This window comes from Rattus norvegicus, chromosome 1, assembly GCF_021556685.1.
Source record: "Rattus norvegicus strain SHRSP/BbbUtx chromosome 1, alternate assembly SHRSP_T2T, whole genome shotgun sequence".
NCBI lineage: Eukaryota > Metazoa > Chordata > Mammalia > Rodentia > Muridae > Rattus > Rattus norvegicus.
This window is the reverse complement of record NC_141534.1, coordinates 139,623,780-139,745,675: the sequence shown is the minus strand read 5'-3', so window position 1 is coordinate 139,745,675 and position 121,896 is coordinate 139,623,780. Positions and strand designations below refer to the sequence as shown.

Sequence of the window (121,896 nt, the reverse complement as noted above, 5' to 3'; positions counted from 1 at the left end):
CCTCAGACCATCTGCCTCTCCAACTCTGTTCTAGAAAACAGATCTTAGCCTTCCACCATAGAACACCAGTCTGCTCTCCTGTGACTAGAGCAAGGAAAACGGACCAACCAAGCCTTTCTAGTGGCTCTAGGTGAAGAAGGAAGAAAAGTAATCTCAGTCACCGAGGGCCACGGGGTTAACCAGCTGCATTTCACAGCTCCCACGATTCTGGCACACGCCGCCGTCTTGACACACTTTGTAGTGGGACACACCCATCACCCACCTCGTCTCTCCACCCCACGAGGACCAAAGTCTGTTTAGAAAATAAATTCCAACAGCTCGTCTAAAAGAAAATAACAAAACAAACCAAACTTTACTTGCATTTAGCCATTAATAAATAATTTACAGTATGTACACGCAGTGGTGCTCCACACAGGCCGCAGACATGTGGACTCAGTGAGGGGTCCCCACTTCCAAGCAGAACGTGATCAAACACAACCAAAATAAAGTGCTTCGACTCTTTTACTTCCAACATAGGGATAGCTAAAAAACCAGCAGGGAGGAGAGGGGCGGAGCTGACCCCTCCCAGCTACCCATGTGGTTTTGGCAGGGGTTGGGACCTCTGGGAGGGAGAGGCAGGTTCTGCAGCCTCCTGGCCAGTGTATGGAGAGGTCCCTGGGGAGCAGCACAGGGCTGCTATAAACATTGAGTGGGGCTAGGGTAGGCTCTGCAGGGCCGCTGGCTGGGTGGCCCAGGGGGCTGGCTGTTCTGTTGTGCTGGTCCCTTGGGGGGCCTCTGGAACAGCAGCAGAGTTGGGAATGGCTCTGGGCTCTGTGGGTGGACTCTCGCCTTGAGCTGAAGGAGACCTAGGCTCCCAGTGACAGGCCTCTGGCTGTGGCCAGAGTTGAAAGAAGGTTCTAGTGGGAGGAGAGCCTGCCAGGGTACAGGGTGCAGGAAGGCCTCTTAGATGATGCTCCCCCCAACCCCCACAAAGAAATGCAGACAAAGGGGTTGGGGAGCAGAGCTGCTGACCAGCAGCCAGGAATCTAAGAGGCAAGAGAAAGAGAGCAGAGGACAGGGCAGACCAGCTGGCCCTATCCACTGGGTCTGCTGCTCATGCCCTGAGGTCCCAGGGCCCCTCTGCTGGTGGGGGGCAAGGGTAGGGGTGAAGGATAGGGTAGGGGCAACGATGGCAGGAACTGGAGGATCACGTCTCTGTTGTAACATTCAGAACCAAGCACTTTGATTTCTTAAGTGCAATGGGAGAGGGGCAGAGGGTGGAGCCGGGATCTGAGCCCATGAGAGGTACTGCTTAGACCTCAGGCCAAAACACACCCTCCCTTCAACTGTGGGCCTTTCCAGGCAGGTCCTCGGAAGCAGCACCTCAATCACATCCACAGTAGCTGGATGCACAGGACCGTCTCTGGGTACGTAGCACTGGGTAGGTGGTACCAAGAGGACATAGCCCACTGGCTACAAGGTTACATCCATTTGCTAAAGATACTGAGCAAGGCCCTCTGGGGATCCGTAGATGCTTCCGCCCTACTGATGTGGCGGTCTCGAGGTGTCCCCACGGGCTTAGTGTGTGCGAGTGTGCTTGTGTAACAGTGTGTGCGCGTGTGTGGGAGGGGACAGGAGGCCCCAGAGCGGGTGTGCAGCAGTCAGCCGGGCCTGTCTCAGTGCATTGTGAGAGTGTGGAAGGAGCCGACTTTCCCAGTGTCTCTCTGGTGGTGGGGGTGGGGCTTCAGCTTAGGGGTGGGGCTCTGGTTCGAACATTCACACGGTGGGGTCGGGGTGGAGGGAGCTGCTCTCCCTCACACAACTCTACTGTCACAAAAACACAGCATCAATCACCACAACCTTGTCGCGTGCACTAATCGAGAGGGGAGAGCTGTCCCGCGCCCTTAGCCCTGGCCATAACATTTGAGGACGGCTCTGACGGCACCATGTTCAGGCCGTCAGCTAGAGGCCACCTCCGCTGCTGAAAACACTGGGTCACAGGAAGCCCACCGGCTGGGCTGCATCCTGATGCTGACTTGGACCCTCAGACGAAGGAGAAGCCAAGGGCAGGAGCCCAAGGCTCAGGGCAGAGTCTATACCCTCCTTTGTATCCTACATGGCCAAACGTCTACCAGAACAGAGGCAGCAGGACCAGAAGTGTGACGGTGCCCGGGAGCATCTCGGGGGCCAAGGGAAATGCTGCAGCGGCCACAGCGCCAGGCAGCTCCCGAGTCCTTTCAAACAGGTGTAGCTTGTCCTTGTTGGAGTGGAGCATCTTGCCATCCTCCAAAGCATAGTAGGCGGCCAGCGTGAAGTTCACGTCGCCAGTCGTGAGGAGGTCGAAGACACAGGCCTGGTAGTACAAGTCTTCTACAGGCAGCTTCTCTTTGCACTTGGCCACAGCTGTCTCGTACGGAAATGTCTCGGGGACCACAGGAGAGGGGCTGGCAGCTGCTGGCCTGCGAGGGCTCTCGGCGTTGGCACGGAAAGCCTGGAAGTCGATCTGCTGGTTGAGCGGGCAGCCCCGCAGGCAGAGGTAGAGGCCTTGGCTGTCACGGTCCTCCACGGCGTTGACTACCTCCTCAGGCATCCGGACGGCGAAGGTCAGGTAGCGGCCCACCTGTCTCACCACGATGGTGGTGCCGATGTACTTGGCCTGGATCTCCACGTGCTGGCCTGACACCTTCTCTGTGATCTTCAGGCTGTTGGCTCCGTGTTTATCTCCACCGTTTTTGGAGCCATCGGCAAAGGCGGACGGAAGCTCGTCCATCTCGGCTTGGTATACTTTCTGGTCCACACACTCTTGGAAGTTCTTGAAGATGATGGTGAGCTATGGAAAAAAGATACAGGATCAGGACGTGGGGAGATGAGCCACAGAGATTTTAGGGAACTAGGAGGTACCCCAGGATGTTGTGGACCCTCCCTTCTCCATAATGGTCACAGCTCAGCACCAACCACACTCCTGTACACTTACTATTTTTCTTTGTAACTTTCATATATATACATATTTACTTAGAAAAACTTCTGCTCACTACCATAATTAAAAGCCAAAAAAAAACAAAAAAAAAAACAAAAACCAAAAAAAAAAAAAAACAAACAAAAAAACAACCCAGCTCACTCACTATAGAGAGGCCAACCATTAAGATAAAATAAAAAATAAAACTAAGGGGTCCAATTAAAATTAAAAGGTCCTTCGTCCACTACAATCAGGCTAAAAGCTGCTCCTCACAACATCAGACCCTAAGTTATCCCAACTCATGAGCGCTACCTGATATGGTGAAAGGGGCTTGGGAGCTGTGAGTGGGTTAGGGACCATGAGGGGGACACGTCCTGGGTCACCTGCATGGGTCCCAGGATGAGTGCAAGTGCCTGCAGAAATGAGAGGTCACGGGAGACATGGCCAAGAGGAAAAGGCAAAGTGACTAGGAGGAGAGGAAGCAGCTGCGCGCCAAGGGAAGCCAGCAGCAGCAGGAGCTAGCTGGGAAGGGATGGCCTACTGACACCTTCATGGTCTCGAATGGAGCCCACAAGCCTGCAGAGTAGAGGGCTGCAATGCCCAGAGGTGACTGGAAAGTCCATGCAATGGAGAAGACAGAGGTCATGACCCCAGTGCAATTGAGGATGGGGGTGCAGGGAGGCCATTCCCAAATGGAGCCTATAGGTGAGGGTCTGGGCTGAGCCAATGACAGCTGTCCTTAGATGCACAGACTTTCCCTGTGTTTGGCATTGCAGGCACTGTAGTTATTATTTCTAGTCTCCTGTGGCATTGCAAGGGCAGGTGATCCCATCCCCAGCTTCACGGCTGCTCAGGGCGCTGCTGTAGCTTGCCGCACAGCCACAAAAGGTGGAAGTGGGTAGTTTTAGGTTTCTGACCTCTATCTAGGGCAGTGGTTTTCAACCTGTGGGTCACGACCCCTTCGACCAACTCCTATCTCCAAAAATACTTACGTTATGATCCCTAACAGTATCGACATTTCAATTGTTGAAAGGAGCAACAAGTAATTTTGTGGTGGTGATGGTGGGGTCAGCATAACATGGAGGAACTGTAGTAAAGGGTTGTAGCATTAGGAGGGTTGAAACCCACTGATCTCAGGTCTTATGGCCACCGGTCCATAGGACAGGGGGCCAGGTAGCGTTGGGAGGGGGCTGAGTGCAATGTTCCTGCCTGTCCTCCTGGGTGTGGTGTCTGTCTGTTTCCCAGGGAGGATGAAAAGCTGGAGACATGAACAGTACTGTGGAAAAGAAAGGATAGCTCCCAGCTAGCTGGTGGGGATCCAGAGGGGATACTGACCCCACTGTTATCCCAGTGGATCTACCAACTTAGGGGTCCCAGTTGCCTGACTGGATGCTCTCCCTGGATGCTCAGGTAGCATGTGTGGCAGCAGAGCCACGATGATGCTAACCTGAGAGGGCTCACAGGGTGGCTAAGGGAGTCTCTGGCCCCATAAGCATAGGACCAGGAAAACTGGAATCATTGCTTGGATGGGACCAACAGTAGGAGAGTCAAAGAACTGGGTTCAGGGCCACCCAGGAAGGCCACATGCGGGGCCTGGTGACAGCAGACAGTGGGGAAGTTGCCACAGCTGCAAAGAACCCAGGAGGCCCAGGTAAGCATATTGGCCATAGGCCAGGGCAGTGGGGCCTAGCGGCTTCTGCCCACCTCAGGCTGAGCAGGCCAGGAAGTGTTCAGTTTCAGGAGGAGTTCCTTGGTTCATCACTGTCTTGTTTTGTGGGTCCCCCTTGCTAACCAGGTAGTAAATGGTGGTATGCAGGGGCCATGGGACCTAAGAAGACCTGGAGCCTTGTCTTCTTGCTGTACCACAGGCCCATAGGCAGGAGGGATGAAGGAGATCAGTGGGGCGGGCTACATGTGACTCTCAGGGGCTAGAGTATTTTGGCTGTTTGAAAAAATGGGTTTCTTCCTCCATAGAAATACTAAAACCCAACCCAACCCAACCCAAACCAAACCAAAACCAAAACAACCAACCAAACCAAACCAAAAACCTTACTCCAACATCTTTTTTAGATTCTACTTGTATAAAAACAATCCAGACCAGGCAGTGGTGGTGCACTCCTTTCATTCCAGCACTAGGGAGGCAGAGGTAGGCAAATTATCTGAATTTGAGGCTAACTTGGTTTACAGAGCAAGTTCCAGGATAGCCAGGGCTACACAGAGAAACCCTGTCTCAACAAACAAACAAACAAACAAACAAACAAACAAACAAACAAACAAACCCAAACCCAAAACAAAACACACACAGCCTGGGCTGGATCATACTATTTTTCTTCTTACTTTAAAAGAAACAAAACCTGTGTCAGCTTGGGGTCAGGAGGCCATGTGATGAGTGACCAGCCCCATTCTATTGCTTTGTGGGAGAAAGGGCTGGGGGGTGGGGGGTAGGGCTAAGTCCCCAGAGTGTGAGCCTAGCAGGCACCCGCCACACAGCTTTTTAAGAATGGGACTCTACTTCCTGTTTCCCTCCCCAGGGCTCCCATTTCCAGCATGCACTGGGATGTCAACAGATGCTGGAGCCTGTCCCTCCTGAAGAGTCAAGCCTTGGACGGCCTGAAAATGCAGCTGCTCTCCGGTTCCTGACCTACGAAAATGGCGCCTTCATGCAGCACAGGCACAGAGGTGGCCCGGCCAGGGTGGTCTGGGAAGTGGGTGGTCCTGCCACCGGAGGGGTGCCAGGGTGAGGGATACTGGTGCTCTTGTTTGGTGCGTAAGGCCACACAGACGTGGGGAAGGGTCTCCTGCTCTCCAAGTGTCAGCACTCCCCTTGGGACAGGAAAGGTTGGTGTGGCCTCAGCCCCCATCTCGAATGGAGACAGCCTCCTGGAAGGCTGACAGGCTGCCTGACTCCTTGGCACTTGTGCCAGGGACCACAAGTAACAACATGAAGGGGGCCTGTCGAAAGCCTGGCGGCCTGCTGCCAACCCACCATGGATGGATGATTTTCTGCCTTTGGTGTCCTCTTTTTCAAAGGGGCCCCTGAACTTCACACACACACACACACACACACACACACACACACACACACACACACACACACACACACACACACACACACACACGGTGTGTGGGGTGGAGAGAGGGAGTGAGTAAGGGAGGGAAGGAGGAAGGGAGGAGAGAATGTTAATGGTGTCATCTAAAGCCAAGGGCTGCAAGGGGCGGGGATACAGGAGGGGGCAAGAGTTCATGACCCCTGGAGGTCACTGACCTGAGCAGATGAAGTAGATAGTGTAACTGGTTTCTGAGTGCAAGGGGGAAACAAACAGGGGTGAAGAGGGTGGGGGTGAGGGAGTAGAAGAGTTGAGTTCCTACCCTCAGTTTCTTTGCCTATAAAATAGGCACAACCAGTCAAACTGGGAGGAGGCCTTGGAGAGGGCTAACGGCAGTTCCCTGGGAATGACCAAAGCCCCGAGTGAGACACCGTACAGAGACAGACTTTTTTTTTCTATTCTATTTTTCGGAGCTGGGGACCGAACCCAGGGCCTTGCGCGTGCTAGGCAAGCGCTCTACCACTGAGCCAAAACCCCAACCCCCAGAGACAGACTTTTGCATGCAGCTTTTACAACAGCGGCTGGGCAAGGTTTCCAGGTGGTGAGCTCGTGTGTGTGTGTGTGTGTGTGTGTGTGTGTGTGTGTGTGTGTGTGTGTGTGTGTGTGTGTGTGTGTGTTGTGGCTGCTGGAGCTAGAGTCTGTGCTCTGTGGGAGAAGGTCCCCAGAGACTCTACCACTCTGGGGTTGAAATTCTCTTACATCTGTTGCTTTCCTGGGGTGCTATGTTCTCCATTCCTTCCCTGGGATTCCAGGGGTCAGCTCAGTGGCAAACCCTACAAGTTCCCTGGGCAGAGCCAGGAGTTAAGCCAGGGAAGACACAGCATGGCACCAAGAGGCTGGCATGAGGGGAACTCCATGTTGCTGAATCAGAGAGCACACATACACTTGGGAGCTCCAAGAATGGCAGAATGCCAAGGCACTGGAAACTGGCCACTGAGGTAGCTCACCTGGGGACCACAGGGCTCTCAGTCTGGTCTGAGTTTTGAGTTTGACTTGGCTACAGATACCAACAGTGTCACTGTCTGGTCTCTAGCAGAGCCAAGCTGATGGGGTCTGAGAGTTGTCAGCCTGCTGTGATCAAAAGTCTGGGTCACAGAGGAAGGGCTGGGCTGGTCAAGCCCTGCCACTCAACCCCATACCATTCTGGAAGTCTCCATGCTGGCCTGGGTGGGGAAGGCCTCCCATTTTAACTCAGGCAGCTCTCTGGTGCCCTGATCCCTGCATCATATGTAGAGGGAGTGAACGAATCACAGAACCAAATCAACGATCAATCCACTTGGTTTGTGGACAGCGTTACCGTGTTGAGGGCTGGGGTCTAGGTGTACCTCAACTGTGCAGGTGTTTAAGGCCACACTGCCTCTAGTACACTGCCAGTCCCGAGTTGACAGAGGTCAGGCCTCCCTGGTCAGGTTCAGCTCTGTGTTTGTTCTCTGTTGTCACTGGTGATCACACCTCCCTCGAGAGGAGCAGCAGTAGCCACTTGGAGACCCCCATCCCTTTTGTATCCTCAAGTCTCCCCTTGTGCCCAGATGCCAGCCCTCTGGAGGTCACAGCATGGGGCAGGGAGGCTGGGTCCCTTCCAGAGCTGCATTTGTGGGTGCAATTAGAAGCCACTGCCTCAGGCTCCCAGGATTCATTTATCTTGGCTCTGAGGAAGGAGGGTGGTAAGCAGCTGAAAGCTGCAGGAAGGTGTTTGGATTCGTGCCTGGGGTACCTTAAGTCTTCTGAGGGCCAGGCGAGGGAAGGGGAAGGGGAAGAGGGGGGTTTTGGCTCTGGCCACAGATCTGCTTGCCTGCTAGGCAGCCTGACCTGGTGCTATGAGCATGGAAGGGCAGCCACGGTGAAGACCCGTCTGTTTTCTACCCAGTAGGTGGGCCCAGAAAGAACTCCTTTGGTAGGTCAGGGCCACCAGAGCAGAAGGAAGTGGCATTGATGGAGCATTTTTTTCTGGCTGCCAGGTCACCTCACTGTCCTCTTCTAGGGTGTGGCAGAGAGAGAAGGAACAGAAACAGCCTTGTGGGCCAGCCTGGCATTGCCTAACATGTGGTCTTCCAACACATTCCTCCTGGGGAAATAGACCTACTGTCTCCTAGCCAGCCTAGAAAACCTGGGGGACTATGGTGACCGGGCAGGTAGCACATAGAGGCCAGGCCTGAGGGGGTCAGACCTATGCCCGCTGTCTGACAGCACTATCCTCTCACCTCAATACCTTAGCTCCTGGCAAGTCTGAGATCACTGGAGACCTTCCCCCTCCCCTAGCAGAGTAAGCAGGGGAGGGAGACTCTTTGGAGGGTAGGAGTATCCTCATGCCTGGGAAATGGGGTCCTTAGCTGTCTCTGGCACTGACCAGTGAGCAGGACCTGAGACCTGCCACCCAAACATTGAGCCCTCCTTGGAGGAGAGAGAGAGAGAGAGAGAGAGAGAGAGAGAGAGAGAGAGAGAGAGAGAGAGAGAGAGAGCGCGAGGGAGCGGCCCTCAGTGGATTCCACGGCAAGAGAGAACATGCCAGGTTCAGGAGCTGCCCTTTCCGAGGTCAACCCTACCTTGTTATTTCCCACCAACTGCATCTCAGGTAGGGAAGTCCCTTTGCCTCCTGGAACCTCCCGTCTGGTCAAAAGGAGCTACACTAGGCAGTCAGGGCTAGCCCCAAGGAGGAGTGAGAACTTCTGGAGAGCCTCTTGGGTACTCTGTGAAGCTGGTCCGTGCTCCATCTCACCGCTCTCTCCCGTTTCAGGTGCTCAAGGCTCTCTCTGCCTCTCAGCATCCAGTTAAGTCAAGGAGACACAGGGGAGACACAGGGCACAGGACTCCAGCAGCAGCTTCAGCTGCTCAGCCATCCCGTCCCACAGCTGTGGCCTCTGAACCTGCACTGAGACTACTGCATGACCTGTTTGTTGTTTATTGAGACAAAGCCTCACACAGTCCAGGCTCCTTTCAAACTCACTACATAGGAAGAATAACGCTGAGCTAAGGATCCTTCCGCTCTGTTTCCTAAGACCTGGGATTACACGGTTGTGCCACCGTGTTGAGTTTTGTGTGGTGCTGGGGACTAAATGCTAGACCAGCAATCTCATGGCTCAATTATATTCCCAGACCCTACTGAGGGCTTTAAAAAATAACCCATGTCCAACCTCACCCAGAGACGCAGTGGTCAAACCAGCCGGGGGAGGGTGGGGGGGTGTGCATGCTGGAGCTCGGGGGCTGTGTTTATAAATGCAGCCAAAGAGGCAGGTGAGGCCACCGGTCCAGAGAGAGGAACACAGACCACACACTCCTTTGACTGTTTCTGTTTCCTTCTGTGGTTTTTTTGAGACACGGTTTCTCTGTGTCGCCCTGGCAGTCCTGGAATTCTCTCTCCCTCGCCACAGACCAGCCTGACCTTGAACTCAGATCTGCCTGCCTCTGTCTCCCAAGGGCTGGGATCAAAGGCAAGGCATGCACCACCATTACCCAGTCTTTGATTGAGTTTTAACAACAACCCAATCTGGGGGATAAGACCATTCCAAAGGTTTGAGAATAAGTGTTTTGGGAGCATTCCTTAACTTTGTATTTATATGTGTGTTTTTGCATGTGAAGTGGACCTGGGTCCATGGATGTGTGGAGGCCAGAGGTCAATAAAGATGTCTTCCTCAATTCTCTGCTGTTTTGATACAGGGTCTCTCGTTGAGCCTGGAGCTCACCAATTCAGCTAGACTGGTTGGCCAGTGAGCCACGGGCTTTCTGTCTGTTTTCCCAAGGCTTACAGCACATGCTACTGCATGGCTGTCCATGTGGGTGCTGGGGACCTAAATTCAGTCCTCGGACCTGTGTGGCAAGCCCTTTACTGACTGAACTCTAACACCATAGTTTGAGAACCAGAGGGCTAGTAGGAAATCCATTTCCCATCTTGGCCTGTGCTGCATGACACGCGGGTATAAACAGGAACACATATATTAGAAGCTAAGTTCTTCAAATGCTTGTCCTGACTGTACCCAATCCGCTAATACACAATTTTATATCTGTGTCATGCTTGGCTAATTCTTGTGCTATTTTGCCCAGTTAAAAAGTGTACGTGTTTAGGGCTGACCACTTGGGACCGGGTAATGTGTCGTTTCTGGAGAAGACTGGTTCTCCATCCCTCAGCAGCTACTGACTGACTATACGAACAAGCAGCACTCGAGGGACTCAGTGGATGATGTGTTCACACCACATTATAAAAAACACGTCTATGTCACGACGATCAAAGGAGAGGTCGACATCCTGAGAGGTAGGGAGGGACACATGAGTTGGAGTGGGGACAGATGTAAATACAGTCCTCATGTGTGAAATACTCAAACAAACAAGCAAATAAACTTATATATTTTATAGGGCAGTTTCTGACACCAGAATAGTCTCACTACTCTCTCTTGAGCAGGGTCTATTTAGTCTGAGAAACACCACACTAGAGGCAAAAATACAGGCATAGTTGTAAGTTGGTTTATCTTCTGACAAGGAGTCTCCAGAAGATTCCTTTCTAAACCATTTGTTTCTTCACTGACCACAGTGGTGCCAACAGTACCTGAAGAGTATGACCCTGCAGGCCTGGCCCAGTTACCTCCCCAGAGCCTCTTACCTTGCTGGTGGCAGTGGCGGCAGAGCCGGGCAGCACAGGTGTATTGGTGACCTGCACGTTCAGGTAATTATTGTCGATGAGAGGCCAAGCGCCTTGCACCTTACATGTCTGGAAGTGGTCTGTGAAAGTCCTGAGGTGTGGGTCCCCAAAGAGGCCGCAGTGAGTGTAGTTGGGGGCAGCTGAGTGCTTGTGGAAACTCTTCTCATAGTGGCAGATCTCGGGGCTATCTGAGCGCTCCTGGCTGTCCCCAGCTGGCGGGAGCGTGCGCACTCGAGGCTGTGAGGTGGGGCCATCCTTGGAGCAGTTGTGCTGGCTCATGAGGTCCTCTATGCCATGGACAGCCGAGTGGTAAGCCAGGTCGCCCCGGCAGGTGCGGGCTGTCCGTCGCGTGCACAGGGCGTAGGTGCGCAGGGCAGCACAGAACTCGGGCACGTCGTCAGAGGCAGGGGCGTGGCTGCCTGACGACGTGGCGCTCCAGAACTCAGAGTTGCACTTGAGGATCTTGCAGGGAGAGATAGCTATGGAGAAAAACAGATGTGCCATCATGTTGGACCCTTTTCTACAGATCTCTCTGGGTGAGAGGTGCAGGGAGACCTTACCTGAGATGGAGCAAAGTTCTTTCTCAGTGAACTGGGGAGTAACTTTATCCAGTCTCTTCCTCATGGCCTGCTATGGTAAGAAGGGTCCAGACACTCAGACCAGATCGCAGAAAAGGGACTGCATTTGTTTTCAGCAGGATGGTGGTCACTGACCAACCATCCTTGGGCATAAAAAGAAAAAAGCCACTACACAAGAAAGAAAATAAGACAACAAGATATTCTCTTATACTTTATAGCTATCTCCTGGAATTCCAGCGAAAACAACAGGAATTTGATAGGTATTTAGATACAACTGCTGATATGTGCCCCTGCTCCTGCCACTGTGAGATCCCGAAGCTATCCACCTATTCACACTCATTTGAAATAAGGGCCAACAGTAAGACCTACTGTGTGAATCTGCTGAATGTTAAATGACTGATCTCACACAGCTACGGGACCAAGAGCCCCTGCTCACACACAGCAGTTCTAAGACAACCTTATCAACCAATCCATCCCCCAGTCCCTCCGCCAGGTCAGAACAATGACACAATACCTTGTTGACTTCAACCTTTCTGGGAGGATCTCTCCTGTGTACCGAGGACCTCACCTACCACAGGTCTTAGACCTCACTCTCTACAAATCCTGTCTCTACTGGACTAGCTCCAAGGGACAGTTTCTTGGCTGGGCAGAGAACACTATCAAACTCAATGTTGGCTGCTAGGACAATTGTACCACACCACAGAGGAACTGGCTTCCTTGGTCATCTTCCTCTCGCCTGCAGTCTGGGAAGCTAACGGCAAGAGTTACCTTTGAATCTGCTTACGTGTGGAAGCCAGAGGACATCGTTGGGGAGTTGGTCCTTGCGTTCTACCTTGTTGAAGCAGGCTATCTGGTTGCCCCTGCTATGCTCCCCACCCTAGGCTGGCCAGCCCATGAGATTCTGGGGGAACCCCCGTCCCCACATCTTTACTTCCCATTCTCTGTGGTGGTATACTGGTGTTACAGACCTGTGTGTGACTTTAGAGCTTCTCGCATGGGTTCTGGGGATTGAACTCATGTGCTCAGGCTTGAGTGTACAGCACTCCCCTGGGCCATCTTGTTGGCAAATAAAAGTTAGGAACCTTGAGATCTTAAGAGATGGCCATGCCTGAGAACTGATTCTTTAACATACTTAACATATCTACATCTTGATCTGGACACGAGCAACCAACCTATCCTTTCCTGGTCTTCTAGATTCTTCCATACAATCGACAGTGACAATGAGTGGCCAGGCATGTATCCCTGCGGCAAGATAAAAGTTTCTATGTATAGTCTCAGGATAAAGGACCTGGAGGTCCAGCCAGAAGGCTGAGTGAGGGTCACGGCTCACTTCTGGCAAGGGAGGTATCTAAAGGGAAAGGGGTCTTGTTCCAGCTACTCCAGGCTGGACTACCAACTTAGCTTGTAACCTTGGAAAATTCGGTTTGTTTCTCTGCTGTCTGACTTTCTTATAAAATCAACCTTTACATCAAAACAAGAAGTAAAATCTTGGAGGGCAGGCTGATGGGAGTGATCACTCATCCCAGCAGGGTCCCTTGGTCTGTAACAGTGCCTGCTGATCTCTCACTGGGGCTCTGACCTACTTTGGGGATGGGGTGCTTGCAACCTTTTCTTAAAGGCACATGCCCCGTCACACACCTGAGTTGTGATGGCTGGAATGTGAAGAGCCCCATAGGCTCATGCATTTGAGTGCTTAGTCAATGTGAGTGAGACTGTTTGGGAAGGATCAGGAGGTGCGGTCTGTTTGGGAGGTGTGTCACTGGGAATAGGTATTGGGTTTTCAAGAGTCTCTGGCAAGTCCAGTGTCCCTCCCCACCCCTCTCCTGCTTGTGGATCATGATGCAAAACTCTCAGCTATTGCTCTAGCACCATGCCTGCCTGCTTCCTGCCATGATGATCATGAACTAACCCTCTAAAATTGTGAGCAAGCCCTCAATTAAATGCTTTCTTTTGTAAGAGCTGCCTTGGTCACTGCCCTTCACAGCAGTAGAACAAAGACACGAGCGTAAAGAAGTCCCACACCATCTTGAGACTCAGGCTTCAGACTCAGAGCCAGGCTACCCGTGCTTTCAATAGCGCTGGTAAACAAGTTCCTTTCGGTTGGTACCTGTTGGACTTGTTTTTCTTTTAGTTTGAGAAGAGTTATGCATTATTTGTGCATTAGGGAAAATGTTTGATAGAAGACATCAGTTTCCCCATTTTTATAGCTTTGGTTATATATCAAAGAAGGCTGACTTCCATGAGACTAGACATGGCGGTACTGTTCACAATCTTAGTGCCTGAGAGGCAACAACAGCAGGGTTGGCAAGTTCTGGGACAATCAAGGTGACACAGTGATAACCTGTCTTTAAATAATCAAAATATGACTGGTGAATCAGTCTGTTGGTGCCTGCTCTGGAGGGGAGGAGGGCAGCCATGGAGCAGTGCGAGACTCCCTAAAACGTGGTCTCCCATCCAAAATGCATGCTCCTGGCATCCACAACCTGTAGCATCTGAGGGCCCAGCCTGTGTGGAGGTGGAAAGCCCTGGATATTACCCATCCAGAAGGAGGTGAAGTGAGGCAAAAAGGTATGTGTGAGCAGAGGCACAGAGAAACTGCTGCACGGGTGGCCCCACGCCCTTCATCTTGGCTCCAAAGACCTTTGCTCACCCAAGTCCTGGGAGCAGAATGTTGGCTTGCCACCCTGCTGTCTCAGAATCACAGAAAGGGGTGCTGAGAAAAACACCACAGACCTGACCGGAACCTACATGGGTTCAGTTCACCTCACGCTCACTATGGTGACAGGAACAAAGATGGAGGGGCCCTCTACCGCCCATGCCACAGTCCCTTCTAGAGCCTCCTGTCCTTCTGAGCTGGCCATCTCCAAATCAGGCTACCTGCACAGCTGTGGTTGACATGGCAACAGGGGCCACTCTTGGGGCACTCTCACACGAGGCATTAGGTCCTTGCTCCTGGGGGAAGCTAAGGGACCCTAAGTGAATGCCTCTGTCTCATTCGCTCCATTTCTCAGCGATGTGGGGATGCGGACCGAGGAAACAGCGCTGAGGAGAGCATGTGAAGTGTCAGGCGGCAGGAAGACACGGGGCTCCATTTCGGTTCTAACAGTTGTGAGGACCCGACTCTGCCTCGGTTTCATTATCTGCAGAGTGCCATGCTCCCATCGTGCTGAGGCCCAGCGGAACACAACAAGCAGGGTCCCCAGCCTAACAAGGAGACAGTGTTCTGAGGCTAGAAGTGGACTGTAGGAGACAGAAGAGTGTGGATGACAGTCGGCCTCCCTCTGTCCTCCATAGCAGAATGGTCCAGCCCTGCCTCAACTAGGGGTTAGCCCTTCCTCCCTCTTCCGTGCTCCCAGAGGCCTGAGTTGCAGTCTGGAACTCAGTGGATCTCCCTTTGCACCCAGACTCATATCACCCCAACTGGGCAGTTCCTTCAGTCCACTGACCACTTATACCCATCTTGGACCACCTCAGGGGGACCAGCTGTCCAAGGCACCGATGTTGTCAGCCCATTGCCTCCTTTTCAGCAGGCCGTGTGCTATGAATTGAACCCCATCTCTCCCGGCAAATCAGCCCCAATGCCTAACACAAGAGCATCTGGTCTCTGAGACATGACTAGGCTGAGGTGAGGTTATGAAGACGAAGTCCCATCATGCCATTACTCCCCTTCTAAGGAACACTGGTATTGGTATTCTGTCTAAGCTCCGCCCCCACAGTTACCTGGCAACAGCCAGCTGTGCCTGACTATAAAGGGGTCTGCTTGCCCCTCCTCCCTCTCTTGCTCTTTCCTGCTCTTCCTCTTCTCCTGCCTTCTTTGTCCCTGTCCCTTCTCTCCCTATCCTCCACCCCTTTGCATCCACTTGGCATGGCTGGACTCCTTTCCTCCCTTCTTCTACTCCTCTTCTCCAAATCTTTTCACTTGGAACCATGTTGGTTTGTTTGTGCTCTGTCCGGGTACAAGCTGAGATTTAAACTCTAACCTTGCCATCTTTCTCTTCGCTTTGAGAAGATGCTAAAGTTGGTGGTCTGCAAGCCAGGAAGAGGTTCTCCCTGCAACCAAAGCTGGTTCTGCTGGCCCTACTTTCAGAACCATGAGAAGTAAGTGGGAATTGTGTGGTGCCATTGTTCCATAGACTGAATCCACCTCTCCCTCATTTCCTTCATCGACGGCAGCCACCGTCGATGGGGCATCATCTGGCCAGGCATCAAAGGTCTAGGCAGGTTTCGTTTCACTCTGTTCCTCCTGTCACATTATGAGAGCCTGTTCCCAGGGTGACCTGGGCTTGGCACGATCCCCTTGATTCTGCAGAAAGCCAGGGTATTGATCAAGAAGTGGCAAGTAAGCTCTTGCCTCTCTGCCTGGTGACTCCTGCCCCTCCTGCTTGGGTGACCTATGCCCCAGCCTGATTCAGAGCACCCATTAATCCCCTCCCCACACACATACTAGGCACTTCTTGGAGGATTGAACGGTCAGAGGGCTGGGCTCCTGAACTTGTCCAGTCTATTTTGTCCTTGCTAGGGAGCAAACGCAGAAACTTTGGATTCTGTGCAAGAAAGAAAAATGTGGGGCACTTGTAATTAATTCCTCCACTCAGAGAGACGCAGGGAAGACTGAGTGTCAGCTAACAGCAGGCGACAGATTTGTGTCACAGGTTACACCTAGTCAGTCTCAAAAACATGGGGACCATGCTTAGGGGGCATTTTGGGTTTGGGGCAGGTATCCAGGGTCAAACCCACTGTTGTGTGACCTCTTTGAGTCACGATCATGCAATGGGGGGTGGGGCAGGGCTAGAAGTGCTGACTAAGCAAAGCCTGCAGAACTCAAGAAAGAGGCTCCAAGAAAGAATTTTGTACTGTTAACTTTGTTCAACCGGTCATGAGCACTACTCATGTGGCCTGAAGACCTACCATGTGCCAGATGTGTGCACACTGCCTTTAATTCTGCCACGGTTCCAGGACTTGCTGTTCCCTTCAACAGACAAGCAAAAAGGTGCACAGACCTTGAAGGACTTTTTCCTTAGTTTCCTTGACACAGGCAGGATGTAACCACAGCTCTGAGTTCCCAAACCGCTTTCATCTCAGGCCCTCAGTACTACCCTGGGGGCAGGAATTTCCACCTTCATTGTACCAGTGGGAGGCCTGGGGGTGGAGCTGCCTTAGACTGCACTGGTCTTGGGACTGCTTCTAAGTTAGATTTCCTTTTTCTCCCTTTCTCTGTGTGGGGGTATGCAGGTTTTGTCCCTCCCCACATTTGTGAGTGAGTGAGTGTGTGTGTGTGTGTGTGTGTGTGTGTGTGTGTGTGTGTGTGTGTGTTGTACAGAGGTTGATGTCAGGTGCCCTATCTTAGTTTTTGAGACAAGGTCTCTCTCTGAAGCTGAGCTTGTGGTTCGGGCTGGACTGGGTAACCAGCCCTCAGGATCCTCCTGCTCACACGCTCCCAGAGCTGGGGTTACAGACATGCGCTTGGGATCTGAGTTCAGGCCCTCAAGTTCTCACACCAAGCACGTTATCTACTTGGCCTCGTCTCTACGTTTTTCAAAGCACACTCACTACAAGCCTTTCCTCAAGAAACCGTCTGAGATGGTCAGTTCCCCAGTGCCTCAAATACTACGGTCTGTGGCCCTGCCTGCTTCCGTTGTCACAGTACAAATGGACTCTGTGCCCCACGCCTCCAGCAGAAAGGTTTGTGGAGGGCTGCCGACACGGTGCTGCTGAGAAATGACCTATCTTTGGCTCTTGAGGATTCCTCTGCTGCCTGCCCCATAGCTCTGAGACCTTAAACTAGCCTTGTGGATCCACACTGGGGCTTCAGAAAAAGGCTCAACTCTCCCACAGTGGGGCTCAGAGCTCACAGCAAGGCAGCAGTTTGCAAGCTGATACTGACAGTGATAAGTTGGGGCCAGGAGTGGCTGTGCCCAGTGAGTGCCCTCTGCTACTTCTTCAGATGGTAACCTGACTCCGAGGTCTGTCTGTCCGAAGTGATATACATACAGCTGTCATTTCTTAAGGACCTTGTGGAGGGACCTCAAAGATGCCAAGGCTGGACTGTCCTCCTGGGCTGTAAGCTGAGAGGCTCCTGCACTCTACTGCACAGAGGCCGCAACCTGCACCCTATGTCCACTGCACTAAATCACCCATTGCAGGCTGCTTAGAGGTCAGGAACCTATAGGCAACCTGGCCCGGCATCAAAAGCAGAGGCTTCAGGGTCCCCATCAGAAGTCCCCAAGAGGCTGATTTATTTATGTGTAATATATTTTTCTTTTCCTTCCTTCTCCTTTTTTTTCTTAAAGGAAGAGATTCCAAGCAGTAAATTGGAACTTCTGAGGCCAGTGTCACAAACACAGTGTGTAACACACAGCTTGTGCAAACAAGGGAGAGCCAGCCTTTCTGAGCAAGTCCTCAATGCTTTCTGCTTGGCAGAAGGATACTCACTGCCCCACGGCGGCAGGCTACTGCTTTTTCTGGGCATTGCACACAAAAGAGTGGGGCTCACCTCATCTGGTGGCCAATACGCCCAGAGTGGACACGATTAGAAGTTCAAACATTTTCCTATTTCTTTTTTTTAAAAAAATTGTGTGTGTGTGTGTGTGTGTGTGTGTGTGTGTGTGTGTGTATTGTGTGGACATGCATGTGCAGGTGTATATCCGGTAGCATGTTGTGGAGGTTTGAGAACCATTAGGAGTCAGTCTCCTACCACGTTGGGTGGGACTCTAATTCAGTTGGTCAGTATTGGTAAACCCCTTCAACCTTCTGAGTCATTCAGCTGCCCTGCTTTTTTATTTCTAACTATTCTGGGGCTGAGGAAGTTTCTGGGGTCCACTTTGACTCACTGCCTGGAGAATTACCTCATCACAGTACAAAACCTCACAGAGCCTGATGCCCTCCATCAGAAGGCACTGTGTGCTTTGCACAGTTTGTTTTGATTTACCATTAATCCTCTAACACCCAGGATTAGCTATTATCCTGAGAATGATATCTGGATTGATGGAATCCAGAGTCCTGCCTGGACTCACCCACAGGAAACCCCTGAACTGAATGTGTCCTACAATCACTAGGGCAGAGAGGGTTCTTCTTGTCCCGGATTCTTCCAGTCGCTTCTCAGGGTGTCCCTTCTATGCCCTTTTGTAGAGCCACACAGATCTGGGCTAAAATGTTAACGACCCCACATTGGTATTTGATATACAAGGAGCTGCTCCCAGGCTTCCGTCCCAGTGCTACCTTCTCGGGTGTGAGGCAGCAACTGCTTCTCTGAGAGCCTTGAGTAATCTGTCCTGCTTCATTCAGGGCCTCAGGAAGGTGGCTACCAAACGCATCTTTCCTGCATCTGTCCATCAATTTCCCATAAACAGGCTCTCCTCATCTTTATCCCGTCACCCTCTCACTCAGGTCTTCTATTTCTAACCATTCTGGGGCTGAGGAAGCTTCTGGGGTCCCCCTTGACTCTTACTACCTGGTGAATCACCTCTCGACCATTTCCGCTGATACATCACACCTCCATCCAGACTCGGATGAAACATTCCAGAATTTGTAAGGCCAGCCCTGCCTAAGCACAGAGTGTGTTCCGAGAACAGCATTCGTCACTGAAAGTATCTTTTGAGATTTCAGATGTCATGTGCACCCTCCCAACAGCTGTGTCCAACTCTGTCTGGTGGAAACTGGGGACTCCCATGTACCCAGGGTTCTGGGAGCATGAATTTCCCATGGCTAGCCACTCACACTTTAAAGGCTGAGCTCCACAGTGCCTTCCAATTGCACTGAGCCACAGGGCTCAGGCTCAGATGTCATTATTTATCTGTGGATAGCAGCCCCTCTGGGAGGCAGAAAGGCAAAGCAAGATCTCACAATCCTAAAAGGTCCTGCACGGTAAAAAAATAAATAAATAAAAAAATAAAATCTTCGCACTAGTACAGCATCAGCTCCGTGTGTTCTCAGGTCCTCCTTTGAGCTGTTAATCAAGCCCAATCTTTTGGAATAATAGCCTGCTTATTACCACCCCGTTTGCATGACAAAGCATCCCAATAAAACTTATTTTGCTGGGGCCCAGAGGGGGTGGGAAGGATCAACCTAGAGAAAGGAGTCTTAGGAATTCCGTGAGGTGCTCCCGGGCCAGAGCCCAGGAATAAAGACAATGTAATTTGCCACCAAGAAAAGCCCAATAGACCAATAAATTACCCGCGTGCAAAGGGATTAGATCAGGTTTCAGAGGCCTAGGGGAGGGGCAGGGTAAGATGGGAGGGAGACAGCCATGCCTTCTCTTAAAGAGGTAAGGCTCACTTAGAGCACAAGCTCCTGGGTCAAGATGTTTTCAACTCTGCTTGCACAGTGACTGTTGGAACTGATTTACTTGCTCAGAGCTCTGGATCCTGATGTGTGCTGGGAATTGCGGTGAACGCTATTCTCGGAACACACTCTGTGCTTAGGTGGGGCTGGCCTTACAAAATCTGGAATGTTTCATCTGAGTCTGGATGGTGGCACGACGGTATCAGCGAAGATTGTCAAGAAGCGAATATTGCCCAACTTCAAATCACTGCCCTTTGCTGGTGGAACCTTTAACACTCCCCAGGCCCCGCTCCCGCCCCCGCTAATCGTATCATCCTGATATTCTACCACCAGGGGGCACTAGATGGAAAAAAGGAAGGTGCCCCTGGAGTTCCCACTGCTGGCCTTCCCACTAGGGCCCTTCTCCCCTCCTCCGACTTCTAGCTACTTTGCCTGGAGTGGCTCTGAGGTACTATAGGCCCAGCAAGCTTCTTCAGTTCCATTGCCACTTTGGCCTCTGAGGTGGACGCTGTGTCCTGCTATAGGCCTTGGTGATGTCTGTCTTTTGGAGCCTACCAAGCTTATAGTACCCAAGCTTAGCTCCCTCGGTGGAACCGCCCGAGGGAGGGGGAGGGGAGCTCGCTTTCCGGGCAAGCCTAGGAATGAATCGGCCGCCGGAGGATCTCAGCCAGCAGAAAGCCCCAGCGGCGGCACCCGCACCAGCGCTCTATTTTAGTGAGCAGTGTAACTTAAGAGGCAATAGTTTCAATTAGGACACAGGCGGGTGGAAGAAAGGAGGGGAAGCTTCTATAAGTCTGCCTGCCTCGGGGAGAGGCCAACCCTGAAGTCTGAAGTCTCCAAGTTCCTTTCCTCACTGCCCACCTAGTCCCGGAAGCAGACCCTAGTTTGGACTCTGAAAAGAGGTCACATGACAATCCTGAAGGAGGTGGGGGAAAGGGAGCTAAGGAGGAGGACAACTGCTCCCACTGTGCATGAGCCCCAAGCCTGGGTCTCCTGCTGATTCTAGTCCCACAGTAACGAATCTTGGTGTACGTGGGGATGGAGTGGGGGTGTTACGGGACAAGAACGGATGCCCAAGGCTCTCTGTTGGCGTCACTTCTCCAGGAATTTCACTCAATCATCCTGGCGTAAACACCCAGGTGTTTGGCCCCAGATACTGAGAGGGACACACCCAGCAGACTGGATTTTTTGCCAGGTGCTGCACAGCCTACCTCACTTAACCTATCACTGCAGCCAGAAGGGATCACCGCTCCCTTGTGACATTCCAGGGCCAGGCAGCCTAAGGGCCCCAGAACTGCCACTTCATTGCCAGGTGTCCCCCACCCATTAGCTCTACTGGGAATTGTCCAGTTTTCTCCAGAGTTTGGTCAGCAGGACAAGGCTGGGGGCAAAAGGGAGCTTTGGGGAAATCCTCAGGTGACCTAGGAAGAGAAGGCAGAAATGTTGGGGAGCTGGGTCCAGGACGGTGAACTCACCGCCTACCTATCGTGGGCAGAAGTGGCTGAGTGCCACTCCTAGAGCTGGGGCAGGGCAGTACTGCTCCCCTGTCACACAGCCAAGGCTGCCCTGCCTCAGCCTCCACACATGCCAAGTTGTTGCAGCCTTGATGACTGCCAAGGAGAAGAGCACACCTCAGCTTTCCAAACAGGCCACCCTCCCCCAGCTCCCACGGGAGCCCTGTGGAAACAGCCTGGGCCAGGGGGTGGTGTGAAAGCCATGACTTCGCCCTCTAATGAGAGGCCATAGGCAGTCTTTCAGCGGAAGGCTGAGAGCATGCTTGGGTAACAGGGGCTCCTAGGGGTCAGGCAAAGGGACAAGGCCCTCCCTCACCCCAGGAGCATCCTGCTTTGGGGAGAAATAAAACAGCCCTAGTTCTGGGCACGAAAGGGTCAGTGGTTAGGGAGGTAATCAAGGTTTTCCCAGGACAGTGAAGCTGCAGGTGAGAGCTGTGGTGTTTCACGTTAGAAGCACAAAGTGACAGCTTTACGGTCAGACTTTGCCTCTAGCTATCTAAGCTTTTCTGCTCAGCTGCAAGTCAGACACCATTGGGGAGAAGGAAAAAGAAACAAAAACCCACCATTGAGGTGCATGTTCTCCCTCCCTGCCACCTGCAGGTGCTGGAAGGGCACATGCCAGGCTGGTACCCAGGTGGGAGGCACAACCCTGAACTCCTTTCTACGTGGGACGGGCTTCAGAGACAGCCCTATAGTAAGTGTCTAGGTGTCCTAGCACAGATGAAGCAGGGCACAATCAGTGAACTCCTGCCAGTGTGCCTTCCTCACCAGTGACAGTGCCATCTTCCTCTTTGGAACACAAAGTTAGAGAATGACCAAGGACAGGAAAGGCCTCTGGAGGCTGAGAGAGCACTGTGATGCACTGTGGGAACTAGGAGGCCTCTCATCGTTCAGTGGCCCAGTGTCATAGTCTCACGGTTCTTTCTTCCCCAGCATTCCCTTCCCCTGACCTGCATCTTAAGGCTCACCCTTCTCAACAGCGGAGTTTGACCAGGCTACACGGCAAATTTAACAACCCTGTTTATCCAAAATCTAGAAAGGGCAGGAGTCTGGCATCTGCTACTGGGCGCTGCGTGGTAACTGGCTGTGTGTAAGGCTGTGCAAATTATCCTCCTCAGACTCTGCTTCCTCATCAGGAAGGATGGTTTCTGAGGACTCAGTTTACTTAAACAAGCTATTGGAAGCTCTTGGTACTCTGTTGGCCATGCAATCCACTGAAGAACCCTTAAAAATTATTATCCTCCTCCAAGTAGCCATATCTGGCAAAGTGTGAAGGTATTATGTTTTGAAGGGTGCTGTTGAATGCTAACTAGGAGTTGTCTGTGAGAGGACAGACTTTTTTTTTTTTAAATCCTTTTGGCTTTTTAAAATGTCTAACTGCTTTTATAATCAGAAACAATATTTGGAAGAGATATGGGGTGTCCTGTGTGGGTGGGGGGAGTCCTGTGGTCTTTGTTCTTTGAACAAAAGCCAGAATCAAAGAGTTTAGAAAAACAAAACAAAAACAACCCCCACCCCCAAAACCTAAAGGTTTAGTAGCTCCCAGCCCTATGATGGATATGCTTGCAGGTGTGGGGGAGGAGGGGAAGAAAAGAGCAGAAAATAGGCTCCCACCCTTAACATATAGGGTTAGAGAGACCAAGAAGACAGAAACCCAAGACCCATGAGTCCATCGAGCCAAGGGGACTTCAGCCCTGTGAAGGTTGACAGGTGCCTTGGGAACCAAAAGTCTGCATGGACTGTATGCACTGAGTTTGGGATTTGATCAAGTAGGCAGGGGGAAAGGGTGAGTGTTCAACTCAGAACTGGGCGGTGCAAGACAAGGATGGAGCATCCCATGGGAAAAGGGGATAGAATATGAAGAGGAGGGGGCTGGGATGTACGGGGTCATTTGGGAAAGAGGTTTGGGCTTGAAATCAGAGACACACCCCCTGGATGCTGCAAACAAGGACCTGGAGAGTGTGAGTGTGGTCTATCAGGCATGAGCTTGGAGTAGGACACCAAGGCAGCCCTGGCGGTTACAATGTGGCAACGGGAAAGGCAGCAGACTCTCAGCTCTAGGTGACAGGACTACAGGGAGACCGTTTTGCAGGGAAGACTTCATGTTTCTGGGCAAAAGAGTCCCAGACACAGGTGGGCAGAGGATGCAACTAGGGAGCCCACATTCTGATGTGCCTGGGACCCAGGAGACATGTAGGGAGTCCTGACTTTCAGTTTTAAAACTTGGAAAATGTTGGGCAAACTGGTGAGTGGGTCATTCGAGGGATATAAGGCCTTTGGAGTGCATCTCAGCCCATTGGCTAGTCAGGCACTAAGCTGGCACTCGATTCAAACCTGAAGCCGGAAAACAGGTCTTGCAAAGTCTGCAAAAGGCAGGATCTTTAGAGGGGACTGCAGTCCCCCCAACACATATACAGGTCCTCAATCTTATGCATTTGCCTCTGCAGGACCCGTCTCTGTTCCCGCCATCAGAGCCTTATTTGTGACATTGGGTTACTTCCACTTTCCCCGATAATCTCTCTTTGGGGCAGCAGAGTGACTCTCCAGTTCACCTTCGGAGCCTAAGGGGCCATGGGAACCCTATGAGTTGATATCTGTACTCTCTGCCCATTATATCCTGGCTGCTAGTCACCAACCCGCCTCTTGTAACTGAACATCCTTTTCTCTCCTCTTCTGCCCGCCCCCCCCCCCAAATCACAGGCTAAAATTGAATCCTCAAAGCAATGGTACTGTGAAGAGGATCCAGGACTTTTGGAAGTGTTTATATCATGGGAGTAGAGCCCTCATGGAACGGAGCCCAGAGAGCCAGCTTTCCATCCCTTTTGCTTTGGAGGGACCTGGTTACAAGGCACAAGACACATGGACTAGAAAGGTCCTCTCACCAGATTCTTACAGCGACTGGTTCCTCAGTCTCTGATTTTCTAGCCTCCATAGACTTTTGTTTGTAAAATCTATGGTATTTTGTTATAGCAACAGAAACTCTTCCTCTTGGGACACAGAGTCCAAAGAAGAGGCACAATGACTATAAGAAGCAGACTTATGGGCTGGAGAGATGGCTCAGTGGTTAAGAGCACTGACTGCTCTTCCAAAGGTCCTGAGTTCAAATCCCAGCAACCACATGGTGGCTCACAACCATTTGTAATGAGATCTGATGCCCTCTTCTGGTATGTCTGAACAGCTACAGTGTACTTATATATAATAAATAAATAAATCTTTAAAAAAAGAAAGAAGCAGACTTACAAGTTATGCATTCTTAAGTAGCAGTTCTGATAGAAACAGTCTTACCATACACATATATTTAGATGCTTGAGAGACCCTTAGCTCCTCTAAGCCTCAGTTTCCCCACTTGAAGACTAACACTTCTACAGCAGGTGTAGTTCAAAAGCATAAGGGAGGAGCTGAAGAGAGGGCTAAGCAGTTAAGAGTACATGCTGCTCTTAGAGAGGACTGGGATTCAGTTCCCAGCACCCACACAGGGCAGTTCACAAAACCAAGTTAACTCCTGTTCTGTGGCACTTGCTCATGTTCTCTTTGGGCCTCTTTGGGCACTGCATACACGTGGTGCACGTGCAAGCATGCAGATATGCACACATACAGGTTAATAAAAACAAATGAACATTTAAAAAAACCTATGAAAGAAAGAAATAAGAAAGAGAGGCTGCATTGAAGCCCCCTAGAACCAGTTCTTCAAATGAAGCATGCATCAGACCCCTCCTCTGCGAGGCCTTGGATGGGTTCTCTCAGAAGTCTGTTTGAATAAGTCACAATGTCTCACAGCTTAAAATGTATCTATTTACCCTTGCGCTGAAGAGGGTGCTATTTGTGGAAAACTCTTTTAAGTTTTTTCCGGCTTCTCCCCCACTCCCCCTTGGGTAGATGCAGCTACTGACCCATCCTCTATTCTCCAGCCCTTCTCTCTTCAACAGGCTGAAGGCTGTTCTGACGCAGGGACTCGGGAGGTCGGCCATTGATGTTGAGTAAGTACACGTAAACACTCAAAACACACAAACACTCTCAGTCTGGCAAAGTGAAGGCATCTTTCCCCACATAACTATGTCCAATTTAATTTGCACCACTGCTTACTGCTGGCAGCCGTTCAAGTAGGCGAGCTCTGAACAAACCTAGGCTTTCACAGGGCTGCTCGGCCAGTTTCCACCTGTTTTTTGGGGGGTGAGGCCCCGGCTTTCTTTTTTTTCTCCTGAATGTCCATTCACTGTCTACTAGAAACACAGGCTTTCTGACCTTTATTCTGGGGCATCCTGTTTGCTGGACCTACGTGTCAGAGCACGTTGGTCCCATCTCTGCTGTGGAAATTACACATCTAGCTCTTCCCCACGTAGGAAACTGTCCTTTTGATCCAGGTTTCCTGAGCACCCACATTCCCGAAGGCCTCAGTGCATTTGCTCGATGGTGACCAGCAGCTCAGTTTTCAAAAAGGTGGGCAGTTTTGACTCAACTGTCAAAGGCCTCCGAGAAGGAGAAACCTTAGCCAGTTGGCAAGATATAGCTCAGCTATCAGTGGCATCTGCCAGGACTTAGTTACCAGCCTCGGAGCCAAAAAGAAGTGGGTTTCTTGGACAGAAAGTGGCGGAATTTGAGTTGTGAATTATATAACCCATCGGCTTGCCTCAGACTAGGCTGCTGATACTTTAAAATGAATAAAAGTGTTTAAGACAAAGAAACGAACGGGGGAAATACCACGCCCCCCCACCCCAACCCCTAAACCCCACCTAGCCCTTGCAAGCTCCTTCCTTTCCTCTTTTTCCAGCCTTAGAGATTAATAAGTGCTACAGCTTTAAGAGCAGGAGGTGTTGTTTTAAGAGCCCAGGGAGCCCCCCTTCTCAATTTCAGCTCAGAGCTGAGATCACATCCCCCATCGCAGCCAAAGGACAAAAGCCATTTATCATCTCATCTGATAAAACTTCCAATGGGCTGCTGAATCTTTATCCTGACCAAACCAAGGCGAGCACAAGTGCTAGTTGCTGCTTCTTTGAGTTTCTTTTCACTTTCTGATGGTTTGTACTTTATTATTTTAACTCTGGGGAAGGAATAAAATCAGTCTTTTAAACAGAAAATTTAGATACGTGGTTCTCAACCTGTGGGTCTTGACCCCTCTGGGGTCCAGCGATTCTTCCACAGGGGTGGTCTAAGACTGTCAGGAAACACAGATATTTATATCACAATTCATAACGGTAGCAAAATTATGGTTATGAAGTAGCAGCGAAAATAATCTTATGGTTGGGGGGGTCACCACAGTATGAGGACCTGTCTTAAAGGGTCACAGCATTAGGAAGGTTGAGAACCACTGATTTAGATAAAGAAACTTGGGTCTCAAAACCAGGAGATTGCAGGGGGCCGGAGGGGGGGTCATCTCCCCTGCTGGAAGCACTGTATGGTGTTTTGATATTTCCAGGGCTTATTGGGTATGAGGACTCTTGGGAGATACTGACACCCCCTCCCCCTTTCTGGTCCTGAGCAGGGATCTATCTCTTCAGGAAAGAGCTTCAGAAAAATGGTTTTGAAAGTCCAGGATGCTCCTGGGTCTGGAAGCTGCTGAGATGCTTTGGTTAAGAAGGCACTGGGGTCACTGCAGCCTGGCTGAGACAAAAGGGTAAACTGACCCTTACCCCAGTAGTGCTTGTTGTCTCTGCTGTGTGCGCTCTGGGAATCCCAACCTGCAGCCAGGCCTAACCTGGACTGACTCCCCCGTTCTGTCAGTTCCTTGAAACCCAGTTGGCTGAAGAGGAAATCAAAACAACTCAATCCCCGTCCTAACTCAAGTTCTTTCTTGCAAATCTCAGCGGCGCAGGGGCAGCACTACCACATCTGGCCGCGCTGTGAGACAGGCTGGAGTTCTTTGCTCAAAGACACTTCTGAACCCCACAACACAATGGAAACGGTTAGGAGATCCCGCCTTACACGGAGGACCATTTGGTCGTGGCACTGATTATTTGCATTTAAAAAAAGAGAAAAACGGGTGAAAAGCGTTTAACTGGCCTTTTCTGACTCTGAGCAGCAGCACGGAATAAAAATGAAATAAAAGTTTTACGAAACATTATAAAGAAAACAGACCGGGGATTTAAGCTTCGTTCATTCCCCCTCCCCCCAAAGGGGAAAAAAAGTAAAGAAACCGGAGCGTTTGGGAAGGAACAAACGCTTCTCTGTGGAGTTGGTCTCCCTTCCCCCAACAAAAACAAGAGGTCCGGGCTCGCAGGAATTTGAAAGCAGCGATCTGCCAAAAACATTGTGAAAAACTATGGGGGATTCATTGGAAACAGATGGGCTTTTTCAGCTTTAATTCTGAAATTCTCTCGCTTTCTGGCACAATAAAAACAAACAGGGGGGCGACGCAGAATGTTATCAAACAGGAATTAGCACGTCTGAGCCTGTGTCCGTGGGCTTTCCCGCGTGGGCCAGCGTGGGGGCGGGACAGGGCGGTCGGGGACTCGTCTGGGACCTCCCCAGCGCCCCCAGCTCCACCCCTGGGCTACCAACAGGTTTTCCAAACTGGTGGGCGAGGAAATGGAGAAAGTTCTCTTGGTGCCGAGTCCGAGTCTCCTTTGGAGCACACAAGAGGCGTTCAAGGAACCCGATTTCTCGTAGGGAGAGAGGGGGACTGAGAGGCATCCCCGGCTCTGCAGAACTCCCCACCCGCTCCTGCCCTTCGGAACTCGGACAGGAGGGACTGGGGTTCTCTCACCTCCAGGTTTCCACTGCCACACACATCTCCCTCTACAGGGTTCGAGACAAAGACTCGTAGAAATGGGAATCTGGGTCCCCAGGAGGCCGGTGAACTGGGGCCCCGACTGGCGCGGGGAGGCCCGGGAGCCGGACCGGTCGGCTGACCCCCCCAACCCATGACCAAGGAGCTGTGCCTTACCTGCGGGAAAGCTGCAGAGAAGGAAGGCGAGGGTCGGCCACAATCCCAGGGCTGAACGTCCTGCCCCTCTCCCCATACCCATCCATCCAGCTCGGCCTGTTACCACTAGCCTCTCCCTGGAAGAAGTTTAGAAGAAAAGGAGGGAGAAAAAAAAAATCAATCACGCTGCGGAGAAGAGGCAACCTGGCTCCGCCGGCGGGAGCAGCGAGCCGGGAGGCCCGGTCCACCTCCGCCACCGGCGCCCCGTGTCCAACCCCCGCCCCCCGCCCGGCCCCGCCCTCGCCATCCATCATTCGGTTCCCCGCCAATGTCCCAGCGGCCCCGCGCCCCGCCGCCGCGCGCCCCGCCCACGCGAGCTCGGGTTTCATCTTTGCGGGCGGGAGGGAGTGAAGAGAGGCGGCTCAGGCTGCCGGGCCGGTGGCCAAGGGACCTGGGGAACCAGGGGCCCGCGAGTGCAGGGCGCGTCCTCAGCTCCGATCTAACCGCCACTCCCCACTCACCCAGGTGGCTAAGGCGCTCAGGACAGGAGGATCTCAGAGAGCTCCTTTAATCCTCCCCCATTCAAATAGAAAGAGCTTGCAGACAAACTCCCGCCTCCCTTTGCCACCAGACTACCGCCCCAAAGCCCCCACCAACACCCCTTGGCTCACTTCCCCACTTCAGATGTCTCGCCGGTGCAGAAGACTGAAAAGCCTACTCCGGAGTTGTCAGACTCCTCTGGGGCTAACGACCCACTGTCACAGCCCGCCTTGGCCACCCAACTGGACTCTGCGGGTGCCCCCTCCAGAACCATCTCTAAGTACCCGATTGCTTCGGAAAAACTCGGCCCTGTTCGCAACTGAGATCGCTCACCAACTGTGATCTTGCGAGCCTAAAGCTGCCTCAAGGGACACAGCTCCCAACTTAAGGAGATAGAGACCGTGGTCCTTGGGGCGCTCAGGGCCGACCCCGCTGGTGTTCCGGCAGAAACTATATTCCTAAGGTTCATTTTGGAAGGGCTTTAGGGTAGTGATCTCCCCTTTTCAGTCTCTTATTTTCCAGGAGAAAAAAATGACTCCTCCCCAAAGTTTTCTAAGCCCCACAGCTATTCTATTTGGTATTTAAGGGACTGGCAAGTTCTGCTGAGAAACATCTTCTGGGTGACACAAATATGCCAGCGCAAGTGTTTTCAGTCAAACGGATTCCCCCGCCCCACCCCACTCCCCAAGCCTGCCCATCTGGCTCTTTGGGGGAAAAAATTCTGGGTTTTGATCCAATTTCTCTTAAGAGCTATCACAGTCTTCATTTGCAGGCCACACAAGCTGCAGGGCTATGTCGGCATATTCTGCTGTGGAGAAGCGACTAGGGAGAAGGAGGCTGGGGGTGGGGAGTCGGGGACGGGGCCTCTGCCCTGAAGTCACTTGGTGGCTCAGACAGGCGGCAAGGCAGCACAACTTCAGAATCTGGCTTTCCCCGAAGCAGGTAAGCGGAGACTAATTCCTCAGCCAATGTGCAGCCAGAGGCTGCAGTTTCCCTAGGTTAAAAAGCTCTTGGTAGCGGCTGTTGGCCCTTCCAGTTGGACTCCCCCGATATTCCTCTCAAATACTTAGGTCTCAGACTGACAGGTTCTGCCTACTTTACTGTTCCCTTGAACTGGAGCTTCCAAGTGCAGTGTAGGTTTGTCTGGTGAGAGTTCACCGTCTCAAATCCAGTTCTCAAACGTTTTCCTTTCAAGCCTGGCCAGCCAAACCCAACAACCGTGTGGAATCACAGCACAGCAGCCTGCTCCAGAAGCAGCCCTGGCTTACTGAGGTAGGCACACAGCCAGACTGCCCAGAGACCTGATGTGGCCTTTCCCCTCCTTAGGTCCAGCAATTATCACCGTTTGCTGGAAGCTGCCTTTCAGGAGCTCATGCTAAACCTTTGCATAATGAGGGGTCTCACAAGCTTTTCCCGAAGCTCAGGACACTGCCGCTCCAGGTCAGAACCCTGTGGCTTTCAAAGGCAGAAAGGGGCACTCCTCTAACCCTGCCCCAGGCCCAGGAGCAGCAGGAGTTTTCATCTCAACACCTGTTTCTCCTTGTAAAGAGGGCCAGTCTGTTATTGTCACTAAGACCGCAACTGAATACAATTTGGGAGGGATACCAGGCCCTGAGATTTCCCATGCAGCATCTCTGGGTGCTGTAACTCAGTTACAACATGTGTGTGTGTGTGCATATGTACATATCTGTGACTATGTGCACGTGTGTGCAGGTGTTGACCCAGGCCAGAAGAGGGTGTCGGATCTCCTAGAGGTTGGAATTACAGGAAAATGTGAGCCTCGTCACAGGGGTGCCAGAAACCAAACTCCAAGTCATCTGTAAGAGCACCAAGCAGTCTTAAGCTGGAGAAATCCTCCAGCCTGAGAGCCAACCTTTTACTTTTCCAGCGTTGAGTTTGGAGTTTCCTATGTGTTTTGATCATATTCAACCCCCCACTCCTCACCCCTTTCCTTACCTATCCAAATTTGTGTCTTTCCTTCCTAAACCCTTCAAGACCAACCTCTGTTGCCCAAATAGAAATATTCTTGAGTATGTGGGCTTTCACTGGGTAGTTTATCAGGGGATATATACCCTAGAGAAAAATGTCTTTCCTCTCAACAGCTTAACCATTTGCTCCCAGGCTGTTCAGGGTGGACTTGTATTGCTCTGGGAGATAAAGAAATAAGGCAATTCTCGATGCGCTATAGAGATGGTGTGTTCTCCAACTGTCCCCAGGAAGGCTTTGGGAGGTGGAGCCTGGTGGTCCTTATGTCCTTGGGACATGTCTTCAAGGGGGATTCTGAGACCCTGACCCTTCCCCTTCTTTGCTTCCAGGCCATGAAGTAAGCCGTTGACGGTGCTATATGCTCCCCGCAGTTACCGTTCAGCAGGCCCTTCAGAGGTCCAAAGCCACGGGCTCACCTGGTCCTTGCCCAGAAACTCCCAAACCGTGAGGTTTTCTTTGAACACCTGTCTCCTGTCCTGTGCGCTGCTTCCTGTCAGATCTTCCACTCCTCCCCGCTTGCAAAGACAGCCACTACATGGCAAGTCACCATGAGCCCCACTGGTAGTTTCGGCAGTGCCTTCCAAATTCGGTCCTTTTCTGCTCTGCCCCTTTCTCAGTCACAGACAGCCTGAAGGAAGTGTCACTGTGTGGAACAGGGAGACCTCAGGGCAGTGACATTCCACAGACCCTCCTGGTTTCCACAGCCTGGCCTCACAGCATTCCACAAGCGCTCCGCAGTGACCTGCTTTCTGCTTCTCACAGACTCTCCTTTCTTGCCCAGTCCTAACAAGGCTGGGCATAATTTACCTCTCATTGTCTTAATCCTTAGTTCAAATCACATCCTTCCAAACTCCTCTCTTCTCCAACTGTCGTGTAGTGAGAATGCTTTCTCGCATCTAAAGGCAAACCTTTGCTTTTGTTATGTGGTGGCCACGCTGGAATGCAAACACAGCACAAGGTCTGAACTGCTATGAAAACAAAGGCCAAAGAGCACTGACCGATGGGAGAGGTGAGGTATGAAGTGTCTTCATCGAAAGAGGTGGTGAGAACTTTCAAGCGTCTTGACAGTTCTGTTTCTAATGATCGTGGCTAATATTTTGATTTGTTCTTTTTAAAAATCATCTTCATTTCTACTCGTGTGTATGGAGGTGTGTCTACATGTATGTGAATGTAGGTGCCCACAGAGGTCAGAGTTGTTGGAGTCCCTGAACCTGGAGTGACAGTCGTTTACAACCATGTGACATGGATATGCTGGAACTGAACTTGGGTATGAGAAATGACATACTCTTTAACCACTGAGCCATCTCTCCAGCCCCTTGATTTTTCTTATACAGTCTGTGCTGGTTTACATTTTCAGTTAAGATGGGTTCTGTGATCATCCCTGCGCAGAGGAGGAAACGGTGGCTCAGTGGTCAGCAATAGTCACCCAAGCTGGCCTTTAATGCCAGCACTCTGTGGGGAGAGACAGGCAGATGTCTGTGGGTTCTTTGAAGTCAGCCTGGTCTACAGAGTGAGTCCCAGGACAGTCAGAACTAGTGAGATACTGTTCTCCCCCCAATCTTTCCTGAGGTAGTTTCTATTGGGGAACCCTTCACTGTGTTCTTCCTTGAGACAGGTCATCAAGCATAGCCAGTTGTGTTCTGGATCCAGTACAGGCTGAGCTCAGAGGTGACCTGAGGGGAAGGTGTGTATTACTACCCATGCGGGCTGAGGCTGTTTACAGAGATACTATACGGTTTTATTCACTGAAGGTGAGCTTAACTGGTAAACTTTTCCAGGCTGACGGACATCTTCATCATTTGATGGACCACGCCTACAGGTCTCCCTTGGTTCTTCCGGGCAACACTTGTTCCAGCTGGGGCAAACCATGACATTCTTCTCCATTTGGCTCACTCTAGTCTTGGTTTAGATTATACAAACAGACCCCTGGATACGGAGGAAGTGAATGGTCCAATATTGGTTCCAGGCATTTTTGGTCAACCTTATAAATGGGGATGTGTTAGTGGCTTTCAATCCACTGTTCGCCTCTCACTTATGAATCTGATACTTACGAATCTGAATCTTCTGGAGTATTCTATGCTCCCGCTCTGCTTTGAAAATGTAGGAAAGGGGACGGGGAGACAGTGAAACGCTTGCCTTGCAAAATTAGGACGAGAGTAGATTACTTGTCTGAGTGTGATCCCAGAAACTCACATGTGTGCATGCAAACACATACATGCACTCCTCACAGCATACTTACGCCGTGTCCTGAGGAACTGGATTGGTTCACCCCCTAACTCCAAGTGTGGACCTATCCTTATAAATGTACCCATTCGACAATTCCTCTTTGCTATCTCAAGGGCTACTCTGGGTCTGGCTATCTCGGAGTTGATGAAGCAGCCTTTGTTCCAGTCCTCCATGACCTTCAAGTCTGTCCAGGCTTTGATCCTATCACCTCGCTGCCTTTGTTGTCCCACATGAAAGCCCTAAAGGAACAAAGCAGGGCAGCCTCTTGTGAAAGATGCTCTCTGGGGTGATTAAAGCTTCTACAGCCTTGAGATAGTCTGCAGTGGAAGGACATTCACAGTCAGGTCTGGATTATGGCCTGGAAGAACCTTATGTTTTGGTTTGGTGTCCAGGACCGTTTCTGATACACCGTTAGCAGGCTCTTCGTATCTGGCCCTGCATGGCCTTTAGCTAACAAACTACAAAGACCCTCAGGATACCCCGGTGTGACTATAAACTGCTTGGGTTTGGGTTGTGTTATTTTAAGTGCATTAATTTAGCCATGCGCCTGCCACAAAGCTTCATTTGTGTTTTCTCACTCAACCTTAAGCTCACCCAGGAGTTAATCTGCACTTGTTTGTGACCTCCACGTACCTGCATCCCATCTGCAGGCTGGAACCATCTGACCTTTCTTCTTCAGATAATCTATGTAAATTTAAGCCAAGTCCTGGTGCACAATCAATCCTGGGGGATTCCCCACTGTTCCTACTTCTTCATCCAGAAAAGTACCGGCTAATTCTAATTTTGTTTCTTGCCTCTGAAGATTTCTAATCATTGACAATTCCCTTCCCCCTACACTGGAGCCACCAAACTCTTTAGGCTTGCTGGCCTTTCTCCCATTAAATTGTCCAGTTTCACATTCTTGTCACAGAGGCTGGTGTGCTTCATCAGATAATTGATACTTTACAGGGTGCTCAGCAATAATGATTCAGTGCACATTCTGTCAGAGAGAACACCAGAGGGGACCACTACACAGACAGGCTCCCTCTGTGGGTGTGAACACAGGAGTCAAGTGTGAGGACAGTTGTCCATTCTGGTCATGAGGGTGTCACTGCTGTCCTTCCTTGTCATTGCTGTCTTCTTTCCTACAGTAGACTTTGGTAGGATAGGTGGCCATGGAGCTTCCTCTCCATGGTCACTGCTGAAGCAGGTTAGGAGAGAGCTTCTCCCCATTTATTTGCTCCCAAAGCATTTGTAAGTTGCTGTCATCGCTCTAGCACTAAGAACCTGTCAGGGCTTGGGAATAGGGTTCAGTGGTACAGTAACTGCCTGGTGTATGCAGTTCTCTGGGTTTATCTGGCAGAACACATAAACAGCAGCATGCATGCACTCGCACACACATGCACACATATGTACACACATGCACACAAACACACTTCATCACAGATTTTGGAGACTTCCAGCACCTTCCTTGAGTCATTTGGCCCACTTAATTTTCCTAGCTCTGCTGGTTGGCCTCTTGTCTTTCTGTGTGTACATACTATGTTTGTTTTGATGCTTTTTCCATTACAATGAGGATAACGTCTCGGTAATTAAAACATACAGATTTTTTTTTTCTCCATTTAAATGTTACTTTTCCTAGAAGAACAAATTAACAGTGATATTCCAGAAGTTCTCTTTTAGAAACAGAGTGAGGCAGCATTCCCCCCGGGACACATTCACACGTACTGAAGAAACATATTTGCAAATTGCAGCCACTTCTGAAAGACTTTAAATATGCATAATCAGATCAGCAATATTTTTTCCTTACAAGAGAGACTTTTGCCAGTGTATTGTTTTTCTATCTCACTCTAAGAACTGAGGGCTCTGAGCGGGGCCTGTGGTACACTGTGGTGAGCAGTGGGTGGGCCTGGCCTGCACTAGGCAGCTCAGTAGAAGACCTGGCATCTCAGCAGAGGATGACAGTGCCCCAAGAAGGGTCCTCAGGAGCCCTGAGTTTGCAGCCCCTTTCTATGGTCACAAGACAACATGGGTCTTCGAGAGCTGAGAGGCTTTGGGAGATGGAGGCCAGGAGTGCCTTTTAAACAGGACAACACCTGACTGTAAAGCACAAGGTCCTGTACCACAAATGCGCAGCTGTTACCCACAATGCTTTCCTCTATCAGTATTGGCCGCGCGACACCTAAAACAGCCTCTGTCAAGATTTTATTTCTTGGACAAACTAACAGACCCATGCAAAGGTCGGTCTTCATGTCTATTAGTCTATTTCTAGAACACTTAGAGCGCCTTCAGGGACTGAAGGAGCAGCTCGTGGACCTGGGATGTGTGCATAGAGTGTTCTGCTTGGGACCTCACAAAATCTGTCCCCCCATATTGGCATGGGTGTGTATTCACTCTGCTAGGAAGAGAAAAAGATGATTTTTAAAGGAAAGAACAGGATGGAAGAACAAATTTCAGGAGCTTTTCATTTCTTCAGTCCAGTACCAAATATATTTATAGAAAATGAAATAATAATATATAAATTAAGTGTGACGTTACTCTTCCTGGATGTGGCAACAGTTAACGGTTCGCTCATAGCTATCCATACATTTTTATTTCCATGTGCATATAAGGACATATCAATCAATCTATCCTCCTTAATATAGCAATAATATTGCAAAAACCTATCAGCCTTTTGACTGTTCCCTCCACAGTGCGTGTGTCCTATTTAGATCGTACTATGAACCCTCTAACATGGCAGGAACGTAGTTCCAGTTGAGTTCAGCAGCCAAAGCCAATGTGCACATACGCAGACAGATGAAATGCAAAATGGCATATATGAGAGCTGCCAGGTGTCTTTAAAAAGTAGTGTCCTGCTTCTCTTTCTAGACCTCAATTCCCACCTTAAAGTCGCCTTCCTCAGAAAGTTCGGATGGGCCAGTGTGATCACAGCTACCGGGCTGCCTCAGACACGGTACCAGCTGCTTCCCTCGCTCTGAAAAAAAGCAAGGGCTTGTCTTGTGTTCTCTGTGCTGTTTTCCCAGCCTGAATCAAGGCTGCACGGGACACTTCCTGATGATCTTCTAGCAGTTTTTTAGGGCCACCTTTCCATTTTTGTGCCTCAGTTCAAGATCCTTAGCAAATCCTTAGATGAGCCTTTTTTTCTTTTAGCATTTCCCCCGCGTCTCCCCACTGGGATTATTAATTTTTTTTAAAGATTTATTTATTATATATAAGTACGCTGTAGCTGTCTCCAGACACACCAGAAGAGGGCATCGGATCTCATTATGTGGTTGTGGGATTTGAACTCAGGACCTCTGGAAGATGAGTCAGTGCTCTTAACCCCTGAGCCGTCATCCCCCCCCCCCCCCACTGGGATTATTAACTGGCATACCACGGGCCTGGCATGATCAAAGTCTTTTCCCCTACTTTTTCTTCTCTTGAGATATTTGTTGAAGATCCTAAACCAAGTAACCTCTAGTGTATAAAACTGCCAATTCGTCTTCCTCCTAGCAGGCTAGCAGGGACATTGTGAACCAACTGTGAGTGTGGAATCTCAACCTTTCGAAGATGTTGCCGAGAATGTGAGGAGATATCTGTCTGGGGGTGAGGACTGCCTACTTTTAGCTGTGTGGTCCAATCACAGCTGTCCTAACTTGGGCCCTTCAGCTCCTACAGTTGAATGGCCTGGCTACCTCCAGGGTATGAAGGAAGGGTCTTCTAGTGCCGCAGTCCCCCTTGTAGGGACTCATCGAACTCATGCTGTCTTTGTCATGAATTGTCCTTGCCCAGCGTCCGATTTTCCAACCGTTCTTGAGCTTCATCTGTAACATCCCTGCATTCCCCGAGAGGAAATATTGCTGAGCAAGTAGGAAATGTTATTTGAGAGGTGACATTTTTTTATGTTTTACTGTCAGAGTGAAATTCTCCAACAGTAATATACCTGAAACCGTACCCTGAAGCCATTTAACAACATCCTCTCGTTTGAATCAGCCAATGAGATGGCACCGTGGGGTCAAGGTGCTTGCTACCAATGTAGACAGCCTGAGTTCTATCCCTGGGACCCGCATGGTCAAAGGAGAGAACTGACTCTGACAAGTTGTTCTCTAACCGCTAACACACACACACACACACACACACACACACACACACACACACACACACACACTGTAATATAAAAAAATGAAAGAGAGATGGTCCGGGTTAAGAGCGCTTGCTAACCATGCATAGGATCAGGGCTAGGTTCCCGGCACCCATATGTGAAGACCCGTTCACAACCACCCACAACTCCAGTTCCAGGGAGTTGCACTTGGTGCACATCCATACACAAAGGCAAAACACTCATGCAGATAAAATGAAATAAATAAATTCTTAGAAAATTAAAAGCAGCTTTTGGATTCCTGTACACCCGAATTACGCAGTTCCCGTAATGAGTGGACCACACAGCTTTTACTTCTCTCTATTCCAGTAACTTCCTGACAACAGAACTGGCCTGACACCATTTATCCATCACATGGCAACTGTGGGAACAGACAGAGAGCGAGTCTGTGTCTTTCTCCTCAGCAGCAGATGGCTACACTATTTGTATTAATGAACAATTCAGTGCCAAGCACAAATACCGTGGACAGTTAGCAAGAGGAACGGGCATTTAAGTTATTAATCAAATCCAACACTGCTTGGAACGGTGAAGGCAGAGGAGTCTCTGCTCACAGGAGGTGAGGGAAGGGCCCGTCCAGAAGGAAGCGTGCTCATGTGACCTTCCTTCCCAACATGTCTCTGATCTTTATTTTTGCCTAAGAGGGAGAACATTTCCTCGTCTTCTGTATGAGAGAGAGAGTGAGTGAGAATACAGTGTCCTGGGCTAAGATTACACAGGTGGAAAGACTAGAACTGTAAAAGGGGGACGCACCTGCAGCTCCCTCAGGAAGTTGATGTAAGGACTCAAGGAATCCACACTCAGACTCCACTCGGAACAGCCAGAGAAACACAGCAAGTGTTGGAAGTGGTTTCCAACACTAGTTGAATACTTTGGATAAAGACCACTGCTTGGGTTATAATAGCATACCTACGATGTGCCACATTCTATCAGGGCCATTGCAAATGTGGAAACTGGGGGGACCCCACAGCGCCCTGTAAGGACCCCTAGATAACCTTGACGTTGGGTGGGTTTTAGGGCCTAGTGAGTCCTCATTACAAGAAAGAATTCTGTAGACCACTGCGGAACTGCCTTTTGCCTTAACTATTCAAGTGGATGCAGGCTGTCCCGTCCGAGACTCAGGATGGTTAAGTGACTCGCCCATGGTCCCCCGGAATGCAAATGTCAGGGCAGAGGCTAAATCCAGGCCTCATGATACCAGCCCAGCTTGTTTCTCAGTCAGCCACAGCTGCGCCTCATCTTCACCCAAGGTTTATCTTTTCCTGTCAGCTCAATAATACATCCCACATGCCTCATGATGGACTGAGCATTAGAAGTGGGAATATGTCTGGAGTCATACTATTTTACAGACACTAACGCAAATAGAAAGATGTTCTTAGAAAAGGACTCTACAACGGCAGACGCTTACTCAAGAGGTCAGGTTCCTGCCATTTACCAGCTCTTCTCTCAAAATAGTCCCAGCAGAGAAAGCACTGTCAAACCCTAAGCTGGCCTTGAACTTCTTACATAGCCAAGGATGGCCTTGAACTCATGACCCTCCTGCTTCAGCCTCTAAGGGTGTCATCACCAGCTTTCCTTTCCATGTTGTCCTAAGGTGGGACATTGAGTAGCCAGTTTAGCATCGCTATGATAACTACCAGAGGAAAGAGTTGGGGTTTTTGTTGTTGTTTTGTTTTTCCCTTTCTGAGGTAGGGTAGCCCTGGCTGTTGTGACTTTGTAGACCAGGCCTCAAAGTCAGAGATCCACCTGCATCTTCCTTCCAAGTGCTGGGATTAAAGGCATGTGCCAACACCTTCCGGCTAAGAAAACATCTTTTTTTTTTTTTTTCCTTTTTTTTTCGGAGCTGGGGACCGAACCCAGGGCCTTGCGCTTGCTAGGCAAATGCTCTACCGCTGAGCTAAATCCCCAACCCCTAGGAAAACATCTTACAGCAGATTTATTTACTCTGCTTTATGGGTTCAGAGGTGTCAGACCAGAATCTTTGTCTCCATTGTTTCTAGGTCTGTTGTGAGGCCACTTATCTTGATGGCAGAAGCATCTCACAGTGGCCGGGAATCTGAGGAGCAGAGAGAGGATAAGGGAGAGGGTCCATTCCTCACAAGGACTCTCCCAGTGACCTCACAAGGCCCCTCCAATCAGGCCTTGTCTCCTAACATCCACTCCCTCCAGTAACTGTCAATCTACAAGTGGATTAACCCATTATGAAACCAGCGCCTTCAAGACCCAAGCACTTCCTAAAAACCCATCAGCTGATAATCCAATGCAGGAGCCTCAGGGACATAATTCAGACACAATGGACAGTATTCTGAAGTTGAAATAGCCAACCATTTCTGCGGTGATGGCCGGTGTGTGACAAGGTAAGCTAAACTCTCACAGAATCTCATGTGCTAGGACAAGAAATGACCTGCCTGTGCCTAGTAGGGATGGGCCTGTAGGAGATGTCACCATGAATCTCACAGTGGCTGCTGGTGAGACAGCCTCTTGGCAATGCATTTGCATTAACGCTCTATTTATTACTTATACTATACCTCCTTCCATCAAAGGTATTAAGTTAAATGAGAATAAAAACATATCACCCACCCAAATGTCCAAATATTAATTATTATTCTCTCCAAGGTACCAATTACTGCAAAGAAACCCTGTAATTTCTGTGGTCCTGCCACTGAGCTATGCATTTCTGTGCTCTTCTGATGACCAGGAAAAAAAAATCCCCATGTGGTCTCAAGTGTCCCCTGGCTATGTTTTTGTAAAAGCAATCTATTTTTCACGATGACCCCGTCAAGGGCAGAAAATGCATCCCGGGAGCAGCCTTTAAACAGATTAAAATGGTATCCTTGCCAGGGAAAAGTTATCCAGCAAGCGGGCTATCAAACTCTGGCAGACAGAACCAAACCTCGCAAAAGCAACCAGTATAGTGTGATGTCAAGGCTTGTGAACAGATGCTCAGGAGGGAAGAAGCAGCACCCAGTCTGAAGTGCTGAGTACCGTGTGTTGTCTAGAGGGGAGATGGGTCCCTTGACAAAATGCCTCAAGCTTGGCTGACGGTGCATGTAAAGCGACAGAGGCTCATAAGGTTGCCCCCAGTCAGTTGTGGTGTGATTTCCTGTGGCAACTAACGAGTCATCGAGGAAGAGGAGCTTCAGCATACCTATGGACAAGCAAAACATGTTTGCATCCATCCTCCGTGAGGTGACCATGCTAAGAGGAATGTGATGGTACAGAGGCTTGCATGGAGATCGGCAGCAGATCACTTCTGTGCACATAGATAAGAGCAGAAGGCACTATCGAGTAACAGGACACATTGTTCCTGTCAGCCAGGGCAAGCTCCTGCGAGGAATTTGAGATCTGAGCATCCTGGAAGATGAACAAACATAGTGACTATTAAAGTGCTCCAGGGATGCACAAGGCGACACACTTTAGAGCTTTCCTTTCCTGTCTATTGCTCTCTGCTTTGACCCTCGGAGGACACAGAGTCTAAATGAATTGACCTTGTTTTGCTAAATTCTTTTCTTTTCCGGGACTTTTGTTTCCCCTCTGATTTTGTCACTCTGGCTAATGAAGTATTTTGATTTCTGACAGTTCTACCTCTGGGCAGCAATGCTTAGATAGACAATCGAAAACCGCAGAAAAAAACCTATTCTGTAGTTAACCCTCTTTGTAAAGTGTGCTTGCGATCCTTCATTCTCCACTCGGAGCCCATGCCTCTGTGGGTTCATCAATTAGCAGTGCCTCTAAAATGTTTTAAATAAAAGGCTTTTGCATTTACATAGTTAATTTCTGCCCCAAATCTCAAAGCTGCTTCTCCTCCTCCTCCTCCTCCTCTTCTTCTTCCTCCTCCTCCTCCTCCTCCTCCTCTGAATAAGAAGTTTTATACCTCACCAGGCTCTGCCCCTCACCCCTGGTTAGGCAGCATGCTCCACTCAAAGGACAGCCAAGAAGCTAGGTGTCCTCCTTAAAGATACCCATTTATCAGCATGGAGCCTGAAGTCTACCTGATACTGCTTGTGTCCTTGGTAAAGCAGACCTTAACTTTCCCATTGTCCCTGTCCCCTGGGAAGAGAAGGGAGGATAGAGCCAGGTTGTTGGTTAAAGAGAAGATCAGTCGTTTAGGCTGGGAACCTGACAGATGGGAAAACCAGAGGCTCCTCACCTCAACCTCAGTAGAGTTCTTAAGCAACGAAAAGTCTGAAACTCGAAGCCATTCTCCTCAAGGATTCCGAGAAACAGAAGCAGACAAAAGTAGTTTGATCAATTAAAGGGTTTTGCCTAATGTGTTTAGTAGAATTAACATACTCCAACTACTCTATGATGCTTTCTATAATCCTCCTCTGGCTGTGCTGTTTCACTTGGGTGCACCCCTCCCACCACCCCAGCTTTGGAAGGTTTCAGGGACATACCTGTATCATTGTCTACCCTGCTCGCTTTAAGGCAGGACCAAATTCTGCAGCCCTGTCTAGTTTTTAAAATGTGCTCGAACTTAATTCATTTAGCAATGGGTGTAGGAGGATACCTGTGGTTCTCAACCTTCCTAACTCTGTGACCCTTTAATATGTTATAGTGACCCCCAACCATAAAATTATCTTTGCTGCTACTTCATAGCTGTAATTTTGCTACTGTGATGAGTTGTAATGTAAATATGTAACATGCAGGATATCTCACATGTGACCCCTGTGAAAGGGTCGTTCAATCCCCAAGGGGGTTGACACCCACAGGTTGAGCACTGCTGCCTTAGACTCAGCACTGTGGCCACGCCCCTACATATCTCTGGAATCCTTTCTTTTCCAGGAAATGAAAATGCCAACCTGCTTCCAGGTAGCAGCGAGCATCCTGGCCTGATCACTCCCTGTTTTGGTGTCAGAGATGTGCAGCATCTATGTCTTTAATTTTGAACTTGGGCTACCAAAGGCTGCAGTAGAGCAGACTCGGGAACCACATTAAATAGGAGCCTCCAAGTCTTCCTTCTGTATCAGCCTGCATCCTGGGCAGGCAGCAATGAAAGCCAAATGTTCCCTCCTTTTTAAGATGCCAAACAGGTCTAGGGCCCCCTTTTCTCATGATTATTAAACTAATACATGCGAGTGGAGAGACAGAACCAAGATGGAGTAGAATGGAGGGGCACAGATAGGTTACATGTGTATTAGGAGTGAGAGCACCGATCTTCATCTGGGAAGGAAATGAAGGGGCAGGGTTTTTGGAAAAGAGGAGGTTGGGGGGGTTGGGGATTTAGCTCAGTGGTAGAGCACTTGCCTAGCAAGCGCAAGGCCCTGGGTTCGGTCCCCAGCTCTGAAAAAAAGAAAAAAAAAAAAAAAGAGGAGGTTGGGAATTGGGGATGTGGCTCAGCTGGTAAAGTGCTTGCCTAGCACGCACAAAGCCTTGGGTTCGATTCCCAACAATGCATCTATTAGATGAGATAGAACCAGAAGGTCAAGGTCATTTTTGGTTACATAAAAAGTCAGTAGCAGCCCGGGATACATAAGACTTACAGGAAGAGGAAAGAAAAAGGAAGCTGGAACCCTGCTTACTACCACCGCAGCCCAGGAGCCTCTCAGGGAATTCGCTTTAGCACAGGCAGAAAGCCACAATGCTCTCCAAGGAGCCAGAGTGCCCTTCACACAGACAGAACTCATTCCCTGCTAGCCTCAGCGGGCCTGGAAGGTGGCAGCACAATCCAGCCATAAAGAATGTGCATCGCGCCTGGATGTGTAGGTGCCCCACCCAGAGCCTTTGTCCATCTGCACGCCATCCTGGCAGTCATTCAGTCCAGAGAAGTAGGCTTGCTTGAACAGCAGAAATTCTCCCCCTTGTGTGTGGAAAAAAAAAAAAAGGAGGAGGCCGTTTGGGGGTACACTGTTCCCTTCCAGTGAAGATGGCACTGCGTCCCTCCACCCCCCAGTTTTTCAGCTACCCTTAAGAGTACACTTGAGCACCCAGTCTCTTTTCTAAGAGTCAGGGCTCAACATTAACCTCACAAATCATCTATGTAGTTACAGATGAACTAGAGAGTAGTAAAGTGACCATACAGGCTTGCCCGATCCCTGAACCAGATGCGGGCGTAGGGGGTGGCGGACGACAAAGGCAAGTGACAGTTTTGCTAGGAGAACCCAAAACTACACAAAGAGGGGAATGGAAGTCCTGGAGGTGAGGTCTTGACTCTAATACAATTCGCCATTCGGTCCCTGGAGCTAAGCCCCAGGCATCGAGGCTCTACAGGATGGTAAGGAGCACTTGAGAACTAGTCTTTCTGGAGACGGGTTGGCTAGTTCCCATCTCTGCATCTCAGGCGAACTTTGAGGACGCCCAACTTTTCGGCTTGCGAGGAAGGTACAGATCACCATTTCCGCTAGATGGCGATATTTCCCCGAATCCATCCGCCTCAAGACACCCAATTTATAAAATAAATACAATCCAACGCCTTCCGAAACCACACCACATAATAACAGCACACAGGCTCCCATTAAAATCTCAGTCTCGGGAAATTGACTCTCCCCCCGAGAAAATCTAATGCAACTATACTTTAATAAGATGCAATCGAGAGTTGCATCCAAGCGTCTTTCATATTTGCACCGGCCCCCCCAATACACCTGTCCCTCTTCCCTAGTTATACTCAGGGATGAGCCATGGCTCAAGTCAGGCGCTGAGTCCTCGCGGTGCCTTGCCTTCCTCTTAGGAACGTCGGACCTTTTGGGACTCTCACCCCTTAGCACCCACCCCAAGTCTGGCACACCGGACGCTCCTAGACAAGGGTCACTCACACTGTACAATGTCGACACCCCGCAACCCCCGGCAGGTGCGTTCATTTCTAGCCTCTGCAATCCTGGCCTGGATGAAGCGAGCGAATCGGGCTTCAGGGTGGGTGAGAGGGATGACCAGATGTGTCAAGAGCTCTGTGGGTCGAGGGGGCTCTCGCCCTAGGAGGAGGTGGCCGCGCAGGAGAGAGCTCCAGGCCGGTACACAGCGGGTGGGACAGGCACCGAGTCTGTCCAGCCACGCGCAACGCCTGCTGCCCGCAGGGCAGCATTTTAGGGGGAAAAAAAAAAAGAAAAAAAACCACCAAACCACAAAACTTTCCTGCTGCCAAGAGCGAAGGCGATTCATCTGAGGCAAAGACCTAAGTGTGTGAGATGAGACACCGGGTTGAGGAGTCACTGATCATGAGGTGGCTGAGCGCAAGTGTCCGCAGCGCCTTGGGGACCTCAGGACCCCGTGCCCCTCGGTCCACGCTTACCTTGGCGGCTGCATGAGCCCCTCCAGCCCGCGGGGGGTTGGCACTGGCGGGGCTGCGCGCGAAGACCAGGTGTAGGGCGGTCGCTCGTGGGGCCCTGGGTGAGGTGGGAGGGGCACGGCTGGAGCTGATCCCCTCAGCTCCGCGGACTCAGTAGCGGCCCGGGGCACTCCGCCTGCTCCCCGGCTGCATGCCTGCGAGCGCCTGGAGGAGCGGGCCTCAGGAGCGGCCCGCTGGCCAGTGCTTCCCGGGCGCAGGGCTCGGGCGGCGCAGCTTGTACTTCCGAGAAGCCTGCAGAGTAGGGCGGCCCGGGCTAACCTGCTGCCTCGCCCGGCCTGTCGCCGCCACCGCCACCGCTGAGCGCGGCGTCGCGAGGTTCGTTTGCGCGCGGCAGGGAGGGGGCGGGCCCGGCGCCCCGGGAGCGGGCGGGGGGCGAGCGCGGGCGGGGCGGAGGGAGGGGCGGGAGAGGTGGGGTCTGGGTTCCAAAGGCTCCGCCCCGTCGCGGTCCCACCCTTGCTGATCCGCGCTAGTGGGTGTGTGAGGACCTGGGGGTGTGCCTGCCAAAAAGCGCACACTTCCCCGCGGGCTCACGATCCCAAGGTGGGAGCAGCAAGTGCAGCGACCCTCCCTCCCGCTAACGTATTCAACTTTCCTAACCCTGGGCAAGATGGCTTGGAATCCACGTTTTCAACCTGGGGGCCTACGGTGGTTAGAGGTTTCTAATCGTGGATAAATATTGACATCTGCCGAGACCCACCTTTTTTCTATAAGGATTTTACTCTTGTTTAAGAATCTTATTGGAAAAAATAAATAATATGTATATTGCATGTAGAGTGCGCGAATACACTCGACTAAAATTACAGGCAGAGTCTGGAGTAAAAAGACTGTCTCGCACGCCCTCCCATTGCGGTCCAGCTTCAGAGGTAACCTCCGGTCACAGCGTCTCCCTCCCACCCCCACCTCGCACACACCCGCCCCGCCCCCTCCTCGCATAGATTGCCAGAGGAAACTCCCCGGCTTCTCAAAAGGATTCTTCATGCAACTCACACACACAGTGGAGAGCACAGCCAGCCGCTAGCGGCTCATCTCTGGGTCTCACCCCAACGCCACGTATAGGTCTGAAACTCTAGCTGGGGTGTGAAGTCAGCCGGGACACGCAGCTCACACTCAAATTAGCACTGAACATTTTAGCTGCCAGGATATTTTATACAGGGTTATGACCTGATCGTCTCTTAATCTGAACCAAGCGCTGGAATTTTGATAGGATGAGAACTCTGTTTAATGAAAAGGTATCGTCAGTATTAAGACCCTCATCGTTATTTATGATCTTAAGGGATGCGGTTTTGAACTCAATGTTCTGCATTTTACTGGCCAAATGAATTCGGATAATCTATAACTGAGCTATAAATAAGCTCCGTGTGTTTTTAGCAGGAAGGGATTGGGCGTTGGCCCCTTTCTATAATTAGCCCCGACCTTGGACAAATCTTTTAGGTCTTTTGAGCCTCAGTTTCCTTGTCTATAAATAAGGAAGTGTGTGTGTGTGTGTGTGTGTGTGTGTGTGTGTGTGTGTGTGTGTGTGAGAGAGAGAGAGAGAGAGAGAGAGAGAGAGTGAGTTTGCATTTCCTTTTCGTATATTCCATCATCCTATGCCTGGGGACACTCCCCCAACCCAATCCCCAATCCTCAAATCCCAGGGGTTGTTTTTCTCAGCTCTGACATCAATGTGTAATTACACCTTTATCTGTGGCCTTCTCATCATACTTAAGTGATCAGGAACCACTCCTTGGGCTCATCGTGCCATCCTCAGCATCCAGGAGAGCCTGGTGTAGAACAGAGGCAGAATAATTGTTATCACTTGGGTCATCCCCGCACCCCTTGTACCCCTTGTTTTTAAAATGCTCTTTGGACGGGCCCAACATTTCACAATATAGACCTAATTTTCAAAAGTCACTGTTAGAAAGTAGTCAATAGGTTTTTCTCTTTTGGGGGTACAAACAACCCACTTCCTAGACCAAGAGGGTTTAATCTCAGTTCAAGCTTGGGTCAGTGGAGAAAGCCAGCCAGAGTTATTTACCTTGGTGAGTGTGGCCAGTGAAGACAAGGAATATTAATGCCACTCATTCCATACACGATTGCCACAGAATTCTCTGCACAGGCAGCTTAAATACGCCCATAAGCACCGACTTTAAATAAGGCCATGCACGGGTGTGTTGAGTGTGTCAATAAGAACTGTGCATGGCTTCAAGAACAACCTAGAAACATTCCTAATCTAAACCTCCAGGGAACTTTTCTTTTTCTTTTAACCCTGAATTCCTTAGGAACAGGAAATAGGCTAATTTGGGTTTTTGTTTGTTTGAATACAGAGGTAGCAAACTTGGACTTGGAAGTCACAGGTATATTTGTAGTAGATTTTCCTCCTCCCCCTCCTCCCCTTCCTCCTCCCTCTCCTCTTCCCCCTCCTCCCTTTTGGTTTATCTGTGTAACCAACGCTGCCCTGGATTTTGCTCTAGGCAGCAGGCTAGCCTCGAACGCAGAGATTTGCATACCTCTCTGCCTTCCGAGTGCTAGGATTAAAGGCGTGCGCCACCACACCGGACCCCAGTTTCTCATCTGATACACAGAACAGCAGAGGGAGGGTTAAAAATGTGGCTTCATAGAAAGACAGCTGAGGCTTCTACCCCTTCCAGACCACTCTTTCCTTCCTTTTGTGAGAAGAAAGGTTTGTTCCCAGCGGAGAGGCCGGTCGCCAGCTTGCCCTCGCTGCAGCGGTTAGGTGAGAGAAGAGTCAACGGCTGGCGAGAAGTGTCCCGCGTTGGCGCAACCGGGAGGCGGTTCTCCTCCGAGCACCACGCCAGCGGGCGGGAAAGCTGGCAAAGATCCCGGGGTGTGGAGCAATTTGCTGTTTCTGTCTGTTGCAAATGAGTGGTGGCACCTGCTGGGGGAGAAGGCAACCTCAGGAAGTGAATTCAAGATGAGTAAAGGAAAGATTCCTTCTTGCCTGATTGACAAAACAGGCACATGGCAGGGCCATCTCTTCCGGCTCGGAGTACCCTACTTCGCTATCTTTTTTGATAAATTCGAGTTCAGAGTTGTAGAAGTGTAGGTCGGGACTCTGTACCGAGTCAGAAACCAGCTAAGAGAGCCACTCTGGTCACCCCTGGCCCTAGTGACACCACGGAAGGCAACAGGTGCTGGGAACTTGCCCTTTTAGGGTATTGTGTTAAACACTTATTTCACCATCAGGCCCTGGGCTGGACCCTGCATGGAAATCCAGATTGCAAAACCATCTTTGCTCTTAGGCACCTGTAGTGGAAAACAAAAGTAAAGGGATTTTTCTGAGTGGAAGGCTCCGCCTCCATCCAGTAGACCCCGCCCTGTAAAATCTGCATTTCCAAATGCTACTTTTGGTCAGCCTGTGGGCCTTCCCCTCCAACCAAGAAGTGACACCACGAAGCAGTGATCTGCTAAAAGATGCAAATGCGGAAGGGAGGGACATAGCGGCATTTCCAGATATCATCAATTAGATTTTATCGAAGCCAGCAGCTGTAGGGTGTGTTGGGTTTGCGGGTAATTGGAATGAGGAACATGCAGGCTGTATAGCAGAAAACCACACGAAAGCGAGATGTTTTAACCAGGTCAAAGGTGGCAAGAAACAACCGAATTTCAAATGATTGACATCAGGTCTAAAAATGGACGCCGAGGTAGTGATTATTTTAAGTTAGTTTATGAGGACCGCTGAGCTGGCTCAGCAGGTTAGAGGTGATTGCTGCCAGGCCTGAAACCTGAGTTCAATCTGCCAGTTCAATTCCTGGGACCCACATGATGGAAGGAGAGAACCGACTACCGCGAGTTGTCCTTTGTCCGCCATCTTTGCTGAAGGCTGAGCAAAAGCGAACCGTAGAAGGTAGTTGAGTCAGAAAAGACTAGAAACAGAAGGGTGGAACTTGGCTTGCAGAGAGAGTCAAGAGGCAGAAGACCAGCCAGAATATTCTATTACTGTTGGCATAATGTGATCAGAAGCATGTTCCAGGTGCTAAAGGGACACCAGGAGGAAGGAGTTGTTGGAGGCCCAAATGTTTTGCAGAACCGAGAAATGAAGAAATACCAAAGTGGCAGAAAGACGGATGGGCAGATAATTCTGAGGTAGAGTGCTTGCCTAGCAAGCGCAAGGCCCTGGATTTAATCCCTAACACTACCAAGGATAAAAACATGCAGAAGCCATACAGTTTTGCTACGAAGAGCTGGGGAGACTTAGAGAGAGAGAGAGAGAGAGAGAGAGAGAGAGAGAGAGAGAGAGAGAGAGAGAGAGAGATCATCAACAATAATCAGACTCGGATGGCACGGCACCCCTAAACCATCCTTTGGAAGTCATTTGGTTTTCTATACCTGATAATATGTGTGAATATTTAACCTAAAAACCCAAGGTCTGTGCCCATGGGTATGAGTCAGTGAGTAAAAATGCTCTGTTAGCTTGGTAGACTGAATTCTATTCCTGCGGCCCTTGTGAAAAGCTGGATGCAGGGGCTGCATCTGTTGCAGAGTAGGAGAATTGCCTGGAAGCTTGCAGGCCAGTTAGCCTTGAGTCCACAGCAGGGCAGCAGCAACGGGAGAGATCTTGCTTCATAAACAAGGCAGGAGAGAACTAACTAAAAGTTGTCCTCTAACCTCCTCATGCATGCTCTTTCACAGGGATGCCTGACAACCTTCATATATGCACACACAACACACACACACACACACACACACACACACACACACACACACACACACACACACCACACACTTTAGGAAAGAAAAGAAGACCAAGTTAATTCATCAAGTTCCCTGCCAGCATTTCAGCCCTGTTTGCTATGGATGGAAGAACGGTATTCAAAGCTAAATGAGGATTTTGGCTCCTTAAGTAAGTCAACTATAGTCCTAGGAACAAAAAACAACTACATTTCTTCACACACACCCCCCCTTCATGACTTTAAGACAGAAGAATAAAGTGACTTGGAAGTGGACCTTCCTGTGAAGCTGACTGACTTAGACAAGAGAATAGTTAGAGGGTTTGGGCAGCCGCAGCCGTGGAGCAGCTGGGATGTGGTCAGTGAACACATCCTCCTGGCCCACAATAGCACCCACAGAAGCTAGGCCTTGACAGTCTACAGGCCTTGGGACCAGCTGGTGGGCCACATTCCCTTCGTAGTGATCTGGGAGGTGGGGAAGCCTGCTGGCTGCTTTAATCCTCCTCTTCTTCCCCCTCCTTTTCGTTTCTTTCTTCTGTCTTCTTCCTCCACCTCTTTTCTGTCTTCCATCTTCTTCTTCCTCTCTCCTCCTCCCTCTCCTCCTCCTCCTCTCCCTCCCTCCCTCTCCTCCTCCTCCTCCTCCCTTCTCCTCCTCCTCCTCCTCCTCCTCCTCCTCCTCCTCCCTCCTCCCTCCTCCTTCTTTCTTCTGGGCATAGGGAGGGGATCTTTTTGAATTTTGTTTTGCAATCATTTACTGAGTTCCTCCCCTGCAAGCACAATCAGTGTCTGTAATAGATGCCTATGTCCTTGTGCCCATCCTACAAGGTAAGAATGAGTAATTGTATTTCATATGAAGCAGGTTCCAAAAGTGAACAGGCAGTCAGGATTCACATTCATGTCTACCCAAGGCCAAAGTCAATGTATTTTTATTCTAGTCTTGTGGCCCTTTGTTTGTTTGGTTTATGTTTTCCTATATCCATACCTTTCTTGTTAGGCTCAGGACAGAAATACTGCACACCCTGTATCCCAGGGAAACAGCACAGACCTCTACTTTCTATAGGGCAGCCAAAGCTAATGGAGTCTGCGTGTCGTGCGGTCACCTGCTGTGAAATGCATCTAGTGTTTATGGATGAGCAACACTGTGCACTGTGGACTCTGAGGACTCTGAGTCATGTGAGCCATAGGGAACCTCAGAGAGACACTGTATTTCATTAAGCCTTCTGATGAGTGTCCCAAGAGTGACCAAACTGTACCTGTTTCCTGGGTTCTTATGTTGGTTGCTAAACTTTGGCTTCTTTGGGAGGAAGCCCAAAGTAGGATTTATTGAGTAGAAATAAATCCTACTTCACCCAGGGAGACCTTGGTTTCCATTGAAGACTAGTTTTAAAGGTTCCCTTAGGAGAGCACCACAAATTGAATGTAGGCTACAGAACAGACAAATTTAGTCATGGATGGAAGGTGAGGGATGACGACTGAGAGAATTTTAGGGTGTCTTAGGGACTTATCATTACCAAGAGGTACTACTTGAGGTGTTCAATATGTATGTATGTATGTATGTATGTATGTATGTATGTATGTATGCATGCATGTATGCATATATGTATTATGTATATATTTTTGTACGTATGCACAAATGGACTTGCTATGTAGCTTGGTCAGCCTTGAGCTCGCCATGTTCTTGAGTACGTGTCTGTATCATCATTCCTGGCTTCAGTTATTTTATAACAAAAATATGACGACTAGTATTCAGAATGTATTGATGTGATATTTGTTAGGGCCAGGCTGGACTGCTGTAAAAACTTCAAGAATAAAATTTATTCATTTCAATCCAGGGTGAGGTTTTTTTTTCTTTCTTTTCTTTTCTTTCTTTCTTTCTTTTTTTTTTTTTTTTCTTTTAGGTTGGCAGGAGGTTCTGCTCTGTGTGGTCATTCAGATTCCTGTCAGTCATTGTTTGGCTCAGACTGCCTCCCCCAAAGCCCCATTGTGATATAAATAGCTGGAGCTGGATGGAGTTCACATGCCTGGGTTGTAGATACAAGCAGGACAAAGCATGTGGAGGAGGCCTAACTTTGTTTGGATCATCGTGACTTCTCATTATGTCCCTATCTAGCTGCAAGGGAAGCTGAAAAATTAATGTTGCTTGCCAGTCACCAGTGTATTTCTATGGAATATGGAACTTAGATTGTGGTTGACCCCTAACAATATTTGATTGACAACTAGAAGTTGAATGCATCTTTGTTTATTTTTTTGTTTTGTTTTCTTTGAGACAGTCCCCCCCCCCCCTCTCTCTCTCTCTAGCCCTAGCTGTCCTCTAACTTACTATGTAGACCAGGATGGCCTTGGATTCACAAAGATCCACCTGCTTCTGCCTCCTGAGTGCTAGGATTAAAGACATTCAGCACCAAGCCCAGCTCATGAATGCATTTCATTAATCTAACATGGCTCAGAAGGAAGGCTCTAGTTCTGGACCCAGGAGACCTGAGTTTGAATCTGTTCTGTCTCTCATACTGGAGAAGATACATCTTCTTTTTGTCCTCCCCTCCCCCTTGCCCTGTTTGCTTCAACCGCTGTGTGTTCCTTCAACAGCTGCCGGGAGGCCTGGCAACACCACAGCCACTTTTAATTGGGGTAAAGAAAAATGACCCTAAATTAGCTTGAAGAACCGGACATTTTGTTTGAGACCCAAATCATCTTATAGAAGCTACAGACAGGACATCTAGATGAACGTGGGGAAGCCTGGAATTAGAATTGGAAACATTTGACAGAAACAGAATGAAACAGGGGGAGACTATGTCTCTGTATCTAATTAATGCTACTCCCAGTGGTGGAGGTGGCCATGCATTCCTGCTACCTGCCCCAATGCTCTATATTCCCAAATGAGAGACACACTCAGCTTTTAAATTTTGATATACCTAAAACAGCTCAATGGTTGGGCCACTTCTTAACCTCCATGTGGCTAATCCTTCCCCCTTTGATATTCCCGAATTATTACTAAATTTTATATTTCATCTTTGCTGCCCTAGGCCCAGTCATGCAGCCCTCTCTAGCTGCATTCCTCTGACTTCTACGTGCTGGCTATCTTCTCTGTCCCTCGTCTCTCTGACATGGTGTCTCCTTCCAGCATGGAGGCTCTCTCATCTTTCCTCTCTCCTCAGTCCCTTACCTGGGAATCCTAAAAGTCCTGCCGATATCTCTCTGTCTAGCCATTGCCTGCTGGCAACTTTATTTACCAATCAAAACCAACTGGGGACACGGTCCCCTCTGTGACTTACGTTTGGATTCGCCTACAATTTTGGGGACCCAGTACAAGCAACATTAGACCAAACCCACAACAAACCCCAGGAACCATCCATGTATAATCAAATGGGTCCTTTCTCTGGTAGGGAAATCACTTTGGCAGAACCCCCGAACTCACTTCTCCAACACCCAGCCAACTTACCAGTCCTTTGCTTCTCAGCGGTAAGAGTTGGGGCTTTCTAGCTCATCATCCTAATGGAGACCGGGACTGCCAAGTTCAAGAGGGCTGTGGTTGGCATGACTACTGACAGTTGCTTGTTTGTAGCCCCTGAGATTTTAAAATTGCGTTGGCTAAGATCTTCCAGTGCACACAAGAGCGGCCCCAACCCTTCTGGCCTCTAGAAAGAAAGCACGACCAAGAAGCCAGCCACTTAGCCTTGGCTTTGACACGTGAAAGGGGCCTGTGATCCTGGGACCTGAGAGAATTCCCAGAGGGAAATACTGGGAGGAAGTTCAGGTCACATGCACCCCACCTCTGCCTCCACCCCCAGTTTCTTCAGACGGAGTTCATCTCAGGAACTGCCTGATCCTCCAGGGAAACTACTTAAGGGGCCTGCTTTACACAGCGGAAGTCAGCTTTCTTGTTTTTAAATAAGCAGGATCCGGATATTGGTTTTTTTAATTTTAGAAAACACAAAAATAAAGCAAAAAAAAAAAAAGATAAATATAAAGGGAAAGAAAAAGCTTCGCTATTTTCCCTGTTGTGGAAAAACAAAAACAATAACTACAACAACAACAACAACAACAACAACAAAAAACTCCAAATATATAGCATAGAGCCTGGAAGCCAGGATCTGAAGAACAGAATCAGTGGATACAGAGCTAGCCCCACACGCATGTGCAAGTTTGCACTCCTGAGCCATGCCCCAGCCTCAACACTGCTGAAGCATCCTGAGGGATTGTTAGGAGACACAAGGTCCTTTTCATATTCCCCGATTTGCAGTAAGATCTCAGATTGGACCTGTGGCTTTGCTGTTATTCAGGATCAGTGACTGTGATTCAGGCGCGAAAACAAGGCAAGCTGGCTTTTGCTCATTAAACTTCCTTTCGCCCCTCGGAGGATAACCTCAATTTCTTTGGGACTATACCGGAGCAGCCAATTTATGAAATGCCAGCGACAAGGTGGAGTCTGCACTTTCTGGGTTTTGGCTGGACTTGCATATTAAAGGGTCTGTCCAGGCTGCAAGCCTTGGGCTTCCGGCTCTAAGTCTGCAGTGAGGGTCCTCGTTTAAGGATCTATCTGATGCTCTCTCTCCATGGCTGGGCTGGCTGGCTCTCTTTACACACTGCATCATCTGGAGGCTAATGAGGTGGGCACTGTTGTCGTGTGTGCCTGGTGATGGGAAAGCCTTGGAAAATGCATTTTAAAATGATTTGTTTTGCAAAGTCCCACAACCGTGTTGGAAGCGAGAGGACTAGAGACCTGTGGAAATTCTGTCCCAGATGACAATTCACCAGGGAGGGCCAGGACCCAAGGGATGAATTCTGGGGTCAAGGAGGCATCCTCAGCCCTTTGGGCTTCCAACAGTGTGTGGGCAGTGGGAGAGGGTCTCACGTTTAAAGGGAAGGCTCCCAGCCACCTGCGGCAGGAGTATGGAGACCTAGGGGCAGGGCAGGAACTTTTCTAAAGGAAAGCAAGCCAGTGGTGGCCTTCTGTCCAATAATACCCAGGAGATCAGAAAGCCAACACTGCTGAGCCACCAAGAGAGCCCGCTCCTGGGGAAGACCAGCTAGCTGCTGGAAGTCACAACCACTTCTGAAGGACTAAACATTTTGTATGTTTTCACACCAGATTTCATTTTCATTACCCTATGGGAAAACATAATCACAGTGGGGGGGGGAATTAAAATGTAAAAATCTTAAAAAGAGCTCGTGAAATGAAACGCCCTCACCATCACCTGGATAAATGGTGCTTAGGCATGGGGTGTGTGCTGTGAACTATAGAAATGCTTGCCTGCCTGTCGGATGCCTGAGTTCTGGGGGTCCGAAGGCTATCCCTCTGTCTCCCATTGCAGTGACTCTCAGTTCCTCTGTCTCTCTGCCAGCTTTCCAGATGTTTCTGGAACCCCCACAGCTGTCTATCCCACCCCCCCCCTTTACGGTCATGCCCTGCCTCAGGCTCACTGTGGCCTTTGTCTGGGACCCTTTAAACCCCCTCCTCAGAGCAACTTTTCAGAGTTCCAACTGGCCTAGCACAGGTCCCAGTGCTCCACATCAGGCTCTTGGACACCAACAGCCACTAGGAAAATGGAAAGCAAAACCGTAGTGGGGTGTCCACACACTATCAGAGTGACTGAAATAAAAACAAAGGCAATATGAAATGCTTGCAATGACGTGGGTAAGGTAGAGAACCCATTCATATAAACAAGGTGGGACTGTAAAATGGCCCAGGCACTCTGGAAGATAGTTTACACTTTACTTCCTCTTTCCTTCTCAATCTCCTTCTCCTTCTTCTTTTCCCTCTTCCTCTCCTTCTCCTTCGTGTGTGTGTGTGTGTGTGTGTGTGTGTGTGTGTGTGTGTGTGTGTGTGAATTGAGAATTTCGTGCATGTGTAGGATTTATCTAAGTCACATTCAGTCAGTCCTCCCTCTAACTCCTTTCGGATTTTTTCCCCATCTCTTCATACCTATCCCCTATATAGGTGCGTGTGTGTACGTGTGAGTATGGGTGTGTACGTGTGTGTGTCCATGCATGTAAAAGCCAGTGAACAATGTTGGCTGTTGTCCATCTTTTTTTTTTTTTTTTTCTGAGACAGGGTCTTTCATTGTCCTGGAACTCTCCATATAGGCTGGGTTGTCTATGGCGCCCCAATCATTCCCCTATCTCTGCTTCCTTAACTCTGGGATTACAAGCATGTGCCACCATGCCTAGTGATCTTTGCCTTTAAATTTTATGTGGGTTTTGATGCACCAAACTCATGTCCATAAGATTGCAGCACAGGCATTTTACGAACTGAGCTGTCTCCCCAACCTTATTAATCGTTTTTCTTTTATTGAGGCAAAATGCATATAATACAACATTTGCCATCACAATAGTTTTTCAGCCTCAGTTCTGTGGCATGATATATCTATCCATCTATCTATCTATCTATCTATCTATCTATCTATCTATCTATCTATCTATCTATCTATCTATTTTTGGTGGGGGGAGTAGCTCTGGTTGTCTTCAGACTGTACAGAACACATTGGTCTTGAATTTGTGGCAATCCTTTTGTGTCTTCCTCAGTTGAAACTTTGTACCCAGAAGTACAACTTTCCATTCTCCTTTCTTCATGGTCACCTCAGAACCAAAGTTCTTTTTCTGAGGCCCTGGTCACCCAGAGGCCACACTCTCTTCATACATGTGAGCTGTGGTATTGTCCACGTGCTGGCTTTTCTGTGACACCCAGGTTCCCTCTGATTTCACTGTGGGGCCTGGGAGAGGGTCTGGGAAGGAGTCCTAGAAAAGCACTCTAGTTTTAGTTGAAGGGTTTGAACTCTATAAAACTGAGGTATGTGACCAGGATGGAGGGCCACCTTGAACATTTTCTCCCCTTGTCTTCCTGTTGCCGCTGTTATCATGATTTCTTTTCAGTTTTGCCAGGATTGGAACTTTGTTTGGTGACTGTGTTGTGACGGTGTCTGCCTATAAGGAAATTGTTCAAGCCTTACAACATAGAAAGACATGTCAAGAACTGGAAAAGATATTTTCAAAGACTTGGAAGAAAGCCTAAACATAAACGAGAGGCAAAAGGCATATTGAAAAAGTCAGTGAAGCCTGAATATTCATACTTTTGGAACTTGGAAACGGTTTAGAACATCTGAATAAAAGAAGTGAGAAGTTACAGACTTTGATTTGGATGCAGATGAGAGTGAAGCTATTTTGTGTTTGTTAAATTTGTTTCTTGAAGGATGAGGCTGAGATGCAATCTCCCTGGAACTTGGGAATGAGAAGCCAGCACAGGCAACATGGCAGGACACTGCCCCTTAAGGGAACATAAAGCTCAGTGAATTGAAGCAAACTGCGTGGACTGTGAACAGACAAAACAGAAAGTCAGTGAAATTATTTTAACAATAAAAACTGTAATTGGCCACCTGTGGTGGCAGACGCCTGTCGTTTCAGCAACTTGGGAGGCTGAGGCAGGAGGATCACTGTGAGTTTGAGGCCAGCTTGGTCCCTATAAAGAGTTCCAGGTAGACAGAGCTACATAGCAAACCACTGTCAAAAAAGAAAACAGAGCAAACAACTCTGTAAGACAGAAGCTAAAGCTATATGATAAGAAAGTCATTTAGTGACAGGTATTTCACTGGAGACAGAAGTGATGAGTGTGCCCTTGGGTAGTTTGATAACTAAGGGGAGTGAATCATGTGGACAGTTTGGGAAAAAGAGTTCAGTTTCTTAATGATTTGCCCCCAAATTCGGACATTAGTAACATGACTACACATCCTTTCTTGTTTGTTTTGTTTTGTTTTTTGTTTTTTGTTTTTTGTTTTGTTTTTTTTTTTTTTTGAGACAAGGTTTCTTCATGTAGCTCTGGTTGTTGTGGAACTCACTCAGTAGATCAGGCTGGCCTTGAACTCAGAGATCCGTCTGCCTCTGCCTCCTGAGTGCTGGGATTAAAGGCGTGTGCCACCACCTCTCACCTATGATGACTACATTTCTAATACACATGGTCATGAAGGCATCAACAGCAACTGACCAATGTGTTTCATAAAGACTAGTCACTGCATAGGAAAGGCAGAAGTTCCCTGAAATATTAGTGTATATAGAACCGAGAAGGTTTCTCAGTCTTGACAAGTGCCTTGAACATTTGCCTCTCCACATTGGAAATTAGCCAGAAAAGGGAAAATAATTCTAATCAGTTAAGAATAAAAATCAGGGCTGGAGAGATGGCTCAATAGTTAAGAGCACTGACTGCTCTTCCAGAGGTTCTGAGTTCAAATCCTAGCAATCACATGGTATCTCACAACCATCTGTAAATGAGATCTGATGGCCTGCTGGCAAACATGCAGGCAGAACGATATAAACATAATAAATAAATTAATCTTAAAAAAAAAAGAAGAATAAAAATCAAACTTCTATCTACCCCAGAAGGGCTGAATTATCCTCTCTCTTCTCTCTCTGTATGTGTGTGTGTGTGTGTGTGTGTGTGTGTGTGTGTGTGTCTGTGTATGTGTGTGGTGTGTGTGTGTGTGTCTGTCTGTGTGTGTGTGTTTGTGTGGGTGTGTCTGTGTATGTGTGTGTGTGGTGTGTGTGTCTGTGTGGGTGTGTATGTGTATGTGTGTGATTTGTGTGTGGTGTGTGTGTGTGTGTGTGTGTGTGTGTGTGAGTGTGTGTGTGTAGAAGATATTATTTTGTTATGGAAAGGTGAAAGAAGAATGTGCAGAACATGTGTGGAGTTCCAGGCATTATAGAGGTCACCAGGCAGCTAATTAACAAAAAGATTAGATGGTTCTTCTGGATGATAAAACATTTGTTGTAAACTCTTTAAAGTATAAATTTTCCTTATTCTAAGCAAATACTCATTTTCATATCAAATTCCCAAATTCTCAAATTTATTAGCCTCAGGTTTGCCAGGCTCTGAATCTACTGATACCCTACTCTGTTTTGACCTGTCTTACTCTGTTTGTCTTAGGCATGCTCTGAGACTCCGGTGTGATGCCACCACTTCCAATCATCAAAACACAAACCTAAGAAGACGTGATGGTTCATGCTCTCATCTTGGCCTACTGTGTAAGGAGCCAGGAGTGGGCATGTGAGTTCCAGGGATCTCGCCTTACACTCAATGACCCCAAGAAAATTACTTACATTTTCACTGTTTGTCCATAAAAGAAAGTTGATAATATATACCTTACAACATCATTGGGAGGCTTAAGTTGACTTATGAGCGCTGAGACAATGCCTGGTAGTATTTCCAGCAAACCTTACATGTAGTAAATACTCAATAAAGGCTGAATTAAGGAGTTTGCAATCCTGTTGGAAAGAAAGGCTCTAAGGTCATGTGTTCCCCTTATGTAAAACAGGAGCTTCCAAATCAGGGTCATTCACACTTCTCAGGCTGTATGATTTGGAGGAGATAAAATGGCATTTTTATTACCTAGAGTGAACCTTCAACGGAGCTCACTGTTCTCTTGACAGTGTTTGGAGTTTTGCTTGATTCCCTGAGTCTTCAAATGTCTCCTGCAAGTGCACAGAATGCAAATAGCAGCAGCACGCTGGCTCTAGTCCTTGGGATTATAAATTCACGGTCATCATACTGTTGGTAGTCACCAGCCTATGACATCTTTCTCTCCCCTTTAACAGTATTTGTAGTATTTCTACAAATCTCTAGGTTTTTGAGGGATGTATGTACTTGTGATTTTATTTTAAACACACCAGTTTGGCCTGCCTATGATGGCCACTTGGAACAAACATTAAGGTGGAAGCTGTCGTGAAGGCTTTCGAGTGATTGACGACGACAATCATTTGCTTTAGAGTACAACGGAGCAGGTCACCCTTTACAATTTGGTCGAGTCTTCTAAGACTGGGGTGTCCCAAAGAGTTCAGTCTTCTGCCTCAGTTAGCAGACTGCCCAGCCTAACATGGTTTGAACTTCCTAGCCCCACAATTTTATAAGCCAGTGTCTCAAAAATAAATCCCTATTGTCACAAGAATGTGTACGAATCGCTCAGTCTTCTTGGACAAAGGTCACCAGTAGCTGAGGATGCTCCAGTTGCCATATTTATCATGTTAAGTGGCGTGGCATTTGCATGGAACCCACACACGTTTTCATAGATTTGAAAATCTCGCTGGGATGGCTTTGTTTCTGACGGTGTGAATGACCTGCAGGTGGCTGTTCTTCATGCCGCATTGCTGGGGAAAATGGCAAGAAAAGTCTGTGTGTGGCATTACGGTGCTACCTGAGCATTTCTAGGTTGCAGCTGGTTGAATTCGCAGCATGGAAACCTGTGGAAAAATGGAGAGCCAACTTCTGTTTCTGTAGAAAACCCTGGCTAGACAGTATTCCAACCATTCAAATAGAGACTTACGAGGGAGGAGGTACGTGTTTGCGACTTCATCCCACCAGTGGGAACTTACTGAGATGAACACCAGGAAGGAGGCAGGGCGTGACTTGTAAAACGCCAAGGGAACGTAATGGACTCAAACGTGTGGTTCCCTAAAAACAGACATTTTGTGAGTGGCAAGGTAGTGAGCGTCCTTGAACCTCAAAGACATACCCAAGACTTGGGTAGTCAGAGCTCCTTTTGTGGGGACTCCTGAGTCTAAACCTCAGTGGCTATAGGATGGGAAGATGGGCAGACTGTTCCCCAACAGTCCAATGTCCTTCCCCTGCTTTCTCCACAGCCCAAACCGTCAAGTTTTAAGCCTTTTAAATTTGCCCGATGCTTCTACTTGCCCCCGGGGCTGGGATAGGCTTGGACACCTTGTGACTGCTTTGGAGGAAGTGGAGGGGAAGGGAAGAAGGGCCAGAAGGGAAAAGATGAAATCAGGGCCTGCTCGGACAAGCCTGGGAGCTCTGACGGTAAGTCTTGGCTCCAGGCTCACGACAAGGGACTGGCCATAGGCAAGTCATGCAACTTCTCTGAACTCTTCTCTTGTCGACTACAAAGTGGATGATAGCCTCTTTCCTTGAAGGGTCGGCAGAAGGATCCAATGAGATCCTGCACAGAAACACCAAAGATGTGGCCTTTAGGTCATTGAAAGGACAGATGATGCACTGTATGCCAGAGGGCAGTTCTAGAACTTTATCCATCTTTCCTATATGTATTCTTCCCTCAATAGGAAGCTTACCTGCCTTTTAGACACACACACACACACACACACACACACACACACACACACACACACATACACACACACATACACACACATACACACATACATACACACATACACACACACATACACACACACATACACACACATACACACACACATACACACACATACACATACACACACATACACACACATACACATACATACACATACACACACATACACACACACATACACACACATACACATACACACACATACACATACACACATACACATACACACACATACACACATATACACACATACACACACACATACACACATACACACACATACACACATACACACACACACACACACACACACACACACACACACACACACACACCATACTGATAGTTTCCCAGTTGTGAGTGGTAGTGCTCCAGGAATGAATAAACTAACAGTCCATCTCTAAAACCCATCTCTATGTAAGATCATTTTCTCTCTGTCTCTGTCTTCTCTCTATATATATCCTTCCTTGTTTCCTTATTTTCTTTATATTTTGGGACAGGGTCTCACAAAGTTGTTCCAGCCAGCCTTGCATTTAGTCTGCGATGTTCCTGCCTTACCCTCTGGGGGAGCAGCTAGGATTACAGGTGTGTACAGCCGGCCCAGGCTCAGGCACAGATCTTTTTCCTTATCAGATGCCAAACAACTCCCCTGGACAGCTGCTGTAGGCTTCACAGAAGCAGACCAGCCAGATCTCTGAGTGAAGGAGCAAAGCCTTTGGGGCCAGAGAGATGAGCTGGAGTCCTCATCCTCACCCACAGTCTCAGTTCTCTTACTGCATACGGAGAAATCACACTTGCAGATTTGGGCAAAGTGGATGCTTTTCTCGCTTTCATTGTCCTGAGTCCAACTCTTACTGACTCAGATGTGAAATCAACCTCTATCTGATTACCAAGGACCTGTAGCCTTCTCTCCAGCACCCGCCATATCTAAGCCTGTTTGGACAGGGATGTGGCGGGAAGTGGAGAGGCCCCAACATTCCTTGAAGGACCATACTGTAGTCCAGGAGGCAGAACAGTCCCTGCAAATGCTGCTACTCTCTTGCCAGCTCATGCACTCCACCAGCCCCTGCCATCTTGCAGGGTAGGGGCAGAGTTTTTTTTTTTTGGGGTGGGGTGGGTAAGACCTGGGATTGACTCAGGTTTCTGAGACTAGGTATTCCCATCAGTCAGGTGACACAGGCACCTGTCCAGTACCAAGCTGTCATTCACCCACACAGCCAAGACAGTCAGCTAGGGGCATCTCATTCTTCTATCCTTGGAGGGTTAGAGGGAACTAGAGCCCATAGCTTTCACCCTGGGACACAAAAGGCAGCCATGATGGAGTTGAAAGGTCAAGAAGAAAAAGAAGGGCAGACTCCTAGGGACCTGATGCTCTCTAACTGCCATCTGCTGCAAGCTGGGGTCCCAGTCATATCTTCCTGTCTGGAGTCCCCCCACACTCCCTGTAGCAATGCTATCCTTGAATCAAGAGTGGTTCAATGACCCTAATCGACTGTTTCTTGTGTAGGTGTTCTCTACTTGCTATATTAATCTGTTATCTGTTTTTTTCCCCTTTGTGGCTTATAGATTGTATGGACAGTGGGTGGGCACACATACCTCTGCTCAAACTCAGAGGCAGGGACAGTTCTGACTGATCTGAACCAAGTGCAAGAGCTGTTTATTGTGTTGACTTTGACAGGTGCTGGGACCTAACAGAACAAAAATGTATCACCAAACCAGGAGTGTTAGGGAAGGGAAAGAAGAAAATCAAATAGGATTTCTCAATAAGAAGAGATCTCTGAAGAAGGGTGCTGTGTAACAGACCTTTTCCCCTAGCAACCCATCCCACGGTGAAGTTCCTTAAACAGGAAGGTAAACAACTCAAAACAGCTTCAGGAAGTCCCTGAAACTGACTAGATTCTCTAGGCCTCCTTCTGCCAGAGTAAGCAAGAGCCATAAGTCCCTCTCAGACAAGCCAAGTTGCAAAGAAGAAAGACTCGGAAGCCAGACCAGCTGCCTGAAAGAAGTCCAAACCTGCCAAGCTGTCTGGAAGAGGCTTAGATCAACTGTGGCCTCTGGAAAGGACAGTCTCCAGCCTGTTGACTTGCCTGCAGACTGTGCAGTGTGTCCAGGTTCCCAACTTTGTGATTCGACACTAGTGCTGGGGTGGGCCTTGGTTATGCAGCTGGCTTTTGAGTCGTTTCTGCTCCTGTAAGGAACCCTCACCCATACTCCTGTAAGTAACCCCAATAAAACTCACTTTTCACCAAACTGGACTTTGGCGATATCCGTAATTTGGTGTATTGTGGGTTCCCCATCCGGCACGAGCAGACTTGTGTTAGTTCCAGGAGGCAGTTGCTGACACAGAGGGCTTGGAAGGAGTGGGCTCCTCAAGAGGGAAGTAGGAGGCCCTAGTAAAAGTATGGCACTAAGTAGAAGTAGGCTAGGTGCAGGGGATCTTTTCAAGTGGTTTGAGTAGCCATAGAAGGGACAGCCTAAAGAGAACAGGAGAGTGTTTTCCTCAGAAAGTCTTTGCATAGCGCCAATGAAAACATGGTAAATTTTCTGATTGTTGGTTGCTATGAGACTGCAGTCAGAGAGGGGCTGGGGTGAATGGGGGATTCCCTTTCACGAACACATTTCTGAATCTTAACAGTTTGGGCCTTTGAATTTAGAGGAAACAAGGAATGAACAGAGCCAGAGATGGCTTGGTGGGTAAAAACGCTTGCCTCTAAGTCTAATGAGCTGAGTTCGATCCCAGCCCCTACACATGGTAAAAGGAGAAGTTGTCTCCCCCAAACTGGTGTCTGGTTCCTATATGTATGTTATGGTATCAGACATGTACAAATACCATACACGCGTATGCAAATCCATAGCTGTAGTAAGAATATGTTTAAAAGGAAAAATAGCCAAGAAGTAAATTCACGAATAAAGAAATGGGAGTCGATTCAGAAGAGTTGATTGCAGTGAGCAAAAATATATCAGAAATGCTTAGACTATTTTCCAGAGTTATAATGTTGTGTTAAGTCCTACAGAGATTTCAAACATGGTCATTTTGGCTGCACCACATGAAATTATTATATTTGAGATCAGCAACGGCAGGGCTATTGATTTCACTTTGCTTAATTCAGGGTTTCTCAACATTGACACAGTTGACATTTTCATAATCCCTTGTACTGTGGGCAGTCCTCTGCGTACAATGCTTTAGCCGCATCCTGGACTCGACCCACTAGAAGCCAGTGGCATGTCTCCAGCAGTGATAATCTTCAATTTTTTAAAAAAATGTCTTTAGTGGTCCTGGCAACGTTACTCTGTGGGACTGAGTACAAAATAAAAACACAGGGCTCTCATACAACCATTTATTAAGAATTTCAAGACAGAAAGCCGGAGATGTGGGTTTGTGGGTAAAGCCCTTGCCTGACATTCCAGGACTATGCATCTGGGCTAGGGAGAAGCTCAGGGAGTGTTTGCTTTCTGATGACGTAGGTATTCTCCCTAGACCCAGGTAAGAAGCCAGATATGGTGACACATCTGTAACCCCAGCACTGGTACTTCAGGATGGGACGCAGAGATAATCTAACACTTTTAAGCCTCCATACCTATATGCTTAGAGTCATAGAGCAATTTAAGGGGGAAAACAAAGAATACAATTGTAGGAATCTGAACTATACATGTGTACACACACACACACACACACACACACACACACACACACACACTCACTCACACAGCGGTATACAGGCACTCACACACGTGCACACTGTGTTAACTGACAAAAGGTTTGGATGGCAGCCATATCTGGCCTACCACCTGTTTTGGTAAATAAAGCTTTTCTGGAACACAGCCATACTCTGTTGACATATTGGCAGAGGCTGCTTTTGTGTCATAACGACATTAATTGAGACGTCGCTCCAGAGACGGTATGGCCCAGGAAGCCTGAACTATTTACTGTCTGGCCCTTTATAGCAAAGTTTGCCTGTGCTGTTCTGGATGAGTGAGTTTTCTGTCTGTGGTGGTAGAGGATGTGAGTTGGCTAGAACCGTCTGGGTGTGTGGGTCTCTCGCCCTTCTTATCCATAAAGCTACAGGAATTAGGGTTCTTGATGGGAGGTAAGAACTTATTTCAGCGCAGAACAGTGAGTGTATCGGAAGGGTAAGGGGAGGGGAGCCCACAGAATCAACACTGGCTCATTGCCTCAAGTAGTTATGGAGGAGAAAGTGCGTTGTGCTCTTCTGTCCGGTTGGTGCCCAGAGACTGAGAGAATATTACCGGGGTGGAGAGCATTTGAGTGTCAAGAGACTTCCTGGCTTGGGCGGAAGGTGTAGGACATGGTGATTTTCCTGTTATTCGGACAGGTTCACTTCATTCTTAATATGCCTCTGTCTGTTACTGTTTTTCATTAAAAAAAAAAAAAAACCCAAACACTTCTTTGGGGAAGTGTTTGAAAGCAGTTGAAAGGAAGGAGGTTTTGATGGCAACTCAAGTTGCTTTGCATGAGTAATAATAATTATTACGATGACAGTTTCCTGCCTAAGCCTTCTCAGTGGGTAATATTTGCAAATTAAACACACTATAAAATATTCAGCCTCTTGCTACAAACTCCGGCGATTTGCATAATCCCCCTGCATGGGCTTTGCAGTGAACTATTCCCTAATTAATTATTTAATTCCCATCTGTACAGTGTGAACAAGCTAATGAAATTCCAGCAGGCTGAGAAAAGCCGAGACTCCCCTTCGGAGAAGGGTCCTGGTTTCCCCAGGCATGGGTCTTTGCTGCCAGGGGTCACTTCCCAACACACCCAGGACTAATTGTCGATCTGGCTGGTTACGGAAAATGCTCTGACCTTCTCGTAACCCAGGATTCCATGGGGCTGGCTTCAGCGCCACACCACACACAGCTGGGCTACAGAGGACTCACCAGTTGCGTGTCTAATATGGCTTTATAAGGAGATTTTCAAAGCCGTCCTAGGTTTGGTTTATGGACAGCCCCTAAGGCTCCTGGCTATTCCCTTATTACTTCATCTTTGGGTGCGTTCTTTTTTTTTTTTTTCCATGTGGCAAAGCATCAATTTTATTCTCTAGTCATTTAGCAAGGAGTTCAAACCCCATTTTTAATTTCTTCCTTACTTCAAAATTTTGGGTAAAGCAAATGATACCCTCATGGCAGCCCTGGGAATATAGGCCCAGGGCACTTATAGGAAGGGTGGGTAGTTGTGCGGGGTGAGGAGGAATGCGACATTGGTGGTTAGGGGCAGCGGGGAGCCTTGAGGGCTACAGGACAGGATTCAGTGTACTGTGGGCCACACAGGTGGTCCTTGTTTAGGGTTAGTGTCTCAAATTAAAAACACAGTGACAGAGGGCTGGGCCAACAGCTCAGACAGCTAAGTGCTTGCTTTGTGAGGAGGAGGACCTGAATTTAATTTTCCACAACCCAAGCAAATAAATAAATAAGTAAATAAATTAATTAAAAAAAAAAGCTGGGTGTGGTGGCATGTGCCTGTAATCCCAACCCTGGAAAGTGGAGACAGGCAGATACCTGGGACTCACTGGTTGGCCAGTCTAGACTAGTGATGGAGTTCCCAGCCAATGGAACACCTCGTCTCCAAAGAAGAAAGAAAAAGAAAGGAAGAAAGAAAGAAAGAAAGAAAGAAAGAAAGAAAGAAAGAAAGAAAGAGAAAGATGGACAGTTTCTGAGGAATGGCACTGAAGGTTGACTTCTGGCCTCCACCTGCATGTACACACACACACACACACACACACACACACACGTTGAGGTGTCTTTGAATGAACCAATGAGGTTTATTCCTCTATCACACACATCCCCTGAGATTTTCTTTTCTGTTAGGATATGCTCTGATTCAATGGGTGGGGAGTGGGCCAGCTTCCCACCCTGTGAGCTAACTCATGTCATAGCTGTGACTATTGTGTGGTACGGAGAGGTTGGGAGACCTATCTATGACTATGGCAGAAATCTAAGTCACAAACGGTGAATGTTACAGAGCGCTATGCTCACGTGTACGCCTCTACATTTGGATGAATGGTGCGTACAGCAAGGAGTAGAAGAAAGGAAGCTTTATTTTACTTTGACTTTGAATCAATGAGTGTGTGTGTGTGTGTGTGTACACATGGAGTGCAGAGGTTAACCTCTGGTCGTCTCGCAGGTACTATCCACCTTGCTTGTTGTTTGTATGCATATTTTTGATTTTGGATGGCTAGATCCTTGAGTGTGGACCCTGTAACACAGAGGGCTAAGTGTATGATGAGAAGTGGACGGAGTGGTGAGCGAACGGGGCAGCCCTGTGGGTAAGGGGCTCAAATGGGGCTTTGAAGAGTTGCTGAGCTGAGACTTAGAGGAAAAATTGGACTTTGCCAAGAGTCTCAGATGATATAAAGATGCTGGCTAATTAGTGCACACGGGCTCCTCAGAGGGTCTGCTGGGCAAGGACCCCTGGGCTGTCGACTGTTTCTGTGGCTGTGGGACAGGAAGACTCGAGCCAGACTGTCGGGCAGCCCTCCAGTGCCTGGTGGATGCTGACAGCAGAGCCTGGTTTGGCAAGTTCACTGTGCAAGGCTGATGATTCCCCGATGCCTCCTTTGTGACTGGCGAGAAAGCAAAGAGAGCTGCTAGCGCCTTGTGGAGCAAGTTCCACTCGTGAGTTAGTATGGCAGTCAAGATAGAGTTAAAGACAAGCGTGTGGCCCTTTCCATCTGGAACCATCGCTCAGCATTGATGACTGGAGAGAATAATGTAATCTGATTGTTCCATTGGGTCATTTCTGGGAATATGAAGACATTTTTCCAAAACTGGAAGTCTGCGTGCATTGAGAGAGAATTTCAGGGCTGGGTCCTGTATCTTCCGTTGTCCTGCCCGAAGGACTCCCATTTCCAGGCTCCCTGCACCCCAGTGGATGCGTGGTCCCCGCATAACCACTACGATAGGGGATTTGTCTTTTTTCTCCTTTGGACTGTGTTGGGGTTGAAGATGCATCTGAACCTCCATGCAGCTGCTACTCACTCGCCTTGAGCTGGGCAAACATCTTCTGGCGAAGGAATGCTGAGAATTTCCCCCTTCCATCGTGTCAGATCATCTGGCCTGGGCTCGGCCAGTCCCCTGGGAGTCCAGTGGATACAGCTGGAGGAGGGTGGGGCTCGGGTCACAGAGCAGGGAGCCTGGGGCCTCTTGTCCGGCTCGAAGGCCACGGTGGAGCAGGCTTGACCAAGGTCAATGATTCCCAGGTGGGACAGTGAAGGGTGATGAGAAGTCAGTGGGAAGGAGACAGGCAAATGGAAGCCCCACTGTGTGCTTGAATCCCAGGACCAAACCTCTACAGTCTTCAGTGTTTACTACTAGGCTGGGACAACTCCAAGATAAAGAAGTCATCCCTGTTGGGAGGACTGTGTTTGAGAGCAGGTTCAGAGAATGTTTTAAGACAATTATGTATGTATGGAGGTCAGAGGTGAACTGTAGGTAGGTACCATCTCCTTTTGTTCTGAGATAAGAACTCTCAGTGGCTGATTAGCTTGGCCGGCCAACTCCACGCATCCTCCTATCTGTGTTCCTGAGATTTCAGACATGTGCCACTATTTCTGTTTTTATTGTTCATTTTCTCTTGTTTCTATGTGGATGTTGGGGATCCGACTCGAGTCCTCCTACTTGTGTTCGCAGAGCTTTAGGAACAGGACTAACGCCTGTTTCCCCCTCCCACCCCCCTTTTTTTGGTCTTACGTTAAGAAACATTGTTATTATGAATGCAAACAACAAGTACAGGGTCTTACAAGTAGCTCTTGCAAGGGAGGGAAGTCCAGGGCAGGTTGGGGTCATGGTGACTCTGTCACTTCAGGCTCTGGTGTTAGCAGGCTGAAAATCTAAATAAGACTATCGGAAGCTACTGGGTTGTACTTTGGTAGGTGTTTTGAGAACTTTCCAGTGCTGAGACACTGTATGGCTCTTGGGAAAGTAACGTGGGACAGAGTGGGCTGGGAGGGCCTGGTATGTGAAAGCTGTCTGCAGGACAGAATTCCAGCCGGCCAGGTTAATGTCAGAGAGAGTAAAACCACTTGAAACACTGAATGGGAAGGTGCAGGATATGGTAGACAGGCCACCAGGTCTATGACTTGGGGTTAGTGCTGATGGGAAGGCACATCCAGAGAAAACTGGGGCAGAGTTTGGGTTGCTGGGGGCTGAGGAGGTGCAGTGGCCTCAGGTGAGCTGCTCAGCAGATGACCATATCAGACTAGCCTTGTGACAAAATGAGCAGATTCACTTTAGAGCCCTGTAGCTCTAACACCAGTAGACGACAGCTGTGTACATGGAGCTCTCTCTCTAGGCCTGGACTGAAGTGTGAGTTACAATTATCCCTGTGCAGTCTCAGACTCTGCCTCCCAAGTGCTGGGATTAAAGGCATATGCCACCACTGCCCAGCTATCTGGACTTCCTAGGGAAAGGTGACTGGTTGCCTTTGCAAGCAGGTGGTTTGAAATCTGACATTCATGTTTCTGAGCCATATCTTCCTTCATCCTTAAGACCCAGGCGTGATTTAGGCCTGTCAACATGACTGAAATAACTGCATACTAAATTGTAGGTAAAAGTAAAGACTTATGGGGCTGGGGATTTAGCTCAGTGGTAGAGCGCTTACCTAGGAAACGCAAGGCCCTGGGTTCGGTCCCCAGCTCCGAAAAAAAGAACCAAAAAAAAAAAAAAAAAAAAAAAGTAAAGACTTATTGCTCTGGTTTTAAACAGAAGCCTTTGGAAACTAGGCCCAGTGGACACAAGTGGGCACATGGGTTCCTCTTGTTGTTTTCTGGTTCTTGCACCTTCCACTGAGGTGTATGTATAAGAGGGCTGGACGGCCTTCTGAGGAGTACCAAGAATAGGCCCTTCCCAGGGCTGGTTAACTTGACTCCATTGTCAGCTTGACTGGATTTGGAACCATCCTGGAAACACTTGTAGAGGTGTCCATGAGGATATTCCCTAGGAGGGTTTAACTGAATAGGGAAGACCCACTCTAATGTAGGCAGCACTGTCACAAGGGCTGGGGACCCAGACTAAATAAAAAAGAGAAAGCAATTAAAAAAAAAAAAGAAACGTCAGCATTTGTATCCACTTCCTGGTTATGAACACTGTGACCAGCTGCCTCATGTTCCCGCCTCTATGACTTTCCTGCCATGAGAATCTCTTCTTTAAAGCTGAGCCCGAGTAAACTCTGCACTCCTGAAGATGCTTTTGTTGGCTGTTTTTGTTACAGCAAGGAGAAAGGAGCAGAATACAGTCCTCTATAACCCCAGGATCTGGGAGGCTGCAAGAACAATGGAAACACCAGAAGAAGCAAGTCTTACAATGTTGGGAAATGGCTGGCCCCCGCTTGCAATGGGTCAGCAAGGCACCTTCCTGCCAAGCTGGGCAAACGTCTGCTGGACAGGCCAGAGGAAGGTAGACATTGCCAGGAGCCCCGATCTTTCCTTTCCTTGTGGTGTTGCTCATTGGGGCCCTCCCCGATCTTTTAGGTGGTGGACTCTCTTACTCTCTAGGATAATAATGACCTATTATGCAATAATTGCATGACTTAGTTTTCATGAAGATTTGCATGTTCTGACTCATGATGCTGTCTTTCCAAGGAGCCCCTGTCCCGCCACGTCCACTTTCCACTGTATCTCATTACACGGAAAGTTTCCTTAAGAAAGCAGTGTATTTACTAATGTCCATTTCACTGGGGCAAAAAAAAAAATCACAATCTTGAAATCTTGATTAAAAAAAGAAAAAGAAAAAAGAAAATTCACTCTGAAAACCAAGCCCCCTTGGGTGCAGCTTCATTAATTTGCCCTAAATGCAGCCCATAATTGAGGGATACTTGTTTCAAATCATGAGTTTCATTGTCATCAGAGGGTGTTTAAATACTCTTGGCACACACGCTGTTAGGCAGATTAAAGACACTCAGGATTCCTGCTTTTATGAATGTGAGCTGGGAGACCAGGAAGCCTGGCTTCAGAGACTTGCCCCAGAGGTGTGATGGACCTCAGCCTCCTCCGCTGGAGAGCTGGCAGATGGGCAAGCACTGAGAAATAGCAGACTGGGGAGGGGGGAACACATACACCTTTGAAGCAAATCCAGTGGGAACTGTGCTGCACGGGCAACCTTGTCATGAATATATAGATCTGTGCTGGCCTGCAACGCATTGCTTACCCAGCTGGGCCCATTACCACCTCAATAATTTAAGGCAATTTATTACTGGGCTAACTTGACTGTAATCAATAACTGAGAAGCTGAGAATCCAATTTAAATGGCATGAGGGCCCCAGCTCTTTCTCCTGTGCTTGCTTGCTTGCTTGCTTGCTTGCTTGCTTCCTTCTTTCCTTCCCTCCCTCCCTCTCTCCCTCCCTCCTTCCTCCCTTCTTCCTCCTTTCCTTCCTTCCTTCCTTCCCTCTTCCCTCTCTCCCTCCCTCCCTCTCTCCCTCCCTCTTTCCCCCCTCCCTCCTTCCTTCCTTCCTTCCTTCCTTCTTCCTCCCTTCCTTCCTTCCTTCCTTCCTTCCTTCCCTCTTCCCTCTCTCCCTCCCTCCCTCTCTCCCTCCCTCCCTCTCTCCCTCCCTCCCTCCCTCCCTCCTTCCTTCCTTCCTTCCCTCCCTTCCTCCCTCTCTCCCTCCCTCTTTCCCTCCCTCCTTCCTCCCTTCTTCCTTCCTTCCTCCCTCCCTTCCTTCCTTCCTTCCTTCCTCCCTTCCTTCCCTCCTTCCTTCCTTCCTTCCCTCTTCCCTCTCTCCCTCCCTCCCTCTCTCCCTCCCTCTTTCCCTCCCTCCCTCCCTCCCTCCCTCCCTCCTTCCTTCCTTCCTTCCCTCCCTTCCTCCCTCTCTCCCTCCCTCCTTCCTCCCTTCTTCCTCCTTCCCTTCCTTCCTTCTTCCCTCCCTCCCTCCCTCTCTCCCTCCCTCTTTCCCTCCCTCCTTCCTCCCTTCTTCCTTCCTCCCTCCCTCCCTTCCTTCCTTCCTTCCTCCCTTCCTTCCCTCCTTCCTTCCTCCCTCCCTCCCTTCCTTCCTTCCTTCTTTCCCTCCCTCCCTCTCTCCCTCCCTCCCTCCCTCCTTCCTCCCTTCTTCCTTCCTCCCTCCCTCCCTCCCTTCCTTCCTTCCTTCCTTCCTTCCTTCCTTCCTTCCTTCCCTCCCTCCTTCCTCCCTTCTCCCTCCTTTCCTCCTTCCTTCCTAACCCTTCTAACCCCTGAAGTATCTGCAGATATAGCAGCTGCAGAGTCTTCTGGGCACTTGTCCAGCCCTTGGAAGGTTGCATCACTGTTGCTGCTCACAGTGAAGTAAGCCCACAGATGGGCTGCTTCTACCTGCCTTCAACACAACACATACCATCTAGGCCAGTGGCTCCTAACCTTCCTGATGCTGTAACCCTTTAACGAAGTTCCTCATGGTGTGGGGACCCCCAACTACAAATTTATTTCGTTGCTACTTCATAACTGTAATTTTGCTAGCGGCAATGAGTCATAATATAAATATCTAATATGCAGGCTATCTGATGTCACCCCCCCTCCCTGTGAAAGGGTCATTTCACCATTCCCCCAAAAGCTAGACCTTGTTAGCAATGTACAATTCCCAGACTGGTCAAATTAGGAACTCTAGGCTAATCCCAGAAAGCCGTGATCTCACAAACCTACTAGGTAATTCCCAAGGCAGCTCAAGCTTGAGGTGGTCTGGTCTGGGCAGGGGTACGTATCAGAGTCTTCACTGAGAGCCAAGCAGGTCAGCTTTCAATCTATCAAGGCCACTTTGGTTGCAGCTCCCAGCAGAATGAGCAGCTAGTCACACAACTTCTTTGACATGAGTGCAAACCCCACTGCCACGGCTTCCAGCATCTTCCCACGCATCCATTGATGGCACTTCCATCCCTCCTCCTCCGTGCAAGCCTGCCACCCACGCTCACATCCTCCAGGAAAAAACTTGGTTTGTGTGCATATTAGAACTGACGAGAGTGTCATTTATTGTGGAACTTATATACTTCATTGGATCATGTCTTCCAAACGAACTCTGACATCCCTCCCAATCCCCAGGGAGATTGGAAGGAGTTCAGCACACTGGGTGTTCTGAGCAGTTCTTGATTGCTCCCTGCTCTCTTGTGACAGGGGAGTGGCACTTACTTCAGTAGTGGAATCAATAGTCAGATTCCTTTTCCGTCATTCAGAATTAAACAGCATCTATTACCAGCCCAAACATGTACGACAAGAACAGCTGCTTCAGGTATTTGAAAAATGACAACTTTGGTGAAATTGACCTCACATATTATACATCGCAGCCATGTTTTTAATATGTCCCCAGTTAGTACTAGGCAGCCATTTTTTTCCTGATCAATTTTTAAATGTTGTCCGTCATTCCTGACAATACAATTCTCCTTTCCCCTGTAGCTCCATGAATCCATGAATCTACCTTCCGGCTTTATGGATTTGTTGATTGTAGATACAAGCTATATTGCATAAAAATGGAATTATACCGTAGGCGGCCTGCTGTAAAGGGCTTATTTAGTGCAGCATGTTCTTGGGGTGGGGGCCATCTTTGCTCTGGTATGTACAGGGCTTCTATCTTTTCTATGGTAGAACCCAGGCGTGCCTTCTCACCCCCTCTTTACCTCTGTGGCGCTTCTCCCTGTAGGTTTTACTTCTGGATTCTGTGCATAGTTTGAAATCGACAGTTATTTACAATTAATTTCAATATCAATATCTTTCCTGGCTTGCCAGTCACTCTTTCTTATTTCCTTCCTGCTTTGTCCACATCCTCATGCCCCCCCAGAGGGAAACAGCCTTGGAGCAGTAAGCCATAAGCAGTCTCAATGTTAGTGCTAGGCTTGAAGCTCGAGGAGCAGACTTAGTGGGTAATTTTCTTTATCTCTGTCCTTGTAAACCCGCAGGAGCTTTGCTTGTAGCACAAGAGAAAATGATCAGTAACGCTTGAGCTGCCCCCACCACAAGAAGTGTCTGCCCAGCATTAGAGCTGAGTTGTGAGTTGAGAAGGGACATTAGGAGATGCATTGTGCGAGCCATCAGCAAGGGTCTTTACCGTGTTCTTCTTGTCTGACTTCTTCAACTTTATGGAAGAATTCATCTCTCTCTCCTTCTCTCTTCCTCCTACCCCTTCGACAGGTTCTCTCTGCATAGCCCTGACTATCCTGGAGCTCACTGTGTAGAACAGGCCAGCCTCGAACTCACAGAGACCCACCTGCCTCTGCCTCCTAGCATTGTGATAAAGGTGTGTGCTACAAGGTCCAGTGTTGTTTAAATCTCTGCTCGCGCCCAGATAAAGCACACCAAGCCAACATGGTTCCACGTGGAAAGGTTTAATTAAAGAAGAAGAGGAGAGGAGAGGAGAGGAAAGGTCGGCCATGAGCATGTGGAGGGAAGGGGGGCATCGATAGGGAGAGAAGGGATAGGGAAGAGGGGAAGAGCAGGGAAGAACAAAGAGCAAGAGGGGGAGGAGGGGCAAGCAGCCCCTTTTATAGTCAGGCACAGCAGACAGTTGCTAGGCAACTGTGGGGTGGAGCATACCTGGCTGTTTCCAGGTAGCTATGGGGGTGGACCTTAGACAGAATACCAACACTCAGCCGTAAAAGAATTCCTTCCTTCCTTTCTTTCTTCCTTCCTTCCTTCTTTCTTAGTTTTGTTTATTAATTTTATGTATGTATGTACACTATTGCTATCTTCTGACAGACTAGAAGAGGGCATCGGATCCCATTACAGATGATTGTGAGCCACTATGTGGTTACTGGGAATTGAACTCAGGACCCCTGGAAGAATAGTCAGTGCTCTTAACTGTTGATCCATCTCTCCAGCCCTAAAAGAATTTTTTGTTGTAGGGACTTGTTGAATATTTCTAAGCACCTGTTCCCCACTGTCCCTAGCATTATATTGACCTAAGAATGTGAGCCTCAGAATGAGTTGGCTTCAAACGGAGGGTGAAAGGACCACAGTCACATCATCTCTTACAGGAGAACATGGGGGCTTCAATATGTGTGAACCACGATCTGTCTGAGACCGTGATGGGTGCGTTGGCTCAGAACAGGGACTGGGGAGCTGATCCTTCTGCTGGATGGTGACCCCTCTTTCGAAGAACAGGAAATCTGAAAATGTTGAAGATAGTGATACAGCTCTGTCAAAAATCTTTTTACATTTCCATTTGGAAGTAAGTTTGTCTCTAGAATGGAAACTCTGGGGCCATCGATTGTCTGGTTCCTTGCTGGTTCAACACACGCCATCATACTTCTGCCATTAGCTTCTAAGGCTATTTCTACTTCTAGCTCAGGCTCTCCCTCCTAGCCTGAGCTTCAGACTGATGCGACCGGTTGCTTTCTGCACGTCGGTAGTTGGGCATCTCAGCTGTAAAAATATCTAGCTCAGAACGGAAAAATGATTATTCTTCCTACTCAGCTCTTTTCATCTCAGAAATAGCATATGTTCTGTTGATTGCTCAAGTGGAAACAAAGAGACATCTTGATGCTTTTCCTTCTTGTTTCTTTTATGTGGCACCCACTGGTGTACCCCAAGGACTAGTGTAACTCCATGCCAATCTGCCACCCAGGGAGTCACCACTCTGTTGCTCCCTTGTGCTGGATCTATTACACCACCCCAACTTGATCTCTCAGCTCTTATCACTGTGCCAACAACCCATGCTTTCACCATCTGCCAGATGGCACAAACAAAATATAAATCAGATGACGTCACTTGCCAATTCAAAAGCCCTCAGTGACTTTAGGGTGCCCTTGGTATCAAAGCCAAACTTAACTGGCTTTGAGGAGCTTCACAGACCTTTCCACTGTGGATCATGCTGACACAGTGTAACATAAGGGGACAGTACTGGTCTGTCTTATTTACCTCCGCTGCAAAACCTTTCACATAGTGGGAGCTGCCACACAGTAGTAGCTGTTGGTTGAGTGAATCAGTGGATGGCTGGTTTTCTTCTTGCCTTAGCCTTCCCATTGTTTTGCTTGACTTCTTGACTCTGGAACTGCCCCTGGCTGTGAGTTCCAGTGCTGTGAGTGAAGGCTGTTCACCCACAGTGATCCCTGTGAGGGACGCATAAAAATGAGTGTGCTCATAAAGGCATGCATTTTATGAGACCTTACCACAAAGCACTACTTGGTGGGTTACAGTTTGTTGAGTAGGCTTGATTCTTCCCTTTCATGCCTATGTCTTTTCATGTGGAAAACTGCTATCTGAGGTGGAGCCCCTGGGGCTTGAGGGCCTATGCCCCTCCTAGCATTTCATCCAGGGGTCATGTGGAGGATTTTGAAGCTCTCTGTCCTGCAGATTACTTCCAGGTGGAGTGACCTCCTGGGAATGAAAAAGTCTGTCACAGTCAGGAGCCACTAACGTTTCTGCATGTGAGAGGAAGAGCAAGCATTAAACCATCAAGTGTTCCTGGTTAATGAGATAGAAGAAAAGAGCCCACTCTTAAAAGCCGGAGGATGCCTTTGGAGGCTTGCCTAGACAGCAGCCTCTGAGACCCATAAATACCAAGCCTGTTTCCTGGGTGACCACAAATAATGCATGGGGGCGGAAGGTATTTGGGGGGGGTGTTCTCTGAGTTGCCCTGGTGTACGAGGGAGTTTGTAGTGCTCTCTCCTTTCCTTTCAAGGGTAGGTTCCCTTTGCCCAATGTTTGAGGCACCTTCCTTTAGACTAGAAATGGCAACTTCCCATTGGTCTTGCCTGTGCACCATGACCCACATTTTTCAGAGGTCATTTTAGGGGTCATTAAAGGAGTAAGGGAGACATGACTAACAAGGTTGGAAATGGAAACTCGTTTGCTGATCTTTTTGTTTTCTGATAGCTGGTGGGGATTCAGCTAGGGGTAATACATGGAGTTCATATTCCTAAGAAATGACAGCAATCCCATACAGAGGGGTTCTGAGGCAAGAGAAGAAGGTAGCATTAGAGGGATGCTCAAGCTCGAGGAGGTGTAGAAGGTGTGTAACAGTGAGGGTAAGGAACAGAGCCTGGGAAGGCGTCCCTTCTGGGTAACAGAGAACCAAGGACCTGGCAGTAGCTGGAATGTCCAGGGACACTGCGTGTACCTGGCTGCCTATGACGTCAGGCTTGGAAAGTAGACTTGACTCTGGAAGATCATAGTCAGGTGGTGGAGGCTTATGTTATAGACATGTCCATGGCTATGGGGCGGCAGTATGTTTTTGGGTGGGGATGGGAGTCCAGGCTGCTGTTGTAGCTCAGCCAGTGCTGCTGCAGGATGGAGGTCAGGAGTGGACGTGAGAGATGGAGCATGCAGTGTCAACTGGGAAACAAGGAGTTGACACATGATTTTCATGACTATGGTTTGAGCACATGGGAGTGTTGAACCAATGGACTGAGATAAGAGACAGAGTTAATTGAGCAGGTTTTGGAAGAAAATACAGAGCTCTGGTTTGAACACACCGGTTTGGAGGGATCTGTGGGTTGTCTGAGAATATCGTGAAGGTGGGCGGATCCAGTCAGGTTCAGTGACATTGTCACGGTTAGATGTATGTTCAGACCTGGAAGCCGTTAGCTTTAGGGAAGGAGTTAATTCCATAGTAGATGAGAACTCCGAGAGAGGACAGAATGTACGCTGGACCTGGTGAGGGAGCAGTCAGCATTCGGCTTCTCACATTCAGCTCTGTGGTAATGTTGAAAGAGGAGAGTCAGAATGGTTGCGGTGGTGCACGCCTCTAAGCCCGGCGCTTGGAGGACACAAGAGGGATGGTTCTGAGTTTGAGGACATTGTGGGCCCTAGAGCAAGACCCTGTCTCAAAGAATTAAACAGAAAAAGAAAGAAAAAAATGAAAAAAATAAAAGGAGCTGAGTTCCTTGGCTTGGTTTGAAAATATTGCTTTGAGGGCTTGAGTGTCAGGTGAACTTTTCCTGGAAAGGTGAACACATGTCTGTTCATCCAAGATAGGACAGCAAGACAGACCGCAGAAACGATTCTACCCACATCTGCTTGGATGCCCAATGGCTTTCTTAGAGTGACTTGTAGGAACATAGGCAGCCTGGGACTAGCCACAACACTGAAGAGAATATCTTTCCTCCAACTGCCTATTAATCCTCAGGGAGGGATGGGGCTTTGTGAACTATTCTTCTACCCTGCTAGCTCGTGATGGAATGATAATAGCTTGGTATTCCAGGGTGAACGTAGTCTGATAAGAGTTCAAGTGGGCACGAGCCTTGCCTTACCTAGAGAACAGCATTCCTGAACACTGGGTTGGCAGAGGCAGCTTCTTGAAAGAAATGGAGTGGGGAGGTTTGCATTTAGTGCTTTGTGGGTATTTGTGAGTCAAACAGACAGCTAAACTATGAGATCTTAGGGAATAAATCTCGGGCAACTAGGATCCAGGTCATCTGCAGCAAGGGAATGTTTTGAGAGTGTATTTACATGGGAATCAGCTGCATGGACCACAGGCTGGGGGCTTCTTTCCTTCCTGTGGTCAAAACTCTTCTGTTCTATCTGGATGGAGGCAGGTGACCACACATACAGAGAGGCATTGGTGAGCTGTCAATGTTGTCACCTCACCAGCTTAGGCATCCCCACTGGCTCACGTTCCAGAATTCCCTTCTGTAAGGACAGGTGTAGCTGTCAGGCAAACCTGAACACCAGATGCTGAAAAGAAGCTTGTCAAAGATGTGTCCTTTTTTATTTTGGTTGGATTGTTTCATTTTCTTTCTTTCTCTTTGTTTCTTTGTTCTTTCTTTCTTTCTTTCTTTCTTTCTTTCTTTCTTTCTTTCTTTCTTTCTTTCTTTCTTCTTTTTTCTTTTTGAGACAGGGTTTCTCTGTGTAGCCTTGACTGTCCTGGAACTTGTTCTGTAGGGTTTTACTGCTGTGAACCAGCACCATGACCAAGACAAGTGTTATAAAGGACAACATTTAATTGGGGTTGGCTTACAGGTTCAGAGGTTCAGTCCATTGTCATCAAAGTGGGAGTGTGGCAGCATCCAGACAGGCATGATGCAGACAGAGCTGAGAGTTCTACATCTTCATCTGAAGGCTGCTAGTGGAAGACTGACTTCCAGGCAGCTAGGCTGAGGGTCTTAAGCCCACACCCATAGTGACACACCCACTCCAACAGGGCCACACCTTCTAATATTCCACTCCCTGGGCCAAGCATATACAAACCGCCATGCCAGGGTAACCTCAAACTCAGAGATCTGCCTGCCTCTGCCGCTGAGTGCTGGGTGTGCACAACTTCCCAGCTCGCTTTTCTTCTTTAAGTCATCTAGGTTGATCCACACTGAGAAGCTGGCAGGATGGCATTGTTGATTGCAAGAGAAGTGTGAAGAAAGGTCTCAGCTACTTGTGACAGCAGCCCTTGGTGGATAGAAGAGCTTAGGAGAACCTAGATGTCCCAGGAGGCATGGGGCCGTGGGGCAGGTGCTAGGGACATCAAACTGATAAAGTTATTCGGGGGAGGATGGGCAAGACATATTCTAAAAGGAATTGTTCAACATGCATCCTAAGGTTAAAGCAAGATCGGGGCTACTTCAGATACAGGAAGGATTGTATGCAAACTCAATTAAAACTAGATCAGGCCAAAACGGGGCAGGGCGATATTACCACTTTTTATCACTGAGAAACCATGGGTAGGTCAGTTGCAGGCATTATTAGATGTGACCCTTTAGGTGTACCAGAATGAGTCTGTTTGTGTTGGAGTAGAGGCGTTTTGGACAGGCTTTCCCCACACAGTGGGGACCAGCACACTGGCTACCAGTAGCTATGGCTTCTTTCCTATTACATAGCAGCATCAGTTGAAAGAAAGTTATGGTCCAAAGCCTCAGAAGTGAATCTCATTTGTGTCAGTTGGCTCAGTCTCCCATCTCCTACTATTTGGAATAAGAACCAGGAGACAATCCCTGTTGTCACAGAGAAGGAACCTCTGATGGACTTGGCTTGGGTTGGGTGTGCCTACCTGTGGAGATGGAGGGAGATGAAATAGTCTCTAACTGAATGACGTGGGATGGGAATGGGCCTGAGAGCCGGCTGTTCTCCCAAGGAATATCAGGCTCTGGGTGAGTTCAACCTATAAAAGCAAAACAATGAGTCTTGCAATAGGGGAGGGAAAGGCTTGGCGCTTCGTTGGCTTCAAGTCACACTGTAATTCTGCTCTCTCTTCACAACAGGTCCCTGATATCCTTAGGAGTATGGTCTACTGGGCTAGATGGGGCCTCTGAGTATCTGCCGACTGTTAGGGTTCAGAGTGGGACCCAGGATTCAAATAGAGTGCCAAGACCTGAATGTAATGACAGATATGAGGATGGCAGACTTGGGGCCATACCTCAGAGTCACATGACCCGGTGGTGGGCACTCAGGTTGGAGGTGACCCCCAAGAAGGGGATCTGGACAGCTTCACCTAGTTTCCACCTGAGTCACATCTTATATCTGTTTTGCACAATTGCCTTTCTCTTAGAGAATTAGCTGAATGGACCCAACGCCTCAAAATATCCTCTGACTAAGGATGGTAGGAAGTCTGGATTTTAGAAGGCACACTTCGGATAAATGAGAAGAAGCATGATTCATCTCAAGAAGACGGCCACATCTAGGACATCTGCCTGTGTTGTCACGACAGGCCCAGGCCCTGAGCTGACTCCTGTAGGAGTGGCTATTTGAAAAAGGAGATGGGCCAGGAGAGAGGCCTGTATTGCTACTCCCTAGAGGTAGCGGGGAATGAAGAGTTGTTTGCAGGGCTACTGAGGACCAGACTGGAGGGCAGACTAACCTCAAAAGGCTTCAGGGATTTGACAAGAGCCATGATTCCCTACCACATGTATGGAGAAGGGTGGGAGTTGAGACCCCATGCCTCATCAGTGTACTCTTAACACTCAGTAGATAATCATACATGATTTATTTTCATTCCCTTGTTGCATGGTTATGCATCATTGGCGAGGTACTCGGGTTCCTGTGAACGACCTCTTACCCATTCCCCTGTAAGGATCCCCAGTGAAACTCAATTGTGCACACGCACACACACATATACACAAATACGCTGAGGATTAGTTAGGAAGAAGAAAGGGATCTGTAAATGGGGCGGGAGTGGGACAAGAAAGGATAGTGGGGGCAAATAGGATCAAAATACACTAAATACAGGTACGATGATAAAGCCATAATGAGACTCATAATTACTGTATGCCAATAAAGGCATTAAAAATAGCATTCAAGTCATCAAATAGAAAACTAGACTGACACATTCACTTGTCAATTGAAAAAATTCAATTGGTATTAAGAGATGTGCTAAGATGGCTTTGTGAAGGATATATTACTTTTGAAACCTCCAAATGATATAGTCAAAATAAAGCCACAATTCTAATCTTCCCAGAAACGTTGGCTAGGTAGCCATGCAATTAGTCATCCATGGCTGCAGTGAAGACACTGCTATGTCAGAAGCCAGCGCCTTAGTGGATGTCACAGCCCCCGACTCTGCTCATAGTTTCAGGTCTGAGAGGGAGTTTGGATTCTGCTGATGTGTGCTTTGCTCACCTGGCCTTGCCTGGGTACTACAGAACCCCAGGGCTCAAGCTGAGGCTGGCTGGCTTCTTAAGTCTTGGTGGCCTGCGGGGTGGGGGCGGGGGAGCTGTTATGCAAGACAAAGTGCACTTCAGGGACTTTGGGTGAATAGACAGCTCTCTCTGGGCTAAATAGAAAGCACACAGGCGTAGTTGGTGAACTACCCGTCTCGTATCTGCCAACAGAGCAGTGGCTAAAGCAGGTCCCTTGGTCTGGATCAAGAGTAGGTCCTTTAGTGTGTTTCTGCTCATTCACACTGCAAAGCATTCTACTGAGTATAGTGTCAGATTTTACAATCTGATGATGGCCTAGGTCACTCATGGGGTGGTTGAAGTGGAAACTTAAGGGTTCTTTGTAGAGTCGGTTGTGCTGGATGGTGTTTTGCTGGGGTAAACACCTGAAGGAGTGTTTTCCTGAAGTGGACTCGGGTGGAAAGACTAAGGCAGACTCGTGAAGGAACATTTCACTGAAGCAGACGCAGGAGAGAGGATGTTCTGCTAAAGCAAGCATGTGAAAGGACACGTGATAAAGGATTCTTTCCTAGCAACACACATGTGTTGGTCCACCTTACATTGCGTAGTTGAGCTACACTGGATGCATGTTCTGAAGCAAGACACATGCCGAGGCAAGGCACATGGAGGACACGTGGTGTTTGAAGGGTAGAGATAGGACTCCACAGTGACGGAAAGAAAGCTTGGCTTGCTGGTTCAGCTAGGTGTTCAATGCTTGTCGTTCTCGAATCTTTGCTGATCTTCTCTTCCCTGAGAGAGGCACAGCCGAGAACTTCTGGTGTTCCTCCTGCTGACTTGAGCCGAGGCTGAGGCCTGGCTGTCAGTGCTACCACTGCTGATTGGTGTCATCGCTGCTGCCAACCCGACTCTACCGAACTGGACTGCGGGCATACTCCTGAAGTGTTTGCAAGTGATTGAGCTGCCGTTGCCTGCTAACCTGTGAACGGAACTGCTGATATCCAGACAACACAGATGGGAGCTGCTACAAAGAACCTTTCTAAACTCGTCCACTTTCCCTGTTCCTTTCTTTTTCACTGCCTCTGGTGGGTGGTGGGCTACAAGGAAGGTTAAAGTGTTTAAGAACCATCATTAAAAATAGAATTTGAAAAAAATTAAACTTACAGGTGGTTACTCCAGAGAGCAAAGAATTACACAGTGTAAATGTACAACTTTTGCAATTCGACCACTACATTTAGAATAATAAAATACATTTTATAGGCATTGAGATTTATTATCGGATCCCAGAAGTTCATTTGATAATGCTGATATTTGATTTTGTTCTCAGTTTCAGCTGAATATTGATAAAAAAAAATTAAGATAACTCTTGACCCAACTTGAGGTTGTCTGTATACTGATCTCTCTCTGTGTCTCTGCCTCTCCCTCCCTCGCTCCCACCCTCCCTCCCTCATTCCCTCCCCACTCGACAGAGTCTTATATAGTTCAGGCCGGCCTTGAACTCACTACGTGCCTGAAGACAGCTTCAAGCTTCTGATCTTCCTGTCTCCACGCCCCAGTGCTGAGATTACAGGTGTGCTCCACCATGCTTAGTTTTTATGACTGGAGATTGAACCCATGCAAGCATTCTTGATCCTCTTGACCCCATCTGCCAAGCGACGGGACCATGGGCATGCACCTCCATTCCAGCCTCTCTCCATGTATATCTGAAGGCAGAAGCTCTTTGATTTGCAAGAGACAACCTCTGTCAGGTGAACATATCTGAAGTTGGAAGTGCATGCCTTATATATACTTTCTAGGATCCTCTTGCTGCACACCATGGCACACTGTAGGCTGCAATTACCTTTTCTCCTGAGCTGACTGGCCTGAGACTTATAGGGATTATCAACTCTGCTCCTGACTCCCTCATGACCTTTTGACACTACCGTCCCCTCTCTGCCTTCATGGGCCGCACGCTCAATACCTCAGGACATCTTCCTTTTCGGGTCTTCTCAGAGAGTTTCTCCTTTTCCAAATGATCCCTGAGCATAGGACTCTAGGATCATCACCCAGGCCAGACTTCTCTGCTGGGCCTGTGGCATGGAAGCCACCTACCCCCAACAGGCATTTCTGTCTCCTGTCATATCCCTTCTTTATGCCAGGTACTGTAGGGATTGCTAGCACAGCGCTCTGGCCACCACAGTTGTCCGCTGTGTTAGTTGTGTTGGTCTTCCATGTTCCTTCTCTCACACCTGGGGCTTCCTTCCTCTCCTCTGCAGAGACAGCAGTCTACTCAGTTCTGACTCAAGTCAGCCTTGACTGACCTTTGCCTATGTGGTGGCCAGGGCCACGGCCACACCAGCCAATAGAGCAGGTGCGGGATCTTGTAGCCACCGATGCTCTTCCCTCCCTGTAGCAGTGCAGCCCGAGGGACTCCTACAGACCAGGGCTCTTATTGAAGATGCATGCTATGTGATCTGGACTGGGGATTTAGCTTAGGTGGTAGAATGCTTACTTAGCTTGTGGGAAACACTGGGTTCGACCTCTGGCACCGCATAAACTTGGCAAGAGGGCCGGCCTACATTCTCTATGTTTGGGAGGTGGAGAGACAAAGGCTCTCTGGAGCTACATGGTTAGCAAGACTAGCTGTGCTGCTGTGCTCTAGACTCATGTGAGAGAACCTGCCTCTCTAGGAGCAATTGGAAAGGCTCATATGCGTGTACATACGTGTGCCCAAACACATGCAAACTGGCACACATAATGCACATACAGTGTATAATACACACAGAAATGCATATGGTTGAGAATATAGTCTTAGATTCCGTCTGGGTTCAGGAATCTGTGTTTTTAAATGTCCTCTTCAGGGGACTTGTTGGCTTATTGTTTTGAGACCTGATGCTGTGCACTGGGCAACAAAGCGGAGAATTTTCACGCCACCCAGCCTGGCACGTCTCGTGACACGTCTCTTACCTGTCTGTTCTTCCGTCTCTCCTGTCAGATCCACATGGCAGTCTACATATCTTAACCAGTCCCTGCATAGCTGGATGAAATGCACTCGAGGAGTCTCCTCTGAACACGTTTAGGTGGCTTGTCTTTAATATTCTCAATGGATCCTAGTAAGGAATTTGCCCATAATGAAATCGGGCCTCAGAAGGGTTGGCAAGCTGTCCTGCTCCGTTGGCTAGGAGAGCTTCACAGGGAGGAGGACTCGTGGGTATGCGTGCTTCCTCCAGCCTCTGGTTCTCAGCTTGGACAGGTTCCTGGGGGTGATGGATTGCAGCGTGCCCTGACGCTGGGCCTCCGAGAGACAGAGTTTGCGCGCTGCATCTAATGAGTACTCTCTCCTGAGCCAGCTGGAGACAAAAGCTTTCAGAAGATCCGTGAGGCCAGTGAGGGAAGGTTTTATTTCCCTATGTACGTTTTCACCCAGTGGGATCCTGCAGGAAGACTGGAGCAAAATTTATCTTAAAAAAAGAAAAAAAAAAGAATACCCTGATTGTGAAGCAGAGAATACTTTTTTAGCAAAGCTGAAAGTTTTAGAGACAAATCTCATTTTGTCTCTAAAGGAGGCTCTCACTCAGCAAACCTTCGTTAGATGTGCTGTCAGTTGCTCGTCGAGGGAGAGCTGGATGAGGAAGGTGTCAGCCAACCCGACCGTAAACGGTCATCTTTATGACTCGACAAAGGGGACCTTGGGAAATAGCTAGAGCGTCATCTGTGAGTGTAAGAACCATTTCCCTGAAGTTCTTTTGCCCGTCAGGAAACCACACCATACTGTGCTCTCTGCACTGTGGCCTATTTCCACTTTATGTAAAATGCTAGCTTTTTACCAGAGCTGATCAGGTTTGCAATGGACCAAAGTGCACGATAGTTGTGTCTTCTTTGATTGATGTGTGGGGTATTGGGTGCAATTTCAAGAGCTAGGAGGGTGGAGAGAGAACCAGGGTATGAAACACCATGTAGAATGTAGAGAGGGTGGTTTCAGAACTCTTGCTATGAATGGCTATTAAAAAAGAGAGAGAGATGTGTCTACAAGGTTGGGGTTTCTTGATTCTGTCGTCTGGTCAGAGTCTGCTTGGGCTGCACTGGGGCTCTAGAGGCAGCATTGAGAGGCCGATGTCATAGGCTAAGATGCTCGCAGGAGGCCATGTGGACAGCATGCTTTGGCTAGTAGAGAGCATGCAGGAGGTCCAGTAAAATGTGATTTGGATGGCCAACTTTCAGAAAAATTGATGTGGTTCTAGAAGGATGTTGCAAAGCATGGGGTGTGTAGTTTTTGGGACTAAGAAAAGACACAAGAGACTGGGAACATAGGTGGCTACAGGATGGGATGTGGCAAGGGACAGGAGCTGACATGGGTAAGCCTTCTTATATTTGTGGAGGAACCTCTCTGGTAGTCTAACTACTGCCTAAGGCTATTAGTCCACACAGAGCCCTTCCGTTAGTTTAGGGAAGTCTGTGTGCAGAGAATGCATGCTGCACTGCTGGCTAGCAGATCCATCACTTGATGGCTTGTGAAAGGCCCATCCACCTCTTAGCTCATGGCTGTGGGGACGGTGTTACCACTTATGGCAAAGAATACACAGGGAAGAGTTGTACCACTCTCTCCCTGCAGCCTTTGAAATCAGGGGTCACTTGGGCCTCATGACTTCTCTGGAAAGCCCTGTTTGGGGATGTTGAAAAACAGGATGCCCGTGGAGATGAAGCTTGGAGAGAGGCTGTGCTCATAGCCACCTGTCCCTGGGCCTTGCCTTGGAAGGTGACCAGCCTTTGGCAAAGAACTGCTTGCTGATAGCTTTGGGGCTTGGCTCCAGGCTCTTGTCTCCTGAGTGCTGACAGAGAAAAGATCCCTGGGCTTCCTTCAGTTTGGGTCCTGCCAAGGAGTTGGGATGACCTTAATTGACCTCAGAGAGCAGTCTTCCTGAGACCACTGGCCTTGGATTTGTCTCTAGTGCTGGGGCCCACTGGCTGGTTTCACTGTGGTTCTCAGGGATCAAGTTTCTTTTAAAGCCTTTATCCATCCTCCACTGCCCCAGAGCCTCAAACTTGCCTTTTTAGGGCAGAACATCTGTGATGATCCAGGAGTCTGCTGAGATCATGAGCTTATGTATTTGAATCTGAGACAATCTCAGGTCCTCATTATTTATGGACGATTCCGGTTATAGGCTATTCTTTCTGAGCTAGACTTAGCATTGAATAGGAAAATCCAGGACAGTGCGTGAATCAGGGCTGCCGGACACTGACTGCCTCCTTATATAAAGACAGGTGTGTTATCCTCACTTGGAATGGGACTCCATCCCCCAAAGCTGGAAATCAGTGGTCCCTGTGCATCTGCTCCCAGAGGAAAGCTGTCCTTTCCTCCGAGCGTTATTAATGTGATTTGTAGCTGGCATGTTTATGGGGTTGGCGGGTGCGAAGGATGTGCAGTGATAAGTCCAAGCTGTCTTTAGAGGAGACATCACAATTGGGTCCTGGCTTCCCATAAATGGCAGGCTTTTTCCTTTCCATACAACCCCTAGTAGTCAGGGCGAATCCTAACCTTTCTTCTTATTTGTAAAAGCAATCCATGCTTGTAGAGAAAATCACAACAAAAAAGATTAGAAATGACAAATCCTGCCGGCCCTACTGGCCCTCCTACCAGCCTGCTGACCGACAACTCCCATGCCACGTGGCAGAGCTGTGAAGGCCGCCTTCTTTTGCAGATCTCAGCAACCTCTGAGTTAGGAAAAATCTAGTCACTTCAATAATTCAGTTTCAAGGTCAACCAAAGCCCACTTTTCTTCTTCTACACAGCCTGTGCCGAACCCTCTGGCTCACAGGCCTTGCTGCGTTCCTCTTATGAGAAAGGCAGTCCTCCATCCAGTACGGGAAGAGGGAAGGCATGGCTTTCTGTTTTCCTCTGGGATAGGGCTGATGCCACGCCTACTTCTGGCTATTGGTCTATCTGTGTGGCAGGTCTGTAAGGGTGGAAGCCAGTGCGGTGTCATCTGCTGGCTCACACGGCATATGGCTCTGTGGATCACCGTGAGAATGGCTGCACTGATAGACACTTGGACCCCAACTGTGCCTTGAGCTATCGTGCAGCTCCTTCCCCCATCCCCACCCCCCACCCCAGATCGCTTACAATGACAAACTGAGGTTCCTGGATCCCTGGAGCAACTGTCATTTGGAGAATGAGCACCTGTCTGTCAAAGGGCGGAGAGGGCTACCTTGAAATGAGGAAGCATGTCTGATCATGATCAGGTGGGCGGGTGCTGGAGGGAACACAGGCAAGGTTCTCCTTCCAATTACGTATGCATCTCCTAACATGGCTTCTTGGGGCTGTTTCTGGCAGAGAGTAATGGCATAGAAGTAAGTGAAATCGGGTAAGGTTCAAACCTGGATCCAGAATTTTCTAGTTGTGTGATCAATCATTTGATTTATTTATTTTTTATTTTTTAGAACCCTGTTTATTCTTTTGTAACAAGAGAGAGGGAAATGAGGAAAGTACTATTATGAGGGTTGTTTTAGAATTCCAGGTGGCCTTGGCAACGGAACAGGTGCTTCCCTGGTGCTCGGGCAGGATCTGTGTCTGCTCTATGATATCCTTAATATGTGGAGTTCCCTGGGAACGCATTGCTCTTTCCCGTGGCTTTGCCTGGGGGATGAGTGTTCATACAGGCTGGGCACCAGGTTAACAGATTTATATAAATTAACTCATATCAGAAGCTATGTGCAATTATCTTCTCCATGTGTATTTCATTTTTTTTTTCCAGAAAAGGAAACAAAAGCACAGAGAGGTTAACACTTTGTCCAAAGCCCACCTATCAATGGTGAGCCTACAGCTTGAAGGGAGATGACTCTACTTTAGAGCCAGTGCCCCAGGCTCTGTCCTAGTGATGTCACCACTGACATCACTAGGTAAAAAGGAAGTATTTTTGTCATCTTGAAATCCAGCACCTCACAGCTCAAGAACTACGGTTTTTCCTGACTCCATGTTTCTGAATCTGGTTGTAGGCGGTGGAAGAGAGATGAAACGTTGCTGTGTTTCCTTTGAATCCACACAGGCTTCCTCCTCTCACATAGCGAAGCCCTGTGCCGGCCACTATGCTCGGCACCCACGAGGCTCCATGGGAAGCTGATGTGTGCATAATTTCTCCTATGACTTCAGCAGATCGTCTTCCACTCATACCCAGGTCCTTGATTTTGTTTGCTTGCTTGCTCCTGAATGTTCCCAGTTATAGCCCTGGCAAGTTGTCTGAGATGGATCCCTCTGAGGGACCTGCCCTGTTCCCCCACAGGGGCTTCCGAGGGGGCAGGCTCCATTTCCCACAGTCCCTCCCAGCTTGGCTCTGGCCTGTGGCCTGGTTTCCCCCAGGCAGATCTACCTCTTGGGATTTGGAAGCGGCAAGTGGATAGCAGGAGGCAGGGCTGTGTTTTCACTGGGCCTACGGGACTGTGGGAGCTTTGGGTTTCCCTATGACAGTTACAGCAGAGGTCCCCTTGAATGGAGGAGAGGACTCAGAGAGCAGACTTCAGGGTGGCTTGCATTGGCAGGGGAAACGGTGGCCTTGTTAGCCGGCTCCCCCATCAGGAACAGCTTGTTATCTGAGGATTGTTGCTGAATATCTCAAGCCCCAGGCTGCTCAATGTGCCTGTTTATCACTTTTGTAAAGATCTCATTCCCTGTATTGAGTACTTTCCTACATAAACCAAGGGGCGAATTATATCACTGAGCCTGACCCTGCTTGCTGCTGTAGGTCCTCTATTGCTGTAGAAACCTAGTAAGAGTATGTCGTTTTGTCTTACCTTTTCCTTCCTTCTTTTCTTCCTTCCTTCCTTCCTTTTACATCCTAATATCACTTCCCTCTCTCCTCCCAGTCCCCCATTACAGACCCTCCCCCTACACTCCCATCATTGATTCATAGTATGTGAGAAGTCTTAGAATTCTTTTCCCAATTAGGACATAGTATGTCCTTCAGACCAACCCCACATGATGAGTGAGCTTCTTGCTTAGACTGCTCAGCCTGGTAGGTGGAATCCTGTTTCTATAGGAAGCCACAGAGAGCCACATCGTTCCCCCTGCTAAGCCCTTGTTCCATGGATCTGTGTTGCTGTCTTTAGCTGTGTTTCTGCCAAGGATTTTCTTGGCTTGTTCTCGCCTGGAGAGGAACAGCCTGTCCTCTGCTGCTCTGTTCTCCAGGGAGCTCATCAACACACCCACCTTCCTCCCTGCGGCTCTTAGGGAACCCAGACATGGATCCCTGAAGCCTCCCCGTCCTTTTCACTGATGGCGCCTCTTCAAATTTCTCTAGGGCTGGCCTGGAAGGCTTGCTCAAGGCGGGGTCTGAGCCATAGTCTGGATGCCCTTTTCCCTGAAGAATTCCTCTTAAAAGGGTGTCCATACACAGTTGTCTATTTATCTGAGCCTCAGCCAGAACTGGGCTGGGAGCATCCGTATGTACTTCCTTCCAGTGATGCTGCCCTTTGGTTTATCCCACTTGAGGTGCACGGCTGACTTCACACCCTTGACAGAATGAGACTTCCCTGGTAACCGAAATAAGCCCCGGTCTCCTGGCTTCTGAGACTCAGATCTCCCAGTGGTGTGTGCACGGCGAGTGTCGTTCTCAATGCATATACAGTTTCCAGACTGTAGCTAATGACCCTTTGGTAGGATATCAGGTTGATCAAGGGTTTGTTTGGTATTGACCATGCAGGACCGATACGAACAAGAATGGTAAGTCCTGCCCTCGTCAGCTTTTATTAGTTGTAGGCATCTTCACATGTGTGCTAGTCAGGGAACGCCAGAGAACAAATCTCATAGGACACATGTACACATACATGCATGTTCTTGCACACACTAAAACTGTAAGGAATTGACTTCTGTGATGTTAGGGGCTGGTAAGGCAAGGCAAATCCACTGGACAGGCCAACAGCGAAACTTTTGGGCACGAGTTGAGATTTCCATCCCTAACTAGACCACCTTATTCTTCAGGGCTCTTGTGACAAGTTAAAGCGACCATTAAATATGCATTTGTAGCTGGACTTGAGATTTAACAATGAGGCGTGATGTGAAGGATGGGATGACGCTCGCTACCTGCTCTGATTTGGGGCAGTTGCATTCAGCCTTGCCCTCTGGATCTCACTCCAGGCTGTGTAGGGAGGAAGCGAGCAGGCAGATGGTGCTTATTTCAGTTGTAACAGAAGTTTAGTCCCTCCAACAGGGTGAGTCAGCCATGCACAGCTTCAAACATGCTAAGTGAAGCTGGAGTGGAGTCAGTGGATGGCAGCACTCCTTTGAGAAGGAGTCTCAGAGTGGTACCCATTATTAACAGAAGGAAGAACCACTTCCTGTGGGATAAGGGTGGATCCTGAATACCAGAAAGCAAATTCCCACAGGAAGAAGAGGCAGGTAGTTGCTAGGAATGGAAGAGTCCATGATCCTGCACATTTTTCTCTTTCCAAAGCACCAGAACATTAAAAACTCAATGTGAGACGTGCTTGGTAACACAGGCCCGTGGTTTCAGCACTTAAAGGGTGGAGGTGAGAAGATCAGCGTTCAGGGCAAGCTTTAAACTGCATAAAGTTTAAAGACTGCTCAGGATGCATAGGACCCTCCCTCAAAAAGTCCCCAAATAACCAACACACACACATACAGAGACACACACAAACACACACACACACACACACACTCAGACACAGAGACACATACAGGCATACACATGAACACACACACAGATACATAGATACACAGACACTCAGACACACACAGACAGACAAACCCAGACACAGAGACACAGATACATACACACACATAGACACAGACATGAACACACACCAAGACACACTCAGACACATACCACAGACACACTCAGACACAAAGGCACATACATACACAGAGTGAGAGAGACACAAACACACACAGAGACACAAGACACACAGACACACACATACACACACAGAGACACTCAGACACAAAGATACAGAGACACACATAGAGAGAGACACACACTTGAACACATACAGAAACATATAGACACACAGGCACACTCAGACACATACACACACAGATATTCAGACACACATGAACACACATATGAACATACACAGAGACACACACAGATTCTCACACACTCAGACACACACACACTCAGATACAGAGACACAGAGACAGAGACACACATACACAGACACATATACACACACTCAGACAGACACACTCAGACACATTCAGATAGACACAGACACACAGACACACACATACACACGCACACTCAGACACAGACACAGACATACACACACACACATATACTCGGACACAGACACACACACACACACACAAACACAAATGAACACACACAGAGACACACACAGACTCTCACACACTCAGACACACACATACACTCAGACACAGAGACAGAGAAACAGACACACACACACATAGACAGACATAGACACAGACACACAGACAGACAGACACACACACGCACGCACACACACACCAGCAAATTCCCTCCTGCAGTCTCTCATCTTGTCCTTTGTAGCCCAGCTGTTTCACAGAGGAACAGCTTACTCATAATTCCCAAGCTGAAGATCCTTCTAGTAGGAACATCTGACATCATGGCTAAACAAAGAAGTCATAAATTGTGAATGTATATAAAAAGAAAGTCTCCTAAGTGGGGCTTCTCTAAATTGTATGTGTCTTCCCGAGGGAGCAATCCATCCATCCATAAACATCAGCTGGCCTGGAGACACTGGAGGTGCCGGGGAAACAGCAATGACAGAGATTAAAGTGAAGACAGAGTTCAGGTGGTGCTGTGGTCTGAACGTTTGTGAACTTGCCAAGTTCACAGGTTAGAACTAATTCCTAAAGTGACAGAATTAGGCACGAGGGAGGTGACTGGGTCATGAGTATAGAGCCAGGGGTAAATGGGATCAGCACCTCTGAAAGAGGCTCCTTGCCCCTCCCCTCCAATGAGGGAGGGTGGAGAACGTACCATCTAGGACAAGGAAGCCTTCACTGGGCACCCACTCTGCTGGCCGAGCCTTGATCTGTGGTTTCTAAGCCTTCAGAAGCATGAGCAGTACATGTCTGTCGTTCTTGTTTTGGTTTTCTTTTCTTTTCTTTTCTTTTTTTCGGAGCTGGGGACTGAACCCAGGGCCTTGCGCTTGCTAGGCAAGTGCTCTACCACTGAGCTAAATCTCCAACCCCATGTCTGTTGTTCTTAAGTCCCTTGGTGGATAGCAGGTCGGACAGACTAGGGCAGTGGTTCTCAACCTTCCTAATGCTGTGACCTTTTTGTATACAGTTCTTCATGTTGTGGTGACCTCAACCATAACATTTTATTTCCTTGCTATTTCATAACTGTAATTTTGCTGCTGGCATGAATCTTGATGTAAATACCTGATATGCAACTCCCAGAGGGGTCGTGACCCACAGGTTGAGAACCACCGGACTAGCTAAACAAGAAACAGAACTGTAGCCCACATGGTGAGGACTGGGGAAGGAAGCACACGCAGTGGGCCAGGTAAAGTGACACTCTGAAGATGTAGTGAAGCTGTGCTGTACGGTAGAGGCATGTTCTACCTGGGGCACACACAGCATATTTCATGAAAGCCACTTCCCTGAAGACTCAGGCTGCCTATGTGTTTCCCCCAAATGAGTCACTGCATCTGGATGACTGAGCTTGTTTTTCCCCCGAAAGGCACAACAGCGTAGTAAGATCTACACAAGATCAAGCCAGCCAAGTCTAGGGCATGGCTGGGGGCATGCCCCTCGCTGAGGAACTGTTGGAGATTGATGGCTACTGAGGGAGGAGCGTCAGTTTTCTTTGGCCGGGGCACCGGGTAGACTGGCCACGTTCCAGTGGATGGCCCTACACCCATGTGCACATTGGCAGCAGTAAGGAGACTCAATGGGTTTAAAAAAAGAGTATGCAATGCTAGAGGGACCAGTGAGGGGGAGTAAAGGGAGAGCTGGAAGAGGAGACGGGGCAGGCTTGATCAAAGCACATTCTATTCATGCATGGAGTTCTCAAAAACTAAATTGAAAGAGCCACTCTAATCAAGGAGGTGACATTCCTGCGTTTCCTCAGTTTCCCTCAGCTGAGCAGGTTCAGAGGCCACAGGCTTCTCCACATCGTTCCTACGGACTATCCCTTCAGTTTGCAGTATTCCACTGTTGCTTTTCTTCTTCATCCCTTCGGAGAGCTTTCTTGGCCATTGCATCTGAATACTTATTAGATTTTGCTTCTTGACCCTCCCCTCCGACTGTCCCAAGCTGTCCTATTTATAACTTGCAGCTGTTGGCAGGTCTGCAGTGTTAGCCTTTGGGGAGACGTACATAGGCTGGGTTGCTTGTGAGTTGTCTGGGAACACAGGCTGAGGCGAAGGAGACACCCAGGCGAGCTTTTTCTCTCAGAATTTATGATGAAAAGTTGCATTTCTTGAGCCAGGAGTTTACGATGGACAACAGCCCTGTGTTTGTAATTTGCAGAAAGATGGGGACGGCACATTCCACTTCAGCAGGAACTGGCTAAAACCAGCTTTTTGACTCACAAATTAGTCAATAACTCTCTAGCAAAAATTAGAAATTGTGGCTTCAGTTAAAAATTGCTTCTGTTGAAGAAGAAGAGGAAGAGGAGGAGGAAGAGGAAGAGGAGAAGGCTGCCAAAATGGAATATTTTGGGCAAAATTTAAACAAGAGCTATAAGAGTTTGGGGTTAAGAATTTTTTTCTTATAGAGCATGCATCTTAAGTAAGGTCATTTCACAGTGTGCTCATGGCTCTAGTAAGACATATGTTGTGGAGGTTAGTGGAGGCGGAGATGGAAGGTTACACCAGGCTGGGTTTAGGTATAAATCATTCACACTCTGCCCGCCTGATAAGCGTATAGAATTTCATGTTGACTTCTAATGGGCTCCCAGGCAATCCGCAAGCTGTGCCTTGCAAAGGCGAGGCCGGAAGTAGAGCCTGAAGGAGGGCTCGCCTCCTTACCCTGGAAAGCTGTGGAGCTCGCCTTTCTTTCTTTCTTTCTTTCTTTCTTTTTTTTTTTTTTCCGGAGCTGGGGACCGAACCCAGGACCTTGCGCTTGCTCGGCAAGTGCTCTACCACTGAGCTAAATCCCCAACCCCTCGCCTTTCTTTTTAACAGTTTTGTTCCTGGTTCTACTAATTGACTTTGGATCGTTCTTCTTATTGCGTTCAGACCATGGATGAGAAGCTGCCGCTAACTCGCGTGTCCTCATCCTACAGCACCTGGAACCTTTCTCCTTCCCCACTGCTGTCTCTGGGACTTCTGCCCATCTTCACTTTCCGCTGAGTGGAGACTCCGATGCAAACATGTGTTTCTGATGCTTTGTATCTTGGCCTGGGAGGAGCCTGAGGGGAGGCTTCCCTACTCCAAATTTGTCTCAGACTTTAGCACGTCAAAACTCATTGCAGTCAAAGTCAGCAGTGCCCGAACCTCCGGTTCGCTCATTGCCTGACAAGCCCAAGGGGCTTTGGAGCAGGCCCGGTTCCTGGGCGGACCAGTCAAGACGGGCTGACTGGAGCTTAAAGCGCTGTTGAAGGGTCTTGTCAAACTTTGTCTTCTGCTGCAGGGGAAGTGGCACTTTTGGTCACCAGTTATGTAACAATGCTCTTTCAATATTTAAAAATGTTCTCACTTTTTGAAGCCTTTTTAAATGAGCAAAACGATGCCCCTCTCCCCACCTCCGGTGCTCTTTTGTTTATAGAAGTTGATTAGACCTCAGCCCAGGGTCAAAGTTGGTTGAGCTTATTTTATCTCATCTGCCAGCTCCTACTGGTTCCTAGATGGCATGGACTGGGCTTATGCTGGTGAATGTTGAGTACGTTGGCCTCCACAGAGCCTTGTGGAATGACTGAGTGAGTGATCGTCCCTGGGCTAGGGGGTTGAGGTGGTTGATACACAGCTCATTTTGCTGGGACCAGGTTCTGGGGACTAGGTTTTGGGGTGGTAGCTGTGGCTGCCAGTGGCCAGGCCAGGAGTTGAGACATGAGGCATTTCGGCTTGGCTTTTCAGCACCTCTGTCCTCTATTTTAAAAAAGACCTAATAGGAGAAGATAGTTTCCAAGAATTCTAGCACAGGCAGTCCCTTAAAGTGCCTGCTGGCCATCTCAGTTCTTTTCATAACATTCCTGTTACACAGCGGGGCAGGGCGCTGCTCATCTGTACCTGGGGAGGGTATCCACGTGACGGTGGGGCAATGTCGGCCAGGAAAACAGTCTGGTGACTGCTGTCCTTACCACGTCCACCTCCTCTTCTCATAGAGTAACACTGAAATGCCCCGTCTACACTCCCCACGTGAAACTGCTGGTTTAGACAACCTGCCCACCTATCTACTGACTGGCAGAGCTACGCAGTGGTCCCATGAGCAAACACTTGGCATTTAATAATGAAGTAGAAGAAGCCACTACCTAAAGACTATACATGGACTGACCGTGGACTCTGACCTCATAGGTAGCAATGAATATCCTAGTAAGAGCACCAGTGGAAAGGGAAGCCCTGGGTCCTGCTAAGACTGAACCCCCAGTGAACTAGATTGTTGGGGGGAGGGCAGCAATGGGGGGAGGATGGGGAGGGGAACACCTATAAAGAAGGGGAGGGGGAGGGATTAGAGGGATGTTTGCCCGGAAACCGGGAAATGGAATAACACTTGAAATGTATATAAGAAATACTCAAGTTAATTTATAAAAAAATAATGAAGTAGAAGGATTCTCCATTTCTGAGAAGTAATTTAATATTCACTCAGCAATCTTCAAACTCGAACCATATCTGACTCTTTGAAATAAATAAGGGCTCAATACGTCTACTTGTACATGGTCATTGGGTGACTCTGCACTGGATACTAGGGCAGTGTCTGTGCTTATGAGTCAGGACAACTATACTTACAAGCAAAGCAGTGCTAGGAGGCATTGAAGCTGGCATTGAAGCTGTCGGTATTGACTGGAATGGTGCGAGACTCCTGGAAATGCATTTATTTTATTTTATTTTATTTTATTTTATTTTGTTTTGTTTTGTTTTGTTTTCTTGAGACAGGGTTTCTCTGTGTAGCCCTGGCTGTTCTGGAATGAGCTCTGTAGACCAGGCTCTGCAGAACTCAAGGTATCTGCCTGTCTCTGCCTCTGGAGTGCTGGGATTAAAGGCCTGTGCCACCACACCCAGCTTGGAATTTTTTAAAATTACTTAATTTATGCATGTGAGATTCCAGATGTGTGTGTGTGTGTGTGTGTGTGTGTGTGTGTGTGTGTGTGTGTGTGTGTTGGCTTGCGTGTGGAAGCCAGAGGATGTCTTGCAGGAGCCAGTTCTCCCTTTCCCCCATGTGGGTCCTGGGGATTGGACTCTGATCATCAGACTTGACAGGAGGAGACTTCTTACTTAAACAACTGTCACCCATTATCCTTATAATTCAGCTAACCATTAACTGGCAAGTGTCTCAAAGCAATTTTCAGCTGTGAAGGAACGACAAACTAGACCCCCAGGGAGGGGGAACAGTGAGTTTACATTGTTGGGGAGATAGGGTTAAGCTAGAAATATGAGGTGTGGATGCCTATGCGTCACCCACTTGGGTAAATCCAGCAAGCCTTTGGCTAAATGGTCCAGACTTAGCAATCAGGGGGCTGTTCCAGAAACCCTGATTTGGTGGGGAGCAGGAATAACAGTGGAATAGGTAGGGGGTTGACACTGAAGGATCTGAGTATCCCCTCAGATATTAATTAATTAAATAATTATAGATTATAAATAAAAAATAAAATTAAGCAAGAAGAGAGGACAAAAATTAAGCCAGAATAGAATCCTCAGACCGGGTCATGTTAGAACAGTGTTCTGAGGTAAAATGCCAAGGAAAGACCCCAGAACGCAGCAGGGGAGAAGACGACAGTGTTCTCTGAAGAGATTTCATGAAGGACAGGCCCCCGTGCTTGGCAGCTTTCTCTAGCTGCTCTAACCCTGACCACCCTGGTGAGGGCTCACTTACATCCCCTAATCTGCACTGGGGGAGGGGTACAGTGAAGAAATGGGAAATAAACAGTCCAAGCAACACACAGGTGGGTGGAGTAACCAGAGTCCAAACCCCATTGGTTGCTTTTCTCATTCTCTTCACAGTGGCTCACCTCTCTTGAGAGCAGCTTGAAGAAGACAAAGACTTATTTTGGCTCATGGTCTCAGAGGGTCAGTCTCCCGACTCTGTGCCCTCGGCACAGAGGGTGACAGGAGCTTGATGTGGAGAAGCATCTTTATTTCTTAGTGGTCAGGAGATGGAGAGGGGGAAATACAGGAAGCCCCGCCCCATGAGCCACAGCCCCAGGGACATTCCTAACCTTCTTCCTCTCCCTAAGACCCAACTCCCAGAACCTCCCAGAACAGTGCTGATGGTTGAGTATTAGTCTTACAATGTGTATGTCTCTGACAGAAAACAAGCAGTTTGATTGCCGAGGCTGCTCTCCAACCATTTGCTAATTAAAAATTTAGATTCAAAGAAATAAATGGCAGTGCCTTGAATGTATTACATGGAGGAACGTGCTTCAACTGACACACCTGTGGTGGGGACCATGACCCTCGCCCACCTGGAGCCTTCCAGGCAGGGGGAGGACCAGAGCCAGCAGCAATCTCCCAGACTCCCATCAGCTACGGTGACCTTTCTCAGCCCAATCCTAAAGGCTGAACAATTTATTATTGTGAATTATACGTCTCAGCAAGTCACAACTTATTCCACACAACAGGTCTCCCTGGACGACTGAGTAATTGGACGAACAAAGAAAGCATATGTTTATTACACGAATCAAGTGAACTTGATATTAAAATGTGGGACACAAAGAAAGTGGACCATATCACTAGTGTTGAGGATTCCTTGCTCCTCCCTTGCAGTCTGCTCCTCCACATGGGGCAAGTAGTTCCTTCGATTTTAGGAAGAATTTCGTGGCACGGAAGCAAAAGGTGAGCTCAAACTCCGCCCTACAGAATGAAGTCAGGCCTGGACTATGGAGCCGGAGAGCGATTTCCTGCCGTGTTTTCTGCAATGCTCCTTCTAGAAAAGATATGGAATCTGCTGTTTACCCTGGTCTTGGAAGGATGCCAGTCGTCTCCAGGAAGGGAACTATCAGGTGATACAAAACCAAATGAACAATCATAGTCCAATTGAGGCTGTGGCTCTGTGGCTCTGTGCTGCTCAGAGCAGCAGAGGGACCTGGGAAATCTGGGAGGTGGGCTTAGAGTTCACCACGCCCCCTACCCATCTCTTGCTTGTTTTTTTCAAGACGAGGTTTCTTTGTGTAGCCCTGGCTGTGCTGGAACTTGCCTTGTAGACCAGACTGGCTTCAACTTCAGAGATCTGCCTGCCTCTGCTTCCCTAGTGCTAGGATTAGAGGCATTTGCAACCGCTGCCAGGTGGCGCGCTCTCTCTCTCTGTCTCTGTCTCTCTGTCTCTCTCTGTCTCTCTCTGTCTCTGTCTCTGTCTCTCTCTCTCTCTCTCTCTCTCTCTCTCTCTTTTTCTCCCTCCCTCCCTCCCTCCCTTCTTCCTTCCTCCCTTCCTCCCTCTATCTCCTCCTGCTTTTCTCTTTGAGACAGGGTCTTATGTAGCTCAGGTTGACCTTGAGCTCAATATAGAGTCAATATAGAGCCAGAAGTCTCCACAGGCCTGAGCATTGCAGGAGACAATAGGACATGGGTGGGAAGGGACCTGCCAGATCTGTTGTTGGGAAGTAGCAGCTCAGGACAGCCTCGAGGAGGTGAGCAGAGCTGACAACTTTGAGAGACAAGCGTACCCACACAAGTCCAGAGGACTGAGGATGCATCAGAGCAGAGGGGTGCTTGTACCAAAGCTCTGGTTGCCGTGGGCACTGGGGTGAGACACTCCCTAGCAGAGCTAATTGCGGAACACAGCATAAGTCGCCAGGTGTGGGCTTTAGATTACTTAGGGTTCTTAAACACTTCAACCTCCCTTCTAGCTCACTGGCCAGAGATAGGGGAACAAGAAACTAACAGGAAAAGGAAGCCCTGGAGCTGCTCAGAAGGAGCTCCCTGGGACAATTCCACCTGTCATCAGGACACCAGCAGTCCAGTCCAATAGCAAACACCGAACACAAACGAGGATGGCTGCATGATCCAGCAGAAACTGCAAGGCTCTGTTGAATCAGCACAAGGCAGCAGAAGTGGCCAGAATCATCTGGAATACCGCGAGAGGTCCTTCAGCATGTTTCTCTCTACAAAGTGAAGGGTAGAGAAGCACTGCACAGCCTAGCAGTGTAAGAGCGACCTCTCGCTGCTTGTGGGCTCTATTTATATTCTTTCTAAATGTCACATGCCCTCTCAAGTGTCTGCTTTCAACAAAATATCACATGCCCCCTCTCACAAGACAGCTTCCAGAAAAGCAATGCGTGACACAACTGAATCGTTAAAGGAACCAGACATTTCTACTTCAACCAAGGGAAACTACTGAAAATTGAGTTCAGCTCAGTGGATAGAGTGCTTGCCTAGCATCCTCCAAGCCTTCGGGCTCACAATCTCTAGGAGCACATACAGTCAGAAAAGTCATTTTCATCTAGGCTCTGTCCAGAGGGTAACTGTGAGGACAGCCATACCATGTGTGCTCGGCTGGCCCCTGGGGAAGGAGGAGGTAGTCATAAAAGATGGGAAGGATGCGATAAGCAGAGCCTTTTAGTCTTGGACACTGAGGATGGCTGCTCTCCCACCAAAAGCTGAGCCCTTGATGTCTGCCTTTGCTACCTCTGCACTGCTGCCTGGGTGTTAGCACTTAGTAGGTACACAGTGTTTCATGGAAGAGAGCATTTGGGAAGGAAGCAGGGTGGGTCAGTTGACCGGGACAGGAGGAGAGGGAGTTGGTGGGAGGCTGTGGAGGCTGCGGAGGCCCTGCCGGTCATCTGCGCCCCAGATGAGGTTGTGCTCTGGCGTCAAGCAGATGGACAGGTGGAAAGCTGAACTCACAGACATTCTGCCATCTTTGAACCCGGAGAGCCCTCACAGGGCTTCTTGGAGGCATGTGTACGGGTTCTAGTATATTTAGGCATGTATACGAAACTGGAAACTTTGGAGATAAGGTCCAAGTTGAAAAGCACTGTGAAGCCGGTCTCTTGCCCCACCCTAGTTCTGGAAAAGAGCCTTCTCCAAGCGCAGACAGCTAGGCTTGGAGGCTCCAGAGCACACCCAGACCAGGGGGACAAGCTCAGAGCTCATTCCTGCCTGAGCTTTCGTCCTGGCCTTGGCAGTTGTTTTGGGGTTTTTGTGTCCTAGAGACATTTAACTCTGTACTTAATTTAAGTTTAATAGGTAGCTATTATGTTAAATAGAGACCAGCTGAACTGATTATTTAAGGCAGAGTTATGGTCATTCAACAACCATGTGGTTTGACTGTTGCGTCTCAATAAAGGTTTCCCGGTACCCTGCTATTATTACCATAACTGCACGATTTTCGTTTGCTGTCTTCACTCTAACAACGGCCTGAGGGTCCAAGAGCTTCCTGCTTTACTTTCTGTTCCCAGACTGGGTTCTTTGCCTGGGTCCGAAGTTTCCGTGTACCCTACAGAATGCACGGAGCTCCGGGAATGAGCTAAGATGTCATATAGCCACAAAGGAGGCTGGCTCGAGGACAGGAGTGGGTTCATGGCTGCAGGCCAGCCACCTGTCGGCAGTGTTTGGGACACGTCTCCCAATGGCAGTTTGGCTTTTCTGGGAATCTCAGAAAGTGTGGCTGTGGCTCAGAAAGTGGCTCGGGATTGTTCTAGAAGAAAAAAATCTGCATGGAAGAAGGAAAATCAGGAGGGAAACTACAGGGGAACTCACTCATTCCGGAAGTGGTCTCTAATTCAGTATAACTTACGGTGTGATTCATGGTCCCCTGTGTGTCTACAACCTGTTTTAACTGGCTTGCAAATTGAGTACGGGGATTTAGGAATTTGTGTATTGAGATGTGAAATTGCTATGATATCCAAACAGGAGATTAACAGAGCCAGCTCACTGAATGGAGTAGATCAATTTAGGCATGACAGAACTCACATGTGGAAGCCACACCCTGTCATGTGTGGTAGAACCTCGAGCTTATCCGAGGAAGAGTGGAAGTTTATAAGCCAATCTTTCAGCTCAGACACTTGCGGATCCCTCGCTTTAACCCTTTATGACCCAACTCATTTGCTTCCACCCATGGAACCTACTGTGCTATGCGGAGTAGGGCCACAATCTCCCTTAAGCAGATTATAAGTGGGTAAAATGGTAATCCTTACATACTTTTTTATCAGAATAAAAAATATAAAACTTGTCCTTAAGAAGATTTCTTCTGGGGCTGGGGATTTAGCTCAGTGGTAGAGCGCTTACCTAGGAAGCGCAAGGCCCTGGGTTCGGTCCCCAGCTCCGGAAAAAAAAGAACCAAAAAAAAAAAAGAAGATTTCTTCTGTCTCCAAGACCAAACAGGACTCATTTGGTTGTTAATATGGAGGGTGACTATGGTTAAAGTGACAATAGCTGAACTATACTCCTCAGGCAGATGGTTTCTGTGGATGTGAATTGTATCTCAGCAAAGCTATGTGTTATAAAGATTAGATGATTGATGGAGAGAGGGGTTGAGGATAGGTAATTGATATACATGATTGATAGTAGATCACACACACACACACACACACACACAACAGGCTATAAACATTTAGTGGGAAATGGATAGTGGGAAGGACCTATCAGAAGAGCCATTTGAATGGGAGCAGTGTTGAGGGGGCCAAATTGGGGTTGTGAAGTAGCCAGGTCCAGCAACAGCAGGGAGCTGATAGCAGCCAGAACTGAAACTGATCTTGTGGGATGGAATACAGCCACCACTGGACTGGGAGTACAGGCAGGAAGCTCGCTGGAACCCACTGGCCAACCTGGCTAACCTATTTGGTGAGATTCAGATGTATGAGAGATTCTATCTCAAAAATACAGTGGATGGTGCTTAATGAAGAACACCAGTGCTCCCCCCCCCCAGCCCCTACCTGCATCCTGCCCTACAAATGCAAACGAGTGGTTGTGACATGCACTTATGCAGCCTACTAGTGGAGGGTGCACTGTTCCTTCAAAGCTACCAAACTTCAGAATTCTACACCATCTGCTAGAACCTCCCTGCAAAAACAGAGCATCCCGACATCACTACGGGAGGGGGGAGCCCTGAAAAAAAAACCCCAAGTCTATCTACTACCTCACGTAGCTCACATCTTTCCCCAAAGTCCCTAAAGGAGAGGGTAAAAACCCTTGTCTTTAAAATTATTCCTTCGAGTGTAATTCGGTGAACTCTGAGCCCTTTCTGGTGACCTCCTGCCTGGGTTTGATTCTGTGTGCCCCTGTGGGGCAGGTGTTAGGCAGTCTCTAGTATTGAACCCTTACCCCCAAGTGAAACACATGCAGGGAAGCCATACTGTTTTTCAAATATCAGTGCCTTCTCGCCCAAAGTAGACCTTCAGAATAGCTCAGTTTAGTCCATGAGCAGAAAGAACCCGTGTTCTTCTGCTCATGACGCGGGATGTAGGTTTATTTAGATGGTAAAGAAACCGTGGCTAACAGTGCACTTTGTCAATGTCACTTGAAGTTGTACATCTAACAGGAGTTTAGTGAAGTCCCTGGGTTCTGGAAGATGCTGGTTTTCGTCTTAGCGTTCTGTGGTCAAGCCATGCGGCCTCCTGGCCCGGTGCTTAGGAAGGAAGCACTAGACAAGGTCGGTAAACACCTGCAGCATATTTTGAAAATCTGTGCGGGCGTTTTCTAAGACAGTTGGTGCACATTTGACTCTATGACTGTCCTTCGACAACTTTGTACTGTACATAAGGTATTGTGACAACCCGTTCATCCCTGCCCCGTTTATGTTCCTCCCTTCCCTATCACTCCTCCCCCAGCCCCACCAGTCCCTTTTGCACATTCTTGACTTTTGGACGTTCTTGTGGTCCATTTAGTTGAATCAGGCCCTTCCATGTGACGGTTGGATTAGAACTGTCCATTGGACCCTGGTGGGGTCACCACGTGATACACAGCAGAAGGCAGTACTCCCTTCTCTCTGAATCTGCCAGTAGCAAATCTGTCGGCAGTGAGCGGCAGGGTGCCCTCAGCAACATGAGGGCATTTTTGATGGTTAGAGCATCAGATGGGGCTCTAAGAGAGTGGGAGGGAGGATCAAAGAGTGTGGCAACTTGCGATGTGCAAAGTATCCTGGACCCACGTTTTTCTACTAGATTTTCAAGTAGGTTAATAAATTGTTTCTAAATCTGCACCTGTGTTAGCTTTATGGTCACTGTGACCAAATGCATGAGAGAAGCAGTTCCAAGGAAGCAAGTTTCCTTCTGCTTCCTAGCTCCTGCTTAGATGGATTTCAGTCCATGATTGGCTGGATTAGTTGGTCAATGGTAAGGCAGAAGCATCATGGAGGATGCTCACTGTAGAAGAAGGCTGTTTACATGATGGTGGGCAGGAGGCAGAGAGGCAAGCAGGAGTCTAGGCAGGAGCCAGGGCAGGATACAGCCCACAGGGATGTGCTTGAGTGACTGACCTACATTCTCCCGCTAGTCCCACCTCCTCACATTGGGGTCCGAGAGGCTAACACATGAGCCCATTTTACATTCAAACTGAAAAAAAATTTAATATCTAAATCATTTTCTGACGACTTTAATTAGCACTGAGTTTTCTAGGGGAAGTAGGTACTCCAGAAATGGAAGTAATGTCTTCTGCATGCTTGTGACTTTTCTGAGTCATTATACCTTTTGACAGATCACATGATGGATGACAATGCCTTTCCTGGGTTTGGGATGCCAGTGTGCTGGTCTCTTATTCTGCACCTGCAGGCATTGAATTCTTGTGATTCTACACCTATCATCAGTGTGTGTAGTTAGCTGCCATTCTCAAATGTCACCCAGCCAGGATGAATGCGGACCATTCAAGCAGGTGCACGCTTTCATTCACTTGGCCTGTTTTCCAGGTGGGTTCGCTTACACCCACTAACAAATTGGAAATTCACCACAGTTCACCATCAATTTCCTCATTTCTCTTCTCCGCCATAGGGCACTTTATTATTTAAAATATTGACTTAGGTTGTATGCCTATAGTTTCATTCAAGAACGGCCAAGGGGCTGTTGCTGATAAAGTGTTTGTTGTATAAATGGGATGTTGGATCTGATAGGACTAAAATACGTTGGAATAAATAATTCCCAGAACTTATATTTCAGGAAAGTGAAATATCTAATTCAACAGAAAGGCCATCGGAACATCTAACATGAGAACAGACAGCGTGCTACCTGGGAAAGTTGCTCTGCTCATCTTGCGGTGATGGCAAGCCCTCTTTCTCTCCAACCATACACTTGTGTTATTTATCCCTATAGATCATTCCCTCCCTGGCGTTAGGTCCAACCTTAAAATCTTCCTTAGCAACTGTTGCTAGGAAGATGATGCTTCTTGAGAGGTGCAGAGACTTGTGTCTGAACTGTTCTGGGACCATGCGGAGGCGTGGTGTAGAAGATGGTGGGGAGGAAGGTTTCCTGGGAAAGGAGCACTGAGCTGAATTCTGTGGTGGGCTAAGTAACCAGACTCACACAGCCAATCCACCATTGAGTTCTGCATTGAGTTCCTTGCTGAGGTCGGGTGGGTGCAAAGAGAGGACAATAGGGGAACATGCCAACTCTACCGTCAGCCATTATTCCCATCTCATGCAAAGCCAGCACAGCTGTGTCTATGCCATTCTGCAGGCAGGAAGAAGTTCAGGGTCTGGCATCCCATGACCCAGGTCAGGAGGCTAGGAAGAGAGCATTGTGGGTGGAAGGAAGAGCCCCAGATACTGCATGATTGCCTAACGCAGGGAGCTGTGGAACTGTGAGACTCTGTCCAGCATCTCCCTGGGAGCATATTGTAAGGACTCTTCTCTGTGACGCTCAGTTGTTCTTTCTGGTGTTTTTGATTCACTCTCTTCATGCTGCCTTATAAAAACATGCAGGTTGCTGGGAATGGGGTTATTAGAAAGAATGTCAGAAAGATCCCCCCAAAGAGACAGCCAAGCCCAGGAAGACGAACATCCATGTCCATGTGCCCCAGAGACTTCAGATACTCTCTGTCACAAGCCAGCGCTCAGGACAAAATGAAGACCTATCAAGACGCTCCCTCAAGACCAAGCTTATTACAAACCAGGGCCCAGGAAAGTGCTTGGGAATGAAAGGAGGTAGGCTCAGTGACGTCACATGGGGACAGCTGAGAGCCATACCCTCGCTTAAATAGATAAAATTCATTTTGAAAAATATATTCAGGGTTTGGGATATTGCTCAACTGATAGAGCTTGCCTAGCATGAATGAAGCCTGGGCTTAAATTCCCAGTCGCACATAAGCCAGATATACTGGCACATACCTGTAACCCCAGCAGTTAGGAAGCAGAGGCCAGGGCCAGAAGTTCAACACCAGGCTCAGCTACATGAAAGGTTTGAGTTCAGTCTGAGATCCACAACTTTCAAAACAGTAAAAATAAAAATAAAGATGTTTAAGTGAACCAGAGAACAAAAATTAAACGCCTCGTGTTTGTAGAGCCCCTCACCATTTAAAAACGGAATTTTCACCTTCATGTATAGTAATGGCCAGTTTGCAGATGTGAGGTGGAGGTGTGAGAAGACAGAGTGGACTGCTTGCTGCTCGGGGATTCAGACTTGAGCCGGGTTGTGACTCAGCTCTCGCATCCGCACTGTCCCCTATTGCCCAAAACCTCCACAGAACACAGTTCCTGCAAAATCGCTTCACGGCTCGGTTCTTCAGAACCGTCTGCTTAAGGGTGAAAGAAGATCTCAGTTAGTATTCTCAAAATCGGTCTCTCAAAAGTGTTGCATGCATGTGTGAAATTTGTCACAATAAAAACCATTTTTTGTACAATTAATATGTACTGAAAAAAATCTTACTACATATAAAAAGCTGTCACTCAATCCTTGACTCAAAAACCTTGAAAGCTCAATTGTTGAGTAGAAGATGCACCTCGGTTCCTAGGTTTTGTTTTTTGTTTTTAAAATTTGATGAATTTGATGAACCTTGATGGCCAGTAACTGGGACATGGAGAGGGAGGTGTTAGTGAGAGAGAGGAGAGAGAGACATGTATTTTAGTGTTCTTTCTGGCTTTTTTCATCAGAGAGCCAGGAAGATGTCAGGTTTTCAGAGTGAAATAGAGAAGGGGAGAGCGTGGAAAGGCCCTGTGAGAGGCGAGAAGTGGAAAAAGCTGGAGGAGGAGACACAGCACGTGCCTCACAGCACTCCCTGCCCATGGGTGTGGCCTGGGCTCAATTTGCTGAGGACTGAGGAGCTAAAAATCACATCTAGGTTCTATTTGATTTGGTCTAAAGGGCTTGCAGTATGTAATGGTGACTCTGAAAGTCCTCTAGGGAGAAACAGAGACATTTTCACTGATAGGTATGGTGTGGTCCTCCTAAAGGGCAACCAAACTGTGAAAGTATTGGAATGAGCAAGTCCACACAGCCCCTACCACTTCCAACAGCACCATGGCAACCATCTCTTCCACGGTTGTTCCCACCAACAGCTGCTCCATTTTCACCACTGTATCCACACCCACCACCACCTCTAGCACCACCATTATTTCTGCCATAGTTACTTACCATCTCCACTGTCATCACGGCGACCACCTCCAGCATTCTTGTCTTAACTAACACCACCACCACCACCTTTGCTATTGTCATTATTGCCTCTGCCACCACCACCAGCACCAACTTCCATGAACATTATCATCAATCACAGCGTTACCCTGCTGCCACCACCATCACCACCATTACCTCTGTCCTCATTACTACTCCTGCTATCTCTACTTCTAATGGTAGCTCATCATCTCCGCACCATCCACACTGCTGCTACTGTTATCATTGTCATCATCACCTCTACCATCACCACCTCCACCTCCACCTTCACCACTACCACCACCACCACCACTGTCTCCACCATTACCACCACCACTACCATCACCACCATCACCACCATCACCACCATCACCACCATCACCACCACCATCACCACTACCACCTCTACCATCACCATCACCATCACCACCACCACTATCACCATCACCATCACCACCATCACCACCACCACCATCATCACCACCATCACCATCACCACCACCACCTCCACCATCACTACCACCTCCACCACCACCACCACCACCAACTACCATGAACATTATCACCGATCACAGTGTTACCTTGCTGCCACCACCACCACCACCATCACCACCATCACCATCACCACCACCACCATCACCACCACCACCATCACCATCACCACCATCACCACCACCATCACCACCATCACCACTACCACCACCACCACCATCACCACCATCACCACCACCACCTCCACCATCACTACCACCTCCACCACCACCAACTACCACCACCAACTACCATGAACATTATCACCGATCACAGTGTTACCCTGCTGCCACCACCACCACCACCATCACCACCATCACCATCACCACCACCACCATCACCACACCACCATCACCATCACCACCATCACCACCACCATCACCACCATCACCACTACCACCACCACCACCATCACCACCATCACCACCATCACCACCATCACCACCACCACCACCACCACCTGCCCTCACTACCATCAATATCTTTATCTTTCCTAACACCTCCACCAGCGGCGTTATCACTGTTACCATGATCACGACCGCCCCCGTTTTCTCATTACCATTTACTAGGCACTGTTTTACAGTGGAAGGAACTGGTCTCAGGCTAAACGGTTTGCTCGTTCCCATACAGCAGTAAGCTGGACAGTCAGAGTTTCATCCCAGGTCTGTATGAGGGAGGTGGTTCAGAGGGCTGCGTTGTTGGGAGTGGGATACGCTCTGTGTCTTAGTTTACGGTGCAGCCAGGCGCCTCTTTGTTTGGGTATGAGAGGCTCCTTGTGGGCTGTGACCGGGACTGACAATCTGTTTCCCTTTCTTTTTCTGTCTTTCTTTCACACATTCGGGATCATACGTCTTTTCTGGTCAGAACAAATAAAAATGTTTTATGTCCCTCCCCCTTATTCTGGGCTTTGGATGTAAGTGTTTGCATACAGTTCTGGAAGCAGATGGAGCCTGTCAGAAACCCATGTGATAATTCAAACTTAGAAGCTCTGTGACAGAGCACTCACACGCCTAGGTACCTCTGAGAATCCCAAAGACGGAGAGACATCTAGGTAAAGAGAGAGAAAGACAGAGACACAGACACACACTGAGTGTGAACCTTTGTGTTTTGGGGTCCAGATTCGCCAGGACTCCATGGCTTCTCAGTGACTCTTATTTTCCAACTGGTGGGAAGTCAAGGTGATTGGATGCTGCCTTCTCCCTGATGCTATCAGTATATACCTGCTACACCCACCAGCCTGGCTTCCCTACAGCTGAGGAGGACATGACTCCTTCTTTGCAGAGTTCATTGCTCCACACCAGAGTTAGGTACACCTTCAGGAAATAATAACACATCACCAGATGCCCCAGGTAAATTATGGCTACATCTTGATTCAGCTAGAGGGCATGCCCAGACTGTTGCTCTTAAAGGCAATTCCCCTGCATCAAACAAGCTCAAAGCTCTCTGCTGGAATTACCAATGGCTAAATTGAATTGGAGCTTGATTAGGGTTCTCATCCTTAATAAATCACCTGGGAAGCAAGTTTATAATAATGCGTTTGGCCTACGGGGAACAGGTGGGCCTGGTCATGTTGTATTCTCAATGCGTGTGATTCGGGGTCTGTGAGAACACAGGCGCGAAGACTTTAACATCAATCCCTATTCCAGTAGGAATGCTGGGAAAGGGGGTTTTCCTTAAGAGTTGCCTCTTACCTCCTGTTTGCTCCTTTGCCCTGTCTATAGCTCTTGGGCAACTTGGTGCCATCAGAAAGGTTCGTAGTAGAACTCAGAGTGAACAAGGGCCTGGGTGAGGAACCACCACCTTCATCTCTGAAGCCTCATTAGTAAGGGGGGACACTGGTGGCTAAGCTTTCAGGGACGCTTGACAGAAGGAAGGAGAAATAGTCACAGAAGACCCTTTCAAGAAATAACATGCTATCCACAGCCCAAGACTCTGCCTCTGTGATCATGATTGATGGTTGCTTTCAGAGACGGGTGTCAGGGAGGATGGGGGTCAGGGTGAAAGGAAGCCACCGTTTGAGGTGTGGAATGCAGATGTAACCCCCACCTTGCTCATACACAAAGTGTCCCCCTCCTGCTGACTTTGACGGGAGTTGTTAACTCTGTTTTCCTCAGGAGTAAGACCAGATGAAGTGCTGCTGACCGTTTCAATTCTCTGTCACAGAAAGTTTCCAAAGTTGAGATACAATTTTTTAATCTTCCCTGAAAAATGAGTATATTGTTATTTCTTCTTAAAATAAAAATTAATTTTATTTTTTAAGACGAACTATGGAAATAGGTTGTTATAAAACAGAGAAACAGAATTCAAGCGTAAGTGGTTGATCTGGTTAGGTGCCATTTCCTGGTCAGCTCTCATAGGTTCGGGGGTGGTTCTGGGAGTGGCAGTGGCAAATGACTAGAGTTGTTTGTGATCTTCCTTGTGGTGACAGAAGGGCTTGCTGCCCCAGGTCCTATGGCATAGAATTGGAAGACCCTGGCATCATGGGTGGTTCACCAGTCTTCACTGGTTTATCCTCACAACAGTCACACTGGGGAGGGGCCATTACTCTGCCCTCTTTACCCCTCATGTGGCCTATCCTACCACCTAATCCCTGTGCTCCCACTGCAGAAGAGAATAGTCAGGGCCATTGAGTATGGGATTTGAACTTGTGTCTTTGGAGTTCAAAATCATCATATGGCATTGCTGTCCTGGGCTTGGTGAAGCAGTGGCCCTTAGGCAGCAGAGATAGTTAACACAGCAGGGCCCAGAGAGAAGCCTTTCCCTCTGACCTCTCTCCCTCAGCCCAGCAGAGCAGGCCCACCACAGGCATCTGACTTTGATTGGTGCCAGCAAGGCCAGAGGAGACAGGAAACATACCTGTGGTCCCGAGCCTCCCTCCGACCCTGAGAAATGCCATTTACAGATGGAGAAGAGGGCAAACTATGAGAAGACAGGAAGCTGCAAACTCAACAGATGCACAGTGGCATCCTGGGAGGTAGGGTCACAGCCCACTGAGAGCAAACAGCCCGAGCCACAGGTTGGAGTGTAAACACGGAGGCACTGAAGCCCGGTTTGCTTAGAGGGACCACAGGGGCTGGGCTGGGGGAGAGAGGTTTGCTTGGTGTGCAGTGGCCCGTGTGGGAGCCCTCCCTGTCTGGGAGAACAGGCTTCAGAGCTGAAAAGAAAACAAAAGTACATCTTTCAGAGCTGGCCTGGGGACATCATTACTTTCTGCCTTGGCTTCCCACTGGGACAAACCCAAAGCCCCAGGGACAGGGGCAGCAGTGACTTGCCACAGCTTCAAGGAAGAGCATGCTGGCTTCGAGTGACCCAAGGAAGAGTCAAAGAACCCTTTGGATAAATTCAGGGGTTGGAGACCTAAGCAAGCCATCTCTTTCTTCTTTGCCGTCTGTAGTTAAGATTGATGATATTGAGATGTGTCCTGGCTGTGATGGAGGTTTCCTGGGGCTCTGTCCAGGGTGGGGACTGGCTTACTGACTCCCAGGCAGAAGGAATCAACCCAGGGGTTTTAGTGTAATCCCTGACCCAAGCGGGACTCGTGTCTTTATGAAAGGATTCAGAGGGGCAGACACTCATGGGGAGAAGCTAGCCATTTGAATATGTAGGGGAGAAGCCTTTGAGGGATCGGCCAATATTTTGAGCTTGGTATCCTAGCCTTCAGACTTAAAAGAACAATACATATCTTTTGTTCCAGCCATGCAATAAACTATAGTAGTCATGACTCTGGAACCACCTAGACAGAAGAGGCTGACCAGTGCCTGGGACAGGGAAACTTGGGGGCAGGGAAAGGGTCTCCCAAGTGGGTTGGACAATGGTAGGGGAGGTAAGTAGTCAACTGGGACAGTCAAGGAAGGCCTCGTAGAGGAGAGGCTGACTCAGTTTTCAGTTACCCATCTGTGAAATGGGAAAGAGAGTAGTTCCTCTCTCCAGGGCTGGCTGTTAGGAGCAGAACAAAGGAAATCACTCAGAGCATCAGGCAAAGCCATCTGGCTCTCCCAAGCCAGCATCTATCTGCTCCATTGCGTACCAGCAGAGCCACTTGTGAAAACAGAACAGTTCTCAACGGAAGCAATGGAAGCTTCCAGACAAGCACTGCTGCGCTGGACCAGAACTTCAGTGCCCCACTAGACTCTGCTGCAGGTGAGACCCTCATCATGTGACGGCCATCCCTGGCCTTCGTTCCCTGCTTGTCACCAGAGGCCAGCTCTTTTCTTCATTCCTCAGTCACTTATTTGAGTCTCCGTCTGTGCGCTGAAGATGGGGCCCGGCAGTGGAGACTCCAAACACACCGAGCTTCTACTTAGCCTGGTGTTTAATTCCCTCCGTTTTTACACAGGGCTTTGCCTGCTCCTGTGTGGGTCCCCCAGCTGGGCCAGTGTCTTTTCTAACAGTCCTCATGAGGCAGTTGTCTGGATACCATTGTTTGGGGTGTCCTTGCAAGACCATGTGGGGCAGGGGATGCTGTAAGTGGAGACTCCAAAAAGCAGGTATGAAAGAGCTGTCAGGAATAGCATAGAGGCTTTTAAGTCTGCTGTCTGCCCTGGCTTCCTATTCTGTAAAACGGGAACCATCACTGTATTTATCTCAGAAACCAATCGGAGGATAAAATGCATTAAGACACACTATGCACTCTGACTGGTACCCAGCTTAAATGAAAAAGTCGCTAAGTACATGCTCTTCTTTCTGATGTCTATGGGAAGGGGGGCTGCTCTCCAACCTTCAGGAAGCCCAGGGTACAGCAACTCGTACTACAGCTAGCAGCAGATGCAACCCCCACAGTTCTGTTTATATCTAGTCTGAGTGCTTAAACCAAGACTTTTCTGGTGACCTGGAGAGCGGTTGGACACTGATCTGCTATCAATGACGGCTTCAGCGATGCTCACCTGGAAGAGACATCACCTGCTGGGACCATTTGGTCAGGCCCAGAGGGGCTTTTGGTTGTCACAGCTGGCAACTGTTGGGGATGCTATTGGTGTCTAGAGAATTGGCACTGAGGGTGCGTAAACATCTTGCAGGGCACCTCAACAGCAGGCAGTCTCTAAGGTGGGAGAAGCTGGCTGAGAGCCAGAGGAAGCCGGCTTGCTTTCTGAGTCTGCAGGGCTCTGCAGGGTCAGCACCTATATTTGTAAGCACCGGGATTTCTAAGGACCCCTCAGGAAGGTTGTTCTGAAGGATTAGAGACAATGTACACAAAATCTAACCCGGCCAGCCAAGCACTTGGCAACAGAGAAGCATTAACCTTCCGCTCCTGTCTTGCAGGGGCGGCTCCTTTCATTCTTTTCCCAGCAGTCTTCCGCACCAGCAGGGAGACGCTTAGGTGTGTTTAACTTCCCATTGCTGGTCTCAGTCTCAATGATTTAATCATCTTTGTGGCCTTTTGATGAAGTCTGTTCATTTCTCTCAAGTCTTTCTGTTGTGGAACTAGGCTGAGAGTATCCCAGGAATGGAAGAATTCTTGCACCCCCTTACCCTCCCTGACATTCCCAGCTCACACATGCTGGCATGCCCTTGAAGTAGGGAGTGCATCCTGTAGACTCCGCTGGCCATTGGACTTTTACTTGCGTTCTGTCCACATGGGTCCCCCTTCTGGTCAGGTAAAATCTCTGTGTCCCAGCTTTTATAAGGCGTAATCATCAATGATAACTACTAAAGAGACAGACATTTGCAAAAGAAACTAATTATAAACAAATGGCACACATAACCTCTGGTTAAAAAATACAACGAAATGAAAGCGGGCTTCAAGGGAGACTCTGGTAAGCAAGAGGAGAAAAAGACAATTATGTAGTAACTTGAAGGGCAGCTGTGGGTGTTAAAAAGACAGAGACCTTGGAGAAGGGTGGTGCTGTGATGGGGGGTGGCGGTGGAAGCAGCTTGGTCATGTGACTCGACTCAAGCCACCTCCTTTGTCTCACGGCTGATCTGTCTGAATCTGCAGCTCTGGAGACAGTAGGGTCTGTCTAGCTCTATGGCAGGAAGTAGCAAGAGCGGGCAGCCACCGAAGCCCAGGCTCTAGATCAGAGGGACCTGGATATAAGGATAGCTTAATTACTTAATTACTTAAATACTTAATTACGGTTAAGTATTGAATGGCCAAAAGCAAAGGACTTCCCTGGTCTAGATTCCAATTTTGCAAAGGGGACGTAAAGTGGATACCGCCAGCCATCCCACTTCGTCAGAGTGTGTTTTAGAGCAGAGGTTCTCAACCTTCCTAATGCTGAGACCCTTTAGTGCAGTCCTTCAGGTTGTGATGACGCCCAGTCATGAAAGTATTTCTGTTGCTCCTTCATAACTGTAATTCTGCTATTATCACGCATCATAATTATCTGCTATGCAGGCAGGCGATCCCCATGGAAATGTCCAGCCCCTAAAGGGGTCTCGACCCACAGGCTGAGCACCACTTTTTCAGAGGGATGTATGTGAAACCGTGAAGGTGGCACTGGGTGCCTCTTACATGTTCAATTTATGTGGCCGATGCTAAAGATGATGCTGATCATGGTGATAACATGGCTATGTACGCCTACATGTCTGCTTCGGTTGCTTTCTCTCCCCGTCTCTCTCTCTCTCTCTCTCTCTCTCTATATATATATATATATATATATATATATATATATACATATATGTATATATATGAGAGAAAATGTCTGAGGAATTAGCGAACATATTTATTTACATGCATATGTACATATATGTAATGCTCATGCATATGTATGTACATCCACACACATATGTATGTGTTTTAGCATTTCTTATCCACTCAGTTGTGTCCTGGAGCTAATCAGTTCCCAACTCTTGCTTGACTCGATGACATCATATTGGTGCATGGCCATGGTGGGAAGGGAATGTGTTATAGCACGGAAATTGGCAAGCCTGTACGTCGAGAGGTTTTTTTTTTCCCTCCCTCTCAGACAGCCAATTTACCAGAACCGTTGCTTATATGTACCTTGCCTTTCCAGTTAGACTGTGAGTTTCTTTAGCACTCAGGATGTGCTGCAGAAGATCCCCGAGGGACCTCCACACGTGCCTTTTGTACAGTAGGGCTTCAGAGGAGAGTTGAGTCAATAGGACAGAGGGTGAGCCGATGAAGGCACTGAGGAGATAGCAGAAGTAGGCTCAGCAAAGGGCGACGAAGTTGCTTCACCAAAGCTGGCAGGCGAGCAGCTGACGAGGGAATAAAAGACCAAGCAGGGGCCTGGTTTAGATGGTAAAGGGGGTTGGTGACAGGCAAGAAGAATTTATAAACCAAAGCACAGAAAGAAGGACACCTCGGGTAAACAAGGATTCCACACAACCTGAGATCACTGCAGGCGCGTGCATCTTAAATTCTAATTTAAAGATGAGGACATTAAACAAAGACTGAGACAAGTGACTTATTGCTCAAATGCAATCAATATGCAATGCTTAAGAATAAAAGGTAGAGCCAGGTGTTGGTGTCCAGCACTGCCAGCACTTGGGAGGCAGAGGCAGGCAGATCTCTGAGTTCCAGGACAGCCAGAACTACCCAGAGAAACCCTGCCTTAGGGCTTGGGGGAGAATGGGAGATAGGTAAAATAAACCAGATGTATCAATCTTATGGAATACTTCCAGGCCATACGATCCAGAACATTCCAACGATGAGCATTTGGAACAATAATAAATTTGGAAAATTGCAGTGTTCTTCCCAACATGGTTAGATGAGGGAGATCAAAAGCAGACATGTGACCTTACCTTTGCATAAATGCATATGTATGGAAGTATGTCCGGAGGGGTGTACATTAAAACACTAAGGTTCATTGTTTTTTGGATGGGATGATTTTTCTACCCTTTTGTTTATGGGTATTTCCAATTTTTTTCTAATAGTACTTCTTTGATTAAAAATTAATTGTACTAATTAAAATGCTTAGGGTGTTTCCACATTAATCTCTTGCTTGTGTGTGTGTGTGTGTGTGTGTGTGTATGATTGTTAGCAAAGTGTTAATAATAGAAGTTGTGCTAACAAAAAAATACCTTTGACTTTCAAATTTATCCAATCGAAAAAAACTTCCATCAGTACAATGAGTCACAGTTATGTTGGTTGAATGCTTTGGGAACTGCCTTGCTCAGGGGATGTCATATCGCTCACTGAGGATGCCTTGAAGAGTGAAGGAGTGTGCATTAGGATTCTGGGCAGGTGTCACATTGTTGAATGGTGATTCTACGGAGCAGCTAGGAGTGTCCAGAGGGCCAGGCAGGAAAGAACAACTGTAGACTTTATCAGCCTCAGAGATGTGTGGCTCTGGCTGTCTGAAGACCCCTTTATCCCAGGGTAGCTCTGCCACATGGTGCCTAATAAGTGTCAGGCTTGCAGATGTAGGCGAGCCCTTCCCCAGATGAGAGACGCGTGTCTGGCCACAGTGAAGGGCTAGTCGGTGGGAAGTAGGGAGTGAGATTTCTAATAGAGTCAGTCATTGGTGAGCAGGTTCAGAGAGCGTCCAGTCAGCGCTGGCTCAGTTTCAGTGGAACTGGAGAAGCGTTGTGAACTTCCTCCTTCTCCATTTGCCTGAGAGGCTGAGGAAGAGACAGATTCTGGGGGTGATAGTGAAGAGGTTTAAGCTTTGGTTCCTTGTATTGTTGGCTAAGTTTCATAACCCTCTCTGCCTCCATTGACCAACCTGTGAGATGGATACAGTAGGAGTCCTGCCTTATGAGATTAGCAGGAAGATGAAATGAGGTGATTGACAGGTGCTCAGAGCAACACACACACACACACACATTATACACACACAGAGTACTGAAACGGTGCTGTGGGAATATCCCACGTGGTGCTATCCCTGCTGTTTGCTCTCTTCTTCTAGGGTTGATAAGGACTGATTTGTGTCTTAGGGATTAAATGTTTGAGTCCTGGCTTTAGACGAATTAAGTAATGTTACCAGTGGGCTTTTTAAAATGGGAGCGGTAAAGGGCTTAGAATAAGGACACACTGAGTTGGGGAGATGGCTCAGTGGATGGAGCATGAGGCTCTGAGTCCACCTAGAATCCATGTAAACGGCAGATGTGGCAGTGTATGTTGATGAACACAGCACTTCTACACCAAGACTAGAGGTAAATCAAGAGAGTTCCCATCAGCCCAAGGGCCAGCGAGCCTGGAGTATGCATGAGGGTCAACAAGGGAAGCTGCCTTAAAGAGAACTGATCCTCTCTTAAAGAGATCTGACGCTGCCCTTCGACTTCACAGATGTGCCACAGCATGTGTGTGCACATGTAAGCGTACATACACATACATCATACACCTACAAAGATTTGAAAATAAAATGATAAATAGGTCACAAAGGCTGTAGCCTCTCCTAATCCTCTCCCTCTTCTCTTTATTTATTTACGTGTGTGATTTCTCATCATTGTGTGTGTATGTGGTGTGTAAATTATTTATCATTGTGTATGTATGTGTGTACATGTGATAACTGATTTATTATCGTGTGTGTGTGTGTGTGTGCGCGCACGCGCGCACGTGTCGTATGTGTTGTGATGTATGTTTGAGTATGCGTGCACAGTGCACACTTGGAGGTCAGAGGACAACTTTGTGGAACTGCCTCTCTCTTTCCGCCATATTCGTGGCTTTATCTGCTGAGCCATCTTCCGGTCTGCCTACTTCCTCTCTATATGGAGTCTCTTGCTCAGAGCCTATTCTTCAAAGGTTTGACTGAAGCACTTGGTCTTATTCTACAAAGATTCTTCCATTAGCTACTCTGATGAGGGAAAGAAAACCCCTCAGACATTGTTATTGATGTTTCTGTATAGAATTTATACAGTACTCGTGTGTTTATCATATAATCAACTGTCAGAGCAGGTATGCTTCACAGATATGTTGGGAGGGGAGTGCCTCACCCCTGCATTCAGCTATGTGTCTTGTGGTCGGTCACTGACTTAGGAATGCATGTGTGTCTCTCTCTCTGGAAGTAGACTGGTCGGGTCAAAGAGAACGAAGACATTGCCTTTCCTCACAGTCTGTGACCATTTCTGCCCCCCACATCCAGCATTCATGGGGCTCATTTCTCCTGCGTTGGTAACAGTCCTTAATTGGTGCTAGTTGGATGGATTTGAAGATCACAGCCTTTAAAGTATCCTCTCCTGATAGGCTCATGCAGTGGGTCCTTTTCCATGCTTACTTTCCACTTCTATGTATTCATATTCGTATGGTCATGTTCTGTGTTTTGGTCTGTTAAGCTGAGACAGCCTAGCATTCTGGTTAAAATACTTTGCTATGTGTTTTGGAATAGTTGTAATTATTCCAGGCTTATCATCTTAGTTTCCAAAACTTGACTTTAGGGGCTCTGCAAGATGGCTCAGCAGGTAAAGGTTTTTGCCTTCTCTATTAACAACCTGAGTCCAATACCCGTGTGCTGGCTGATTTTATGTCAGCTTGTCAGAAGCCAGAGTCAGTTTGAAAGAGGGAGTCTCGACTGAGAAAATGCCTTCATCAGATGGCCTGTGTTGAAAATGCTGCTGCTGCTGTTGATGCTGCTGGTGTTGCCGCTGCTGCTGCTCCTGCTATTGATGCTGCTGCTCCTGCTGCTGCTGTTGATGCTGTTGATGCTGCTGTTGATGCTGTTGATGTTGTTGATGCTGCTCTTGATGCTGTTGATGCTGTTGCTGCTGCTGCTGCTGTTGCTGCTGCTGCTGCTTTTGATGCTGTTGCTGCTGTTGCTGTTGCTGCTGATGCTGATGCTGATGCTTTTGATGGTGTTGTTGATGCTGCTGATGCCTTGATGCTGTTGTTGTTGTTGTTGTTGATGTTGTTGTTGATGATGATGATGATGATGATCTCACTGTGAGCGGTGCCATCTCCAGGCTGGGGTACCTGGGTTCTATAAGAAAGTAGGTTGAGTAACCCACAGGAAAGCAAGCCTAAGCAGCACCCCTCCATGACCTTTGCATCCATTCCTGCCTCTAAGCTTCTGTCCTGACTTTCTTTGATGATGCACTTATAAGGTGAAGTAAACCATTTCATTCCCAAGTTGATTTTCGTTGTAGTGTTTTATCACAGCAGTAGAGAACCAAGCTAAGATCTAAATGGGAGAAGGAATGGGCCAATTACTACACTGTCCTCTGACCTCAACATGCTATCCCATGGGCACACAACAACTAACTGTAAAAAAGTTAGAATCAGCCTTGGAGTAATGGCCATTTAATCTCAATAGACTATTAAAATTTTGTACTTCTTTTGAACTTCTCTTCCTTTATGCTCTTATTATCTTTGCATTCGGTGCCCATCAACACTGTGCATTTATAACCATTCCAGTTTCATCCAGTTTTATTGCAGTCTAATTGAAAAAATATAAAATTATATCTTGAATGTGAACAGCGTGCTGTTTTGATGTACACACTGAGAGATGGCTACTGCTATGGCTCTGAGTAGCATCCATTACACCATGTGTGCACGTGTATATGGATGCACACGTGCAAACGTGTCTGTGTGCCCACAAATGTGCTTGTGTGCCTGTGTGTGTGCCTGAAGGAAGAAGTCACACTAAGTGAAACAAGCCATTCGGAAGGGAAAAATCTAACTTCATCTCCTTCGTACGTGGAGCCTGAACCAGTTGGATCCACAGAAGCCCAGAGTGGAAGATCCAGGGAATTGAGGCTCAGAGGGTTCACACTTCAGTCACAAGATGACCGAGTTCTGGAGAGCACAGTGGCTACAGCTATTAACAACATTTAATCGCATTTGCAGTAAGATTGTAAAAATAGGTTTTATAGTCTATAAACTTTTTGCTATAGCCTGAGTGTTTATGTGCGTCTCCTTCCTGATCCTAAAGTGACTGTGTTCATAGACTGAGCTTGGGAGAATGTGAGGAGCATCCAGCAAGGCTGTATTACTGGGCATGTTATCTGACAGCGCTCGTGTCTTTACAAGAGAAAGAGATCCTGTAGAGACACCGCACCAAGGTGATCGTTTACAAGCAAAGAGGCGTGTCCTTGCCAGATGACCAAATTAGTTTGCACATTCTTTTTGAACTTGCCAGAACCCAGTACTGTGCTAAATACGCTTCTGTTATTTAAGCTGCTCAGTCTGTGGTATTTTGTAATGGCAGCCTGTAGACTACTATGTTATCTTACACTTTTAATTTTTTACATTTGTTTATTTATTCGATGTGTCTGTTGGGGGTGTTCCTACTCCTGTGTACATGTGGAGGTCAGAGGACAACTTTTTTTTTTTTTTCCGGACCTGGGGACCAAACCCAGGGCCTTGCGCTCAGAGGACAACTTTTAAGAGTTCGTTCTCTCTTTCCACCATGTGGGTTCCAGGGATTGAACTCAGGTGGTCGGGTTTGGTGGCAAGCCCCTTCACCTGCTGAGCCATCTCACTGGCCCTTTAGATACTTTCATAGATTTGGGTTTTTTTTTTAATATGAATTCACAGTTTACAAAAATACTTGTGAGTACTTCTTTATTCAGTTTTGTTTACATTTGATAGACTAAACTTCTTTCAGTTTTATGTGTATGGGTGCTTGGCTTGCATGCACACCTGTACACTATGACTGGTGTACTAAGAGCTATTGTTTGTTTTAGAGCAAGACCGCGCATGCTTCAGTCTTGGGCAGATAGTGTATGCTGTGCCCTAGCTTTTCCCACCTGCTTCTGCAGTGGCCACGATCAGCAAGATGTGAGGCTGTAAGTCTTCTCAGATCTTTAGTAGGCACATGATTTGTGCCAGGCTTGAGTACTGCCCTATGCTGGGCTTCCACCACCCCTGCAAGATGGGGGCGTTTCCAAAGCCCCAAGGCCATCGTAGGCTTCACTTTGTCAACCATCCCTGTCTTAGGCAGCATCAGTATTCAAGTGTAAACTGCTTGGGGCTAAGGCTTGGGGAAATACTGCTTGAGTGGGATCTCAGTACAATAGGATTGTCCAGAGAAATGTAAGGAGAAATTAGGGCAGACAGATCTTTGGGATTTGGCTTTGGAAGAACAACAGCCATTTTGCTTTGGACTTCCAGGATGGATTCTTCTACTCTAACTTCTGTCTCCTTTCTCTGCATAATACGAGATTTTAAAAATTCTTAGCCTTCACATTTTTGGCTTTCCTTAAATATATAGGGATCTCATTCTCTCCCTCCCTTCTTCCCTCCCTTTTTCTCTCTCCCAAGAGCATGTTTTTATTGGCATATATTAAGTGCACAAAATAATGGGTTTTGCCGTGACATTTGTTCTTATGTATAATATACTTTGCTGTTTCTTTTCTATTTGCCAAAAGTTTATCATGTCTTGTTCTTTTCATTTCCAAGAGAGATTTCCAATCTACACAATAGCAGCAACAACAACAACAAAAACCAATAAAATTCTCCTTGACTTTTTTTTTTTTAGTTTGAGAGAGAAGCACACAGAGAGAGGGAGCGAGGTAGAGAGGGAGGGAGGAAGAGAGAGAAAGAGAGAAGAGAAGAGAAGAGAGGAAGGGGTAGGGGAAGGAGAGAGAGAGGAAAAGGAGTAGGAGGACTCATATTGTAGCCCAAGTTGGTCTCAAACAGGACTAGGATTATAGACATACACCACTACACTTAGCTTCTCTATAATTTTCACGGGAGGAAGGACTAAATGAGGGAAGGTTGGGATGGTGGATCAGAGAAGGGACTGGGGATGACTAACACGGATCCTTTTTCAAGGGATGTTTGAAAAGACGTTCTGGAACCTACTGTTTTGTAAGCTTCTTAAATATTCATTCATATACATGAAAGAGTTTAAGTGAAATTACCCGAAAAACAGGGGATAATGCTCCCCTCAGACTTAAGCTGTCCAATTGATAGCCCAGTGCCAGATGCTACACCTGTACTTGAGGTGTTGTCAGAGATATCTGAGACCTCAAAACAATGTAGACTAATGGCGTTGTTCTTGATTGTCTACCGACGCTTGAAAGCAAGACCCTGTCGTGGAGGCAACATAATTTTGGTCACAGGTCATAGAGAAATCAAGTTGGTACTGTCCTAGATGCTTCCTCCACAGAGGCTAGCTCTCCTAGTATCAGAAGGAGCTACACAGGCCTCTGGGGGTGGGGCGAGTCACCAACAGTTTTATCCGGCTGTGAGCTATAGTAAGGATTGGTGTGGCAAGATTTGCCTATGGGTGCAATAGTGGTGTGAACATTATGGGCTAATAATTAACTGGCTTCTTAGTGGATGCAAGGCCCACTCCATAGGAGGAAACACATGCATAGTACTGTAAATCTGGCTAAGAACCCATGTTTGTGGAGCTCATAGACCCGAGGAGTGAACGTATTACTATTATTTTGCTAAATGGACATAGTATCAAACTGTCCTCTAAATCTCTGTCTCTATACCCATAGATCGGTGTACTTCTCAGACCTCCTCAGAGACGTTTCACTGTGCAGTAGACTGGAGTTCACAGAAACTCACGACTGGTCGAAGTGCAAGACTATGTCCGTGGGGTACTTATTTACAAATGGGCATCTATACTACACCCTTCTTTGCAAGGCTCAGGGACCAGGTGTTGTGGTTTGAACGAGAATGGCTCCCATAGGTTCATATGTTTAATGCTAGGTCCCCAGTCAGTGGTACTATTTAGGAAGGATTAGGAGGTGTGACCTTGTTGCAGAAGGTGTGTCACTGGTGGAGGGCTTTGATGTTTCACAAGCCAACCCCAGGTCCTCTTCCCCCAACCCCACCTGCAGATCAGAATATAAAACTCCCAGCTACTGCTCCAGCATCATGCCTGTGTACTTCCTGCCATGACCAACCCTCTGAAACTGAAAGCAGGCTCCCAGTTAAATGCTTTCTTTTGTAAGAGTTGCCTTGGTCATGGGTGTCTCTTCATAGCAATGGAACAGTGACTACGACAGAAATTGGTATCGAGATAGTGCAGTGTTGCTGGGACAAACCTGATCACGTTGTTTAGGGGAGGATTGTGGAAGGACTTTGGAACTGGGGCTATTTGCTATTTTTAATGAAGAATCTGTGTTTCTGGTCCTCTGGACTGAAGAATCAGCTGTGATTGACAAGAGACCAGGACTGTTAACATGAAACCTTTGCTGCACTGGGACAACTAACGATGATTATCTGGAGCTGAGAAATTAATGGAGATTAAGAAGAGACCAGCATCATTGAGGTGAAATCTCAGGGAAGTGTATCCCCAGGGTCAACACACAGAAGCTGTGTTCTAGAGGGGGGGGAACCCAGGACTCAATGCTGACACCTGAGCTTGGTCATTTATAAGAGTCGCCCAGGTAGCACTGGTTTTGAAGGCATGAAGGGGCCATGGAGAACCCATGGAGAACAGCCAAGGCTTGATGCTGTGAGAAGTGGGGAGGTCATCAGTGGCTGTGCATCCTGGGTAGCAGTTGAAGCTCTAAGATTGAAGATGTTATGGAGGAAAGTGGAAGCCTGGCACCACTAGGAGAGCTCAGGAGAAGCCACTGGTGGAAATGCAGCCCAGTTGCAACAGGAGACCCCAGCATGTTGGAGATTCCAGTACTGCAGGATGACAACCAAGAACAGCAGAAACCTTGGAGCTGGCCTGGGCCTAGGAGACAAGCTGTGTGTGCAGGGG

At 48.3% G+C, this 121,896-nt stretch overlaps 2 protein-coding genes and 1 long non-coding RNA gene across 7 annotated transcripts; 1 reads left to right on the top strand and 2 right to left on the bottom strand.

Moving 5' to 3' along the window:
• Positions 1 to 324: 324 nt before the first annotated feature.
• Positions 325 to 44,360, bottom strand: Rgma (repulsive guidance molecule BMP co-receptor a). The gene is given in 4 exon segments (NM_001107524.1): positions 325 to 2,809; positions 10,634 to 11,151; positions 27,925 to 28,040; positions 43,995 to 44,360. Coding segments are annotated over 4 exon segments (1,350 nt in total). The 5' UTR covers positions 44,009 to 44,360; the 3' UTR covers positions 325 to 2,107.
• Positions 44,121 to 69,554, top strand: LOC148007726 (uncharacterized). Of its 4 annotated transcripts, none has more exons than XR_015647131.1 (4): positions 44,121 to 44,366; positions 57,630 to 57,749; positions 60,330 to 60,414; positions 61,508 to 62,083. XR_015647131.1 is itself a non-coding variant. In XM_087601263.1 (3 exons), exons 1-3 carry the CDS (start codon positions 44,182 to 44,184, stop codon positions 69,084 to 69,086), a joined length of 339 nt encoding a protein of 112 aa, XP_087457389.1. In that variant the 5' UTR covers positions 44,121 to 44,181; the 3' UTR covers positions 69,087 to 69,554. The 4 variants fall into 4 exon arrangements, 2 of the variants coding, with proteins under 2 accessions (XP_087457389.1, XP_087457388.1); XR_015647132.1 differs by having other exon boundaries at positions 57,630 to 57,727; positions 61,508 to 62,076; XM_087601263.1 differs by lacking the exons at positions 60,330 to 60,414; positions 61,508 to 62,083 and adding an exon at positions 69,053 to 69,554.
• On the bottom strand, positions 45,604 to 52,413 carry LOC148007727 (uncharacterized). Of its 2 annotated transcripts, none has more exons than XR_015647134.1 (3): positions 52,158 to 52,413; positions 46,538 to 46,923; positions 45,604 to 45,811 (listed from the first exon to the last, which is right to left on the bottom strand). It is a non-coding gene; the product is annotated as an uncharacterized LOC148007727 (long non-coding RNA). The 2 variants fall into 2 exon arrangements; XR_015647133.1 differs by having other exon boundaries at positions 46,538 to 46,926; positions 52,158 to 52,349.
• Positions 69,555 to 121,896: the final 52,342 nt, after the last annotated feature.

Bases quoted from the DNA above. Each gene is read 5' to 3' on its own strand.
- LOC148007726 (XM_087601262.1), top strand. From the start codon at position 44,182: ATGCCTGCGAGCGCCTGGAGGAGCGGGCCTCAGGAGCGGCCCGCTGGC. The intron at 44,367-57,629 runs GTTCGTTTGCGC...TGTTTGTCTTAG, and splicing joins GCTGAGCGCGGCGTCGCGAG to GCATGCTCTGAGACTCCGGT. The intron at 57,750-61,507 runs GTGAGTTCCAGG...TGACTTTGACAG, and splicing joins AAGGAGCCAGGAGTGGGCAT to GTGCTGGGACCTAACAGAAC.